General features: G+C 51.9%; 5 protein-coding genes across 9 annotated transcripts in view; 2 read left to right on the forward strand and 3 right to left on the reverse strand.

Annotated features, from left to right (window-relative positions):
- The window catches only part of CMKLR1 (chemerin chemokine-like receptor 1), an 8421-nt gene extending 3962 nt beyond the window's left edge, over window positions 1-4459 (forward strand). For 4 of the 5 annotated variants that reach the window (XM_062589801.1, XM_062589802.1, XM_062589800.1 and 1 more), the window contains exons 3-4: window positions 102-414; window positions 682-4459. In XM_062589801.1, coding sequence (XP_062445785.1) covers window positions 751-1836 — 1086 coding nt within the window. In that variant the 5' untranslated portion in view covers window positions 102-414; window positions 682-750 and the 3' untranslated portion in view covers window positions 1837-4459. The remainder of the gene's footprint in view (window positions 1-101; window positions 415-681) is intronic. The other variant, XM_062589805.1, reaches the window with a different exon arrangement.
- A 1192-nt stretch (window positions 4460-5651) lies between these two features.
- Window positions 5652-17971, reverse strand: WSCD2 (WSC domain containing 2). Its single transcript, XM_062589799.1, has 8 exons — window positions 17589-17971; window positions 14178-14292; window positions 13155-13339; window positions 12517-12638; window positions 11701-11875; window positions 10881-11045; window positions 10092-10292; window positions 5652-6078 (listed from the first exon to the last, which is right to left on the reverse strand). Exons 1-8 carry the CDS (start codon window positions 17908-17910, stop codon window positions 5726-5728), a joined length of 1638 nt encoding a protein of 545 aa, XP_062445783.1. The 5' UTR covers window positions 17911-17971; the 3' UTR covers window positions 5652-5725.
- A 36643-nt stretch (window positions 17972-54614) lies between these two features.
- Window positions 54615-69858, reverse strand: RPH3A (rabphilin 3A). The gene is made up of 17 exons (XM_062590344.1): window positions 69791-69858; window positions 67385-67514; window positions 67167-67253; window positions 66768-66921; window positions 66534-66575; window positions 65501-65602; window positions 64884-64946; window positions 64616-64780; window positions 64234-64313; window positions 62520-62594; window positions 60756-60865; window positions 60010-60136; window positions 59207-59263; window positions 58810-58961; window positions 57293-57374; window positions 56318-56414; window positions 54615-55937 (listed from the first exon to the last, which is right to left on the reverse strand). Exons 1-17 carry the CDS (start codon window positions 69817-69819, stop codon window positions 55807-55809), a joined length of 1683 nt encoding a protein of 560 aa, XP_062446328.1. The 5' UTR covers window positions 69820-69858; the 3' UTR covers window positions 54615-55806.
- Window positions 69859-86003: 16145 nt separating this feature from the next.
- Window positions 86004-117471, reverse strand: PTPN11 (protein tyrosine phosphatase non-receptor type 11). Its single transcript, XM_062590036.1, has 16 exons — window positions 117317-117471; window positions 112590-112712; window positions 111154-111348; window positions 109637-109829; window positions 108115-108231; window positions 107497-107610; window positions 102127-102223; window positions 101419-101498; window positions 101129-101287; window positions 97868-97999; window positions 96557-96711; window positions 95847-95914; window positions 95050-95201; window positions 91181-91293; window positions 90857-90958; window positions 86004-89483 (listed from the first exon to the last, which is right to left on the reverse strand). The coding sequence occupies exons 1-15, from the start codon at window positions 117328-117330 to the stop codon at window positions 90889-90891; spliced, it is 1782 nt and encodes a 593-aa protein (XP_062446020.1). The 5' UTR covers window positions 117331-117471; the 3' UTR covers window positions 86004-89483; window positions 90857-90888.
- An 825-nt stretch (window positions 117472-118296) lies between these two features.
- On the forward strand, window positions 118297-121637 carry RPL6 (ribosomal protein L6). Its single transcript, XM_062590190.1, has 6 exons — window positions 118297-118549; window positions 118666-118764; window positions 119314-119457; window positions 120304-120352; window positions 120742-120926; window positions 121439-121637. Exons 1-6 carry the CDS (start codon window positions 118328-118330, stop codon window positions 121589-121591), a joined length of 852 nt encoding a protein of 283 aa, XP_062446174.1. The 5' UTR covers window positions 118297-118327; the 3' UTR covers window positions 121592-121637.
- Window positions 121638-134187: the final 12550 nt, after the last annotated feature.

The following is a 134187-nucleotide window of genomic DNA, read 5'->3' on the forward strand; positions in this document are numbered from 1 at the left end:
CGCAGCGATGGGAAGATCTCAAAGCTATTAATGAGCTATTAATGAGCATAATCCTAATTTTTTTTCCCTGGAGGTAGGTGAGTAATAAGCCTGTTTTGCAGGATGAGGCTACAACCGCATCCTGGTAATGACAGACGACTCTGAATCACGTCCTGTGGTTCAGAGACCTGATTTCTGCCTCGGTAAGAGGGCTGTAAATCCTAAGCGACTCCTAGCAGAGGAGCCGTGGGAACAGCCTCTTCCCCGGGGCGGTTGCAAGCTTCCCGCCAGCATCCACCGCGCACAAACCACAGCAGGTGGCAAAAAGCCACCGCGGCGCCTGGGAACCTGCCCCACGGTCGTTTCGGAGCTGACGTCAGTGCCCGTGTCCCCGGCTGCGTTCCCTGCCCGGCTCCCAGCTCGCTCGCTCAGCAGGTACGACAGCCGCGGGTATGCCGGGAGCACCGGCCGGGCGCGGAGGTGCCCTGGTTCTCTGCGCGCCCGGCACCCGCCGTGGGTTTTAGCCGTGCTTGCAGGGCGCCACGCGGAGCGCGGGCGCCGCTGTTAGCTCCGCGTACCGAGCTGGCTCCTCCCGGGCCCTGCTGTGCCCGCGTGGCTTTTTCGGGGCTCCCTCCGCTGGAGCAGACTGTGGTGCTCCCCCAGCGTCTGTGTTGCCTGATGTGACTTTGTGTGTTGGCACAGCAGAGACAAGCAGAAGCATCATCGCTCAGAGACCCCAGTACCCAGAAGACTGCGAACTGCCTACAGATCATGGGCCTGCAGAATTTTTCTGATTACTCTGAATATATTCATAACTATAATGATGATACAGATTATACCTATGACGAGTTAGACAGCTTGAAGACAAACCCATCCCACGATGGAAAAGACATTGCCAGGATCCTCTCCGTTGTCATCTACAGCGTGTCCTGTGTGTTGGGGTTACTAGGGAATGGCCTCGTCATTGCAATCATAACTCTAAAGATGAAGAAGTCGGTCAATGCCATCTGGTTTCTCAACCTGGCTGTCGCTGACTTCCTCTTCAACATCTTCCTGCCCATAAATATTGCTTACACTGCTATGAGGTACCACTGGATCTTTGGGAAAATCATGTGCAAGTTAAACTCCTTCCTTCTCATCCTCAACATGTACACCAGCGTCCTTCTGCTCACCACCATCAGTTTCGATCGCTACGTGTCAGTGGTCTTTCCTGTCTGGTCTCAAAACCATCGATCCACCAACCTAGCGTATTTAGTTTGCTTGATTATCTGGACCATCGGCATCGTTATGAGCTGCCCTTCTCTCATCTTCCGAGACACGGCCCAAGCCTCCAGCTCCGTGATTTGTTTTAGCAACTTCTCCCTGTCCAGCAATAAGTCTTATCTACCTCTGGCGCTAGCAAGACACAGAACAGTGACCATCACGAGGTTCCTCGCCGGGTACATCCTTCCCATAACCATCATCACCTTCTGCTACATCGCCATCGTCTTCAACCTACGACGAAACCGCCTTGCCAAATCCAAAAAGCCCTTTAAGATCATCGTCACCATTATAGTCACCTTCTTCCTTTGCTGGAGCCCCTACCACCTGCTGAATCTCCTGGAAACAGAGCCCCACACAGTCCCGTTCTCCGTGTTTGAGATCGGCATTCCTATAACCACGGCCCTCGCGGCCTCCAACAGCTGCATGAACCCCGTCCTCTATGTCTTCATGGGCCAGGACTTCAAGAAGTTCAAGGTCGCCATCTTTTCCAGACTGGTGAACGCCCTCAGCGAGGAGACGGGCCACTCCAGCATTGTTCACAGGAGCTTCTCCAAGATGTCTTCAATGACGGAGAAGGAGACGACGGTACTGTAAACGCAACCTGAACGCTCGCGGCGGAGTCACGGTCCTCCGGTGTTGCCCGTGCCCACTGCTAAAGTGGTGGCCCCCCTGGCCACGGCCACCGCGCGGGGAGGGCGGCTCCGCCGCTCTCCTGCAGCGCGGGCTTTGGCTTCGCTGCCTGGGGGCTGGCACAGGTTGGAGACCGCCGCCGCTTTGTGGGGCGGAGAAAACAGCCGCCCGCAGCTTTTCTTTGCGACTGCCAAGGGGGTTGCGCCGAGCTGTCCCAGCGCGCTCCAGCCGGTCAAGGAAACGTTTCCGGACATCCCTCGGTACCCTGTGCACCGTCCGGCCCGTGTCCCGCGGTGCGGGCGCTCCTTCAGCTTCCGGAGGCGTGCGGGCGAGGCCGTGGACAGCGCGCGCGTTCACCCGCGCCGAGCCGGGGGAATTCATAGCGGGTTGGTGACTGCCGCCCCTCGGGTGCCGCTCTCCGTAGCGCGGGGCGGGGAGCACCCGCGGGCGCAGCCCGGGCCCCCGCAGCCCGCGCCCCGCTGCCGCCGGCCCGAGGACGGTGGCGATGGAGGAAGCCTTGGAAGAGGGAGCTGGGGGCAGGGACGGGGCCGTGCGTGGCAGGAGCAGGCTCCCGCTGGACTTACCGTACCTGGGCACGTGCTGGGTGGAAAAGCCCAACAATTAGCTGCTTCCGCAGAAGAAAACCGGTAATTCCAGCCAAAGCAGCTGCCTGGGGAGAAACACGGTCCTGGCCCCGCCGGATCCCGACCCGCTGAGCAAAACTGCTCCAGGGATGCCGGTGCTCCCGGGACGGCGCGTGGTCCTAGCAAGCGCCTTGCCCGGAGCGGGGCTGCGCAGGGCTCCGGCGCCCCGTGCGCGGCTCTCCTCCCGCGCCTGCGGGGCCTCCTCCGTCCTCCGCGGCTCCGGTGCGGAGTCGCTCCCGTAAGGAAACAGCGGTCTGTTGAGCGGGAAGCCGAGGGTGCAAATCCGCGGGGCGACGGAGGGGCGCGACCCCCCGGGGGCAGTGCGGGAGCGGGGCCGTGCCAGGCTCGTTTTCGTGGCTGCATTTCGGCAGCCCGTCTGTCATTACTGCAGCCGGCTGTCCGAGAAGCGCCGGCTCGGCTCGGTCCGATTTTGGGTTAAATCATCGTTATAATGACGGCTTTGGAAACCTAATCGTTGAGTTCGTCTGTGGAGCTGTTTGCCTATTTAATGCAAAACCTGTTCTCCGTGCCAAGAGGCCCCTCCGTGCCCCGGCACCCGCAGGGCTCGGCAGCACTCCGCGGCGCCCCGAAAGGAGCGGCAGGGAGGACGGGGGGCGGCGCGGGGCCGAGCGGGACCCCCGCCTTTCCCGCGAGGGTCGGCGCTCAGCACGAGCTCGGGCGCCCGCTGTGTCCGGACTGATCCGCTGCTGCCTCGGCTTGGCCAAGGCCCCCCGCCTTGGGGGTCTCGGTTCTGGGGCAGCGCGGGGCTGGCTGGGGCGGGGGGGGGACAGGCAGCAGTGTTGGGAGCTGGGACCTTGTCCCCGGCCATGGGGCCATGTCTCCCAGACCTGGGACTGAGTGCTCCAGCCCTGGGATCCTGTCCCCAAGACCATGTCCCCAGCACCGGGACTTCATCCTCAGCCCCAGGACCATGTCCTTAGCTCCAGGACCATGACCTCAGCTCCAGGACCATGACCTCCGGCCCCAGGACCACATCCCTCAGCCTTGAGACCATGTCCTCAGCTCCAGGACCATGACCTCCGGCCCCAGGACCACATCCCTCAGCCTTGAGACCATGTCCTCAGCTCCAGGACCATGACCTTTGGCCCCAGGACCACATCCCTCAGCCCTGAGACCATGTCCTTAGCTCCAGGACCATGATCTTTGGCCTCAGGACCACATCCCTCAGCCTTGGGACCATGTCTTCAGCTCCAGGACCATGACCTCCGGCCCTGGGACCATGACCTCCGGCCCCAGGACCACATCCCTCAGCCTTGGGACCATGTCCTCAGCTCCGGGACCATGACCTCCAGCCCCAGGACCACATCCCTCAGCCTTGGGACCATGTCCCTCAGCTCTGGGACCATGACCTCCGGCCCCAGGACTGTGTCCCCAGCTCTGGGCCCATGACCTCCAGCCCAGGAGCATGTCCCCAGGACCCCAGGACCCCAGCCCTGGCCACCCCAGCTCTCCCGGCCCCTCAGCACACCGAAGCCCCGTTAATTGGCCCTGTTTTCCCACCACGCAGCCCAGACCTGCTGCAGTCGCTTCGCTGGTCACTGTGAACCGTTTGCCAGAGCCCGGGAGCTACTGGGCTGGGTTTCATCTCACCTGAGTGTTCGGGAAACTGCTCCAGAATATACAAAACATCCTTTCTGTGGGACACTGCCGGCCTTAATGACTCTCCTTTTTCAATTAGCTGTCACAGCCCTGAAATAAAGCTGCGCTTTGCTTCTCCGACAAATCATGCCCTTTATTTGGAATTAGATTTAAGAAAAAAAAAAGAATAAATATTTTATTATTTCTCTTCCATCGATGCCAGGCTGGTTGGAGCCACATTTAAATTATCTCCGCCGCATTCAGGCAGATTGTCAACCGTAAATTTTATGGAAAATAGTAAAAACGATAAATAAACATGTTTCTTTCGTCGGGGATGAACGTTACTGCTGCTCAGATTTACAGCGCTCATCTCCCATACGTTTGCCGCTGTTCCCGGGAACGCCCCGGAGGCCGGGGCCGCGGGAGCGGGGAGGCGGATGTGCGCACGCGTCCCGGCTGGACGGACAGACGGACGCCCGGCCTGGCGCCCCCCCCCCCCCCAGCTGTTGTTCCCGGGGTGGGGGGGCTGCAGGGACGCTGGTCCCCGGCGGAGACCTGCCGGAGCAAATCGCGCCGGCGTCCGGGGTTATTGCTGCAAACGCAACGCGAGCGGAAAAGCATTTCGGACACGGCAGCCGAGGGGGCGAGCGGCAAAGAGCGAAGCAACGAACGCCGGCGAGCCGCTGCGGCGCGGAAAGCGCGACGCCGGGCCGGGCACGCCGCGCCGGGCGAGGCGGCGAACCCGCCGAGCGGCCGCCGGCTCCCCCGGCGGCACAGGAAGAGCTCAAACGTTGTGGCGGCTCCACCGAAACCACCGTCGGCGCTGCCCCGGGCTCCGGCAGCCCCCGGCACCGCCGCGGCGCCCGGCCCCGCGGGAGCCCCGGCACGGCCCGCCGGGCGCCGGCACCGCCTCACGCGCGGTACAAAAATATACTTTTATTTAAATTCTCCTTTTCTCCGCGGAGTTTTCATCTCTCTCCTCGAATATAGACCTCACCCCCCCCCAAACCGTGCATGTGTTTCCAGCAAGCCCGCGCGGTAAAAGCCAGGTCTCGGCCGCCCAGCGCCGCGGGCTGCGCGCGCTCTGAGGCTTTCGCACCGACAGCCGAAGGGGACCCGCGGCCGGGGGGGGGCTGGCGGCGCACGGGGCGCGGGGAGGCTCCGGCACCCGGGCGATGGGCCCGGGAAGCTCATGCTCGGGAGCGGCTCCCTAAGCCCCGTGGGCGCCGCGCGTGCCGGGGCTGAGCGCCGGGAAGGGGGGGGGGGGAGGCGACGGCAGGGGGGTGATCAGCGGGTTGGAGGGAGGTGGTGGGGGGGGGTCTGCCCCCCGAAGCGGCGGCAGGAGGGACGCTCTCGGTGCCCCGGCGCCGAGGTTTGCCCCCGCTCGCCCCCCTGGGGGGGGGTCCGGGGACCCCCCCGCCCACTCCGTGCAGCGCCGTGCACGGGGGGGGGGGGGGGGGCTCTGCGGAGGCGCCGGCTCCTCCCGCCCGCGCGCACGCAGGGAATCGAGCACGGCGAAGAGCAGCAGCGGGGCAACGGCGCGGGAGCGAGCCCCCCCCCCCCACCCCCCGGCCCCGGGCCGGGGCGCGAGCGTGCCCCCGGCGCCGCCGTCACCTCGGGTAGTAGTCGTCCGGGACCCCGGACAGGTTGCGCAGCTTCAGCGCCGCGTCCACCGTCTTGATGTAGCCGCCGATGGCCGCGCGCATCTCGGGCGTGTAGGGGTCGAACTCCAGCTTCCGCAGGCCGGAGCGCTTGAAGTTGCCGTCCTTCTGGCCCTCGACGCAGAGCAGCCGGTCCTCGAGGGCGGCGATGCCCAGCAGCCCCACCATGCGCTTGAGCTGCACGAAGAGGTCCCGCTTGAGGTCCTCGAAGTGCACCACGAGCACGTTCCTGCCGAAGCGCAGCCAGTCCAGCGTGTGGGCGGCCCACCACGGCGCGTAGGTCCGCACGAACTCCGGCCACTCTGCAAGAGGCACGGCGCCCCGTGAGCAGCCGGCCCCGGCCCCGCGGCCCCCCGCAGCCCCCCGCAGCCCCGGCCGCCCCGGCCCCTCGCCCCCGCGGCGCCTTTCCCGGGGTGGGGCGTGCTGGGCTGAGCGCGACCGCAGAGCCACCGGCGCCGGCCAACTCTGCTGGTTTTTTTTTTTTCCCCAGGTTTCTCAAGGCACGTTGCTGTGGCGCGCTGCACTCTCACGCTGCACGCTGCACGCCGCTATCGCACACTGCCACTGCGCACTGCGCACCATCACGGGGCACCGCGCACTGCCGCTGCACGCTGCACGCCACTATCGCACGCTGCCACTGCGCACTGCGCACCATCACGGGGCACCGCGCACTGCCGCTGCACGCCGTTATTGCACGCTGCCACTGCGCACTGTGCACCATCACGGGGCACCGCGCACTGCCGCTGCACGCTGCACGCCGCTATCGCACACTGCCACTGCGCACTGCGCACCATCACGGGGCACCGCGCACTGCCGCTGCACGCTGCACGCCGCTATCGCACACTGCCACTGCGCACTGCGCACCATCACGGGGCACCGCGCACTGCCGCTGCACGCCGTTATTGCACGCTGCCACTGCGCACTGTGCACCATCACGGGGCACCGCGCACTGCCGCTGCACGCTGCACGCCGCTATCGCACACTGCCACTGCGCACTGCGCACCATCACGGGGCACCGCGCACTGCCGCTGCACGCTGCACGCCGCTATCGCACGCTGCCACTGCGCACTGCGCACCATCACGGGGCACCGCGCACTGCCGCTGCACGCTGCACGCCGTTATCGCACGCTGCCACTGCGCACTGCGCACCATCACGGGGCACCGCGCACTGCCGCTGCACACTGCACGCTGTCATTGCACGCTGCCACTGTGCACTGCGCACCATCACGGGGCACTGCGCACTGCCGCTGCACGCTGCACGCCGCTATCGCACACTGCCACTGCGCACTGCGCGCCATCACGGGGCACCGCGCACTGCCGCTGCACGCTGCACGCCGTTATTGCACGCTGCCACTGCGCACTGTGCACCATCACGGGGCACCGCGCACTGCCGCTGCACGCTGCACGCCGCTATCGCACACTGCCACTGCGCACTGCGCACCATCACGGGGCACCGCGCACTGCCGCTGCACGCTGTTATTGCACGCTGCCACTGCGCACTGCGCACCATCACGGGGCACCGTGCACTGCCGCTGCACGCCGTTATTGCACCCTGGGCACTGCGCACCATCACGGGGCACCGCGCACTGCCGCTGCACGCTGCACGCTGTTATTGCACGCTGCCACTGCGCACTGCGCACCATCACGGGGCACCGCGCACTGCCGCTGCACGCTGCACGCCGCTATCGCACGCTGCCACTGCGCACTGCGCACCATCACGGGGCACTGCGCACTGCCGCTGCACGCTGCACGCCGCTATCGCACGCTGCCACTGCGCACTGTGCACCATCACGGGGCACCGCGCACTGCCGCTGCACGCTGCACGCCGCTATCGCACGCTGCCACTGCGCACTGCGCACCATCACGGGGCACCGCGCACTGCCGCTGCACGCTGCACGCCGCTATCGCACACTGCCACTGCGCACTGCGCACCATCACGGGGCACTGCGCACTGCCGCTGCACGCCGTTATTGCACGCTGCCACTGCGCACTGTGCACCATCACGGGGCACCGCGCACTGCCGCTGCACGCCGTTATTGCACGCTGCCACTGCGCACTGCGCACCATCACGGGGCACCGCGCACTGCCGCTGCACGCTGCACGCCGCTATCGCACACTGCCACTGCGCACTGCGCACCATCACGGGGCACTGCGCACTGCCGCTGCACGCCGTTATTGCACGCTGCCACTGCGCACTGCGCACCATCACGGGGCACCGCGCACTGCCGCTGCACGCCGCACGCCGCTATCGCACGCTGCCACTGTGCACTGCGCACCATCACGGCGCACTGCGCACTGCCGCTGCACGCTGCACGCCGCTATCGCACGCTGCCACTGCGCACTGTGCACCATCACGGGGCACCGCGCACTGCCGCTGCACGCTGCACGCCGCTATCACACACTGCCACTGCGCACTGCGCACCATCACGGGGCACTGCGCACTGCCACTGCACGCTGTTATTGCACGCTGCCACTGTGCACTGCGCACCATCACGGGGCACCGCGCACTGCCGCTGCACGCTGCACGCTGTTATTGCACGCTGCCACTGCGCACTGCGCACCATCACGGGGCACCGCGCACTGCCGCTGCACGCTGCACGCCGCTATCGCACGCTGCCACTGCGCACTGTGCACCATCACGGGGCACCGCGCACTGCCGCTGCACGCTGCACGCCGCTATCGCACACTGCCACTGCGCACTGCGCACCATCACGGGGCACTGCGCACTGCCGCTGCACGCCGTTATTGCACGCTGCCACTGCGCACTGTGCACCATCACGGGGCACCGCGCACTGCCGCTGCACGCCGTTATTGCACGCTGCCACTGCGCACTGCGCACCATCACGGGGCACCGCGCACTGCCGCTGCACGCTGCACGCCGCTATCGCACACTGCCACTGCGCACTGCGCACCATCACGGGGCACTGCGCACTGCCGCTGCACGCCGTTATTGCACGCTGCCACTGCGCACTGCGCACCATCACGGGGCACCGCGCACTGCCGCTGCACGCCGCACGCCGCTATCGCACGCTGCCACTGTGCACTGCGCACCATCACGGCGCACTGCGCACTGCCGCTGCACGCTGCACGCCGCTATCGCACGCTGCCACTGCGCACTGTGCACCATCACGGGGCACCGCGCACTGCCGCTGCACGCTGCACGCCGCTATCACACACTGCCACTGCGCACTGCGCACCATCACGGGGCACTGCGCACTGCCACTGCACGCTGTTATTGCACGCTGCCACTGTGCACTGCGCACCATCACGGGGCACCGCGCACTGCCGCTGCACGCTGCACGCTGTTATTGCACGCTGCCACTGCGCACTGCGCACCATCACGGGGCACCGCGCACTGCCGCTGCACGCCGTTATTGCACCCTGGGCACTGCGCACCATCACGGGGCACCGCGCACTGCCGCTGCACGCCGTTATTGCACACTGGGCACTGCGCACCATCACGGGGCACCGCGCACTGCCGCTGCACGCCGTTATTGCACCCTGGGCACTGCGCACCATCACGGGGCACCGCGCACTGCCGCTGCACGCTGTCAGCACGGCTCTCGGCTGGGAGATTAACGGCCCCCCCGCGCGAGATGTGTTTGCCAGCAGATTCCTAGGGCGCCTACTTGAGCTCCCTACTGAAACCTTTCAATTATCCCCGAGGTTCCCAGCTAATTGATCCTCACATAAAAATCAGGTGATAAAAGGATAATGAAACATCAATAACAAGCAATGGCTCTCCTGGAAGTGGAATATACGTGAATCTTATGACGCATAAAAGCTCCGGGTATCTGCTTCTTTGCCGGGTCCTCCTTGAGAAACCAATGCCTGATTAATAGCTTAACTGTATTTAATTCCCCAAAGAATCATTAAACACAGTATCTGTTTCATTAAACAGATACAGGACAATTCACCTTGTGTAATCATATCACATAAAACTTTGCTTTGGAACCACTCCAGGGATATCATAAAATTAATGTCACGGAACAAAAATACCGATTTTACGGAGCCTTCAGCCTCGGCCTCCCGGAGGCACGGCCGCAGGCAGAGGACGGGGGCCGGCCCTCCCCGGCCGCCGCTGCGCCCCGGCTCCCCCCGCAGACCCCAACCACGAGGTCAAAATCCTCAAGCGATGGCAGTAAGAAATTAAATAAAAAAAAAAAAAAAAATCCCCCTTGCTCCGGGCAAGTTGCTCCGACGGTTGATTAACCCGACAATTACCCCGAAAGCTAATTACGCTGCTAAAGCGCGTATGGCCCGGAGAGCCCGGGGCGACGTCGCGGAAGAGCAGCGGCCGGGGCCGGGCGCCTACCTCTGCCCTTCCAGTGCGCGTGGGAGGCGAAGCCGACGTGCCCGCCGTACTTGCGGTTGAACTCGGCCATGAGCGCCTTGTAGGGGTTGCGGACGAGCAGGATGGCGGCGTCGAAGGACTCGATCTCCCTCCGGCCGCTCTCGTGCGTTTTGACGCAGATCGTCCGCCCGCTCCGCCAGTGGTCCCGCTCGCCCTTGAACCCTGCGCCGCGCAAAGCAAGGGAGCCGCGCGGGGAGACGTCAGCCCGCGAAACGCGGCCGCGGCGGAGCGCCTCGCGCTCGACACGGTCCTTGCGTCCCGCTTCCGCGTGGGAACAACCCACCGCGCGCGGCCCGGCTCCAGGAGCGGCTCGGCCCCCCCCCCCCCCCGAAGCCCGGCTCCCGCCGAGGGCCTCCGAGGTCAAACAACCCTCGCGCGGGCCGCGCTTTAGTCGGAGAAGGGGGGGAAAGAAAAGAAAAAAAGAAAAAAAAAAAACCCTAATCCGCGGGAAGGGGCTCGGCCCGCGGCGCGGCGGCTCCCCGGGCGCCGGCGCCGAGCCCGGGCGGGAGATAAGGCGTAAGGAGATGTATTACAGCAATTAGCGGCGTGTAATTGGCTTTCCGCGGCGCTGCCGCGCAGCGCGGCGAGACGCCGGCTAAGCCGGTAGCTGCCTGGATCCCCCCCCCCCCCGGGCCCGCCCCGGGGAGCCGCCAGGCTTTCTGCGGCGGAAAAAACAACAAAAAAAGCAAAACGCCCCGGGGCTGGGCGGGCCGGAGCCGCGCCGGGCGCCTCTCCCGCGCGGCCGCGCACCCTTGTTGTAGAGGGAGCCGTCGAAGTAGTAGCTGCCGGTGTAGAAGCCGGTGGCGAGCTCGATGAGGTGCCGGGCCCACGTGTTGCCGGCGCCGGGGAAGCTGGCGAGCGCCACGGCGCGCCGCGAGCGGGCCGGCAGGAACCTGCGGTCCATGCAGCGGTTGTCTGCGGGGAGGAGCGGGGGCCGGCGCTCAGCCTGAAGCCGGCCTCAGCCGCGCTGCACCGCGCCGTGCCGTGCTGCACCGCACCGCACTGCACCATGCTGTGCCGTGCTGCACCATGCCACACTGCACCGTGCCGTGCCGTGCTGCGCCGCGCCGCACCGCGCCATGCCGCGCTGCACCGCGTCACGCTGCACCGTGCCGTGCTGCACCGCACCGCACTGCACTGTGCCGTGCCGCACTGCACCGCGCCACGCTGCACCGCGCCGCGTTGCACCGTGCCACACTGTACCGTGCCGTGCCGTGCTGCGCCGTGTGCGCTGCACCACACCGTGCTGCGCTGTGTGTGCTGCATCGCGCCGTGCCACCCCACGCCGTGCCGTGCCATGCCGCACCATGCCGTGCCACATTGCACTGTGCCGCACTGCACCGTGCTGTGCCACACTGCACCGTGCTGTGCCACCCCATGCCGTGCCATGCCATGCCACACCATGCCGTGCCACATTGCACTGTGTCACATTGCACCGTGCTGTGCCGCACTGCACCGCGCCGTGCCACCCCACGCCGTGCCGTGCCATGCCGCACCATGCCGTGCCACACTGCACTGTGCCGTGCCGCACCGTGCTGTGCCGCCCCACGCTGTGCCGCGCCGCCCTCACCTTGCACCTGGGTCTGGTAGACGAGGAAGTAGTCGGCGGTGCCGCAGCTCTCGTACTCCTCGCCGGCGCAGCGCTGGGCGCAGAGCTGCTCATCCTCGCGCTCGTGCAGGGTGAAGAGCCTCGTGGGGAAGCCGCAGTGGCACGAGGTCCCGGCCAGCGCCGACAGCGGGTACTCCTGCGGCGAGAGCACCGGCGTGGGCATGGGGCTGCCGCGCACCGACCCGGGCGGCACCCAGCACCCCCAGCAGGGACCAGCAGTGCCGTTAGGGGCCTTTGGCAGGAGGGTAAAAATCTGGCTGCTCAGAGAGCTGCCAGCGCTGCCGGGGGCTGCACGCCGTGGAAAGCAGAGGAGCTTTTCCCTGCCCCATCCGTTGCGACGGCGTTGCCGATTATCCCAGGAAAAGCGTTTACGGCCGGCGCGGAGGGGGAAACCTCCTTCACGCAGGGCTGGAGCGCGACGGCAGGCAGCAAACGGCCCCGCCGAGGGCGGCGCTGCCCGCGGCCCTGCTGGCATCCGGCTGGGAAAACCCGCCCGGTTGCAAGGACACGAGCAGCCAGCGCGGTCGAAGCCGCGGGCACCCGAGCACGGGGGGGTCCCGGGGCCTCCCAGCACGCCAGCGGCTGCAGATCCGCGCGGGTGCAGCTGGGACGCGGACAGTTCCCGCGCTGCGCGGGATCCCAACTCAGCCGGCGCGGCTCTCCCCTTGCCGGTCGGACGCGCGCGCGGGGCGCGGGGGGGGCTCGTGGCGCGGCGCTCCCCTGCGCTCGGCCACGGCAGCTCGCCCCGCCTTTGCCCCCCCCGCGCACCCCCGGTACCTTCTCGGTGCAGAAGTCGACGCACTTGTCCACGGACATGTTGAGCATCGTCTGGCTGGCGGGCAGCGCGACGGAGACGTTGTCCGGCCGGCGGAAGCAGCCCCGGAATATCGCGCTGCCGTCTGCGGGCGAGAGGCGCTGAGCGGGCGCCGAGCGGCACCGCTCCCCACGGCACGCAGCCCGCGGCCGCGCAGCCTCGCTGCCTGCAGGGCTCCCGGCAGATGAAACCAGGCTCGAGGGCAGAGCGAGAGCCTCGGCCGTATCGCGCCCAGCGCTGAACCGTCCGCGTCTTTTCCCCAGGCCGCCAGGCAGGAACCAGGCACCTGAGGCACCTTCGCATCCGCTCCTGCGGCCCCCCGGCAGCGGAGCCGGAGCGGCTGCGGTTTGTCAGCAGGGTCACTCGGGGATTCGTTAATCTGCCAGCCGAGAGCTGCACTGACAGCGTGCAACGGCAGCGGGCAGTGTACCGTGACGGTGTGCAACGCACAGCGGCAGTGCGTAACGGGCAATGCAGCGTGCAACGTGCAATACACAGTGTGCAACGTGCAATACAGCGTGCAACGTGCAATGCAGCATGCGCAACGTGCAATACGCAGCGTGCAACGTGCAATGCAGCGCACAGCCCCCCGCGCACTTACACCTGCGGACGGACTCCTGGGCCAGCTCCAGGCGGTAGATGGAGAGGCGGTTCGCGCCGCCGCACATGTTGCCGCGCTCACCCTTGCACTCCATGCTGCACTCGGCCTCGCTCACGTTCGCGGCCTGGATCTTGTGGCCGCAGTAGCACTCGGCGCCGAACTCCAGCCCCGCGTACAGGTAGCCCCTGCGGGCAGAGGTGCTGCCTGGGGCGGGTGTGCGGGGCAGGACTGCGGCGCTACCGGCAGCGAGCTGCGCTCGGCCGCTGGCGCCGGCACCGCGGGACGCACGGGCTCCGCTCCAGCGCGGCTTCGAGGCAGCAAGCCCGCTCGGCCCCTGGGCACTCCCGCTCCTGCCCACGGCGCTCCCTCTAAAATACCGCGGAGCACAGGAGCAAACCTCGGCAGCAAACGCCCTGGAGGGACGGGCACGCCGCCCCGGGACGGGCACGCCGCTCCGGGTGCTCGCGGGCACGCTGCCCCGGGACGGGCACACCGCTCCGGGACGGGCATGCCGACCCGGGACGGGCACGCTGCCCCGGGACAGGCATGCCACTCCGGGACGGGCACGCCACTCCAGGTGCTCGCGGGCACGCTGCCCTGGGACGGGCACGCCGCCCCGGGACGGGCATGCCGCTCCGGGACGGGCACGCCGCTCCAGGTGCTCGCGGGCACGCTGCAGCCGCCGCTGCAGCGGAGAAGCTCAGGGGGAGCCAGGTTTAATTTTTTTGGGGGGGGGGAGGAAGGGGGGCACCCCATGATGCAGCTTGTGCCCAGATCTCCCTGGAAAGCATCTGCACCAGGGCACGAGGCGCAACTGCAACCCCGGCCGGGCTGCAGGTCACCTCGCTGAAAACCAGCTGGCTGGAAAAACCGGGCAAAGGATCGGGGCCGGGGGGGAAACAGCCGGCATAAATCTTGCATAAATCTAAATTGCATAAATCTAATGGGAAGGGCGGGCGAGGGGCAGCGGTGCCGGCGCTGGCGGCGGGGAGCGCGGCCGCGGCGCGCGCCGGGGTGCCCTACCGCTCGGCACAGTTGTCCTGGCAACGGAAGACTGTCATCTTCTTGTAGTCGAAGAAGGAGACGCCGCGGAGCGTCCGCCGGCGCGTGCTGTCCACGTAGCAGCCGATGTACTTCGCTGAGAGGAGAAGGGAGACGGGGGTAAGCGGCAGCTCTCGCCAGCCCCCGGCCTCTGGCGCAATTTGCCTCTTCTTTGATATTTTTTTTTTTTTTTGATTTTGATTTTTTTTCCCACTTGTGATGCTGCTTCTCACCGCCAAAGGCAAATGCTGGGGAGGGAGGAGGAGGAGGAGGAGGAGGAGGAGGAGGAGACGTTCACACGTCCGGTCAGGACGCAGGGCGATGGGGGATGCGGGCGGGCGCCGGGCTGAGCCCCCGCCGCAGCCTGCGCCGCCCCCGCCGCGCGGGTCCCTGCCAACGTCCCGCCGCCGCGAGCCCCACGTGGGGACACGAAGGGAGCGTCTGGAGCCCGTGCGGGGCCCCTGGAGCAGGGCCCCACAGAGCCGGGCAGGGCGGTTCACAGCACCCAGGAGCCCTCCCGCTGCGCCCTCCACACCATAACCCCTCCAGCTGTGCCCCTGACACCCAGGAGGCCTCCAGCTGCGCCCTCCACACCATAACCCCTCCAGCTGTGCCCCTGGCACCCAGGAGCCCTCCAGCTGCGCCCTCCACACCATAACCCCTCCAGCTGTGCCCCTGACACCCAGGAGGCCTCCAGCTGCGCCCTCCACACCATAACCCCTCCAGCTGTGCCCCTGGCACCCAGGAGCCCTCCAGCTGCGCCCTCCACACCATAACCCCTCCAGCTGTGCCTCTGGCACCCAGGAGCCCTCCAGCTGTGCCCTCCACACCATAACGCCTCCAGCTGTGCCCCTGACACCCAGGAGCCCTCCAGCTGCACCCTCCACACCATAACCCCTCCAGCTGTGCCCCTGGCACCCAGGAGCCCTCCAGCTGCGCCCTCCACACCATAACCCCTCCAGCTGTGCCCCTGGCACCCAGGAGCCCTCCAGCTGTGCCCTCCACACCATAACCCCTCCAGCTGTGCCCCTGGCACCCAGGAGCCCTCCAGCTGCACCCTCCACACCATAACCCCTCCAGCTGTGCCCCTGACACCCAGGAGCCCTCCAGCTGTGCCCTCCACACCATAACCCCTCCAGCTGTGCCCCTGACACCCAGGAGCCCTCCAGCTGTGCCCTCCACACCATAACCCCTCCAGCTGTGCCCCTGACACCCAGGAGCCCTCCAGCTGCACCCTCCACACCATAACCCCTCCAGCTGTGCCCCTGACACCCAGGAGCCCTCCAGCTGTGCCCTCCACACCATAACCCCTCCAGCTGTGCCCCTGACACCCAGGAGCCCTCCAGCTGCGCCCTCCACACCATAACCCCTCCAGCTGTGCCCCTGGCACCCAGGAGCCCTCCAGCTGCACCCTCCACACCATAACCCCTCCAGCTGTGCCCCTGGCACCCAGGAGCCCTACAGCTGTGCCCTCCACACCATAACCCCTCCAGCTGTGCCCCTGGCACCCAGGAGCCCTCCAGCTGCACCCTCCACACCATAACCCCTCCAGCTGTGCCCCTGGCACCCAGGAGCCCTCCAGCTGCGCCCTCCACACCATAACCCCTCCAGCTGTGCCCCTGGCACCCAGGAGCCCTCCAGCTGCGCCCTCCACACCATAACCCCTCCAGCTGTGCCCCTGGTACCCAGGAGCCCTCCAGCTGTGCCCTCCACACCATAACCCCTCCAGCTGTGCCCCTGGCACCCAGGAGCCCTCCAGCTGCGCCCTCCACACCAAACACCCCTCCCGCTGTGCCCCTGGCACCCAGGAGCCCTCCAGCTGCGCCCTCCACACCATAACCCCTCCAGCTGTGCCCCTGGCACCCAGGAGCCCTCCAGCTGCGCCCTCCACACCATAACCCCTCCAGCTGTGCCCCTGGCACCCAGGAGCCCTCCAGCTGCGCCCTCCACACCATAACCCCTCCAGCTGTGCCCCTGGTACCCAGGAGCCCTCCAGCTGTGCCCTCCACACCATAACCCCTCCAGCTGTGCCCCTGGCACCCAGGAGCCCTCCAGCTGTGCCCTCCACACCATAACCCCTCCAGCTGTGCCCCTGGCACCCAGGAGCCCTCCAGCTGCGCCCTCCACACCATAACCCCTCCAGCTGTGCCCCTGGCACCCAGGAGCCCTCCAGCTGCGCCCTCCACACCATAACCCCTCCAGCTGTGCCCCTGGCACCCAGGAGCCCTCCAGCTGTGCCCTCCACACCATAACCCCTCCAGCTGTGCCCCTGGCACCCAGGAGCCCTCCAGCTGTGCCCTCCACACCATAACCCCTCCAGCTGTGCCCCTGACACCCAGGAGCCCTCCAGCTGCGCCCTCCACACCATAACCCCTCCAGCTGTGCCCCTGGCACCCAGGAGCCCTCCAGCTGCACCCTCCACACCATAACCCCTCCAGCTGTGCCCTCCACACCATAACCCCTCCAGCTGTGCCCCTGGCACCCAGGAGCCCTCCAGCTGCGCCCTCCACACCATAACCCCTCCAGCTGTGCCCCTGGCACCCAGGAGCCCTCCAGCTGCACCCTCCACACCAAACACCCCTCCCGCTGTGCCCCTGGCACCCAGGAGCCCTCCAGCTGCGCCCTCCACACCATAACCCCTCCAGCTGTGCCCCTGGCACCCAGGAGCCCTCCAGCTGTGCCCTCCACACCATAACCCCTCCAGCTGTGCCCCTGACACCCAGGAGCCCTCCAGCTGCGCCCTCCCCCCCCCCCTGCTCCGGACACGCAGGTGCTGCAGCTTATTAGGAAGGCTGCGGGAAGAGCTCGGGAGCTGCACGGAGAGCAAGGGAGGGAGCAGCGAAGGGGGAAACGCACGGGAGGACGCGCGGCCCGGTGTGACCGGAGCGACGTGGGCTGCTCTCGCGGGGCAAGGGGGGCGTCTGGAGCACGCTGCGAACGCGGGGCCGTGCGTCCCGGGCGGCAAGCTAAAGTCCCCCAACACCTTTCTCTTCCGACAGAGAAGCAGCTCCGGTTGCTAACCGGGGCAAGACGCTCCCAGCGCCGACCGGCACCAAGCCAGCGGCGCACAGGCGGTGCCGGAGCGGCCCCCCGGCCCCCCCGGCCGCCGGCTCGCTCTCGGCTTCCCTCAAACGCCGCAGGGAATCGTCTCCCCCCTTTAACAAGGGGAGGAAGCGGCGCGGCTCCGGCGGGAGCGTCGCCCCGCCAAGAGCCACCCGAGCCTCCCTCGGGCTCGAGAGCGCTGGGCAGAGCCTGAACCCCCCCCCCCCCAAAAAAAGAACCCTGTGCAGGCAGAGCAAGCGAAATTGGAAAAAAAAAGAAGGTGGAAAAAGATCAGCACGCAGGGAGGGAGGGAAGGCGGCGCGGCGCGGCACGGCGCGGCACGAGCCTCACCTCGGTCCTCCTCCGTCTCGCGGGCGGCCCGGGGGCCGAGCGGCCGGCCCTGCGCCCCGCCGGCGCCCCCCGGCCGCCTCCGCTCCGCCGCCTCCTTGGAGGCGCCTTTGAACCAGGGTGCGGCGCGCCGGGCGGCCGCGGGGCCGGCGCGGGCGGGCGGCGGCGGCGGCGGCAGGGCGGCCGCGGGGCCGGGCGGCTCGGGGGGCTCGCCGGCGTGCAGGAAGAGCAGGCTGCCCGCCGCCGCGTAGAGCGCCAGCAGCGTGAAGAAGCGCACGGGTTTGCGCCGGAAAAACCGCTGCAGCTTCAGCAGCGGCTTGGCCATGCCGCCCGCATGCCGCCCGGCGCAGCGCCGGGCCGCTCGAGCGGGGCTCCGCCGGCCTCTCCCCGCTCCGCGGGCGGCGAAGGCGCTTGCAAAAATCCCGGGGGCTTCTGGCGGCGGCGGGCTGGCGGCGCCCGCGTCCCGCTCCGCCGGCGCGGCGGTCGCTGCAGCTCAGCCTCCTCCCGGCGCGGCGCCGCCGGCGCGGCCCGGGCACGCCGGCGGCCGAGGGCTCATGCCGAGGACGTCGCTCCCGGCGCCGCCGGCGCCCGCCTCGCTCCCCGGCGCCGTGCGGGCGCGGGGGTCCCGAGGCGCCGTCGCCCGGCTCAGCGAGGGCCCCGCGGCGCCGTCCCGCGCCGGCCGACGTCCACCTGCAAGGCAGCGAGAGAGGGGCTCGTCAGGAGGGCGAAGCCCCGGCGAGCCGAAGCGACGCTGAAGCGACTTTCCCGGGGAAGGGAGGCTGCGCAGGTGCCGCCGCCCGCCGGGCCCGCACGGCTGCTAAAGCAGCGTGACGCCCCGAGGACCTCTGCGAGGAGAAAAGCAGCCGGCAAGCTGACGGCTACGAGCCAGCAGAGACTCCACACCGAGCAGCCCGCCGGACAGACCCGGGCTGCGGCGGCCCCCTGTGCTGGGAGGGACCCGCTCTCCTCTCCCTCCATCCCTCCATCCCTCCCATCCTCTCCATCCCCTCCATCCCTCCATCCTCCATCCCTCCATCCCCTCCATCCCCTCCATCCCTCCATCCCCTCCATCCCTCCATCCTCCATCCCTCCATCCTCTCCATCCCTCCATCCCCTCCATCCTCTCCATCCCTCCCATCCTCTCCATCCCCTCCATCCCTCCCATCCCCTCCATCCCCTCCATCCCTCCCATCCTCTCCCTCCGTCCTTCGTCCCACCACCCCTCATTGCCCCCGGCGTGTGCCGCTTGCGGGCTGCCTCGCCCTGTGTTTTTGGCAGGGGCTAATTTGTGCCGCTTTTCCCCATTTCCCTTCCGAAACGGCGAGGCTCCGGCACGGGAGACGCAGCCCGGCCGCCGGGAAGGGGCGCTCGGCTGCTTGCTCGGCTTGTTTTAGGGAAGGAGAAAAAAATAAATAAACAGAAAGATAAAGTGCCATTAGTTTAATGGCCTCTACGTTTCCGCCGTTTGTCTTTGGTTGATTAAATAAAAAATATTGGCGGAACATATGGCACGAATTATACATCGTGATTTTAATTGGGGTTCCCAGGGCGCGTAGGGCAGCGCCCGGCTCTGCCGGGGCCGCCCCGGCCGGGCACCCCGGTCCCACACGCTGCCCGGCACCCGCGGGGTCCGGCCGCCCCGGGGAGCCCCGGCGCCCAGCGCGGCAGGATGCAGCCCCTTCGCCTTTGCCTCACCACGGGGCGGAACGAGCCCTCCTTAATTTTCGAGTTTGCCCTCCTCCCCCGAGCGGAGCCAGGGCACGGCCACGGCGGCCCCCGGTCCCCACGGGGCTCTTCCGAGCCTCTGCAACTGCTCGCGACCAGGATGAACGAAGCGCCGATAAATTATACGTTTGAGCCGTGTCTCCAAATTGCTCTGCAATTATTGAGCAACAAGGTTCAGCTGCCTTCAAGCAGCACCTCACATCTGACCGCTGCAAAACACACTCGAGCGCTCACGCGGCTCCCCCAGCCCAGGAGAACAATCAGCCCATTAAAAACAGCAAATTAACGAACACAAGAGTTCCATTAGGAGGAGAAGGCGACCCAACTATCCAATTTCATCACATCATTAGCATTTCTTATCAGAGAGACAGAGGAAGAATAGGCCTTTAAAACACAGAAAGACAGGACGGAGTCTAATGTCCAAAACGGAGCCAGATGATCTGCCTGGGAGAAACCGGTGAACAGAGCGCAGGACGCAGGGCACCGTGTGCAGGACCCAGGGCACCGTGCGCAAAATCCAGGGCACGGTGTGCAGGGTCCAGAGCATCGCGTGCAAAATCCAGCGCACGGCATGCAGGATCCAGGCACGGTGTGCAGGGTCCAGAGCATCGCGTGCAAAATATCCTGTGCAGGATCCAGGGCACGGTGCGCAGGACGCAGTGCATCCTGTGCAATATCCAGTGCATCCTGTGCAGGATCCAGGGCACGGTGTGCAGGATCCAGGGCACGGTGCGCAGGACGCAGTGCATCCTGTGCAATATCCAGTGCATCCTGTGCAGGATCCAGGGCACGGTGCGCAGGACGCAGTGCATCCTGTGCAATATCCAGTGCATCCTGTGCAGGATCCAGGGCACGGTGCGCAGGATCCAGGGCACGGCGTGCAGGACGCAGTGCATCCTGTGCAATATCCAGTGCATCCTGTGCAGGATCCAGGGCACGGTGCGCAGGATCCAGGGCACGCTGTGCTCCCTGGACCTGGTGCCATGCCAAAGCCCCGCGGTTTGGTGAAGGACCAAGTCCCTTCCCAGAAAGCCCCGCGTGCCTCCGCTCCCCGCCGCCGGCCCTCAGCTCCCCGGGTGCCGGTGCCAGCAGCCTGCCGCTGCTGCAGAGCGGCTCCTGCAATCTCACCGTGTCGGCGCCCCGGCCCCCCCGGGCAGCGGACGATGCACCCGTCCCGTCCCGCTCCGCGGCGCCCCGGGGCGCCTGCGCGCGCTCTCCTCGCGCGAGCCGTCCCTCGAGCCCTCCCGCGTCCCCCCCTTCGAGTCCCACGCAGAGGCCGCGCAGCCTGGGCGCCCGGGGGGACCTCGCGTCTGCCGCACTTGCCTTGAAAACGTATCCTCGGCCCTGCTCGCTCTTCCGAACAGCGCCAGAAATGAGATGCACCTGACTCAATTTAAATAGCATTACTGCTGGGAAAGGCGCTCAGCAGAACTGGGACGCGGAGAATGGAGGTTTCCGCTCTGCAGGCTGCGGAGCGGCCCGCTCGCCCCGGCCCCGCGGCACTCCAAGAGCCGGCGCGGTTCCTTCCAGACCCACAGGAAGACGGGCGCCTCGGGCGGCCGCGGCTCTCCCCACCTTCTGCTTCCCTTCCCGGGCAGGGAGCAGGAGCGGCCGCGGGAAAGCGGCAGCCACAGGCTGCGAAACCTTCTCCTCCAGCCACTTGCAGGCGAGCGGTATTTGCAAAGCCAACGCGGGTGAAGCGGGCTCCGAAGCCCCCGCGTAGGACTAAAATCCCTTCCGCAGGCCAAGCCAGGGAGACGTGCAAAGGGAAAAAGCTCTTATTTGGGCTCCACCAGCCCCGAGCAGGCTTTGCTCCTCCGCCGATAGATTTTTTTTTTTTTTTTTTTTTTTTGCAGGATTTCCAGCCACGTTTGAAGGTTCGCAAATCCTCCTCCTCGCTGGAAACCAACGGAGGGTTTTAGCCGGAAATCAGGCGGCCGGCTTTCTCGCTCGCGGGGAGGAGCCGGTTTTCAAACACTCCGCAGACGACTCGCGGACGGTGCTAGCAGGACGCGGCGCGGCGCGGCGGGCTGTCGCTGCCCCTGCGGCGGCCCCGGCCCCGCGGGGCCCCTGGGGCCGGGCGCTTGGCCGCCGAGGCAAGCGCGGAGCAGGAGGGGCAGTTTGGGCGGGCGGAGGGCAGCGCGGGGAGCCTCCCCCGCCACCGCCGCTGCTGATTTGGGCGGGTTATGCCCCAAAGCAGCCCTTTGGGGAGGTGGTTTGCTTGGGGGAGCCCTGGAGGGGTCCCAGGGCGTCCGAGCCGCGGGCCCGGGCGACGCGCGAGCCCTGCGAAACGGGCGCTCGGGCTTCGCGCGGGCGGCACGGCGCGTCCGCGACCTGCCTTACCCGACCGGGTTTAACGCGTTCCGCGCTCTAGGTATTTTATTTGCCTGGTCTGCACTATCCAGTTACGGTTTTTGGTGCAGCTCAGCGAGCCGCAGCCCCGGGGTTCGCTCCAAAGCGGGCGATGGGACAGCCGAGGAGGAGGAGGAGGGCGGGAGGAAGGCTGGCAGCATCGGCCGGCCGCGAAACAGCGGGGCCCCGCGGGCGGCAAGCGCGGCGGGGTTGGGGCCGCTCGTCCGACGGGCGCTCGGCGTCAGCCGGACGCGCGAGGCAGCCGGGCCAAGCGAGCAAACGCCCGTTTGAAAACGAAGCGGCTACGAAGCCGCGACGCCGGGACGTGGCGCGGCCGCCGCGGCCGCCTCCGTCCCCGTTCAGCTGCCGCCGGCCCGCGCGGTCCTGCAGAAAGCGGGCAGCGCTGCCCGAGGGGATTTCTTGCTTCCGAGGATGCGCCCCGAAAGCACCGCAAAGGCACGGAGAGCCCGGCCCTGCCGGCTGCGTTCGCGCGCCCGAGGCCCCACGGGGAGATCGGCTCCGGGGGTTGCACCCCAAACCTCCAACGTCTTGCCCCACGTTCCCCCCAGACTGCCTAGGAGCGCGCTGGGCAGAGCCGAGCCCTGCTGCCCTGGGCTCGCTCGGCTCTCGGTCGCTGAGCCGCCGCTCGGGCAGGCAGGAACCCGGGGGCGCAGGGACAGCCCTTCCGCTCCTCGCTGGCCTGCGGCTGCGGTTCTACCCGGCCAGCGCGAGGAACTGGGACAGCGGCCGGCGCAGCGACCGCGCCGGAGCATCCTCAGGCCTCGCGGCTGGGCGAGCCGGGGCTGCAGGCTGAAACGTGCGTTGCCACGAGCGGGGACGCACGGACAGCGGGGACGCACGGACAGCGGGGACGCACGGACAGCGGGGACGCACGGACAGCGGGTCGCCCTCCCCATGCCCGCTCCCCAGGGACACACAGGCAGCAGGGACACACGGACAGCGGGTCACCCTCCCCTGCCCGCTCCCCAGGGACACACGGACAGCGGTGATGCACGGACAGCAGGTCGCCCTCCCCATGCCCGCTCCCCAGGGACACACGGACAGCAGGGACACACGGACACCGGGTCACCCTCCCCTGCCCGCTCCCCAGGGACACACAGACAGTGGGGACGCACGGACAGCGGGGACACACGGACACCGGGTCACCCTCCCCTGCCCGCTCCCTGGGGACACACGGACAGCGGGGACGCACGGACAGCGGGTTGCCCTCCCCATGCTTGCTCCCCAGGGACACACGGACAGTGGGGACGCACGGACAGCAGGTCACCCTCCCCATGCCCGCTCCCTGAGGACACACAGACAGTGGGGACGCACAGACAGTGGGTCACCCTCCCTATGCTCGCTCCCTGGGGACACACGGACAGCGGGGACGCATGGACAGTGGGTCGCCCTCCCCATGCCCGCTCCCCAGGGACGCACGGACAGCGGGTCACCCTCCCCCTCGCTCGCTCCCTGGGGACACACGGACACCAGATTGCCCTCCCCCTCGCTCGCTCCCCAGGGACGCACGGACAGCGGGGACGCACGGACAGCGGGCCGCCCTCCCCTGCCCGCGGCCCCGGCCCTGGCTGCGCCCCGGCCCGCACGCAGCGAAGGAGCTCCCGAAGCGCGGACACCTCCGTTCTCCAGAGCGTCCCGGCGAAGGCAGGTCCCGGGGGGACCTGCCCGGGGGGACCCGCCCGGGGGGACCCACCTGAGGGCCCCTGCCCGGGACAGGAGAGCCGCGGCCGCGAAACGCAAAGCCCCGGCACAGGTCTGCCGCGAGCCGGGCGCGGAAACAGCGGCAACGGAAACCTCGGAGCTCGGCGCGGCTGGGAGCCCGCGATCAGGTAACGCCCGCGCCCGAGCGCCCGGAGCCAGCGGGCCGGCGGCCAAGGGCGAGAGCCGCGGCCAGGGCGAGAGCGAGGGCGGCTGCGAAACGCACGCAGGGGACAGCCGCGGCGCTCGCCCGCGCTGGCGGCCCCAGCTCGGAGCAACGAGGCGCCGGCGAGCGCCCGAAGCTCCCCGAGCGAAACCGAGCGGGAACCCGCCCTTGCAACACGCCGCTCGCCCCCGCCGGCCCCCACGCCACGTCCCCGCCGGCCCCCCAGGGCCGAGCCGCACGAACGGTAAATAACGATAACCGCTAATGAAGAGCCAGGCTCGAAGGCGAGCGCGGCCAGCCTGCCGTGGGCAGCTCAGCCAGCGCAGCGATTTTCAGCCCGAGCACACTAAAAGGGCAGCCCGTTAAAAAGGGGAACTCAGCACACCCCCCCCCCAGCGCGGGGGGCAGGCGAAGGGGCTGCGGGGGGGGGTCCCGGGGCCGGCGGCTGCCGCAGGGACCCCCAGCCCCGGGGGCGCTGCGCTCGCGCCGCTGGGGAGCGGCGGGCTGGCCCGGGCGGGTACCCCGGAGCATCCCCGCACCAGCTGCCCCTCGACCAGGTTTGCTGCCCCGGCTCTCTCGGTGTCGGATTGCCCAGAAACTTTCCTTAATCCTGCCTTCCTCGAACAAACAGGCACGGGCTTTCTGCAATGCTAGGCTCAAGGTAACCTTCACGCCGTTCTTTAACTGCATCCCACTCTTTCCTGCACACAATTTTTTTAAACTTTATATTAAAATACTCTAATAAGTTGCCAGGGCAGATGCCGAAAAAAAAAAAAAAAGGGAAAGAAAAAGAAAGAAAATGAAGCGGAAGTTTATTTGAAAGGATTACCATCTTTTCCAATATCCCTCGCCGTGAATGTTCTTGCACAAAGTCTACAGAGGGGGCGAGAGCTCCCTCGCTGCCTGCCTCTCTCCCTCGACTCGGAATCAAGCAGCCCTTTCGCCAGCAGCAGCACACAGAGCGCAAAAATCATTGCCAAGGCTGGAATTATTAACAGCTCCTGCGAAGCATCTTTAACCCCCTGGAGGCTCTCACGCGGTCTCCGGTAGCTGCCAAGCACGCCCGCACAGTGCCCGCGGTACCACGCGCGTCCAGCACCACGACCATCGGTGCAACGCGGGCTCCCACGCACGCAGAGCCGCGGCCTGGGGGGAGCCCCGGGCCCCGTGGCTCCGGGCGTTCTGGGTCCCCCCCCCAGGTTTTATATATAATATATATACACATATATATACACACACACATATATGCATATGCATACATATATATATATATATGCATACATATATATATATATATTTTTTTTTTTCCTTTAACCCCTCCTGCACGACCATCCTTCCTCCCCATTTCCCCAGCAGCAAAACTTTGCCAGGCAGCCGGCGGCCCCTGCTCCGTGCCCGGCTCCTACCTCCAGCCCGGCTGCGGCTCCGGCTGCGGCTCCGGCTCCGGCTGCGGCTCCGGCTGCGGCTCCGGCTCCCCGCGCCCGGGCCCGCGGCGGCGCCCGCCGAGCGCTGCCTGCGGCTGCTGCTGCTGCTGCTGCCGCCGCCCGGCGCGGCGCGGCTCGGCTCGGCCCGGCGCGGCTCGGCGCGGCTCGGCGCGGCTCGGCTCGGCTCGGCTCGGCCCGGCGCGGCGGGGCCCGCTCGGCCGCCGGTGCGGCCCGGACGGCCGGTGCCGGTGCCGGTGCCGCTCCGCAGCGCGGGGAGCCGCGTCTGAGCGCGGTTACTTAACATCTCTCCGGCTCGCTGCCGCGGCGGCTCCGCGCTGTGCCCGGGCCTGCAGCACTGCCTGCCGCTTAACTCCTTAACTGCCGCCCGCCGCGCCGCTTTCGGGCTTCCTCTCTCTCTCCTTTTTTTTTTCTTTTTTTTTTTTTTCTTGTTAGAAATGGCGCTTTTTCAGCTGTCGAAAGGGGCTTCTGGAAAGGCTCGTCCCCGCGGGCTCGGGGTGCGGGATGCCCCCCCCCCCCCGCAGTGCGGGGCGCCGGATCCCCGGGGCTGCTCGCGGAGCCGAGGGCGATGCTGATGCCAGGCCCAGCACCGCCGGCCCCTCCGCACGCCCCAAACCCCGCTGCGGGGCGCGGACCTGTGCCCTTCCCCAGCCCCGCCGCACCCCCGAAGCCCGCTCGGGGCGAGCAGCCCCGGCGCTGCCGTCACGGCTCCCGCGCACCGGCGCAGCCTCCCAGCGCCCAGCGCACCCTCCCCGCGCCCAACGCCCGGCCTCGCACGCGTTAACCCTTGGCCGATGTGCTGGCGCCAGCGATGCCTGAGTTACGCCTAGAGAGGGCACGGGGAGCCGCGGCAGCAGGGAAGGAAAGCGCTTGCGCCTTTTTGTGCCCGGATCAGTTAAAAAAAATAGATGTGTTTGAAAACCTCGGGACCCTGGGAGCTGGAAAAATTATGATTTTTAAAGTGGTTGAGGTGAGAGGGGTTTTTTCCCCCCCCCCCCCCCCCCTCTATTGGCAGCTTTAAAAATTGCCGGAGGCTGGGGTTTCTCAGGGGCTGCTCTCGGCAGCCGCAGCCGGGAAAGCCGGCGCCCGCTGGTGCTTCCCGCGCCCGCTGCAGCGGCGACGCCACCGGCCAGCTGCGCCACCGAGCCGGGGCCCCGCGCGGGCGAGCCGCCGGAGCCGCGCTTGCGCGGAGCTGCTCCCTCGGGCCGCGCGGTCTGCCCTGCGGGGCCAGAAAGAAGGCGAGGAAGCGGAGAGGTCGCCCCGTGGGCACGCGGGACGCGGGGGGCCGCGCGCGCTGCTGCGGGACCGGGCGGCTGCTTTGCACCCCGCCGGGACGGGTCTCCCGGCAAGGAAAAAACCCGAGCGGCACAGCACCGCTAAGTCAGGAAGGGTCAAAAAAAAAAAGGATCTGGGGAAAATATTCCTGCCTTCCTGTGAGTGGGGCAGGACCGGGGTGCCAGCTCCCCGCGAGCCGCGGGCCCGCCAGCCTGCCTGAGGCTTGTTTCCATAGGAAACCGGGCTGCAGAAGCGTTGGCTGAACTCGAGGCTGGGAGCTGAGGAGGTGTTTGTACTATTTTTATCTCGCTGGTACTAGAAGGTTTCTCCGGCTCGGCCGTGCGAGCGCCCCAGCAGCGGTGCCCCAGCCCTGGCCCGCGGCCCCGGGGGCTGCGCTGGCGCCTGCCTCCCCGCGGACGCAGCACCGCGTCCCCACGGCGCCCAGCCAGGCCCCTGCGGCCGCAGCGGGTCCCCGAGCCGGGAGCAGCCCCCGGGGGGGGCCGCATCCCCCCCCCCTTGCTGCCAGCGAAAATCGCTGCTTGGGGAGCACAGGGGCCTGGAGGGTCGTGGTTTAAGAGAGACTTTGCTTCCTGCAAACATCTAACTGTCTTCTCTTTCGAACTCTCTTTTTGCACCGTCAGCGAGCTCACGGGCTGCAATATTCACGGCGGGCGCGCAGGGCGCGCGGAGTCGGGGAGGGGGCAGCGGCGAGGGGATCGGTTTAAAAACGCAGACACATGCTTGTGGGTTTTTGCAGCACGCACAAACCGGAGAAACAAGGATTTGACCAGTTCTGATGGATTTGCCGCTCGCAGCCATTTTCAGTGGGGTGGGGGAAAATTTAGAGTCATTGATTTAAAATAGCACTTGCAAAAATAACTTCCAATGGATATATTATTTTATTTTCTCTGTGCTAGGCCTGCAGTGGGAGCAATCAGGGATCCTCCCGATCTGGAAAGTCCAGAAACATCAAATATATTTGACGCAATTTATGGAACACGATGCCAATGATGTGACCCCAAATCACAGCCACCCCCTCAGGAGCCTGAGCTGGTCCCGGCTCTGCTTGAGCAGAAAGGTCCCGTTTGGCAGCGATTTGGGGCTGCTCTTCACCCCATGGGCCTAGAGGCTACTGCATGGGGACTTTTACCCTCGCCCTTAATTGTCCCCAAGTACCAATGTCACCAAATTACCACACCAAGGATGTGGGGTTTGAGCCAAAAGGGTTTAAAGAAACCGCTAAGGTTTCTTTGGACAGCCTTATCAGGGGGAGCAGAGCTCGCGCCGTTCGGCTCCTTGCACCGAGGTGACTTGCACTGCTGCGTAAGCGCCGGGGGCAAGCCGGCGCGGGGCCGGGGAGCCGGCGCGGGGCCGGAGCCACGCGGGGCCGGGCCGCCCGGCGCCGCCAAGGCAGCCTGCTGCAGCCTTCGTCGGTGGGTCTTTTCAAAAACTTCTAATTACCAGGGCTGTGTCTGGAGGGCTTGGGGGGGGCACATTGTAAGCATAAAAAAGACTGCATAAAATCTCATTTTGAGGATTATGAAGTGCCAGCACAAAAAGGCTGTAAGCAGGATGTCTGAAAAGACCTTAAGCAGAAAGGTCAGAATCTACAATTTAAATGGGCCGCTTGTTGCTGCCTTGCTATGCGCCACTAATGAGCCCGCACGTATAAAAATAAGTCTGGTTTTGAAGCAACGCTCAGTCCTTTTGTGGTTCCAAATGCCAACTTTTTAGCAGCAAATTTTTGCCGAAGCAGGTGCGTGCGTCCCATCCCATCCCCCCCCCCACGGGCTCCTGGCTCTTCCCTGTCCCCCCCCAAGAACCAGGGGTGCCGGCGTCCCGGCACGTGCCGTGCACTTGGATACTAACCCGGCGGCGTCCCGAGACCTGCGGGACAAGGAGCCTCATTTGAGCCATTTACTCCTTTACGTCGGTACCAAGGCCTGGAGCGCTCGTCCCTTTTTGGGGAAAGAAGTGGGGAAAAAAGCAGGCCGGCGGCGTGCCGCCGGAGAGGCTGGGGCCGAGCGGGGCCGGGCGGCACGAGCGCCGGCCCGGGAGCGGGGTGCCCGCCGGCTGACGTTGCTTGGTGATTATTTAGAGTGGGGGGAATTAAAAAAAAATCAAGAAAGAGGCAGTCGCGTGGCTTAAAGCTGGGAGCAAGAGGATTAAGAGATTAGAGGGAAAAGAAGTGCAGAGAATGCAGATCGAGGGGATATTTCCTCTTTTAGCCATTCCGCTTTGGGGGAAAAACAAACAAACAAACAAACAAACAAAGATTTGGGTAAGCTCTTTAAAATAAATTCATGAGGTTTCTGTTCCTCGGTTTGCTCCCCAGGATAAACTCCTCAAGCACAACATCCAATTTGTGGGCAGGTCCCGGGGGAGCAGGGCCCAAATCGGATTGCCCTGCTCGGAAATCGCTCCGCACGGAGGCCGGGCCCAGCCGGGTGCCGCTGACCCCAGCGGGGACGGGGACGGGGACAGGGACGGGCTGCGCGCGAGCCCCTGGGCAGCCGTTTGCACCCGGGGCTGGATATTTTGCAATAAAGCTGTTTAGCTTTAGAAAAGCAGTAATGGTCTCGCCGGGGCAGGGGCGGCCATCGCCTCGCTGCTCTGGGCTAGTTCAGCCTGAAACGCAGACAAAAAAAAACAAAAAAAAAACCCACAAAAAATACAAAACAAAAAAAAAACCCTCCTCTGGGTGTCTGGAGCTTCGCACGCAAGGCACCGCTGGCGCTCCCGGCCACTCCGGCGGGCTCCCGTGTCGTGCGCCGGCTGCACAATCTTGTCCCCAGCCTGCAGCTGCTGCAAAGTTTGAAAACAGCTATTTTTTTTTTTTCCTTTTTCCAATGGGAAGCCACGCTGCAGCTGAGCCTCCCTTCCAATTAGCGGGTCAGCCTGGGAATTTGCTAAAACGAGGATTTGAGGAAGGTTTTTATTTTTTTTTCCTTCCTTTAAGCGGCAGCGAAGGTGTTTTGCACCTCGCAGCCGGGCTTTGGAGCGCCCGGGCGCCGCCGGCCCCGCTGCTCCCCGCCGGCACGGGCTCTGCAGAGGTCCCAAATCGCGGGTGGCACGTGCCCGGCTCTGCCGCCTCCTCCGTGCCGCGCCGTGCCGGCAGCACCAGGCGGAGCCGCTCGCCCGGAGCCCGGCTTTCCCAGGAGCTGCCCCCGGAGCGGGAAAGATCGCCCGGAGCTTCCCCCCGGCCGGCGGCACGAGCGGGGCCTGCGAGGGGGCTCCGAGAGCCGCAGCGCCGCTTATCCGCCTGCTGCCGGCCGGAGCCGAATTCCTGCCGGAGAGGGGGAGCCGGGCCGGGGCCAGTCCCCTTATCCGGAAGGCGGGCGCTGTGTTTTCCTCCGCGTTATTATTGTTATTCCGCACTCGGCTGGGAGCAGCGGGCCCTGCCGCAGAGCTCGGCGAGAGCTGCCCTCCTCCAAACGGCGCCCGGGAGACTCCTGCAGATAATTCCTGCTGATGTTAACGCATTGAAGGGAGAATAAAGCCCGTAAAGTCTAGGTCCACTTGTTCCTGTATTAAAGAGAATGAATATTTCAGCCATTCTCTGGCATGACAAACCCTACGGTACGTTGCAGATTAACAGCCAGTAAAATGCCACTTGGTAAAAACATGACGGAGCCATTTTTCAGAAAGGACTTGCAAAACCGTCCCCCAAACGGCTGCAGTTTTGGCCCTGAGCTTCCCTTCTCCGGATGGGGAAGGAAAGGGGGGCTGCGCGAGCTCGGGGCCGCGATGCCCTGCTCGCCCCGCGGGGGCCGGGAGCCCCGGAGCTGGCAGCAGGCGAGGCACCCGCGGCCCTGCCGACCTGCTGTCGCCGGCGAGGCTCCTTCTCGCCGGGGCGCTGCTCAGGGTCTGAAACCTGCCGACGAACGCCGGCCCCTGCCCGCCTCGGCTCGCCCCGCTCACGCGAGACGCGGGGGCTCTGCCTCCGCTCGCGTGCCGCCGCGGCGCGGGGCCAGGAGCTGCTGCGGAGATGCTTGGTGCCGCCCAAGCGCTGCTGCGGCAGTGGCGCTTGCCGGTCCGGGTCTGGAAAACCGTCCTGCATTTTCCCTCGGGAAACCTCCTGCCAGCTTCAGAGGTGCTGGTGTCCGAGAGCGACTGCGGCTGCGGCGGCACAGGTCACGCCAGGATTTCAGACTCGCCTCTTCCACAGGCGTAGCTTCATTCTCTATCCCTGCAACTCGCTGCTAGCGTCTCGTCTTGCGCCAGCTCTCCCCCAAGCCCAGGAGCGCCCGTCCGCGTGCCGATACCGGGCCTGCGGAGCCGCCGGGGCCGTGCTGCGATCGCTCGCGCTTGCAGCGCGGCCGCGGTCCCGGTCCCGACCCGTGGAGCCTAGTGCGATGGGGCGCAGCCCTTCGCTCCGCGGGCCCTCCGCACGGCTGGGGCCCGGGACGGGCAGCGCGCCCGAGACGCGGGCGACCAGGCAGGCAGGAGCCGAAGCCCTCGGCGCCGCGGCCATGAAGGCCGGCACGCTTCTTCGGTGCGGCTCGGGCGCCAGGATCGATGCGCGCCGTGACAGCCCCGGGATGCGGCGAGGCTCGGATGTGCTGACTCCGAAAGGCGCGAGACATCACGTCTCAGCGCGAGGCGGTTCCCTCTCCCTCCTCCCGGGCGGCACCGGCACAACCTCGTCCTGGGCACGGGATCAACACCGTGCCACCCGACGCAGCCAGCGCCGAAAGCCGCCCTGCGCGAGCCGCAGCGTGCCAGGCGCGAGGCTCTCGGCCGCCGCCGGGGCTCGGGGCTGCCGGGCATCGCCAGCCTGACGTTGTCCCAGGGACGAGCACGGCCGGCGCGGCGGCGGCGGCGGGGAGGAAGGGACGAGCACGGACCGAAACGCAGCAGGAAAGAGGCTGCAAACCGCCTCGAGCCCCCTCCCCGGCTCCGCTCCCCGCGACCCAGCGCGGCCAGCCGGTGCTCCTGCCCTGCACGGCGCCCGGGGGCGCGTCGGCCGGCGGTGATTTATCGCTGCTCCGTGGGCTGGCCCGGGAGACTCGATTAATTTGTTCCTGCGAGAGGCAGGGCGCTTTGCTGACCCACCGCTTCTCTCCCGCCCCCCCCAGCCCCGTCGCGCTTCGCCGGGCGGCTGATCAATACCGCGCTCGTCGGCAGCGCCGCCGCGTACCCTGCGGCTACGCTTAGGCGCAGTTTAATACGGCGATTGCTCAAAGCAGCTCACCTAGCAGTTCTCGTTAGGCGGCGACAGTCATATTTCAGTGTCCATTACTGCCGGAGCTTCCTACTGCCGCCCAAGCTCGCGCTGTTGTTTCCTGCCACTATTTACATTTTCTCATTTGTGTATTAGAGATGAGCCGAGAGCACGCTATCATCCACACTAGTTTCTCCCCTCTGGTAAGAGGAAATTAATCGCTGGTTTAAGAAAAAAGAGGGAGAGAAAAGGGAAAGGATTCATTTTGCAGCTCCGATTTCCCAGGCAAGCCAGTGCCCTCTGGCTCGTGGAAATGGTGGCCGTGAGGGAAGGTGACACCTATATACGCGCACGTACACACGGAGAGCGAAAGCTCTGCGAGAGCCGAGCCGCGGGCAGGGACGGCGCCGCGCGGCTGGACTCGCTCCGCCGCCCGAGCGGCCCGTTTCGAGCGGCCCGCCGAACCGGGCGGCAGCCGGCCCAGGCTGCGCGCTCGCGGCGGGGAGGGACGCGGGGACGGACGGACGGACGGACAGACAGACAGACGCTGCCGCCCCCAGCGGGCAGCCTTGCCACGGGATCCGGCGAAGCCCCGGCGCTGCGGATGGGCTCCGCCGGGAGCGCCCGTGCCCCGCGGCCGCGACCCCCCGGGAGCCCTCGGGCACCCGCAAACCACCAGCGACCCCCCCCCCCGACCGACGGCAACCGTCCGCCGCAGCTTCGGAGCGGAGGCGTGTGGCGGCTGCGCCCCAGTTAATTTCATCATCCTTACTAATCACTAATTAAGAGCGCTAAACGAGGGCGGCAGAGGCAGGTCCCCGCCGCCCCCGGGGAGCCGGCGGGCTGCGCTCTCCTTTCGGCGGGTCGGAGCGGCAGCACCCAGCCCTGCCGACGGCACGTCCCCGCGCAGAAAGCCCGGATTAAGCGGCAATTAAAGCCGCTTAATTGCTGTCGGCTGACGGAGAGGAGCGGGGCCCCTCGCCCCCGCCGCCCGCGCGGGACCGGCCGCGAGCGGTGCCTCAGCCCCGCGCGTATTTACTGTCTGTGCTCCGTTATCACCGATCAATGTAACAGTTATTACTTAATGGGCTAAAACTGTAATCCTAATGTCCCGGATCTGCGTGTTACGTTGCAGCTAATTGCCACAGAACTGATTCACTGGGCTTAATGAAAATGTAAATTCAGGCACATTAATCAAACAATTATTTTGTAACCATGAGACAGATGATGCTAAACCTAATTAAGAAATAAAGTTAATCAGTGAACAGAAAACATTTACTAATCACATAGATATGTTGCAAGAAAGAAATATTAGGCAATAATTTATTAAAGATTCCCAAACCTGTTCCTCTCGCTGCAATTCTTAATAATACGGCGTTCTGTCTTCCAGGAAGCATCGTCTCAATTTTATTAAAGCATTTGTTCTGCTTTAAGGTCTACCGGGCACCAGAGAACAAAAAATATATTACTCTGCAAGATGAATAATTGCATCAATTTAAAATAATAGGGCTGGGGACTAAACGTGTGTGTGTGGGTGACACCTAATGTTGAGACCAATGCATTTTGGGCTTAATTATCAGAGGTTAGTGCTTTTCCAGCTCAGAAGTTAATTCCAATTCAGACATAAAAATTGCAAAAAGACATAAACATGAAAGCCAATGGCTTTTCTCTTCCCTCTACGTGTTCATAGCTCCTTGTCAAAACCTGCTTGTCTGGCACAATTTCTGTACATAAATGGGAATATTTCTCCCCAAACTCACTTCTGCCTGGTGCTGATTCACACAACGAAGTTATTTTAATTCCTTGCGGCATCGCTGTGCTGCCCGCAGCCCTGCGAGAGCACGCTGAGGCTGCAGCAGGCGGGGGCTCTGCGCGCCGAGCGCCCGGGGGGGGAGAGCCGCCACGGGCAGCGCGGGCGCTCGCAGCGCCGCGTGCTCGTGGCCAAGTCCGGCCGGTGATGGAGTCGTCAATGGGGCTTTCGGGAGACGATTTCCAAGGTCCTGCATCTGCTTGTGCCCCCTTACAGGTGCCAGCAGCCCAGGCGGGGCTCTCGGGGCCCCAGCACCCAGGGGCTTCCCCAGCTCCAGCCCCAGGTGGGTGCACTCGGGGCACCCAGGGCCCAAATGCCGCCGTCCTCCCAGGCAGCCTTGGCTGCAGAACTGCACCTGGTCGTGCAGAGCTGCGGTGCGGGTCTGCAGCTGGGCAGGAGTTGTCACTCTGTCCCTTGCAGGACGGACAGGTGGCTCGGTTCTGGTTCCTGAGCGAAAGCAGGGCTGCGGCTGCGTTTATCGAACCTCGAGCTGGAGGAGCAACGACTGAGTCGTGGTCAGGATTCAGCGCCCTGCACAGCACCGCCGGCAATCGCTCCGGGGCGCTGCGGACTGCGGCGAGGGAGCGAGCCTGGCGGTGCCCTGCAGCCACAGTGCAGCGCTCTGCCCCGCTCCGCCTCGGGCCCCAAAGCCTGCCGCCCGCCCCACGCCAGGGCTCCACCGCGCCTGCGCCGTCCCGCGCGAGCCAGCTGCCGGCAGAGCTCGAGCGGTTTCTGCAAGGCAACATTTCCGTCGGCAATCAGCCTCTGTCGCCCCACTACTCGAGTCCATGAGTCGTCGGGGGACCCCAGAGCCGGGCACCCCGGTGCCACTGCCGGAGCCGCACTGGGGACATCCCTGGGGATTTCAGCAGAGCCTGCTGCAGGCAGCTTTGCTCCGAGAAGCGCCACGTGTAGTTCTTGCTGTGGTGGCACGGCGCTGAACAAGCATTTTCTGGTGTTTCTTTCACTGGAGAGTTTGTGTGTGTTTTTAGCAAATCCGAAAGAAAGCAAATTTCCGAAATGTCGCTGTTTCCCAGAAAACGTCGCTTTCAGGACACAAACGGCCTCCCCGAGGGAGGCTCTGGCGGCCGCAGCGCGGCGGCGGGCTGTGAACCTAGCCGGTTTTTATTGCCGTCGGGTCAGACGATGCTTTGAGCGCGGGGTGCACGGGCCGCGGTGGCTGGGGGGCGGCAGGACAAGCCCCAGCCCAGCCGCAGCACGTGGCTGGTGACACGGGCCGCCGCCGAAGCGTGAGGTGACATTTCCGTTACCTTGCAAACTTGCAGGACTGGACAAGGCGAAATGACTTAACCCGAGGGGGCAGTTGTGGCTTTGCTTAGAGGCACAGACGGGAGCCGCACGGGCATCGCTGTCACCCCCCGAAAGCAAACTTAGTGTGATTAGGTCTAAATTAGTCTGATGTTATCATCATGAGAAAGTTTTAATAAAAAGGAGGGGGGAAAAGGAATAGTGCAGTGTCCATAGTATATGCAACAGCAGAGGCTCTTTCACACCTCATGCACATCTCCACTGGTACCCCGCTTCAGCCCTGCTTGTAATGCCGTTAAGGATGTCACCGTGACCCTGGTTTCAGGTCAATTTATTCAGGAAAATGGAGCTGGGATGTGACCCAAGCTCCCGCTTGGCCCCGGGGCACAGCAGGGTGGTTGGCAGGGCCAGCATCAGTGCTGCTGCTGGATTTGCTCCTTGCTCCCAAGGCTGCCAGTTGGGACTCATCTCCAGGGTCGATCCAGCCTGAGCAACGAAAGGCACAAATAAATCCTGCCACCCACGTAAATCACTGCTGACTGGACTAACCAGGATCCCTTCCACAGATTACAATTCCCATAAAATAAGCAGACATATTGCCTTATTATGGACCACCATAAAGCACAGAAACGATTCACCATTGACCTCCTCTGGTACCAAAAGAGCCACTGAGCAAATTGCTTGGTTTGCATTTCCCAGCCAAACAGTGGAACGTGCAATAGTCTGTCTGTCTAAATGAGGCTGCTTCTTACCTGGGAGGCACGCGGTGATCAGTCATTGCTGAACGCCTGGGGAGGGCTCTCACAGAGCAAAGGAGAAACAGGCTGTGGCAGGGACCAGACAGCTTCTTCCCATGCTGTTCCTGATGGCCTGCCCCAAGCAGTGCTGGGGCAGCTGGGAGCTGCTCCTCAGCCAGGCGGTTGGCCTGGGAAGGATAAGACATTCCCCTAGGTCTGAGAGACCGAAGCTCCCATCACTGTACATCTTGCATGGGGAATTGAGGCTGGGGAAGGCTGGAGCCTGCAAGGGGACCCAGGAGCCCTGCGCTTACCTCCACAGAGCCTTGGAAGGGGAGCACACGCAGTCGCTCCAACCCCAGTGCATCCATACGGCAGCAGTCCCGAGACTTCCCTCAGGAAAGGTCTAACCGCCTTCTTGCTCCTGCCAGAGCAGCTGGGAAAGCTTCACTGCAGCTCCCAAAGCTCTGCCACTGCCCCTCGGCGTGACTTCGTGATGGCAGGGGTCTTGCCCGCCTTGCTTGCTTGCAGAGCCGTGAAGGCAGTAAAGGGCCCCGCAGCTCAGCCACATCCCGATACACTGGTAGGGAGTACGGCAACAAGACTAAGGCAAAGGGAGAAAGCAAAACAACAGGCAACCTGCAGCAGTTTGGCTGCTCCGTGCCCCAGCCCCGATTTTGAGGACAATTCAGTCTTTTTGTGACTGCTCCAACCAATTTGCAAGTAAATCTTGCTCTCAGGTCAAGAGGAAACATTTTTGTGAAAATATTTCAGCTCTATCAAAAGAAAACTTCCATGTTCTCTTTGGCAGAAAGTCTTCTCCACTATTTGCAGTCCTGAAGCTGCTTCTTAATTTAGCTTTTGGCAAATGTCTGTGTTTGGGCATTATAAAACCCCCTTCGAGGATCACCTTCAAGCTGCTACCTTGGTGGTTTTCCTTTGCAGAGCTCCTGCCTGCTTGGACCTCCAGGACATTTCCTGCTGGGACCTTTATGTTTTCATTTTATTTTGCCCTCTGTTTGCAGCAGCCACTTGAGATCTTCATCGAGTCCTCACTCAGGCTCTCCCCTGGCTCCACAGAGGCCTGGAGGAGATCCGTAACAGGACTTGCAACCAAGTCTTACTGCTATGTATAGAGAAACATGCACATTTTATTACCTGTTAAGAGGTAATGATGTGCTGGCAGAGACCATCTTAACACATGGACTATCCACAGATGGGAGCAATTGGAGACTGGCTGTTACAGCAAAATTCCTGGGGGTTGGTAAGCCCTTCAGAGCCACAAAGGCCCTTAAGCAGTGCTGGGATATGGTCCTGGTATTTCATCCATGAATCCTACAGCTCAGCAAGCTTCTGGTGCAAAGACAGGCTGTATTTTTGCTCATGCCTCATTTCCACTTCTCTCCCTTCTCCAGTGTCAAGGAGCAAGCAATAGGATGAAGCTGAAAGACTTCAAGCAGAAGTTTCCAGTAATGGCTCAGAGGACAGGCAGGTCTCAGCCTTTCCCAGGGAGCTGGGCAAAGCCTCCTCCCCTGCGAGTCCACCTGCAGAAGCCCCCAGTGAGTCCAAAACCAGTGCCCTTCATGAGCTGTTCAGGGGTTTGAGTGTGTGTGTGTGTGTGTGTGTTTCTTCAGAGCCATTAAGCCCATTTCCCCACAGCCAGGCTAAGCAGTTTATAGAAAGCCTCTATCATTAGGTTAATGATTCCCAGTAAATTATTTCATACACAGCCCGGTTAATCCAGAAAATGGAGCATTAATGTTGACAGATCAATCAGTGCCAGTATGCAGAGCCCGCAGATAACAGGATGTACAGGAGGTTACAGCTGCCCTAATCAGAGAGTGTTTATCAGTGTTAAACTCTCATTTGATAACCTCTGATGTGAAACATTCCCAGCTCTGCTGAGGATCCCACTCCCTGCTCCTGCTGCACTTCGCAGGAGTGCGCCAATAGGCCCGCTAAAGAGTATGGATGATTTCTGTCTCCTTCCATTCCGGTCTGTTATTTTGCATTTAATTCTGACATACAACTTAGTCACCTGTCTCAGAAGCAACTGGTTTTGTTTAAAGCTGCAGGGACTCCTGGAGTGGACAACGGGTTCCTCTGAACCCTCCACCTCCCTGCAAAAAGAGGTGCACCGCAAAAGGGGGGGCGTGAAGCTGCTTCTCATCAGACATAGCCTCCATGCTCTTTCTTCCCAGGCTGTGGAGCAGATTCGTCGACTCTGCCATGGTCAGAGACTTCTCATGGGCAGATCTGCCCATGCTGAAGTCAAGCATGATGTGCTGTCTGTCTCCATGCATCACGTGGTGCCAGGAGCATCCCCCCAGCAAGGATGATCCCAGGAGCCCCGCGGTCTCTGCCAGCTGGGACCCCCACACTGGTGTCCCCGGTGTCCTAGCTCCCAGCCTGGCCCACGGTGTCACTCAGAGAGGGACACAAGGCAGGCCATGCACCATGGCATGGGCGCGCACCCGTCCTGTGCACAGGAGGCAGCGGTATGGATCATGCGTTTGCTGGCTGAGACAGCTGCATGGGGTGACCTTGAATCGAGAAACTTGGCTGGCTTCCATGGTGTACCCACGTGTCGGCATCCAGCTTGTGGGACACAGCTGCTCTCCCCCGTCCTGAGCAGCACGGGGAGGGATGAAGGCTGCCCTGAAGAGGTGTTGAAGTCAACGCCTGGGAGAAGCTGCGGGAGAGCAGCAGGAGACAAAAGGTTGGGACGCTGCAGGACGGCCCCAGCTCTCCGCTGGCCTCAGAGCGGACTGCAGCAGCGAGGACCATGGGACCGGGTCTTCCCACCTGCCAGCCCTCTGGGAGCTCCTTATCTTGAAACAACCTCATCTCATTGCTTGTCCCCGAGGTCACGACATAAACAGCATCTTCCCAGAGGCCTTGTGGGGAGGCAGTGAGGAGCAGATTTACTGTGCCAGCACTGTGTCCTGAACCCTACAGCTTGGTTCCCAAAGTTTCAAAACGCAGTTTTGTTCTTCTGGAAGGGGGACATGCCCAAGCGGTCAGGGTAAATAGGAGGAATTCAGATTTTCAGCTTTCCGGCCCCAGACTGCAGCTGGATGTTGTTGCTCTGCAGCGCTTGACTCGTTGGGATTCTCCGGCAGTGCTGCAGGCCCAGTGGGACCGGGAGCCGCTGCATAGCGCTGAATTATTTAAGTCAAGAAGGGCCCGTTTGCTGATGGAGCAAGTAAGGATTTGCGAGCAGGCGGTCGTGCGTCAGAGCGGGACGCGCCAGGCTGAGCGCTCTGCTGAAGCTGTCTGCGTCGGCGGGGTAAAACCCTTCGCTTTTCACGAGCGAGCTCGCGCCCTGAGTTCCCACACCGGGAGGGGCATACCACCACCAGCTGCACTCAGCCCTGGCTCATTTTTTAAGATTCCGGCTTTTAATCACTTAAAACCCGATTAGCTTTGGCCTCTCTATCTGGCCTCACTGCACACTGCTTTTCGAGAGGTGTTTTTTCAGCTGAACATGCCAGGTCAAGAGCCTTTTCCTGACCGATACCTGGAAACTGGCACAAGCTCAACCACAGCTCAGGGTACCGCTCACCCCTGTCCCACACAGAGCTAGCAAACATTGGTGTCTCTAGCTTTTGATCTGCTTCGTGGCACCAGTATTACATAGGAGAAATGCCAAAACTGCGAGCCAGATGCTACTATCATGATCTTGGCCGTAACAGAACCAGAGCAACAGTTGCACCACACTCTGGAAAGTATCTGTCTAAAATAAACAAATAAAAATCCATGGGGAAAAATACATAAATAAATTGCTGCATTTAAAAACATTCTTTTTCACATTGATGCTTAAAAAGCCACCCTTGGTACGTATCTTCCTTAATCCGTACCTCACCTAATTTCACAAATTCATTAGCGTTTTTTAAAAGAGCATTTTTAGGTCACTACATTCCCCATCAGACAAAAACTGACCTTTCAGCAAGCTGAAGTGACGCTATGAGTTTCCACCCTGTCTCAGGTCTTGTCTGTTGGTGTCTGAAGAGCTTCTGTCCCCTCTGAGTCTGAGAGGGGGTCTAAGAACTCCTGCATCTTGTCCACTCTTGAGATAACATAAGAGAAATGAAGGCTTATTAACAGCACTGCCAAAAGCAGCAGGCTCCTAGAAACCACCCTGTTCGGACATCAGCACCCAGCCCCAAGTTCACAACAGCTGGGGCCATGCCTGTGCCTGGGTCCACAGTGGTGAACCCAGGACCAACACCCATGATCAGAGAGGGACCAAACCACACACTGAACACAAACTCATCTTCAGCCCCAGCAGCCAAAACCTGCTCCTTCCCAGAGGAGGACCTGTCTTGTCTCCCTGCCATTGCTATGACATTTCAAGTAGCAATCATGAAGCTCAAGGTGGCCCTGGTGGTATCTTAATATGGCTGCATTGCCAACCCCAAAGCTGCTAGCACTGATCACAGCTGTCCACGAGGATTTATTGAGATGCATCCATGATAGATGGCACGTAAGGGTTGAAAAATCAATCTAGACAAGCATCTGCCAGGGTCCAGCCTGAACTGCTAATTCACCAAATTGCTTAAGTGCTGGGCTAATGTCACTCCAACCTGATGGAGACAGAAATGTTGCAGCTGGGAAGAGTGGCTTTTGAAATAATTTTTGTCAGCCTAATGCTATTAAGGTACCTGGAAAGGGAAAAGACACCCGCCTCTGAGCACAGCCTGTTTGCTGGTATTCCCCATCACAGCAAGCGATCCGCCTGCCCTTGGGAGGAAAATGGAAGCCAGGTAAAATCCACAGCCCCAGGGAGAAAGCTCTCTCCTCAGGCACCGTGGTTGCTCCCACGTCCCTGGAGAGGGCTGGCAAAACCTAGCTTCAGTGTGGAGGCAGCTCCCCTGCACAAGCCTCCAGGAGCCTTTCCCGTTGCTCTCCAGGAAAAGCCCACGGACCTTTGCCAGGCACAGCTGCCCGGTTTGCTTTATTCCACCCTTTGAAAGGGTGTTGAATGCTCCTGATTTTGCTCTTGAGGAGGGTCTACCTCTCGCATAGATCCTTACAGGACCTATGTGGCATAGCCTTTGTCACCTCCACCGTCACCCTGCAGATGCTGTCCTCTCTGTGGGACTGCTGGGGACAGCCTGCTAAGGGGACAGCCTGCCAGGACTGCTCCTAAAACCACACGTGATGCTGGAGAAATGCTGTGCCTCTGCCCACTCCACATCAGACTCCCCGATCCCTCCAAATAACTAGGCTTCTAGACACATCCCAGCTCAAGGAATAGATTTTTGCTGTCTTCAGGCTTTTGGGTTGTGCTCACAATCCCAGGAGCTTGTGGAAGGACAGGCATATTGCCTCCTTTCACCCGCAGCCTGCTCAAGGCTTTGTGGAGCTCAAGGCTCCCTGCGAACCTGCTGAGGTTTTAACTTGACAAACGCGTTAAAAGCCAAGCTTGCTGCAAAATGGCTGGATGTTCTCCTGCACTCAAGGTCATGCCTCTGCTTTGGTGCTGGGATGCAGGGTAATTGCTAACACCAAGAAAGCCAAGCACACTCACAGGGATGGGAAACCTTCTTCCAAGCAGAGAAAAAGTGCACAAGAGGGTTTGTCCCTTCTCCAGCACAACCTCATCTAATCCCCTCCTGGCTATTTATGCTTTGCTGCACTCAGCCAAAACTCGGGGGATACTAAGTACTGTTGCTATTTTTAATCTCTGCGTGCTCTTTAGCCTCACGGAGCTAACATTAAACGCACACGAACATGCCTGCTGGCCGGGGGGGCCTGCTGATATCCCTCCCTCCCTCAGCCCTTCAGAAATGCAGCCGCATGATGGTTCAAAACTGCATCATCATGATAGCTAGAAGACTCTGCTGGGGAGGGGATTTACCCAGACTGGGCAGAGTGCTCAAGGGAAGACTGACCTGTTCTTTAACACTCTTTGGAAGTAACCACATAGTTTTTGCAAGACGACCAAGCCGTTCCCTGCAGGTAGGTCTCTGGAGCCACCTCCAGCCCAGAGCAGGCACAGCGAGGGTCAAGGCTCTTTACTTTTGCTGGAGGCCCCTGTGAAGACAAGACACCTGAGGGTTTGGAACATGCTAGTACTCTGCTTTGCACCCAGTCATGCAAGGCAGAGCCAACAACAGCCGCAGAGAGACCACATTTGGCCCGGCACATCTCTTTCAGCTGATGGGAGCAAGAATATGTTTCTTAGCCTAGTTGTTTCAGCCCTCCTGCTATTAGGAAACTGCTGAGCAACAGCAGGGAATTCAGTGGAGAGCAATAAAAGAACGGCCTGGTGGTTTCTGATTTATGCTCTGAGGCTTTTTCAAACAAACATAATAAAACTACCATGAATTGGACATCTCAGGGGCAAAGAAAGATGGAGTGGACAGAGGGAGCTGCTCTTCAAGCATCATTGACAGCTGAGGCTAAAGAGAGTTGTCAAGTCAGGAGGTTAAATAGGGGTGATGGAATGCAATAAGACCTTCTCTAGATGCCTGGGGGAGGAGAGCAAGCAGGGGGTGATGCAGCGATGGTGCAAGACGGACCGTTCCAGTCTGAGTATGGAGGAAGGCCTTGCAACAGGCAGCCAAGTGGTCAAGGTGACCTATCATGTCTCTTCTCTCCCGCAATTTGGTGATTAAATGAATTTATTGCCAACAGCTTTCAAAGCCCCATCCTGCTCGGTGCTGAGAGATGCTGGCCTCCACCCAATGAAGCACTCAAGAACATGCACGGTGGGTGTCCTGCAGCCCAAAACAGCTGCAGGGCTGCCAGGCCTGGGCTCTGGGCAGCATTGCTGGCATGCGCTAACCCCCAGGTGAGCTCCACTGAACACATCCTCCCTGGTCCTCCAGACCCTGGCAACGTACCTGATGCTTTTAATAGCCTTTTGGCCAGACCTCTACAAAAATGCAAAAGTCATCCCTGTTCCCCTCTTCCATGCTCCCTCTTTTCAACACCGTCTGCGTTCCCCAAAGCAAGCACCAGCAACGTGGTCCCAAGGGAGGCAGCCGACGGGCCGCGGGGTGCCGCTCCACGTCGCAGCTCCCTCGCCGCGCTCCGCAGTGCGGCGCAGGGGCTGCACAGGCCCTGCCGTGCAGGAAGCCCCCGGAGCAGGGGAAGCCCAGCCTTCTGCTGCTTGCAGCCCTCAGCTTTCATTTGGTCTCTCAGGGAGGTATTAGCAGGACCCAGAGTGCTATGAAAAAACCCAACCTTGTCTCGCGTTGCTTTGCCAAAAGAGAAGTTTCTCCAGCAATAGCAGGAGCCAGAGGAAAAGAACACGCTGATCTGGGCAGCCTGGCCTGGCTCTCGTAACGATGCTGTCAAGATAACGATGCTGGCGGCGAAAGGCGCTGGCAACTCCCAACCGAGCCAGGCCTGCCGGCAGGCAGCTGCGGCAGCGCCGTCGAGGGCAGGCACGTCCGCGGAGCCCAGCCTCCCCCTGCGGCCCCGCTTCTCCCCTTTGGCGGGAGCGAGCGGCCAGGCGCGCGGAGCTCAGCCGGCCTCCGTCACCCGCGGCTCTCCCGCACTCCCCCCTTAGCTCTGCCTGGTGCCAAAGTGATTTTCGACTCTGTTTCAGCACAAGTCCTTGTCCGAATGTCAGCGCACCCCGCGTCCTTCCTCGTGCTCTCTTTCTCCTGTTGGATGTCGACAAGTGTTGCAAGTTGGTTAGGAAAAGAAGACGGCAGATAACCCGGGACAAACGGACAGGCAGCCGGAGGATGGCGCGGCCACGAGCAGCGCGTGACGGAGCTGCCTCCCCTCGGGGCCGCCGTCCCGGGCACCGGGCTCAGCTGCTGAGGCTCCACAAGAATCGCCGAGCAGGCGTCACCGACACGCTTTGCGCCGCGTTTTCCCCGCTCCTTCCGCAGCCTGCTGCCGGGCAGGGTGACTCCATCAGACTCTATTTGGAGAACAGCAGTTCTGGCCTCCAGCTTGGAGATTTTTCTGCTTCTCCCAGGAAAGCATCAGTGTGGTTAATTCTGCACTTGAACTGCAACCACGTGGGATGCCACAGAAAGAGGAGAGAATAATCTCTTCTCGTAGGCTCGCATCTAAAACCTACAGGCATGGAGAAGGGAAGAGACCTTAGGTTTGCCGTATCTCGTGTTTCGGTGCTGGAGAGGCCCGCAGAGCTGCAAGCCCTTGCAATAGCAAGCACTAACGCTTCCCCACTTTGCAAATTCTCGCTAGCCAAGCTCCCTCCCCTGCCAGGGACTGCCATCCGTTAGCGCAGGAAACTTCACACCGCTGTCGCTCGCCCTGCGTCTCCCTGCTGCCGGGGGAAAGGCAGGGAGCAGGCAGGGGGAAGGTGCCGGGCGGCCGACGCTGTTCCCGGGCCACGCGGGCTCTGCGGTCCCGGCAGCGTGCCGCGGGACCCCCGCGGCAGCGCTAATCGCACGGCGCCTCCCCACGTCGCTGGCGGCAGCATCTGAAAATTATGCAGATTGCTAGGTCACTACTGTCTTCCTGGTATCATTTTTCAAATGATTAAATATAAAAAGGTGCAAGCGCAGCTCATATTTCAGTGTTAATGTTGCTGCCAAATATTATCACATAGACGATTGTTGTAAAACAAAAGCAATCAATAACGTTATATCTCTTGTTACTCTGGGAAAGACGTTCCAATACAGAATTATTTTCAGGTGCAATGAAGTGCCTCACCCAAGCAAGCCTGGCTCCACAGCCAGCATTCAGCCGTGCATTTCTGGATTTAGGGCCTTCTAAGAGAGTGGTTTTGTAGGCTGTTGTTTTTCCTTCTGCTTTGCTGTTAATTTGGCACACAATTAATGCACTTTTCTTTCCGAGACAGCTTTTTAATGAGAGCCACAACCAGCATGTCTGTAGATCAGAACAGCCTGTGGTTCAAGATAATGATATGGAGAATCCTGAATTTTTAGAAGTTGATACACGCATTTCTGTGACTGAGAGGAAAGCCGTTTCCTTAAGGAGGGGGGAAAAATCCTATTATTTGCACAGTCCATGCAAAGACAAGCAGCAATGCTCCCATGTCACATGCCGAACGCAAGCCAGGGGTTGCCTGGGACCCGTGCGAAGGCCACTTGTTGCGTGCTGTTTTGAACACACACAGCCATAAAAATTCAACCGTTTGTCTACCCGTTGCATAAGAAAACTGAGCTCATGTCTCTCCGAATGAATTATTCATGCTTGGATCTATTTTCACTAATATTAAAAAGCTGCTGTTGTGGGAAACGTTGTTCCTTTTCTTCCAGACATTGTTCCAGACAGTCCTGCTCAAATCGTTCACCAAGGAGTAAGTTGGCGTTTTTGTATTTTTCTTTCCTTTGCGCAAGTAGCACAGAGGGGTGGGAAGAGGAAGAGGAGGGGTGAGGAGCGGGGCCAGGACGTGGGGAGCTCTTTCTGCCCAGCACTGGCATCACGCGTGGGGCACGGCCCCCACGCAAGCGAGCATTGGCTTTCTGGCCAAAGGACGAGTCCGCAGCTGGAAGCGCCTCCTCTGCCCCGCTTGTCCCCGTCCTGACGAGCTCAGCTCTTATCCCAGCGGACGCACAGCGCTGCTCTGGCAGAAGGCCGAGGACGCGCTCGGGATGCAGCAGAACCGCGCGGCACTAACGAACGCAGCCGCACAGCTCGGCTGGGTGAGAGCGTCGCCCTGCAAACTCAGCCTGGCCAAACCTGGCCTTCGTGGCAGCCTGGCGTGCGTCTTACCGCGAAAGCAGGGTGGATCCAGGCCCTGCCAGGCAAAACAGGGAGGCAGGAGGATCCTGGGACCACTTCAGTCCCGTCTATGGTCCAAGCCTGGAGTGAAATTCGGGTCTTCAGAAAGTCAGCACGCCACGTGTTCCCGGGCCACGAAGCTTCCTCGTGAGGGAAGACGTGATGCAGGTGTTCCCGCATCCCCCCGGCTCTGGAGGGGACAGCTCTCCCTCCCGAGACTGGCTGCCACGTGTCCCTCATCTTTCCGCTGCCAGCCCAGTCAAGCGGCTTCACTGCAACATCCCGGACTACCCCTGCGTCGCTCAGCGTAGCGTTTCCGCTACGAACTGATTTATTGGGGCAGCAGAGACTGTGCAGCACAGTGACAGGACGTTTACTAGCAGCTCTTGAGGAAACGCTTACTCCAGGGTAATTCTGAGCCTCCCGACTCTGGGGCAGTGGCTCGTAGATTAAAACTGCTGCACACATGAAAACGCGTGGAAGAAAGACTCGTGCTTCACCACTTGCTAAAAACAGTTGCCTGGAGCAGGTTGGATTCGGGGGCTCGGAGGGTGACGCTTTTCCCGGGGGTGCTCTCCTCTCATTAAGGGAGTTGGCTGCTGATTGCCTTCTACTCCTCCGGTGAAGACGAGGAGCCCTGCGCTCAGGCTGCCGCAGCTCCTCCGGAGCTGTTGCTGCTTCCTCCTTGCAGTCCTGAGGCCGAGCGGAGGGGACGGTGCCCGGGCAGAGAGGGAAAGGTGCCAGCGCGGTCTCAAATCCGCTTCCCCGCGAGCCTGGGACCAGGCACAGCCGGGGCACGGCCAGCTGGCGGAGCCCGTCGGGCCGGCTCGTCGGGGGGATGCGCGCCTGAGCGGACTGGGAGTTTTCCCACGGCCTCGGCAGCCTGGATAGCTCTCTCACAGAGGACCTGTTTCTCTGAAAACTTCCCAAACGCATGATCATAGCAAGTTTTCAAGGCCATGCTATTAAATATACCCCGAGACGACGGGGCTCTGTCCCCGGCAAACAGCTCAGGATGGGAACAAAGGCAAAGCCTGAACTTCGGCAAGGTGAGGACAGTCCCCAAAGGCTCTGGTGTTTATTAACAGCTTGTCCTTGGGGACAGGCAGAGCTTTGGAGATAAGGCATATAGCTGCTGGTGCTACATGCTAAATTTGGTCCCTGAAGATCCCACTTACCTTTCAAAATTAAGTAGAAGTCATCTTGCAGATCTGAATTATTTAGATTTTAAAAAGAAAATACTCTTTACTAGCCTGCTTAGAAAACATCCCAAAGCGATTTGCTGAGGCTGTTGAGCTCTTTTCTGTAACAATCAGGGTTTCCATGGTAGAACTCTTATCAGATAGATAATAACCAGCCGTTCAACTCTGTCTAGCTGGCCTTTAAATAATAACGCTGACCCGCATCCAGCTAACAAAGATGAGTGACAGAAACGTCCAGGAATTCTTTAAGCCCTTTCTCCAAAGCTGAGACTCAGATTTTAATTTCTCCTTTGCCTGGATTTTAGAAAGCGCTTTGAAGTTGGCATCCCAGTGCTTCCTGTTCTGAGTACAAACCGGCCACACTTTGGTGGCAGGATTGCACAGGAGAGGCCTTCAGGGCCCGTTTTGTTCCCTCTGCGCCCAGCAGCCTCGCAGGGGCAATCCGTGGGGGGAACGGCAGAGGCGCTGGACTGCGCAATTCCGGCTCCAGCCCTCTCCTCCCACTCGCTGCCCCGCAACACACAAGTCCTGAGCGCTTACACTCTGCAGTGGAGGCGAGGGACTGATCATTACAATCTAGAACACTTTTCATCAGAAAACTGTGCATTTGTCTCAACTGAAACGTTATGATAATTAGGGCTGGTTTCAGTGAAACATTTGCATTGCAATGGAAGATAAAGACCCTTCAGCGATAATACTTTGCTCTGATATGTTGAATAAATGCATTTGGGGGTTTCTGTGCAAAAGGAAGCTTTGAAACTTAATGTCATTTAATTTTTAACTTATCTTCTTCACATTTCTGGAAAGTTTCATAGCACAAAACAAAGCAAAGCACTTGGTATCCACCCAAAAAAAGAAATCACAGGAAAATCTAGCCCATCTTGTGCTTAAAACCACCCTGAATGTTTCATCTAAATAGCAATTCCATTTGACCCAACAAAAGATCTTTTTAGCTTTTCCTTGGCCAGAGCTTTGCTTTTGCAGTTTTGATTTGATCAAAACAAGCCTCTTTTGCTTTGATAGTTTTTGGAAGGAGACAGAAAAACTGAGAAATCAGTTATCTCTGCAACCCTAATGGATTCAGGAAACCTGCTCAGCTCTCTAATGACAGATAACTTCAGTTACCATCTTGACTCCAGCTATTTAATTCAGCTCTCAAGGCAAGCAACGGGCTCCTGCTGTTTGATCTGCTTAGCGCGTCAGGGCAGCGCTTCTGCTTTGCTCCACCGTCATCACCGCAGCCTGCTGCTGCCGGAGGAGAGCTTGGGCCAGCTTTCTGCCTGCTCTCTCAGCCGCCGAGGCGGTGCTGAACGGAGCCGGCGCTGCACGGGAGGCTTTGGTTCAATTCCTAGCGTCCCCAAATAATCCACGTTCCCATGAGCCCGGGGCTGTTTTTGACTGGAGCCTGGCACCAAGGGCTGAAAGACTAGGTGCTTCCACCCAGAAAATTAGTATAATCCCACAGCCAGTGGCACTCGTAACCAATAGGGTTGGAGGGGGGGCACACAACAAAATCCAAAAGATGCCCCGTGTGTGCTGCCAACATCTTGGGTTAAGGTTGCAAAAACGCTTTTGCATTAGTGTCTGTAATAGTGAAATCTCGACTAAGCCTCTAGAAAGTCTTGCTATTTTTCAGCTCCTATCAACTTTCCTGTAAGGCCCACGATCTATAATAATCTGTTCGCAGCTAACATTAACTCCACCAGCATTACAATCAGGTACAGTTTCCCACCTCTGACTCAGTGCAGCTGCAAGCAGTTGCATGACTTGAACAGGGCTTTCAGCGTGGCATGTGGAGCCTTCCTGTAGGGGCTCGGCAGGTGGGAGCAATTCGTGCTCCCACCACCCCACGGTGGTCGTGGGCTGCTCGTGCCTGGGGCTCAATTTTAGTCTTGCAAAGGATTCTCCATTAGAATATTCCCTGCTTTCTTTGCTCGCTTTTTACAAAGTCAGGCCCACTTACAACTGTAGGTTTTAATCTAAATCTGTTTCTAGTTCAGAGATTATGCTCATCTGAGCTCTATAAAGGGTCGGCCATACCACAAGTGTTTGAGATTATCAGTTAATATTATCCCCTTATCAGTTCAAGTTTCAGTTTTCAAGCCTTCAATAGAATTTTTGCCTCTTTTCTCAGTCCTATTTTCTATGTGAAAACTATTAGAGCTTTTCACTAATAAATATCGAGCCAAGCCCCACACCCTGGTTTAATTTTCACTCATTCCTTCAGCACATTCAAGTGACTGTTCATGGAGGTTTCACCAAGACACACAACAAGGAGAGCTCACCTCGATCTTCACAGATGATGCTTTTAGGGAAGACGAGCTGAAATCAGTCACCTCATTTCAGGCATCACGACGTGCAGGTGTATTTGCCTCTTCCTTCAGGAAATAACAGGCTCATATGGTACACAGTCGTCCCAGCTGCCAGCGCCCGGCCATGCCGTTAGGCTACGGTAAGTTATTGTGGTTAAGCTATGGTTAAGTTATTATGGTTGAGGCTGGAACGCATCCAGTCCGTGAGCTGCTGGAGACAGGGTCTGCCTGGGGTGGAGGTGCCGCGTCGCGCGCGTGGGGACGCGGAGTAGTCTGTGCCCGTAACCCTGAACCACAGCACACAGGTCTTTCCCACGAACGCTGCAACCTCAGGGGCTGCCAGCTACCACCCGCCAGCAAACGGAGCTCCCGTGCACCCACTACCACCCGTTGCATCCGCCACCAAACACACAGCTGTGCAAAGAAGGCTTGTGCAGCTTCTCCGAACTAGCCAGCTACGATCTGATCGCTCCGTGGGGTCTGAGTGCTTCCCCTCCCGAGAGGTGTGAGAAGGAGAGCCAGCCACCATAAGTTCAGTCCCAGGCTATTACAAATACTGCAGCTTTTAGTCCATTTGTTATTCAGATGCTGTAAGCTGGAGATAGGTACACATACCAGGGCTTCTGACTGTATTTACAATAAAATCAGCATTATACCCAGTTAATATTCAGATTGTGATTAATCAAAGTACTCCATTCCCTATTCCAATTATACTTGCTGTTTGCAAGCAAATGTCCTTTGCTTTTGTTTAAGTGCACACAGAGTCAATTGGAATTGGGGATTTACGGTAGCTGCCAAACACTCAGCTCTCCAATGGCAATAAGTTATGTTCCTATTATGCAGCAAGCAATAAAAAGGGCTGATATTTATTCTTCGGATTTTTCTTTCCCAAGAAACTCTCAGAAACTCATACAACTGCTAAAACGTGGTTCCATATTTATAGGTGATGTCACTGCAGCCGATGGCACAGCAAGAATATGGAAGTGGTACCTGACAATCTGCAAGGTGGTCAGGAGGAGGTGAACATCACTGGAGGATCTTCACTGGCCTCTCTAGATCAGCATCCGAGTGTAACCCTGAAGAAACGAGACAAGCTGAAACCGTCAGCATCAATCTACACGTAAGGAGCGGCAGTCGTCTCACCAGCATGTTAACGCTGCTCTTGTAGCCCATGTTACCTCCCAGGGTTGCAGTGCTGGGCCCAGCAAAACCTGGGCTGAGCAGGGGGGCTGAGTTTAACCCATTATTAAATGTATCTACAATGGAGTTAAATTCAAGACACTAAAAATGACAGCTCTTACGCAAGGTTTCCTTCCAGATCTGACCTTTTCTCCCCAACACGCACAAACATCTCTGCTGCTTTGGAGCTGCTTAGCAGTCACTTTGCACACATCACACCAGTGACTGTGCCCATGTTCCTGAGCCAAGCAAAGTCACCCTGACACGTCTCTGAAGATGCACAGAGCACACAGTGCTGTGAGCAGCTCTCGTTGGTCCCTGTGCTCCAGGGAAAATCCTACTTGTGGCCTGGCTGCTGGTTGCATTTTGGGCAGGACTCCGTTGGGGGCCTGGAAGAGGGAAGAGCTACTGCTTTGGTGCAGGCTTGCTAGGCTTTTTGAACCCTTCTGCAGACCATCTCCAGCCTCTATTGCCACTCATAAGTGGTTCTGCACTGGGCCAGCAGCTCTTCTGCACTGGGCCAGCAGCTCAGCAGAGATGCTAGGCCCAGCTCTGTGCATCCAAGTGAAAGAATAACATTTTATTTTTAGACTGGGCACCAACGGCATGAAAACCATTGATCTGAGCTCATAATTACATCGTTATCTGTGCTCTATGAGATAAAGAGATTTCTAGCTGCAGGCTTTTTGAAAAGCCAAGCTTGAAAGCGGATAGAGCAGGGATTTATTTATTTGAGCTTCTCTATTTTTTAAATGAAATGTTAAATAGTAAAACTTTGCTCCTATTTATTTATTTATTTATCAGAAAACCCAAAGCTGTAGCAGGTTTTTCTCCTTCCCGGTCCAGCACAGCCTGCACGGGAGCGCAGCTGTGGCTTGCCTTTGCAGCCTGCACCTGGCACGCACGGCCAGCACCCTCCCTCCCGCCCCGGGCTGTGCTGTGCTTCATGCGGACTCATCTCTGCCATAAGCTGTATTGCTCACCTGCTGCTCCAGGAACGGGGCAAGAGCTGGACACTTTATCAATGTCTTCAGCCAGCACTTGTTCAGCTGGAGAGGTCTGCTTTACTCACCTCGCTGTTTTTGTAGTAGTTCCTGTCTAATTGTGTTGGCCACTCTCCAAGACCAGCAAGGGATCTGCTTCCATGTCAACTGCTTGGAGTCCCTGCTATCACTCGTGTTTTACAGCCCTCTCAATGAAGAGCAAATCTGTATTGATTTCAAAACAACTAGAGCTGTAAATTACTGGGCATGACTGGCTTGGCCAGTACCAAGATGAGAATCTATTGATTACACCAGAAGGTCTAAATCTAATTAGCACACAAGGAAACTCATTGGAACAGCAGAACAATTCAGATGTTCTGAGATGTAATTAAAACAGTAAAGCTACCTACAAAAGCAGAACATGCAAATAATGGTCCCGATCACGTGTCATTTGCAATCCAAGGGCTTCCTTTTCAGAGAGGCTGAGCAGAAAATAGGAGCAGAAATACCAATCAGTGGAACAAAGGGCCCTCTTTTGTCCCCACTGGCTCTCTCAAAATGCTTCTTTCTCTCTTTTGAAGCACTTCCCATTCAGGACTTCACAGTCAACCACAGCTGGCACTGCCTTTCCTGCAATTAAACAAAGCAGCATCTTAATTGCATGGGATATATGGGATTTTTACTCGAGCGCTCAACCAAGGTGGAATTCCTGTTTCAAGAGCTGGGTGGCCTTTTGGCTGGGAGTTCTTGTCTAACCGCTTGGAGTGCAAATGCCAGGCAACAGCAGAAAAGAAAAATCAATGCAAAGCTCTCATACTGAAAAAAAATTTTAAAAGGGAAGTTAAAACACAGTTTCAAGGCTGCTAGACATCTCTGGGAACTATTTTTCCAGAGGACAAAGACCTGCCACTAAAAGTCTGGAAGAGAACAAACTTTATCAACAGAAGCAGAGGAATTCAACTGGCCCTGCTGTTCTTTAGCTCAATCAGTAATTACCGAGACGGTGGCTTGCTCTTTCTTCCGTCCACCGCACCTGAAATACTGCCACTGGCAGAGTTACTGATAGCGAGCGTGCTTATAGCTTTGCCATCTCTGGAAATGACTCATTTTCTGTGCTCCAGCCTTTTAGCATCCAGTGGACAGCGTGACGTAACTGGAAAGCTCCGTGACTGATGTCCTCCTAAGCTGTCCCTCTCCTTTTCCTTTAAATAAACGGCAACGCACCCTGCAGCTCACAGGCACGGCTCTTCCCGACTGCCTCGAGCCCTCTGCCAAAGGGGAGGCCGCCTCAGACCGCTTGCGCCACTGCCGTGCGCAGTTAACCTTTGGTTGTTTTTCCACCAGCGTGCATCAGAACAGGAGACCTTCTCCTGGCTGGGGGGGAGCCTTTGGGATGCTCATCGAGAGCAGCACGCGGTGCCCCGCCGAGAACCGCAATCACGCTCCAGGAACAGCAGACTGGATAACTGGACAAGCCCTTAGCTCTGTGCAAGGGTCACTTTCCAGTTCTCTCTTCCACCAGCCGGCAAAGGTCATCTCACGCAGTACATACAGTCACCATCTCAAGACAATTCTAAATACCCTTGAGGTTTTCTTTACCGGTCGTTGCTGCTGGCCCTTAGATGTGAAGCCCTAACTACAACAAGCAAGTATCTAACCCGCCAGGATGCATTTGACTCCCGTGCTCCAGGGCGAGCCCAACCGACTAGCAGTCCTTCCGGGGCTCCGCCGCCCAGCATTCACGTGCCTGGGGCCCGTATCCCGCCCTGCGATCCCAGGAGGGGCCGTCACCCTCCTCGAGAGGGAGGAGAGGGCCACGGGCGCTTCGCAGGGTGGCACTGCTGGTTGGGCAAACGGAAGCTCTTCAGTTCCGCGTAGCAAAAGGCCTCTGCTGTGCAAGGCTTACGGGGAACTACCGCACCAGGGCAGACACCTCGGGGGACTCCAGCTGCCCCCGCGCCCCCCCCGAGAGCCGCGGCCAGACCTCACGGGGGTCACGGGCCACGGAAAACGGGCCACATCGAGGGGCAACCTCCCCCCCCCCCAAGAAAACCTACCTCCGACCTCCTTCCCCGCCGTCCGCCGCCGCCCCCCGAGCTCCGCCAGCTTCCGCGGCCCGGGCCGCCCGCCCGGCCTTCGTGCTCCCTCCGGGAATAAAGATACCAAGAAACTTCCCTTTTTGGTTTTTTTTTTTTTTCCTTTTACAATAGTCTCGCTTTATTAGGTACCACATAAAGAGAGAGGCTGTTGTGCTGCATGCAGCGGAAGACTGGAGTATTTCTAGTTTGTGTAACCTTTTTTCTTTTTTCCTTAACACTTGTAAACGGGTAGTATTTTGCTGTAAAATCACTGCATGCAAGTTTGAATGCAAACAGCAGTAGAGGAGGCTTTTTTTTTTTTTTTTTTTTTTTTTTTGCACCATTCCCAATCCGTATGCGCATGCTTTATTTACAAAGGAAGGAAGTTGTTCGGGGCAGAAATTACCTGCAGAAAAACTCAGAAGAGGGCGGCAAATGGAGACCAGGACTGTGATTTACGCAACACGGAGTGGGACGGGCAAGGGGCGCTTTTTAATTTTCATGGGTGCGAAGAGAGGACGTGAGTACAATTCCGCTGAAAGGAAAGCGTGGGAAGAAGCGACCCAGGCAAAGGCAACCTTAATTTAATCGCTCTGCGCACGCACAGGAGGCTTGGCGGGCGTGGAATAAACGAAGAAACTGCTTATAATTTTTTTTTTTTAAGGTAATTTCGTTGCCAGTCAAGCCCATCTTTTCCCATTATGCTTCAGGGGCTTCGGCTCCCAAGCAGTTTCCTGTAACTGTCCTGTTTCTTGAATGAGTAACTAGCTGGTCATGCTACAGCGAGGAGGAGCGGTCTGCGATGCAGAAGAGCTGCCCCAGCTCGGGCTAGAAGGATGCAGGAGCACATCTAGGTTTCCTCTCTGCGTTCGCGGTCCAAGAGTGTCTCCTCGTGGAGAGCCGAGCAACGTCCTGGCAACGCAGAGCCGAGCCGGAGCAGCAAGGCGCCCGCCGCTGCACGGCCGCCGCGGAGCCGCTGCTCTGGGGCATTCGCACCGCTCCGCGCGCCAGGAAGGGGCCGGGAGGCAGCACAAACAGCGTTGCATTAACTAGCGGCAGGGAGCGAAAGCAAGAGCGTGCACAGGAACACTCATCTCAGTTTCAGCCCGTAGGCAGTTAAATGAATAAAGGCGTGAACGCTCCCACTTACAGCATACGCCCACGTCCTAAAGCAGGAGAGGACCACACTACGTGGGAGGACAAGGCGCGCTTCATGAACAGCAGCCCAAAGACACCACGCACAGGGCCCGCAGCTTGGTGGCATTTAACGGCCAAGGCTTTTCTGGGCGAGCGATGCACCTCCTTTATGTTCAGAGATCGCCCCCACATCAGAGGGCTCTTAAAAAAAGGAAAGGAAGAGGACAGGGAGTGATCAGTGCCAGAGAGGTGCTAGGCAAAGGCTGTTCAGCAGAAGAGCACGTCGTGGTGCAGGGTACGGGAGAGCTCCCTGCAAACCTCCATGCCGTAGAAAGCCCCCTCTAGCTGCAGCAGTTACAGCCTTCTAGAGCTGTTCACTGCAAATAACTAGCCAGAGTGAATTCTGCTGGGGGAGAGAGAGATCAAGAACAGGAAAATAAACCATTCAAAAAAACCCAAAAAATCTCACTCTAAAACCTCCCTCTGCGGTACACCTGAATTCAGAACACGCCACACAATACCACACCAGCAGAGACTAGAGCAGCGAGCTGCAAGAGAGGTCATGGGACAACAGCGTGAACCAAAGGGATCTGGGGTTTAGATTTCACACAACATGCTCAGTTTGTAGCTGACCGACAATATATTCCAGTAGTGCTTATTGTGCTAATATCGACATTGCTACGTTTGGGGTTGTCCAGAGACAACAGATGAATCAGAAAGGTACCAGAAAAGATCAATATCAGTTTGAGAGCTTCTCAACTCTCTTTTTATCGATAACAAATAAAACACCTCCAGACAATAATTAAAGCACAAATTGAAGACAACGGTTCCTGTGCAGACTTGCCAAAAAAAAACAAATCTAAAAGCAAAACAACGTTGGAAGACCTCTAACCAGCTAGTTTCATTATTTGTAGTGTTTTAAAGCAATAATCTTTGAACATATCAACTAGTTGGTGGGAAATATCTTCACCAGCTTCCCTCCTGCATGTGGTGCGGGTAAGCTGACCACCGACAGCAACAGAAAGTATAGTCTCAAGAGGGCCTAACAAACTGCCCTCAGAGTTCATCTATTCACTACTATGCAGCTACAAAGTGAAGAGGAGGTAGTCACAAGCCTTAAGTATGGGTGTGTTCCTATATTAATGGAGTGTGTATGTTCCTAGATTTAAATGAACTGCAACTGGAAACAAATGTGAACCAACTCAAACCTCTCGTTTCTCTGCGAGCACGCAGAACGGCTCCCTATTTGAATGCTGTATTATTGGTAGATCTTCTCAGCAGAAACTCAAAAGCATGTACCACAACATTGCTCAAATGTACTGGATTCGAAAAAAAGCCAAAGCAGTACTCGCAGGATTACGTCTGTGACACAGGCTTAGCCTAATCATGACAATGCAGATACCGAGTTATGTTTACAACCCACATCAAAGCTAAACAGCTTTTTCATTATTGCAACTGAGGTATCAATATCAAACAAGCAGAACTGTTCAACGCTCTGACATCAACACTCAATCCCCCATGTTAAAACGAGAACACAGTATGTCCACTGACCGTGCAACCCATTAGAAGTTAAAAGAGCAATGAGCTGGTGATGATAGGATGAGCCACATGAGTGAAGACTGGAAGAATACATACCATCACACACAACAGAAAGGCAATGCTATTACAACCTGCATGAGACTACTGAGGAAGAGGCAAACTAAACTCTCAAAGGGTAACTACTGCTTGACAAAATTACACACCAGGATAATTCAATGAGGGAGGGAGGAAAAAAAAAAAGAGTTGAATTCAAAAGATCTAGGTTAGCTTTCACTTGGAGGTGAGAGCAGGGAACAGAGAGGATGCCTGGAGAAGAGACAGAGCAGCGTTGCTGCCTTGGGATCAAAGGCAGGTAGCACAAGGCATGACTGCACTGGAAGACGGACATCAGAAATCTACAGGGAGCTGGCAGACGATGTGCCATTTGGGGAGGTCTGGACAGCGGCTCCCGTTAATCGCTGGCAATGTGGTTCTCGTTTTGAAGGGTGTGCCAGCGTTCAATCTTCTTGTCCTTGTTCTTCAAACATTCGTACCAGTGTTTCAAGCGCTCACCCTTAGCCGTAATGCCAAGCTGACAACCGCCTGGAAGAAAGGAAAGAGGCAGGAGATTATATTCAGAGATGACGCTGATGTTCCAGTAAACCATCTCTATGGGGACAAGTCCGAGCTTTCGGCACTTCGCTCTTCCTATCCCCAATTCAAAATCTCATGGCAGCAACTAGAGCTGCTCTGCCCACACAGGAGAGCCTCTGGGATGATGGGAAAGTGGCAGTGTGGTGGCCCCTGTGCTGGATTATCCATTTGATGGCCTGACACAAGCTCCCAGGCAACCTGCAGAGCCCCACTTCAAAGCTCAGCCTGGAGATGATCTTCACAGAGCAAGTGACTTACTTATCCCTCCCATACAAGCAGCCTTGTGCATAGCATCTAAACCACCTAACAGAGCAGAGACTTTCACTCACCAATGTAATCATTAGATTTTCCAATGTCATAATCCCAGACAGATATGTCCAGTGACTTCTTGGCCAGATCACTGTGTTTTATATCATAGAAGAACTCCTGGAAAAGGAGAAAACTCGTGTCAGGCCAAGGATTTCAGCTTTCAAGGAAAATAGAAGGAAAATTCTGCCCTTAAGGAACTGCAGATATTCTCTCTACACAGCCTGAATTCAAAATCAAATGAGAGGATATTTCAAATACAATAATGAAGAGCAAATGCTGTTCTCCTGTCGTACCTCTTCTCCCAGTGTACCTCACAAACATGTATACCAAGTTCACTCTTACATCTAACTTAGCATTTTGCAAGTATCCTGTCAAGGCAGCATCTAAATCACAAAGCCTCTAAATATGGCACTTCTCATTTTAAAGATGCAAGAAGAGCCTGCCAAGGCTTCAACACCAACCACAGTGTTGACTGCTGAAGCCAATTTGATTTTTGAACGTGGCACACCTGAAGGGCAGGACAGCAGCAGGACAGTGGGGCTGGGATGAGGGGATTTCAGTTCAGGGGAGTCGTGTCCCCAGGGCCAAGCCGCAAGACCCCTTCCAAGAGCTTGTTCAGACCACTCCACGTTATTTAAGGTTACACACAATTTGCAGTACAGTCAGCAGAGAGGTTTCAGTGCGTACTTGGCACCACCTGGTAATGAATTGCTGAGATCTGTCAAGGCAGATACTCATTTCCTGAGATCAGTTGAGCATGAATGTTTCCCTCTTGCACAGGAGACAAGGCCAAAAATGAGAACAGTTCAATTAGGCTGTCCTCAAGGCTTTCACTAGCATCCTTCTCGTGTGTTTCTAAAATATTGCTGAATACAGAAGGTGGAAAGGAGCTTGAGAGAGTGACCAAGGCGCAGTGAGTTTGTCTTCACCTTCATTCACACAATCTAGTAACAGTTATGCTGATGTAACAATATATAAATTAGATCCGTTCTTACCTCATTAAATTCAGGATTCAACGTTTTCTTTTTAATCTGTGTCTTATGCTTGGCCTTTTTCCCCATGTCAGGTTTCAGCCAACTGGGGGCAACAGAAAACAGCTCAAAACTCAAGTGACAGCGCAGCGTGAGCTTGCAAGCTAACTAAAAAGTGAGTTTCTGAATGAAAAAAAAAAACAACTAAAGATTTTTAAGGAAAAGAAATGGGTTAACCAGTCTCTCTTCTCACCTTCTAAAATTATTTAAATGAATGTGAGTAAAATCCCAAATACTCCTTTTTTTTTTTTTTTTTTTTTTTTTTTTCCCAGATTGCCAGACTACACATGGGAAAGCAGAAAGACCCGCTTTACACTGAGTGCTGACTGCAGTAGAAACACTTCCGCGGGGAGCACGTCTCTTGCTCAGAACTAGGCAATGCTGAGAAACTAGAAAGAGAAACCAGAAAGCAGAGATCCTGCCACCCAGGGCCTTAGCTCCAGTTTCTGTCGTACGGCACTTGTACTCTCGCACTTCCTTTCAAAAACTTGGTGCCAAGTTTTTTTGTTTGTATGTTTTTTCCCAAAGCCATGCTCACATAAAAGATTATAGGATTTTTACAGCTCAAAAGGGTAAAATTGAACTATGAACTAAGTATTTAGCTCACAAGCAACTACATCGGCACCACTGAGGCCAGCAGCATGGAATAACTGAAATACTCAGGAAACGGAAAATCAGCAGGCAGGTGAGCTGTCAACACGCAACGGCAAGCCACATTTCCGAACTCCGCGCCTTGGCTGCTAGAAAATTCAACCAAGAATGTGTGAACGCATACGGAAATGGAGAGATTTGTGAAAAAAATGCTAAAAATAGTCCATTAGCCTTTAACAAAGTACAGATCAGCATGCTGAACCAAGGTATTTTCACTTGGAAAATATGGAAAAAATTAGAGGCTCACGATTTGCAGTCTGGCTGCAAAACTAATTTGAACAGTTGGCATTAACTAGATCCTTGTTGGAATTTGCTTTAAAAATGTAAGCCCACTATTTTCTATTTGTGGGAAAGGAAAATATTAAAAAAAAGAGAGGAGGAGGAGAACTACTCAGTTTCACTCAAGAGCAAAAATATGTGCAAAATATGAGCAAAAAAACTACCAAGAGCGTTATCGGACTTTTAGGGAGAACAAAGTTTCCGAGAACCAAGAGAAAACAGCAAAGAAAACCCATCCGCAGCCAGCAGGAACTGCAGCTGGAATCCGGAACGACTGCGGGGTCCTGCCCACGCGGCAGCTCACGAGCTTCGAGTCCGAACGCGCTCAGCCGGCCGAGCTCTCCGGAGCCGCTTGACGAGCGACCCTGCGCCTGGAAGAGCCTTTGCATCTCGCGAGCCCTGGCGGGCGAGCCAGCCTCCGAGGAGACGCGTTGCAAGACGCTGCCATCGGAAGGAGGTTTCAGCAATAGCGTGTCAGGTTATGCCTAAGCACGGCGAGTGCCTCCACGATCACCAGTTACAACTTCACGCCCTCCCCAGCTTTCACTTACAGTTTAACGAAAGGGTCCGAGTATCCATTGGCATCCATTGCTGCTAAATGAACGCAGCGTACGATGCCCACAACCAAGCCGCCCTGCTGCGTGCTGTACATGAGCGACACAAGGATCTTCCCACGCTCTTCCACATCCCCACCACGATCTACCTGCAAGAGGAAGCAAAAGGAGGTGTCAGGACACGGGCCCTAAGCGAGGGCGCCCAGGAGTACGGCTCCAGAAACACAGCAGCAGCAGCTGGTGGTCTCTGCAGAGGAGGAAGAGGAAACGGTAAGAAACTTGCAACAGACCTGCAGAACCTCCATGAGGACACGAAGAGGAGCTCATACGTGAAAGATCATCGGCCTAACGTGCACAAAGCATATTATACGCTGAGGAAACGGCAGCCTCTTACCTCCTCTTCATACAGTGCCATCCCACGAGATGAGCCCGTCGTTCCAGCACGCTTCATCTTAGGTTAGGAAGGGAACAAAGACAGACTTCCATGAGTAACTGCAGCTGAGAGGAGCATTGCCCTATGGCAAAAACACTCCTGCATGGGCGTTGGGAGCCCTGCCAAGCTCCTCCACCGACCTCAGGAGCGGAAGGGGGCTCAGATCAAAATTCTTTTACTTTGATAACTTCTACTTCAGCAGGCTTAGCACATCACCCAGAGCACCGGAGAGCAAAGCAGAGACAGGCAACAAACTGCCCCCTCCTCTACAGCAACATAAGTCAGCATAGGCTGGCAAATGTCAGAAGATTTTCAGCCACCACAGGAATCCCCAACGGGTTGAGTCGCTTTCTGAACGAGCTCTTCACATTAACTATTAATCGCTCTAAATTCAAGAAGGTCAGATTCTTCCATTTGCTTTTTCTAATCTAGGATACTTCTCCAAGAGCAAAGTTCTGCCTTTGGTTTCTGTCACTGGCTCCAAGGGACTGCTGACCTCCTTGTTTCAGATTCACACCACTTTGACTGGGACCAGAAACAGGTCCCCAGATTCCCACCACATTCCTTTCTCTTGATCTTAGTATGTCACACCAGCCTAGACCCTGAGACGTGGGTGGGAGCTCAGCTCTCAAAGATGCCAGTGAAAGTTAGGCATGGAGATAGCTTGGATTGTACCAGCTTCAAACTCACCACTAGCTCGCTCATAAGCCATTTATTAGGAATCCCAACTAATGGTAGTAGGAAAGAGTTTCTTAAAAACTCACTGGTATTACTCTCTCCAAGCAGATGTTGAAGTTCTTTTTCTGATTGGGCTTCAATTTTTTCAAGGAAACTCTAGTTTCTCCAATAAACTCATTGTGGCCAAATTTGTCTTCATCACACACAGAGATCCTGAAGGGAACAAGAAAGAGAGAGTGAACATCAAACAGGCTGGAGCAACACCTGATTTTGGAGCACATAAGCATCCAGGTACAAAACACTCCTAAAAGATTGCTGCTCGGGGGGTAGACAAAGCAAAGTAACAGCTAAGTCTCCGGGCATCTGACTCTCCTCTAAGCAAAGCCATTCAGAAAAGCCATTTCTAGTTTGCTATAAAAATCAACATTTTGATATTTCCTAGGGAAAGGAAATGTTGAACATTTTTAGAAACATCTAAATATTTTCCTCGGATACTGTTAAATCACAGGTACAGAAACGCACATTATGGGATATATAAATCTACACACTGATAAGAATAATAGTAACACCAATAATTTCGTATTAAGTGAGTCAAAATTACTTTCTCTTTCCTTTTTAGGAGAACTAATAAAACCAACATATTCATGTAAAAGATTTTGACCCAAAATTCTGCACTTTCAAATGTTCTGCCCAAAGCCTGCGCTTTGCTGCCCGTGCCCTCTTGCAGGGTTTGTGAGGAGGACTGGTCTGAAACGCTCTGCACCAGCAGCTGAACTTTGCTCCTGCGCAGAAGGGAAACACAGCTGGGGGACACCACATCTCCTCTACTTGCCTGAGTGTTTTCCTTTGCATGTCCTCGTCCGTGATGCCATGATACACCAGGGTCTCGTTCCACACAGGGTTACGGGTATTGCGCAGAGTCTTTGTTCTCAACTTATTCGACTGTTGCGTTAAAATAAAACACAACATAATTACACACAGCAGGCTGAATGCCTCGCCACCCAAATTTAGGCTTCTGATAGAGGAGTATAGATCAGAAGCTCCCTCACTTTTGGCTCACTACAGCACAGCATGGGAAAGAGAGGTGATTTGACTGGGGACTATTTTAGCTGTTGTCCCAAGACACACACATTTCACACTCATGGGAGGACTCTGCAAGACTTCATTGCTGTCACCTAAGATTCAAAGTCTTTTTTATACTTTGATCTGACTGTGTCTGCTTGAGCTTCCCAGCACAGATGCACCTCACAGTAACCAGGCAGGCTGAGCAGAGCTTGAATCATGGCCCTTAAGGCCTAAAGTGAGAAACCACCAGTGAAACAGGACTGCTGGGTGACACGGTGTCTGGGTGACGTCCGGGGGGGGGGGGGGGAGATGGGGAGGAGATGGGGGCATGAACACCCTAACACCCAAAAGGGCAATAGAAATCAAAGCAATTCCCAAGATCTTGACTTCTTGATTTACCCTATACAAGATGACCAAAACGTCTCCACATACAAAGTAAATGAGTAAATCTCAATTCAACGATTTTAATATGCACTTCCCTTATTTTGCACTTGCTTCCTATGAGCAAAACTCAGCTATAGGAGAGAGCTATGCACCCCTAGAGCAAAAGGACAGCATTCCCTAGGCACTCGGCCAGTAGTGTTCATTTCTCCTTAAAAAGAGAAAATGGATTTCTCCATTGAGTTTAATTTAGCTGGGTTGAGGAGTGAGATTTATAGAGCTTTCTTTGATGAGGAGAAAAAGAAAAAAGCAGAGTTTACTCACTTAATGGTTATTTTCTACAGCTCTAATTAGAACATGCTGCAGCTTCAAAGTAAACCAATCTTCCCAACTCCAGTAATAATTAGATTTTGTGTCAGATGTTTTGTAATGCATTAACAATGTCACCTTTTCTGAAATTCCTCTATACTTACTAACTAGACTCCTGTCTTTCAAGATGAACTGTGCCACATTCATTTCTTTGCCACATCTGTGGCACATCAAGAATTACAGGACAGTCAGAAAAGACTCTTGTACCATCACAAAAGGGCACCAAATTGAAGGTCTGGGCTCTGTATTCACCTGCCTCCAGGTCACATCCCTCCCAGATGAAGCTAATATGGTATTTTTACAGATAGGTCTACAGGAAAGGGCCTACTCTTTCAAGGAGGCAAGTCATGAAGCACATATTTATCCTGTACATGCTGCTAAATAGTCTGGCCCATCTGTGTCTGACTTCCAGAGAAAAGCAGAATATTTTGCTTTGTTCACCTCAGATGAACTACTGGAGCTTGGGTCCTTTAACTCTCTAGTGTATGTGAAAATGTCTATTCTCAGAGACCCTGTGAAGCCCGTCTGCTAATAAACTTTCCAACAATCCTCCCGTATGTAAAATATCAGCACTGAGCAACTGCACGCAGAAGTCAAGGAGGGGAAGTCCAGCGCAAGCTTCCGAACCGGCAGCACTCCGGGCGAACTGAGACTCCCAAAGCTCCTCAGTGACCTTCTCCCAACTCCCCGTTCATTTCTGGGCATCTCAGAGGTCTTTCAGAAACCTCCACCCCGTTTTCAGACCTACTGTCAAACGCATCCACGTCGGGTAAAGAATTACCTTACTGGCTCCAGGCAAGAGGTGTAGTTTCACGTAGGGATCAGCCAGGCCGTTTGAGTCCATTGGTTTTAAGCCCTAAAAGATAATAAAGGAAACACAGGGCATAAATCATCTTTAAGCAGAGCCAGGGGAGAGGGAAAAACTATCCACTGGTTACTACAGAGCAACTAACAGAAAAAGTGTTTTGAAAGCAAAAAGCCTTGTTCTACTCCTGAATAAGTGTGAGCGCCAAGAAGCCTCTGAAAAGTCAACCCGGCTCTCAGAAAAGTAGCCCAGGAGAGTCCTTCCCGTGCAAGACTTGCTCGCGCTGTCCTGGAGTCGTACGGGAACCCACATCAGGAATCACCCTCGGTGGGCAGACCCTCAGCAGCGCGAACACCTCCAGGACGCGAACGTCTGCGCACGGTGCCAGGCGAGAGGACCGCCCTCGCCGGCGAGCCCCCCCGGAACATCTCAGGGCAGAGCCCTTCAGACCTACCCGGAGCAGCCCCCTCGAGAAGCAGCCCAAAGGAGCTCTTCCAAAGGCAGTTAAGAGACATGACCTAACTGGGATTATTTAGCTTATGAAAGAAATTATGGATAGGAGGAGAAAGATGCACTAGAGCCTTTCCACGCCAGAGCGCTGCAAAGCTGAAGAGAACCCCTTGGTCTCCGTGTCTAGGAGAAGCCAGACAAGGCATCGTGCCGGGGGGCAGCATCCCCTCACCGGAGGCCTTTCAGAAGCGGCCAGTCCGTATCCGCGAGCAGCGGAGGGGGCAGAGATGAGCCTCCAGCAGGCACTGGGCTCTCTGACCTCCTGCAACTCTACCAGCACACCTGCGACTCTGCAAAGCAGCGGCTGTGCCTAGGAGAGCAGCTGCAGCTTGCTCGTCCCTCCCTTTGGGCTCCACACCAAAGCCGGGTAGGTCACGAGAGTCATTGCAGCAGATCCCTGCAATTTCAGTGCCAAAGTCCTAACCCACGCCGCAGGTGGCAGGTGCTGGCTCTGTACTAACGCCCGCTGCAGGGGGGCGTTAGCAGAGCGGAGAAAAAGTTAATGACCGCAACGATTTGCAGAGGAGCTTAAGGAGCTCTTAGGGCTGCGGTTGCTGTCCTGCACCGCCCGCACCCGGCGGACCTCGTCTCGGCAGCCCCAGCGCACAGCTGCGGGGAGCCAGGCACGCCTCGGCACACCGGCGGGTAAACGGCAGCGCACGGAGACTCTGCACCGCGCCGCTGCCCGGCGCAGACTGTCTCAGGCAGGGCTCAAGCGCGCGGTGCCAGCGCCCGCGCGCGGCACCTCCGAAGCCAGCGCAGGCTCTGATGCCAGCAACTATCATCCTCTCCCACGCGTGCGTGGCCTGGAAGAATAAGGAATTCTAGCGCTTTCCAGACCGTTTACCCGCTGAGCCTCCACGAGCTGCAAGGCCACCGAACTGGGGGAGTTCAGCAAGGTCCCCTGCAACCAGCCAGTCCCAGGTTTTTCGGGAACTGCAGAGAACGGGCCCCTCCAGCTCCCAGCGCTTAGAGAAACAGGGCGCACGCCTCGCCGCCCGCGGCACGGGGCTGGGCCTCCCCGCAGAGCGGCCTCCGCGGGCAGCCGCTCTGCCGCCAGTCCTACCGCACCTGGGGAGCGGGATTTAGCAAGGTGCAAGGAAAGAGAGGCGCACGCGTCGGCGGGACGGCGGGACGCCTCTCCGCGCAGCGGGCAGGGAAGCCCAAGGCGCGCACTTACTTTGGCTCTGGCGAGCGCGCAGTGCAGAGCGCTGTTCTCCCGGTCGTAGAGCAGGCTGAACTCCAGCGCGCCCAGCGTAGCTGGCGACGGGGAGGAGACGGAAACACAGGACACGGCTTCGTTACAATCCCGGCCGATATCCGTGTTTAATCAGCCCCGATTAGCAACAATTAGAAAGATTCGCTGCTTCAAATTCGGGAGCCGTTTAAAGCACGCGAGAGCGCACCGGCGTCAGGCAAGCTGCCGCGCGCAAACCGAGCGAGACCCGCAAGCGCCGGCCGTCGGGGCGCTACGACGGCAGACCCGCGGCGGGCGCAGAGAGACACGCAGGAGCGCAAACGCGGCCCCGAACCCGCGCTAACGCCGAGAGAACGGTACGCACTGCCTTCGTCGGAGTCGTAGCTGTTGGCGTCCTCCTCCTCCTCCTCCTCCGGCGGCGGGGCCGGCGGCTGCTGCGGCCTCTCGTCCCGGGCGGCGGCGGAGCCCCCTCCTCGCTCGTCCCGGGCGGCGGGGCGGGCCGGCTCCGGGGGTGCCGGCGGCGGGCTCGCTGCGGGAGAAATCCCTGGGGAAAGGGGGGGTGTGTGTGCATGCGGGGCGGGGGGACACGGTCAGAGCCCGGGGGGGCTGCAGCCGCCGCCGCGACCGCCTACCTGGGGGTGCCGCCGGGGCGGCGGGCGGCCGCGGCGCTCGGACGGAGTCGGCCCGCCGCGCGCCTGCGGGGAGAAGGGGAGTCAGGCGCTGCCCGCGGGAATCGGCGCCGGAGGCCGCCCGGCCCCGCCGCGTCCCCCCGCTCCCACCGCGTCCCCCCGCTCCGCGGGCAGAGCCACACGCGGGCTCCCGCTGGCAGGGACCGGGGCGCCACAAAACGCCCCTCTCTAGCTACTAACTATTCCGCAATTCAAAATTCCCTTTTTCGCTCAAGGAGTTGAAGAGGCCTCGGATATTTTCCGGGTGTTTTTAGCTCTACCGAACGAATTTGCAAGCTCAGCTCCTGGAAGGAAAGCACCCTCCGAAAGCGCCTTCCAACTTCCAGCGCCGCGCGGGGAGGAGCGGGGCCCCGGCGGGCGCAAGCTCGCGCTGCCTGGCGCCCGCTCCCGGCGCCACGGCTCGGGGCACGCCGAATTCCCACGGAAGGAGGATCGACGGCGAGCGGCGTCCGTCGCGCCGCGTTTCCCTCTGTAACCAGCCTCGTAAGCAGCCGAGCCCGCTCCGACCGGGCGCGGAGCGGAGAAGGGACCCAGCGCCGGGGCCGGACCGCGGCTCTCACCGGGGCTCCTGCCGCCGCCGCCGCCGCTCTCGGCGTCGCTCTTGGGCGGCCTCCGGCCGGGCGCCGCGTAGCCGCCCCGGGCGGCCGCCGTCGGCTCGTCGCCTGCGCGGAGAGCAACGAAGCAGCAGTGAGGCTCGTTCCCCCCACCCCAAAACCGCCTGCGGGAAGAGCGGCGCGGACAGCGGGAGGAGGAGGAGGAGGAGGAGGAGGAAGGTCCGCGGCTTCACGCACCGGAGCCGCCCGGTGCGCGATCGGCAGAGCCCGGAGGGCCGGGCAAAGCAACGGGGAGCCGAGGGCCGCGGGACGGGGGCCTCGCTCGTCCTAATCGCCTTTCGCTCGTTAGCCGCGGCCGGCGCGCGCGCGGACGCTGACGCCCGCTTCCCGCTGAGAAACCGCAGCCCGCAGAGGCGACGCGAAAGGTCTGGGCGCTCACCTGGCGCGCGCCACAGCCGGCGGGTATAAATCTTCGCCGTGACATAAATGGGATGTTTGCCCTTGGCTGAGCTCTCAGGGTCGCCAGGCGCAAGGAGAAAGCAAAACGCAACAGATTGCGGATGGCGGGGGGGGGATAAAAATGCCACAGTGCTAAACACGTGGGATGAGGGGAAACGGGCTCGGGAAACCAGGAGCGCCGTCGCTCGCGCGGCGATGCAATAAGCAGCTTCCCAAGGGAGCCTCCTTGGCGCGTTGTGAGCGTGCTGATCGCCAGGAGCGGCCCCGCGGAGAGCCCTCGCCGCCAGCCCGGCGGCTTTGCCAGCGCCCGGTGCACGCTGCTCGCCGCCGGCGTTGGGCTGCTCAAAGCCTCCGGAGAGGGCACGGCACGGCATGGTGCAGCACGGCACAGTGCAGCACGGCACGGCACCGCACCGCACGGTGCAGCACGGCACAGCACCGCACGGCACCCCGCTCCCCGCCGTCCTCGCACGGGGATTGCGCCGAAAGCAGCCGAGGCGGGGAACGGCCGGGAGGGAGCAGCACGCGGGTGCTGGGAGCACGCGAGGGGGACGCGCAGCGGTCAGACGTCGGCCCTTACCGCAGGAGTCCGGCTCGGCCGCGGGCCCGGCGCCTGCCTGGCCTGGGGAGCACGAACAGAGAAAGCAATGGGCGGTGAAAGGGCAGCGCGTGGCGGGGCGCGAGCATCGCACGCGCCCTCGCCCCAAACCCGCGCCGCCGCTCCGCATCCTCCCCCCCGCCGCCCCCAACGCGCCCGCCCCGCGGACCCCGCCGCGGGGAGCGGGCAGGACGCCGGCGCCCCGCGCTCACCCACCTCGGCTCGGCGCGCGGGGCGAGAGCTTCGGGTCCTCGGCCGGGGCGGGCGCGCTCGCCGCTTGCGGCGCCTTGCTCTTACCGACGGGCATCGGCTGCGGCAGCATTTGCTTGGGCAAACCCTTGAAAAACCAGGCGCCGGAGCGCTTCCACACCTGCGGAGGCGGCAGGGCTTGGGCGCGGGGCTCGCGGGGTGCAGAGCGCGCCCGGCGGCCGTCGCCGCGCCGCCGTGCCCGGGGGCCGGCTCCCGGGACGCCCTGCAGCCCCTCCGGTCAAGTTAACTCGCGTAGGAAGCGGGCTCGAGCATCGGGGCGAGGTCCAAGCGGCGCCGAGGGGCTGGGGCAGAGGCGAGGGGAGGCGCGGCCGGGCTCGGGAGCGCCCCAGCGCCGGCCGCACTCACCTCCCGCTGCTCGCTGCAGATCTTGCACAGCCAGACGGAGCGGGGCCGGCTGTTGGCGGTCTCCACGCCGCACTTGGTGCACACGTTCTGCGGGCAGAGCACAGCGCCGCGTGGCCGGCCGGACCCCGCGGCGATCCCCGCGGAGACGCCAGCCAAACTGCCGCCCGCCCGGCGAGAGCGCACCGCCGCGGCCACGCGTGCCCGCCGAGCCGCCTCACCTTCTTGCAGTCCTCGCAGACGACGCTGGCGGAGCCCGGCAGCCCCAGCTGCTCCCCGCAGAGGATGCAGCGGCTCACGCCGTCCCCCGCCACGCTCCGGCGCAGGTCCTCCAGGCGGGTCACGAGGCGCCTGGCACGCGGGGAGCGGCGCGGCGTCACCCCGGGCGTGCATCCCCCCCGCCCGGCGTGCACCCACCCCCTCCGCCTCGCGCGCCGAAACTCCCAGCCCCTCGTCTGCAAAGGGGGGTGTTGGCGCCCTGTCTGCAAAGGGGGCGGGGGGGACATGCGGGAAAACGCTTTTTTTCACCCCGTCCCCGTTCCTGCCCGCAAAAGATGCGCGAGCGGAAATCGCGGACGGGTTTGGACGAGAGACGAACGGATTAACGGGTTTTCTCGTCTTCTAAGAGAAAACGGCACGCGGCCGCCCTTACGGGAACGCTTAGCCCTTCGAGGAAAACGCAGCTAAGCCCGTCGGAGAACAAGCTATACAAACACATCTGTTTACTCCGGAGGGTAAAAAAAAGAAAAAAGAAATACAGCTAAGCAACTCCTAGAAGAACAAGTGGCAAAAGCAGCGGGCAGAGCCCAGCGAGAGGGAGCAGGCTGCTTGCCAAGCGCAGGAGAGCTGCTGGTGAATTATACAGTCAGTTAGCCCAAAATCCTGGCCCTAAAAATAGCGCTAGAATGAAAAAAAAATGCATTATTTATGCTATTCAGAAAGGAAGGAGAAAGAAAGGGAAAACAGGCAACCACGCGGGAGAGGATTTCAGAAAATCTCGCCTGCGGGCCCTTGCTCCACTCCGCTCGCAGCGTGACCCAAATCTGACAAAGCTGCTAACGCGGCAGGCGTTAAAACGGGGGGAAAAACCAAGGCGTTTAAAAGACAGCTTCCCGCCCGTCTTACGGCGGTTCCGGATCCGCGAGGCGCCGCCGCCAGCGCCTTTGATCCGTTCTGCACGAGCCTCCGCCGCCGGGCCGGCGTCCCGGGGCGCTGCGTGCACGGACGGCCCTTGGCAGCGCAGCGAAAAGGGGGGGAAGGAAGGGGGAAAAAAAGAAATAAAAGGAAAAACCCAGCGGCACGCTCCAAGGGGTTTTATTCCAGTTCACCAAATGCTTCGACGCCGTTCCCCTCGCTCCAGATCCGCCCGGCCAGGGGAACCTTCTCTCTTTCTTTCTTTGTTTTTTGGTAAAACCCTTTATTCTCCGAGCAACCCAGCACGCGCGCAGGCCCGTGTCTTTTGCGTTTTCTTCCCCCCCCCCCCCGTGCTGCAAGAGCTCCGCTCCAAAGCGGGGCAGCTTCCAGCTGGAAATCTGCAAGCCCAAACAAACTTATTATAGAAACTAGAACAAATGGCACAATCAAAGCAAAAAAAAGAAAAAAAAAAGAAAGAAAAACTACGCTTTTGCATTTCAAGAGCTTTGTTATTTAGCTGCAAAATCTTTCCCCATTTACCACGAGCATCTCCCTAGGAAGGAGCGAGCCCGCAGCCGCGCCTGCGGCACTGGTCCCTATCAAAGCTAAGCGCGCGTGCCTAACCACGGTGTCTGTTCCAGCTGAAGAAACCCGCTTTTTTCCCCTCGTTCAAATGCTTTTACGGAAGCAGCGCAGCGCGGAGCCGGAGCTCAAGCCCGCCGCGAGCGTCTCCCCCGCCGGGCTCCCTCGCTCCCTGCCTCCCCGCGGGATTTTCCCAGGGCGCCGGACGCTACGCGGGAGCAAGCGGCGGCTCTCGGGCAGCCTCCGGCCGCCGCTCACGCGGAGGAAGAGGAATTAAAGCGAAACGCGAAAGAGGTCAGAAACCGACGCCAGAATCGAGCGGTGACCCGCTTCCCTGGGGAAAGCACGCGCCTTAAAGGTCTGAATAATACATTAAAGTTAATTTCAATGGTATAAAAGGACAAGGAAAAAAGCTGAGCTACAGATTAAAAAAAAAAAAAAGACATAATTAAAACCAGGATAAAAATTTAGAAGCGTTTTTTGCCCCTGATGCGCACAGGTAACTGATGGCAAAGCATCGTCCGAGCCCTCGCAGGGGGCTTTCAAAGCCCCCCCGGCGCGGCGGGCGGCACCCGAGAGGGCCGGGGGCAGCGGGCCGCAGGCGAGCAACGCCGGGCGACGGCTCCGCGGCGGCGCTTTCGGAGGGCGAGGCGCCGCAAATCTCTTTGCGCTTTATACCGATTTCTGGGCGAAAACCGGAATTATCGCACGCTTTAACGCGCGTATTCCCAGGCGGCTTCGGAGCAAGCGCCTCCGGCCGGGAAGCGGCGCCGACGGAAAGGCGCAGCGCGCCGCGGAGCCCCGGGCCCTACCCGAAACGCGCTGGGCGGCAGCGAGCTGCTAACAAAAAAAACTCCGAAAAGACCCAAACAGAGCAGGGGAAGAGGGAAGGGGCCCGCGGCGCCGCTCACCCGATGCGCTCCTGCTCCATCTGCTCCATCTTCTCGGCGCGAGCGATCACCCGGTTGATGATCTCCTTCTCCTCGTCCGTGAGCTCTTCGCCCCTCCGCTGCCGCTCGGGCTGGGCGCCCCGGACAGCCCAGCCCGCGGGGAGCCTGCGGGCGCCGACGCCTCGGGTTTCCCGCGTTCCTGCACGCCCCCCCGACCCCCCGCGCCAGCGCACGGACTGGCGCGTTTAAACCCCCCCCCCCCGCCACGTGCTAGATGTCGCGAGCATCTCGCCCCGCGGCTCCCGGCTAACGCGAAACCGCCGCTCTTGCACCCCCCCCCCCCAAACCCAGGGGCGTTTTCGGAAGGTCGCGGTTGGGTCCCCCCGACTGCAGCCCGCGTATCGCGAAAAAGCAAATATAGCCGGGGCGAGCGGGCGGCATCTCATCTACAGCCAGGCGAGATTAACGCTTGCAAAAAAAAAAAAATAAGAAATAAAATAAAAAAGAGAAAGCGAGAGAAACTTGCTTCGCGAAGAGAAAGGCAATTTCCTCCCCCAAAACATTTTTGCTATTTTCAAGCGAAGCAGCGGGCTGCTCGCGCACCCGGGGGGAGCCCGACTGCGCAGAGCTCGAGGAAGAGGAGAGGGAAAAATAACAGAAAGGCTGAAAAACTCATGCAAACCCTTCGCTCCCCCCCCCCAGAGCAAACTCCTCCCTGCCCGTTCCACACCGCCAGCGGCGGTTTTGGAGCCCGGCGCCCGCGCGAGGTACTCACGGCTCCTGCTCGCTGCTGGGGAGCGTGCGGGGAGGAGAAGCGGGGCCGGGGGTCAGCGGGGCGGCGCGGTGGCGGGGCCGGGGCCCCCCCGCCACGGCCGCCGTCTCACCTGGCTCGCAGGGCCATGGCGCGCTCGCCGGGGCGCAGCCACGGGTCGCCGCCGTCCAGCACCGCGTCCGTCATCGCCGGCCGCCCGGGGTGCCTGCGGAGAGGCGGCGCGTCGCGAACAGAAATATAACGCACCCCCCCCGCCGCCGCCCCATCCTTCCCTCCCCCGAGGGCGCTCCGCGGATCAAACGCCCCGCGAGGCGCCCCGGGCTTTTCCCGAGCATCACTGCTCCGGCCGGCAGCGAGGACGGTCGCTGCCCCGCGGGGCGGGCAGGCCGGGACACGGCTCGCGCCGCCGGCGCCGCCTGCAAATAGCAAAATAAATCACAAAAAATGATTTGGGAAGCTCTTCGTGCTGCTTCCAGCGAGCGCTCTCGCTCGCCCTCACGCTCTCGCCCGATTTCTCGGCTTCTCCAGCGGACGAAGGCCCCGGGCTGCCCCTCGGAAGAGCCTTCCCCAGCGCCGGCCGGCTCCTTGAGCGGGAAGGTCGGGGCGACCGCCCGGCCAAGCGCGCGGGAGCCCAACGGGGTCGCGAAACCCCCCGGGCCAAGCCAGCGGGCGGCTCAACCCGGCCCAAACACAGCGCCGGCGCCGGAGCCCTGCCGCGCTTCAGGGCTCTGCTCCTCGCTCCTGGCGGGTTTACGGGCCGGAGCCGCTCGTGCAAAACCCCGGCGCTGAAGCGGCTCCTGAGCCGGCGAGCGAGAGCCAGCTTCTCCCAGAGGAGCCTTTGCGCCCTCCTCCGGAAACCCCCGCCGGAGCTCCCGGCTCTGCAGCGCCGTCGGCGCAAAGGTCTCCGAGCGCCGCGCCCCGGCCGTGCCCGCCGCGGCCCGCTCCGGACGGGAGCGCCCGGGTTCGCACGCGGAGCGAGGCGGGAGGAGGAGGAGGAGGAGGAGGAGGAGGAGGGAGGCTGCAGCGCAGCCTGCGCACGGCGGGCTCCCCCCGGCCGGGCTTCGCCGGCCCGCTGCCCCTTCCCGCGCCCCTCCGGCTCCCTCCCGCCTCCCCGCCCGGCCCCTCATCACGGACTCGCGCCGCAGCGTCCGTCCCCGTGCCCGGGACGGACGGGCGGACGCCCAGATCCCGAGAGCAGCGGCGTGCACCGGACGCGCCGCGCTGCCGCCGTCACACGGGCACCTGCAAAGGGAGATCGTCACGGGGCTGGCGAGAAACGCTGGCGTAGCAGTCCGGAAATCTGCTCTGTTGGGGTTAAAAACAGAAAATTCAATACTTTAAAGCCTGCCAACGCGGTAACCGAAGCTTTTGCGGTGGGCTCAACGTTTCGCACTTCACAGCGCCTGCAGAGATCTTCGCCACCAGCAAAGACACTGACACAGGCAACCTATTTCTCCGGCTTGCTCAGCTCTGCAATGCAGCTTTCTTAAATATTGAATAAGTCTGCTGCTCCACACCACCTGCCAGTGCCAATGATGAGGTAATTTTTGCATTGACAAAGCCTAATGCGATTAATCTGGATTGAAAGAGCAGGTTTTGCAGGAAAGCAAGCGGAGCGGCGGCAGCCGGAGCCCGAGCAGACGGCCCGAGCTGCCGCCGGCGGAGAGGCTGCCGCCGCGGCCCGCCCGGCCCCAGCTCGGGAACGCGCGAGGATCCGCATCCCCCGCGGAGAAGTTCGGCTTTTGGGAAAGCACCCGGGGACGAGGCGCCCTCGACCCCCGGCCGTCTCCCCCTCCCCTGGAAACGCGCCGCCCTGGGAAGCGCTGCCCCACGATTTCACACCCCGCTCGGCGTTAGCTGCTTAACGAAGGTCCAACGCGACCCGCAGACGAACGACGGCGACCCACAGACCGCGGGAAACGCCACGGTAGCCGCGGCAGCGCCGGCTCCGAAGCCGCTTAGCGGCAGCTCGCTGGGGCGGCGGCGGGATGGCCCCGGGACGGCGCCGGGAAGCTCGGCGGCAGGGATCGGCGAGGCGTCCCCGCGCCGGGCGCTGCAAACCTCCGCCCCCGCCAGCTCCCGCGGGTGCCGCGCGCCGGGACGGGCGGGCAGCGCCGAGCCGAGCCAAGCCGGGCGCCCCCGCACCCGTGCGGCGCGGCCGGCCGCAAGCCCAGCTCCCCAGGGATTAATTAATTATCGCTAATTGGCAAGAACTGCAGTGACGCTGTCTCCGAGAGCAATACCTGTGTGTCGGGGAAGGGAGACCATCCTGCTCTCGGCTCCTGGAGAAAGTCCCTCCAAAGTTAGGCACAGAGAGAAACTCCGCACGCCTGGATCTGTAAATCCCTCCACCCTTCCCGAGCCATTCCCCTCTTCCTGCTCTTTCCAGTAAGAGAAAAGGGCTCAAGCGGTCTTTAGATGCCAGCACACGGATACTCACGGGGCCAGGGAGGTGCAGCGGCGTCCAGCAAAGAGCTCTCGGCTTTCAGCCCACTGGAAAGAAGGGTGCTTAGCAAAAAAAACACGCTTTCCTCCAAATTCGGCGCGCTCCTCTGCTTACCTGCGGAGTCGTAAAGAGGCAGTGCAAAAAGCAGGATTACGGAGGAGGAAAAGGAGCAAAGCAGCCTGCTCGAGCAAGCGCGAGCCCGGCGCAGGGGGGTGCCCCGGGCGGCCGCTCCTCGCGGGGCTGGGGCCCCCTTCAAAGCCACCTTCGCTGCAAGCCTGTGCCCGGACCACGCGCAGACACGTGCGTGGGGAAACACAGGCCCCTCGGCAGCTCCGCGGCCCGGGGGCTGCGCCGGGCACCGCCGAGGAGGCCCCGTGCCCACCCCGACTCCCACACGGGGCTCGGCCCGGGCTGATCCCCGCAGGATCTGAACGCAGATCTCGTAGCCAGCCCTCGAAGCCAAAGCGAGCAGCTCCACAAATCCCTACCAGATGAATGATGCATCATCAAATAAACCCCAGTATCACAACATTAACAATATTTATTTCCAGGCTAAGCTGCAGCCTGGGCTTTTGATACCAGTAATTACAGCAAATGGTTCATCTGTTATCATCTTTGCATCCCTGGAGCCAACTCTCCATGCTTTGAAGCCTTTAATTTATATTTTTACAGCTGCCGAAGCAGCAGAGATGAGTCCAATCCACACGCGCTGCTGGGATCCCAGGAGCAGCGTAGCATGGACCAAGCCCAAAGCAGAGCCGAGCTCAGTGCAGCCGCCGAGCTGCAAAGAGCTCGGAGCTTCCCAGTGAGCCAGGGAAACGTTAACGGCTCAGAGGGCTGTTCTGCTGCTCTAGTTTAGGTCTGTCTGAGATCAGGATTAATAAAGAGCCACAACTGAGAAAGACAAGCAGAGCTCCCTTTTCCAAATGACCTGGTCCTGCATTGGGAACAGCAACGTTACCAGGCTCAACCTACTTTCCAAGGCAGCTGGGTTTCCCTTACAGGAGGCACCCGATCGCGATTCCAAGCAGCTGTTAATGCCCTTTCCAAGATTTCTTTGCTGATTTCCCAGGACAGCAGCAACCCACTAAAACCCTGGGACCAGCTCTGAGCTGGGAAGCGATGCCCCTTCCCCGGTCAGGGCCTGAGGGGGGGAGCAGAAAAGCCAGAGCATCTCTGCAGCCAGCGAAGGCGGCTCCGCATCCCCAGCCCGTCGCACGCTCGGGAAGGGAGCGCAGCGCCCGGCGGTGCCATGACAGCTCTCGCTGCTCACGCTCCGGTTAAAGGAGCGAGAGAGGATTCCGGGGGGGGGGGGGGGGGAGAATAAATAAATTATTTTTAAAAGCTTAATGCGCTCGGAAGTTGCCCGCACTTCGCACGCCAAGCACGAAGCAAGCCCTCGCGCCCGACCAGAGCACCCCGCGCCGCGCAGCGATCTCGCCGTGCCGTGCCGTGCCGTGCCGAGCCGATCCGAGCCGCCCCCCCCCCGAGCAGCAGCGCCGCTCGGACACTCTCCCCGCACCTCCGCGTCCGGGGGCGGCCGTGGGGCTCGCTGCGTGCGGGGACGAAAGGGGCAAAGCGCCGCGGCCGCCCCCCGACGCGCCCTTACCTGCGGCGGCGGCCGCTCCGCAGCGGCTCCGGCTCCGGCGGCGCCGCGGCTCGAGGGGGCGGGCGGGGGCCGGGCCGGGCCGGGGCCGCCCCCTGCCCGCCCCCGGCGCGGGGCGCTGCCGCCCGCCCGCCCCCGCAGCACCGGCCCCGCGGCGGCCCTGGCCGTGCCCCTGCCCCTGCCCCTGCCCAAACCGCCGCCCCGGGCTCCTGGGCAGCGGAGGGAACGAGGCGGCCAATTCCCGGGGTCGCGTCCGCCCCCGGCCCGGGAAGCGGCGACGCAGCCGCCCTCCGTGTGCCCAGCTCTTGGCCAAAAGACGGCCCGCGGGGGGCCCGAGTCAGGCCACGAAAGAAAGTTCCTGGGGGCTGCGGCTGCATTTCACCATTTTTACGTGAAACGGTTTTCAAGCAGTTGGAAGCAAGTCTTTAAAGAAAATTCTACTTTCTTGCCTTCAAAAGTGAATCCTTGGAGAGACGGAAGAGCAGAAGGGTGGAACGGTTTTCTGCCTTCAGTAAGGAAATTATTCTACAGTTCTCGGCTGAATCTTGATTGGCATCCACAGAAATGCTTGATGGACGTTTTCTGCCATCCAGGCTCATCTGTGTATTTTTATTTAGCGAAGGAATGCCTCGCTCATGCAAAGCATTTGCAGAGATGAGCACAGCACTTCAAAGTTTATACGTCTTGACACTCTCCCTGAAGATTAAAAAAAGAAAAACCATGTGCAGAAATTGGAAAATCAGACTTGAAATCTGCTTTTTAAAAAGAAGGGGGAAAAAAAGGAATATCTGCAATTATGTGTTCTAAATACCTGGTACTTTCATTCCCCGGCAAGCCAAGGCGGCCTATGCTCTAAAAATAAGAGATAGCTTGATTTTTGCTGTGTTATAAATACATTTTGGCAGTCTGGCATCTCATACAGCAGATCAAAGCATAGGAGTTTTAATTTTTATTGCCTCCTCAGTTTATTTTTTCCATTTTCAGGCCCTGTAACCATCAAGGATTCTTTATATTCCACCTTCTGATCCAGCTAAGCATGCGGCAAAACGCTCCACGCAAGCCTGGCCCAGGGCTTGGGGCAAAGCTTGCCGACAGCGCTCAGCAAAATAAAATTCAAGTAGCGAAATTAAAATAGGAAATTGCGGCGCGTGCGATACGGCTGGCTCAGCGGCGAGTGGCCCCGACGCGCTGCGGGGTGCTGCAGCTCGAGCACCCAGGGACGACCGCCGCCCTCAGCGGGTGGCCAGCTTGCACCTTTTTTTTTTTGTAAAGAGGATAAAACGCCGAGGCCTTGCTTAGGCCGCCCTTACTCTCCGCAGGCGCGCGTTGCAGACGCGGAGGAGGGCGTCAGCAGCCCCGGGGGCACGCGGCAGCCCGCAGGCGGAGCAAGGGCAAAAAGCAGAGAACTTCCCTAAAAAAAGAAAAAAAGAAGAAAAAAAATAAAAAGAGCTGCGGCTCTCGCCCCCGGGCCCCTCGGTTCGGGCGCTGGGCCCGCACCCCAGCCCACGCTGCAGTCCCCGGGGAAGCGCTCCTCCCAGCCCTGTGCAAGCGCACGGTCGGCTCGTTACAGGCTTTTAATGAGACCGTGCTAGTTTTACATGCATTTCTCATCTCTGATAACGCTCCGTCCTATATAACTGCGCTAGTATCCTTGGCAAGGTGAGGGGAAGAATGTATTTCCTAAAAGACTGCCTGCATTAATTTTTAAATAAGTGCCATAAAAGATTTAATCTCCAGCTCCTCTTTTGTTAACGGGATTAGTATAGTTTATTTACCGACTTAATTAACGGGCATATCTTCCGCTTGGCTGAACGCAGCCTTTCGGAAACTCGCTGCTTTCGACGGAGAACGCCTGGGGCTGCTTCCGCCCGCGGCGGGGCCGGGCGACAGGCGAGGAAGCAGACGCCGGGCTGCCCCTCGCTCGGCTGCGAGCTGCAAACCCGCTGCGCGCTTTTCCCCCCCCCCCCCCCCGTTTCTTCCCTCCATTGCTCAAAGCAGCAGCAGAAACGACGTCCGCGCGGTCGCCGCTGTCCCGGAGCCGCCTCGGCTGCGCCCGGGGGCCGCTGCCAGCACAGCCCCCAATCAATAACTTTTCGCCGCATCGTTATGTGCCTTTGCAGTGAAATAAATTAGACGTGCCGAGCCCTGACGAGGCTCCCGGCAGGCAGCGGCTGCTCGCGAAGGGCCTCGATCTGGATAAAAGTTACCTGCTGGAAAAAAGACTGGAAAAAAAAAAATAGGAGGAAAAAATAAAAGCCATCGGGCGCACGATTGCCCGATCACGAGCAAGGAGCGGCTCAAGGTGCGTCTCCAGCTGCTAGCGAGGTGCACGCAGCCGCCGCTGCCGCCCCCGGTGTTTTAGCAGACCCGGCTCGGTTGGGCTCCGGGGCGAGAGGCGCTGGCGAGGCGGGGGCCGGCCGCGAGCCCTCGGCCGCGCGCTCGGAAAGAGCTGCGCGGGTCCAGCCCGAGGATTTTTGGCAAAAACGCTACAAGCAGCTGAAAAAGCAAGGTCCTACGAAAGGAAGACGCCGGGCAGCCCGAGCAGCGCCGCCGGCGAGGAAACGGCCGGGAGGCTCGGAGCGGCTCCCCTCGTCTCCCCCCCGCCCCGTCCGGCTGCCGCCGGGAGCGGAGCCGGAGCCGGAGGCAGGGCGAGCGGCTGCCCGGCCCACGGGCGCGACTGCCGGAGCCTCTGCCTTCCCGGGGCTGCAAACCCCGACACGGAGCCTTCGCCGCTCCTGGCTGCTTGGCAGCGGTTCAGGGCGTGTTTGCGTTTCGGCTGCCAGCAATGCAGCATTCCCAAACCTGCCCTGGATTTATCTGCTGCAGAGCCGCCGCCGAGTCCCAAACGCAGAAGCGCAGGACGCGCTGGAAGCGGCAATTCTGCAACAGCCTTTCCGCCCCCGGCGCCACGTTCCCCCCGGGCGCTTCCCGCCCGCCCGCGGCACCGAATTCCTCCCTCCTTACGGGCTCGGTCAGCGACTACCCACGCAACTACCCGAGTCCCACGCCAGCGGGACAGATCCCAGGCGGGTCCTGCAGCCGAAGAGAAGCCAGGCGGCGCGAAAGAAGCACGGAGAAGCCCGCTCCCTGCGAACGCCGCCCGGACGCCGGCGGCGAAGGGCTGCGGCGGGGGCTGCGGCCGAGCCCGGCACCGCCGGCGTCACCCGCTGCCCCCGACCGTCCAGCTGCCGCGGCCGCGTTTGCATCCCGCTGCAGCGGCTCTTAACTGCTGCATCAAATGAAACGGCGAGAGCCGTAAACGGAACAGAGGGGAAATTAGCTTGAACGAAAGCCACGCGCAGGGCAGAAAAAGATGATGAAATTTGGAAGGACTAAACGGTCTGCAGTTTCTGCACAGCCACGACAAATACCACATAAATAACCCCCATCGAGTTCGTGTATATTAAATATACACACACATATACATATTAGTATAGTGTGTGTGTATATATATATATATATATTATATATATATATATGTACACACACCCACGTGTATATACATACACGCTTTGCTTGGTAGAGGTGATTGCAGCATACTGGATTAGGCTGAAACGCCGCAGAATCCAGGCTGCTGCACGCGCCGAGCTGGGGCCGCTGGCGAGCGAGGTCGGCTCGGAGGGAGAACCTAAGGGGGAAAAAAAAGAGAATTGGGAACTGCTACCAGACGTTTACTTAATTATTCCAAAGGCCACAACTGCACATCAGAGAAAGAAATTCATAAAAAGCCTGAATTAGCAGTAAAGTGTAATCAGGTCTTAAAAGTTAAAAATAAAATAGAACTAAGCAGTTGCTAGTAGCTAAATTAGAAAGGGAACAAAAGCAATGAGGGAAAGAGGAGCCCTCAGAAATCTAGGGTCACTAGTTAGACATAAAAAAACCCCAAATAATAGTGTCAGTTCAGTAACTATCAAAAATAATGCAGAAAAGCTTTTTGTGTATGGAAGAATTAGATGACGTAGCTATATGAGAGTATGTTGAAGCATTTCATAACACGACACTAACTAAAAGAAACCAATAAAGTTTGGTTTAACATCAGCAACATCTGTAACAACTGGACCTAAGTTTATGAAAAGCTGGCCAAGGAGTTCTTCCCAGATTATTATTTTTTACTTTTATCAAGTCTTGGAATACCAGAGGGATTTTAGAAAGGTAAAGGAAAATTTAAAATATCCCCCCCCCTTTTTTCCCTAAAGTACATTAAAACAATCCACGTTGTTCTTAGAACTGCTGGTTGACAGTGAAGCCAGGCAAAGCAATGGAGTAGCTGAAGCAGGACTCAGTTAATAAAGTGAAATTTAATTAGGGCCAATCACTACAGATTTATGAAAACTAGATTTCATTAAACCAACCTGATCTTTTCTACGAGGCTCCAAATTAGTTTACAGACGCAATACAGCATCGGATTTAGCTCTGCGTGACGTTTTGATTAAGAAGCTGGAACAACGTAAAAAATAACAATAGAATCAATGCAGAACTTGTCCAAATTTGTCAACAGCGGGTTAACACGCAGCTGCCCAAGTGCCACGGGGCTGGGGGGAGGCAGCCGGGGCCGAGGCGAGCCCGGTCCGCCGCAGCCCGACCCGCGCTGGCCTCCGAGCGGGGCGTCCTTGCACACGTGCACGCACACGCATGCACATGTGCACGCACGCGTGCAAGGAGCTGCCGGCAGCCCGCGGCACGAGCGGCCTCCCGGCTCCCGCGGGGGCGGCCTTTGGGGCAAAACGCAGCAGGAAAGGGACGGGAGCAGGGCCAGAGCCCCGCGCCGAGCCCGGCGCTGGGAGCGGCCGCCGGCGGACGCCGGACCCCGAGGACGGTCGCGGAAGGTTTCTCCATCCCGGCACAGCAAAACCTGCTCCGAGATCCAGACGCGGAGTAAACGGGGCCCGGCGGCCGTCTCGATTCCTCGGCGCCCGCGCTTCGCCTCCGCTCGAACGCTCCCCGGCCCCGGCTGGGCGACAGCAGCGAGGTCAACTGCTCGCTTTCCCGGGAGGCGGCCGCACCGCTTGCTCCTTTTCCAAAAGCGGGGAAGGCTTAAAAATAAAAATAATAGTAATAATAAACTTGCAAAGTAGCATTGCTTTCACCCAAATTATTTTTCAGAGGATTATCCTTTGTAATCGCCTTTAAAACTGCTGGGTGGATTTCCGCTAAACCCGTCCGCCGCTTACCCGCCCGAGGGGCCGCGAAGGCGCGCCGCGGCGTGCCGCGGTGCCGCGGCCGACGAGCCTCCTCGGGCTCCGGCTCCGGCCGCGCCGCGGGAGCCGCTCGGGTTTGCTCTGCCTGCTTTAAAACAGCAAAGGGAGGAAGCGGCGATGGGAAACGAGATGAGCTGGGGTTTGCCTCAGGTCCAGCCGGGCTTTCCAGAGGTGCTGCCCGGGAAAAAAGCAACTCGAGGGCTGCGAGTAGAAGAGCCCCTGTGCAAAAAGTTTGTCCTCGTGGACGTTAACGGGGCCGTCGCGGGCGGCTCCACGGCGGCTGGTTTGCTCGCGGGCGTCCTCGGCGGCTCGCCGGCTCGCCCCCGCCGCTGACGGGCGTCAGGAAGGAAGCAAAAAGCTTCCTACGCTGGAAATATCTGCCGCGCGCGGAAGGGTTTGCAAGATCATCGCTTAAAGCGTAGTCACAGAAAGGTGTTATCTTGTAGGAACTATAAAGTGTTTCATGCTTCCGTGTCTAAAAACCACAAAAAAAAAGATGGTTGCATCATTACCAAAAAAAAAAAAAGAAAAGAAAAAAAAAAGAAAGGCATTTGCACGAGGAGCAGCTGCACAAACTGAAGGCCACAGACGCTCGGTTTGTCCAACGGAAGGAAGAGCCCAGAGAGAAAAAAGGGATTTTTTTTTTTTTTTTGGCTCAGAAAAGGGGTATTTGGACCAATGGGGGAAAGAAAAATTCCACCCATTAACCCAACCTGGCCGTCATCACTCGGCGGCTCCTCGGGGGCTTCTCCCCCTCGCAGGCGCCCGAGCGGCGGTGCAAGCCCGGGGGCCGCGGACGCCCCGGCAGAGCGGAGCCGGGCGGGCTTTGCCCGGCCCCCGCTCGCGTCGCGCAGACCTTTTCCAAGCGAAGAGGCTTCGCGTTCGCATGCGAACGCGGACGGGCTCCAGCCGCCCCGTCCTCGCGCCGGGCAGGGCCCCGCACGCTGCCCGGCGGCCGCGGGATGCAGCGCCTGAGCCGCCTCCGTGCGGCTTTGCCCTCGCTCCTTACGCGCGACGGAGCTTCCCCGGGGAAGCGCCGCGCACACGCACCCCCAGCCCTCCGGCACCGCGGGCAGCGGCGCGCTCGCTACGTTTGAAATAAAGCATTTTTAAAAGCGCTCGGAATTTAGCAACAATTGCCATGGATACCAATCACTGGAAAGCCTCCGTTGCTATGGCAATGCTTTCCCCATCTTGCCTATTTATCCTGGAAGTGACACATCATTTATGGCGAGCGATAGGAAGGGAAGCTGAAAGCAACCCTCCCGAAGCGCACGGAAGCCAGAAAACCTCAGCGAGGAAACAGCTATTAATAGGAACTCAACAGACACAGCCCGCACCATCGCATCGCGCCGGACACGCTCTGCGCCGGCGCATCGCTGCCGAGCGCCGAGGGCAACACGAGCGTGTTGCCCCGCTCCCTTCTGCCAGGCCGCCTTACCGGGAAGGCCTCTCCGCTCAGCTCCCACGTAATCCATCCACAGGAGCTTCGTGTTTGCAGGGCAAGACAAACCCAGCCGGAACGGGCCGCTGATCTATGCCGAAGTATTTCTTCGGGAAGGGCAGAGGCACAGACTGCCGCGCCTGACCACGCAAACCGCGCTGGCTTGTCCTTTAGGAGCACAACGGGCTGGCCCTGTCCTTTGGTGAGGACAGTTTTCATCAAGAGCAGCTCTGGCACGTTTGGGAGAGCAGCTTCACCTCTCGTGCCCCTCACAGGAGCATCGTTATCCGCACGGAGTCCATGCGGCGACCCGTGCCTGGGAAGAGCAATCTGAGCACTGGAGTCTGCTGCTTTTCCCCCAGCAGCTAAGCTACGCAGAAATACATCTTTGCAACCAAAGTCGCTGCTCAGCCTTTTGATTGATCCAACTGAATTTTAGGAACAGATTGTCCGTCGATGTTACTATGCAGATCTAAGCCTGGAAAATTCAGCACATCCACTGACAATTTGTACAATTAAAAACCGCTACGAATCCAAAGGTTAACCTTCAGACAGACCTTTGTGGGAGAACCCTTAGAGACTGATTTCAAATTTCATACAGTATTCAGTCAAATCTCTATTATAGGTCAACAGTAGTCACACAATTGCATAAATGACAAGGCTGAAGGCCACACAGGGAAGAGGAAGTTCAGGACACCTGGAACGAGAGGGCAAAGAGATCCAACTTGGATGCTCTGCAAGTCCTGCATGTTCCTGAGCTCACGAGCCACGAGAAACGTGAATGGACTGCAATGTGCAGAAAAGTCGTTAATTACAACAACACAAGTCATTGCAAACACCTGTGATTAACCTGAGGACTCCAAGAGATCAACAAAATGTGAGCAGATGGCAAACTGGTGCAGAACACAGTATCTCATTCCCCAAAAGCGAGCATAGAAACTCAGATCCTGACAGTACTGGGGGGGAATTGCAAAGCACAGAGCTTGTGTGACTGAGATGTCCCAGAGGAGTTTGGTGTTTACACAAAAGCCTACACAAAGAATACCCCAATTAGAGCAGCCCTTGGCTATGCTAAATTAGCACGGTGCTAGGAGTACGACCAGCCACTGCCACAGGCTGCCAGAAGCAGCGGGAAAGCTGCAGGAAACGTGTCCATGTGCAGGTCTGTGTCTAAAGCAGAGTCTCCCAGGAGACTCATTTCCCACCAGAAAGGCCAGGATGGTCAAATGCCAACAGATCCCTCCACGCAGGAGGACTGGGCACTTCCCTTTTCCTCAGGAGCAGCAATCTTTCCTGATCTGCTCTTGCTGAACCAAGTGGACTTCTCAACAGCAGCAGAGTCCCTTGAGGAGCCCATCCTACTCACCTCCCTCCCAATGGCTTTTCCAGCTTCTGATAGCCATACAGAAGCCAGAATTGCTGCGCTTGGGCAGGTGCTGAGTTCAGGTATGTCTGGGACAGTAAGCATAATCAGTCTTGACCAGCCAGTCTTAGACCTGCTTCGCATAGCGACATCCGAACCAGCAGGAAGGACAGAGCCAGTCCTCTCTTCCGAAAGGACGCTTACCCACTCTGCTGAATATGAAGCCTTAAAGGCGAAAGACAAGAGATCAAGCAGTTTGATAAGTCCACCACACAGCATTTCATTTCTCTTTCAATATCATTCATATTTACAAATACACATAGGGCTTTCACAGATCTACAGAATTAAAGATCCCAATCAGAAAAAAAGAAAAAGAAAAAACCCTAAGCTCAAGAATAGCACTATTAAATAAAAAGACAAGGAGGAATCACAGCACTCTTCTAGCCTGATTTCCTGCACCGGAGAGAGCAGAGTTCCTCCCCCTCCCATTTCACACACAATGACACAAATAAGGAAACTGAGAAAAGCAGTGGTATAAGAGTCTAAAAGATCCCTGCTTTATTAGGAGCAAACACACACATTCAGGAAAGGCAGTGAATCGTCAAGATGATGCATACCAAAAATACAGCTGCACCTCCGGTACTTTGAGACACTCATTGGGAGAGCTGGGTTCTTTTCAAGTCAAATGTTTTGATCTGTGCATTGCTATTCTGAGTCTTACTCCATGGGGAAAACAGGGAGCAACTAGCATATACAAAAGAAAAATAAAGACACCTGCATTTGATTCTCATGCACTAACTCAAGGCAAAGGAAGATTTCAGACATGTGAAGCACAAGCACCATGCATTGGGCTCCAAAGCAATTCCAAAATGTGGGCACTAGTGCAAGCAGGCTTAAAAAGTGTGGTCAGATACAACACACACGAACTGCCATCCTGGAAATGGAACCTCTGATTTGCACCAGCTGGGCCAAAAGAGAGACACATAGGAAAATGTTTGCTTTTCAAATAGCAAATAAGCTGACTGAAAGACACCTTCAGCTTCCCTCCCCAGCAAAGTTTAGTGATCCTTCCTGTTCTTGTTTTAAGCTCAGAAAAGCAGAGTGATGCATACACCTTACTATATAATGAAAGATAGGTTTCAGAAGTCATCTAACTTAACCATTGGAGTTTGTACTAAAGGCAAGTCAGCCAAAGTTCCAAGGTTTTACGGAGACAACAGATTTGTCCCTAAGCAATACAAACCATCTCCATTTGCATGAACATCCACCACCTTCAGAGCACTATACGCCACCTGCAAATAGGAGAAATATCAGGATTTTCTTCTAGTTTCATAATAATTTTATGACCAAGGCTGCCTTCGTTTCACAGGACACTTGAAAGCTTCTGAGACAAAGACAGTGGCACAGGCTGCAGCACAAACACCGAGAGCGCCTGCATGGAAGCAATTTTTGTTTGACAGCACGCTAGCAGACAGCCTGCCTTGGCAGCGCACACATACTAGCCATAAGGTTTGCACTTGGACAGCATTCTAAGCAACAAAATAGTATAGGAGAGCATCCAGTTAAGGAGAGATTTAAACCTAAAATAGACAAGAGTATGATGGTAATCTCTATTCATATATATTCATACTCTGTACTGAGGAAGGGAAAAATGCAAGGCGGTCAGAGACAGGCAGAGGTGCCAAGGATTTCACCGTATCACCCTTTATTATTTCTGTCAAAGTTCTCAGATTGGAGATTGCCCCCCTCCCAACCTCCAAACAGGTTTTAAATCGATTGCCCATATACAGAAATAGATGCAAATTGTCAGACATATTCACAGAAGTCTTACTCTGTATGATTATCACCTTAAAGCTAAGCTGTTCTACATAGCTACTATCCTTATTTGAATTCATCTCGCATTTAAGTCCACAAAGGTCTCAACCACAGGGCTTTGCTTTCTTCCTAGAAATTCCAGTAGAATTATCTCCATGCCTTGCCATCACCTTGAGATTAAGCTCGTTTTTCTACAAACTCAGTTATTTGCTCTGTGTTCACCTAGTATTGCTCATGTTGTCTGTGTTACAACGTATAGCATTTATTTGCTAAAAAGGTGCAGATAGTCATTTGCATTTCTGCCACTGCCTTCTACAAGCAGGATCAAGGGGAGAGCTAACGCTTAGCCGAACTTTCAATTAAATTAAAAATTCATCATATTTTAGTGATGCTAACTCACTACTTTGGCTTTCAACTTTCTAGGAATCAATAGCAGCAATAGCATGCCTAGAGAGAGCATACCCAATGGTTTTAAGAAAAAGCAATACTCAGACTTAAAATTAAACTGATAGGCTATACTTACACTCAGGAGCACATATGCTCTTCTCCTCCAGCCCAGAGAATAGGTAGAGCACCACATTTGTAGACATCTGTCTTGCTCCAAGTGCTACAGAGTCAGAAATGTTCATAGCTTTTGAAGTATGGTAGCAGCAGCTGGCAGAAAGGAGCCTAGGGTGCAATGCAGCTCCTTCGCAAAGCATCAGTTCCTCTTTTGAGTCACAGCATAGCACTGGCATAAAAAGATCTCTGGGAACAGCGGAGTCAAAAAGACAAAAGGTACAAGATATGAAGGAGCTGGGAGGAAGGAACAGCAGGAGTGAGTGCAACAGCTTCCTTCTCCCCTCACCACCGGAGGGAGGGCATGCTTCTCAAGTTAGGTTTGGATGAAGTGGGGCTGCCCTTCTTTTCCGATTTAAAAGTGGTAGATTATACACTAATGTTTAGAAAAAAAGAGGCTTATCCACATCACCCAGTTTTAAGGATATTCCATACCAAGTTCAAAGAGTAACAAAGAACCAGTGAGGGTCAGTTAGCTGGAGATGAGGCAGGAAAGGGAAGGCAGGATGTACCATGGACACCCAAGCCCTGCAGGAGGGCACACCAGGACTCCCAGAACACCTCCACCAACAGCTACCTGGAGAGGCAATCTCTGGACAGAATGGAGACTCTTGCCATAGGGCCTCCAACTGGCAGCAGGCAGTAGGAGTAAAGTTAAAAGCTGGTATACATCATATCTAATAAGAGTTTTGCTCCACTAAATCTTAGGAAGGACAGCTTCTCCCTTCAACAGCACCTCATGCCGCAAGGGGCTCAACAGAACCACAATTCCTAAACATTAAGATCCAGACTTGAAGGTCAGTGCCCATAAACACTACCATATTTTCTGGCTGGAAGCTAAGAGATAGAGTAGTCAACAAGCCATTTTAAGAAAATGTTTTTTATTTCTTTTTTTTTATGTTTTGATGTTTACAGTTATGCTTTTATTTCTGATAGTATAGCTTTGCAGCAATAAAAATCACAATGCAGCTAGCAGAGCAGCTGAACTAAGACCCATAAATACCAGCACAGAAAACAATGGACAATCACCAATAATTCTATACATGAACTATTATTTTAATGTCACATTTTGACAACTGTAAATGGTCTACACAATGTATGTGGGCAAAAGGCAATAGTGAGTCTTTTGAAACACTAGATGTATAATAAACAGCGCATTATCAACATTGACATGATTCACATCAAATTGATGACATCCTAAAAGTACTCCTTTTAAAGGATAGAGATTTTTCAATAAAATATTACATTTCATTTAATACTCTGGTACAATACTTCATACATTGCAGGAAAAAAAAAATAAATGCAAGGTCTACTCCATCTAATAAGAGGATCCTTTTTCATTAGTCTTTAGTACTGTAATAAAAAAAAATCACAATAATGTCATAAATAAACAGGCTTGAAATAATTAATTACATGTTTCACTATTTAAAAGGGAGAAATTAAAAATTAATTTGAAATAATGAAGTTATGGGTGGAAAAAAAAAACAGACAATACATCCTAGTACCAGCTGATTTTTCCCATCTCTACAATGAAAAAGGAAACAGGTATTATAACTAGGATACAGCTAATGAAGTTAATTATGTTTCCAACACATACCTTAAGAGGAAAAAGTAAAGTCTGGTCAGGATTAATAGGAGAACCAATCAGTCCTAACAACAGTTAGCTGAAATTAAAGTGTATACTATAAAACATTCAGTAAATGAAGTCTACAGCAAATTCATGCTGGCATAAATTATTGTGCCTCAGGAGCTGTGTTAAAATTTCCCTTGTGGTATAAAGTCTTCTTCAACAGAACACTTCAAAACTGCATCCCTTTTCCATTCCATTGTTACAGCAATGACTGCAGATCAATGCTTAAATTTATTCTCTAAAAGCTCACTAGAAATACATGAAACCCACATATTCACTTATCTCCCTTGAACCAAAGGGAATTTATCTCTCTTGCTTCACCTGTCAAAAATCCAACCATTGTCTAAAATAATTAAAAAAAAAAAAAAAAGAGAGGCTCTAAAATTACCCCTCTCGCCTATGCATGGAAAGCAGACAGACTTTACCTTGCAAGATCTCCCCTTTGGTTCTCAGCAGAGCCTAACACTCCAGTTAAAACAAAATGGAACATTTATTCATAGCCTTTCAGATTGTTTCCCTCTCTTGTCATTGCCATTCTTCCACCATATGCTCCCTAAGATTAATGCACATTTTCAGAATAAGATTTCCCTTGTTCCAAGAACAAATTCCTACAGTGGCAAGTTCTAAACAGCTAAAATAGGCCATGGGAAGCAACTTTCTTCGCTATGTAACTGATTGCTGTTCATACAGGTCAATCTTAAGACATATCACTTTAACAGAGTTCATAACCAGAATCTTTCAGGATCCTTCTCTTGTTTTTCTTGACTTCTCATTTTGGTGCAGAGTGGTGTCAAACTGAACATGCATTCCACCTTGCTATAACATATCAAGTGTAGAATTTGTGCAACTCTACAACATTTTAAACAAACATTAAGATTGCTGTCAAATGGCTCTGTACAAATACCAACACTTAACTGATCCCTTTGAGCAAGATAAAGTTGTAAGTAGGGACAGGAGGGGAGGCAGGCAATGTAGAATAGATATCTCAGTACTGAATGATCAGATTTCTCTCTCATGATGACATAAATTTTAGATCTAGAAAGGGCACAAATATTTACGACTAGACTAGAGGCTACAACGTTAAAACACATTATGGTATGCTGGTGACAGGAGTTCCAAAAATACAATAATCCAAGAAAAAACCCAAAGCCTCAAAAGTCAACAAGGACAAGAAGCAAAGTAACAAAATTCCGCTTAACATTAAAGAAGCACCTTCATTCAGTTCAAACAAAGTGTTCAAATATTTGATTTTACAAAGCACTCTCAGGAAAAGGTAATATGATCTCCTAATTAACCTTTCACAAAGCTGTATTAATTACATTCCAGGCTTTAGCATAATTTCAATAGTAAGGCCAATAATGCAATTTCATTGGCCCTGCACCCTTGCATACAGCAATTTAATGCAGCGTTCACCATCTGCACATGCTATATGAAAATGGCAGTAGTTCCTTACCACCACCTAAGTCACATCTTTCCCCTTGTTTTCAGGGAAGTTCTATTGGTAAGACACCATTGGTACCTACTCCTACGGACCAATTCTGCCATTAATCCACACATGCAGTTTCTAATGTCTTCAGGGGAAGCTTCTGGTCCAGATAATAGGACAAAGCAAACAAAGCAAAGAAACCCAGCTAACGGCTGCCTAACAGCAACTCATACTTCTAGAATCTCTAGAAGAGGAATCTGTTTCATTGACAATCAGAAGTGGTTTCAGATGTACACGATTTTTTAATCTAACAGGGACAGCAAATTCAGTGTGGCTCTGAAAGGCACTTCAGGTGGAATGGTAGTAAACTCCTGCCTGACAAAATGGACCAGAACAAGTCTGCTGGCTTTGCTGCCCATGCTGTCCTTTTCAACTAAGGCAATTTTAGCGGGCAGCTAGCTTCCATGCACTGCTTTCCCCATACACTTCTAGTTTAGCCCACTTACACTAGCATAAGGCCTTACTAAAAAACTGAAGGCCCAATGCTTCCACCTCCCCTGTGGAAAAAGGTTACCCTACATTAAGGTAACAACCTGCACAGTGGGTTACTTGTTTCACTCTGTTTTCGATATGCTGTCAAGGTGTCATTGTGCAGCTTTCTAGAATACCTTAACTCTACTAGTCCAATCTCTTGCTTAAAATAGATGAACACAGACAGATTAACACAGACAACGCCCTTACAAACTGCTAGGCCACTGTGTTTTTTGAGAGATACACTAAATTCCTATTTTGGGTAAGGGTCAAATGAAAAGTTTCATTTGATATAAAGGCTATCTTACATGGTTACTCAAAAATAGCCCATCCAGCTACTCAGATAAACTGTGATCAAAAAAAAAGCCATCAGCTATCACAAAAAGCACCTTCATATCTGCAACTGCTCACCCCTATGAAACTCAGTTTGAAATGTATTAGGACTAATTTTACCATGTAGCTGATTCTATTCACACAGGTGATCCACTGTTTTCAAACAATCAAGTATTGTTCCCATCAGTATTTTACACAAATGTAACGGATTTACCCACTTCATTGCTCTCCCACCCCCACCCCCCAAAATCCCACAACTGCTCAAATAAAAATTACTAGTAGCCATATTGTGAAACAAAAATACTATTTAAAAACAGATGGATGACACTCCAACAACTCGCTGGATTCAAAACTGATTCTACAAAGTAGTCGTCTACATTGTAGAAAGGATTTCCTTTTATTTGGAAGATGAGCAATTGTAAATCAGGTGTTGAAGAGAAAGGATATAAACAAACTTTAGATGGTTTTAAGTTTTGCCTACTGTTGAAGGATTAAAACCATAAATAAAAAGGTACCAAGCCTTCAGAGTTCACCATTCACATGAAGCTTCTTCCATCTCTTTCTTGACCTTTTTAAAAACTCATATTCATTTCTGGAAAAAGAGGGGAAGAGAAAAGTTTAGAGAAAAATAGCAACCATTTATCTTTCCTACATTATAGGAAAATGCTCAGTTTTGACTCAGAAAAGCTATAAACTCAAACCAAGAGTCTCTGATCTGTGCTTATAAACTCCGTGGTTATTTTAGCAGAAGATGAGACTTTGGGTATAAACTTTGGAAACGATTGCTGTACCAAATGGATGAAGCATACTTACAGTTACCAGATACAAAAGAGAATAGGATGTCTAAATTCTTTAAAAACACAGGGGGGAAAAAAATGAAAGGCTTTAGAGAAGAATCCAAAAGTTAATGACTAAATTCAAGTGTTCCTTTGCTCACCATCCATTAACTAACATACTGGATGTACTTATCAGCCAATAAACAATATCTATTCGGTGTCTGACTACAAGCACCAAGTTACAATAGCTATTTAAAATAGAGCAGAGAGACTCTTCAGATTTCTCTTTCAGTAAAAGCAAAGATTTAATTTTTAGTAATAAACCAATAACAGCTCAAGAACTTTGATTCTGAAGGTTTCATTTTTGACCGACCGTAGTTGAAAGGCTTTGATAACAGGCTATGATGTCAGATCACTTAATGATTTCACTCTCTTTCCTTACGGCTCACACAACACAGGCACAGCAGTATCCTTGCTCACAGCATTTTTTAATGAGACCAAGCACATTAGACTAAATGTTCCTTGAATCTCTTCAGATGCACACCAATCTGTATCACAGACCAGGATCATAGATTAGTTGTAAAGAGACATGGAAAGTTCAGACTATAGCCACTACTCATCTCCTAGTGTACAGTATTCCACTCTCCTGGATTATTTACTCAGATAACTCAAAGTGATAATAAAGAACTCTAATGTATGCCACTGGTGAGCAAGGACATGAGAACGAAGGCCAAACTATCAAGCTGATATTCCACCTTGCTTTGGAATGGTAACCAAAGATGCAACTCAATTAAAATTAGCTTTTGGAATTCAGTTTCCCTAATGGGGTGGCGGGAGGAATGGGGAGCAGAGAGAAAAAAAAAAAATCACATGCATCTCAGCCTTTAGAAAAATCCTTCTTATAGTTTGGTTTTATATACATTTTCTCCAAAGAAAATGCACAAATATCACAGACGAGTTGGCTCAGCAAAACAGAGAGTTTTACTCTTTCTTCAGTTAAGTTGCTACAGTTAAGTTAACTGTAAGTTCAGTTAAGTTCTTCTGAAAAACTGCAGTTGTAGAAATACATTAAAGTGTCAATCTGAATCCACTTAGCAGCTAAAGTTGCGGTTGTGCTAATTTCTTCCATACTCAAGCCCCCTCCCCAACTCTAGGCTGGACATGCACAGTCACTCCTGAACATACATACCTGCCTTTTCATGGAAGTGCCTTTATATCTTCTCATCTGAAACTTTTCTGCTGTTGCATCAGCCCCACATTTTCATATACTCTAGCACTATCTTCTCTCATTCTGAAATAAAACAATTATTTATATAGGGAAAAGTCCAGTTAGAGAAAAACAGGCACATACACACAAAATAATTCAGTGACAATTTATTTTACTCAATTTAGTTTAAACGCAAAGTACAGGGCAACAGTCTGGGGCAGATTCTGTGGTAACTCCCTCTCACTTGAGGTCACTAAAAATTAATTAGCACAGTTCAAAACTTACTAACAACAAAAACTAACTTACTCTGGACACGTTGGGGTTGGGGTACAGGGTGGAAGAGGGCTCTGATCCCCACTTGTCTGGTCCGATAAAGAATATTTAATGTTTGTGTATTCATGACCTTTTCTCTTACTCTTCTGTGAAGCAAAACACAATTAAAAACACAATTAAAATTCAAACTGCTAATAGAAAACAATCATTGAAGGAGTGCAGAAATTACACGTATAGCTATTCACGTTTACTTGTCTTTAGAAATAGAAGAGTTTGTCTATGAACACAAGAAGTCTCAATTCTGTAGATATAACACAGCACGGACAGCACCTGAAGGCTGGCATTAGCTATTTGTTGCAAGACACGAAAAGCCTCATTTTTTCAATATTCCCCTTTCCACCACCATCTCTAGCAGGAGGTATCAACATCGTGAACCTGCACTCATATACAATCTTCATCTTTCTTGGCTGAAGAAACCACATTCGATTCTTTAATAGAGAGTATCAGCCAGTGGGCCTCCCACTGACCTTATTTCCAGCTTGGAGATGTAGCCAAATGAGTAACAACATTGTTTGCAAGATCTCTAATAAAATACCATCTTAGCCCATTAGGTCTGATATAAAAAGAACCCAAGCTGTTATTTGTATTCCATAACATATGCCACAAGCTGCAGCCAATTGTGCTGGCATTCATCTGAAGATATTGAAGGCTCCAGCAGGCAAAGCTACACTGGGGCAGAGAGGGGAATACGGCTTTCTTCATTTGCAAGACATAGATTCACAACACACAACATACACTGAAATCTACATTGAAATCAAAGCTTTGCTTTAAAATTTTATAGGGTGAATTTTTTTAAATGCTCAAACAAGTACTAGATCAACTGACCTGAGTCAATCTCACAACAGAGGTTTTCAGAGCCTCCTAGGAGATCTGGCTGCTGAGTTCCCATTAAGAAAGCTCTGTATAGCAATGTAGGCTGAAGTTTTTCAAGACGGTCTTCTGACACTTGTTCAACTTGTTCTATTATTTAAAGAACTTCTCCCCCTTTCAGCCTCCTACTTACTCCTGACAAATCACTTTCAAACAGACCACCAGTCCAGATCAATAACCTGGAAGGTTAAAGCTAAAAACCAAGATTTAAACAAAATACAAAGGTTCAAACCCTGCTGCATTCTACAGTGTTATAGGTACAAGCCTCTCACCCGGCAACAGCTGCCAATAATATTTTTAAGTCAACAACCAATGTTTGATTTTTTTTTTAACTGCACGATGAACGGCAATTCAATTCCTGCTAGAAATGTATTATGCAGTAAAAAAAAATAATAATAATAATTTAAAAAAATAAAAAAAAAAGATCGATTCTATTACTTAAAAGATGGCTGAAATACATCAAACAAGGTAAGAAAAAGCAGATTTCTGGCTTCTCTTTCTCTGACTTAATTCACCATAATTATTCTTTCTAATTCAGAATAATAGTAGAGTGGTAAGAATTACTGGTTACCTAAATGTAAAGGAATATACACATTTCCAAGGGGGAGATGGAACTAACCCAGTTCACTTTGCTTTTCTTCCACGTCCATAAGACAACAGGCAATATTTAACAACACTTGATACTGTGAAGACTCAAGGTTCTTAGCACTGCAGTGCAAAAGGGAATACTACCACATCAGGGAAAGTGTTTTTCAAATATAAACAAAACACAGGTATGGCTATGAGAATGGCTGCAGCTATTCATGTATCCACTCCTTCAGGCCAGCTGGTCACAAGCGCTGCATGACAATAGGTCTTATCAGCTTAGGCTAGTTAACATGACTGCAGTTTCTCCAGAGCTGGGTTGTGTTCAGCCAAATTGAAAAGCAGGAAGGGCACAGAAATCAACCTCTGCACTTTTTCCTGTAGATGTGCCCAAATTCACCTCACCAGTTTTGTTCAACTTTCAGGTTTTGCTATCTGCAACCATATTACAGTGCAGAGAATAAGGTTCCAGTAAGCAACAGTTTTGAGAAACAGTGAGTTTCATCCCCAAATATATTATCTTTTGCAGACTAGGTGAAATTCAAGTTCTTCCCATGGTGTTCTACTGTTCTACTTAACTCTGCTTAACTTTTTTTCCTGCTCTCTCAAAGCATGCTTTGCAGCATTCCCAACCCAGTGTGTATATATACATGATATAGATCATGTATATATATATATATATATATATATATATATATATTTTTTTTTTTTCCCCTCGAAGACTCTACTTCCTATAGCCACTGCAAAAATTGCTTTTGTCTGAAGAGTACCTTTTTATTCCCATGATTGCCACTAGCCCTAGATACAGGTCAAGATCTCCTAAGGTAAAGCAATATTCTGTTTCCAGTTTAAGGAAATTTATATTTGTGCCTCCTGAGCTACTAATAAAATAGAGGATGAAATGCAATTAAATTTAGCCTGATCACTGTAAGAGAAGTACACTGCTTCACTCAGTATCAAAAATACTATTCAAAACATTACAGCAGTCAAGAGACAGTTGGCAGCTGAAAGAGATCATATTCAAAAGCAGCAGATACAAGGCTTTTATTGCATAGCTACAAACAGAGAGATTTCAGGGCACTCTAAGGCGAAGAGAGACAACAAAGCTAGGAAAAAACTAAACATGAGGGATTTCTTGTTCTTCATTGTGTCTAATCACCATCAGAGCACACAACAGCTGTCCTAGGGAAAGGAAGAAAAAATCTATCTTCTCTACAAAATGATGCATCTAGCTCATGTAGATATAAAAGAAGCTCTGCCACACTCCAAAGCAGCCAGAAGCCACACGAGAGTGCCTCACCTGAGCTGACACACTCAGTCTAAGCAGGCATTACATCTCAGCCTAGCACTATGTTAATCACAGACATGCAGCTCCCAGCATTTGCCTGACCGATCTTGCACGTTTATCCCCTTCCGAGCAGCAAGGCGGCCACAGAAGGGAAGATAATGAAATTTCAAAACAAAAAGATAAAAATCTCAAGACCACCAGAGGCTGAGGCAGAGAATGAAAAAGAACAGCAGGCAGAAAGTCAGTTCTTTATCACAATACTACATAACTTTTGTAGATTACAGAATTTGAGTGCAACAGGATACTTCCACAGACCCACCTCACTATTCCTGTTACCATGACCCATTCCAAAATCTTCCTTCAGCTTACCACACCAAGTCTCTCCTCTAACTGTTCTCTTCCTTTGAAACTGCACTGCAGGATCACCACACTCATTCTTTATGATCTTTCAGACCAATATACTTACCTTTCCATTAATTAATACTTAATTTTAGACTCCCAAAATAGGTATTAGAGTGATTAGCTTAGATTGCTAAGCTAATTTGGCTTAGATCAAATTGAATTTGATTATTGCACATTATAAATACATTTGACAGATGTGAAGTCTCTCTAAAACTCAGAGCAAAAGGGTCTGTATCAGTTCACAGGACCTTATTGCATATTCTTTTTGCCCAGAAAACCAGACAATGTTAAAGGCATTTGAGATCTGAGGCACAGGAGTTGGGAGACAGGAAGGACAGAATCCCACACACCAAAGCATTTTCATGGAAGGTAGAGCAGTACTAGCTGCAGTTTTGGGAAAGCCTCTCATGCTAATGATTTTCTTCCTTTGCCAGTGGCCAAGCACATTGTTCTTTATTTCAGAGTTTTCCAACTCCATCTAATAGTTTCAGAGTAATTCTTAAGCACAGTGAATTGAAACACAGGCTTACTTCTCTGAACATAGTTTACAAGCCAGTTGCAGAACCAGCATTTTCATGCTGCTTTGGTTCTCCAGCCAGCAGCCATGCTTCAAAAGTCACAGGCAGCAAAAGAACAATTCTACTCCGTGCTCCAATGGTGTGTTCCTATGAACATTTCATACTTAGGACAAATATACCTGCTCCTCTTCAATTCTGCGTTGTAGCGTTTCAATGTAGTGCTGTACTGCCATGTAAATAAATCTGTACTGTGCTTCTGTTTGAACCATTCCTGATCGCTGTGATCTCACCATCTGAATGGTCTTTGGAACATCAATATCACAGTCCACACCTAAAAAGAATCATCATAATGTTAAAAACAGTAAATTTTCTACTTGTGGGAGATATTGGTCTCATCTTCCAAAATATTTAGATGCTCTTGCAATAAGCAAGGTTGGTAAGATCAAACACACTCATCTTTGATCTCCAATAAACAGGCTTTTAGAGCTGTAATGTAACATGTAAAGCTGTTCCAGAGGAGAAAACTGCACCACTTTACAGTGTTCCAAGACAACTTTAAATACAACCCAACCAAACATACATGTTCAGCTAGTGTGCATGGCAGCTGATACTTAAATACAATACCCTTCTCTGAAAATAAGTTAAAAATAAGTTACTTGCATCAGCTTATAGGAGTACACTGACAACCACATCCCTATGCATGATTTACTTTTTGTTTGTTTGAAGAGTCAAACTCCTGGCTAAACCTCAGCTGGAAGCTTGCATTATCTTTAATAACAGGAGCAGGATTTCAGCAACTTGATTCCAACTAGAATCAAGGAGTGAGTCACCAAGAACCCCTTTTACACCAGACAAGCACTCACTTTATAGTGTCACTGAAGTCCTCTGTCCTATCAACACTCCTACTCCTTTATTGACAAAGGTCAGATATCACGCTGATACAAGGCACCAGAAGAAAAAGCGAAGGGAACCCTACCTTTTTCTCTGATTATGTCAATAAGAATATCAATCACAATGAAAGTCCCGGTTCGGCCAATCCCAGCACTGTAAAAACAGAAGAGGGGAAAAAAAAAACCCACATTGTTCTTTCTGAATAGCCATTGAAACCCTGGTCCAAGCAAGCATCCAATACTAAGATACATCAAACTTCCAGATTACAGCTAAAGTGTCAAACCAGGTGAGATCATATGGACCAAAGAACTTACATGAAAGAAGTCATAACATCATTTCTTGTACATTATGGTTTATTAACATCCTTGAATCAAAGGCCTACAAATTCAAGTCTAACACTTCCCTGCCTTATGAAAAGCGTCTCATTTATATGCTGAGACTGAGTGATGTCTCAGTTGCAGCAGTTGGGGTGGGAGACAAATTCCCATGATCTTGTACCTGGAATATATTTAGACAAGGCTGACACCACCTCTCATACAGCCTCAAAAATTTTTATTCATACCAGCACGAATGCTCTGAAAAACAGCTTGCTTAAACGGTAACCATTTGACACCTATCTAGAATGCAACATTTCCCAAAATGTAAAGAGCAAAAAGAGCTTGATAGATGAAAATTCAAGTAGCCTAAGGGGAAAGTTGCTTTCTTTTAAAGATTTCAGCTTTTTTCTCCTCCTTTCCCAGGAAAGACAGCCCAACAGAACCCCACAGAAGGGGGCTGCACAGTGCAGCACTGTACCTGCAGTGGACCACAACTGGCCCTGCATCAGAAATGCTTTCCTGCTTGTGGTGTACCTCCTCTAGAAAGTCTAGTACACCACCAGGGTCACTTGGGACTCCATGATCAGGCCAGGTTCTGAAGTGATACTGCCAGACTGTTCTCTCTGTGTTTCCCTAGAAGGAAGATGACAACATGTGAAAGAAAGCAATCCTTCAGATCAAAATCCAGAAAGAATTTATTTGGAAAAGTTGACTCAGACTAGAATGTGATATATCCAACCTTCTCCTCCATATCTGTAGTATCGCATCTCCCTTTAAAAGTCAGAATAAATCAAAGTTCTTCCTGGTCTGACAAGTTGGTCGCATTGCCTGCTTCCTTATCTCCCCCTTTTTCTAATACAGTTGTTTCCAACAGTATCTCTGTCCTCATTGTCAAAAGCCATGGTAAGGTTCTGTCTGAGGTTAACTAACAGAGTCCTTCATCTAACAACTTACATACTGTAATTCTTACCACAACTTGTCTTGCATACTTCTCCCCACTCAGTTTCATCTCACAGAAATATCACTTGATACATCCCACTTGTTTTTTTCTTTCACAATTACTTCTGCACTCTCATCCAAAGCATTCCTTACCTCATTAGTTTGCTGATTCCTTCTTCTTTCAAATCCTGAACTTAAAGAACTCTTCCTAGACACTGGACCGATATACAATCAGTTTATTTTTCACTTAACGTATTCAATAAGTCAAATAAGCTCCATACACTGTACTACTGTTCTCTCTCTTACCATCATGCCACAATTTAAGCCTACCTTTATGTGCCACTGGCTATATTACAGGCTTTTGGCAAGAAAAAGGTGGTATAGTTTCAGGGGAAGTAGAGCAATAAATAAACAATAAAATAAAATCTACAGAACCTGGAAACACAACAGCAAACAGGACTGAGCTAGGGGCCTTGCTGTTCTTCAGAGGCAGACAAAAGGTGCCCTGATTAATAAGAATACAAGACAAATACTTCCTCCAAAGGGCACCAGTAAGGGCCCAGCTAGACTGAAATGTGATCTGTACTTAAGAGCAGTATCATCCCTCTTTCCAGATTTCCTCAAAGTTCTGCAGGCATGCATCGTCTTCTACCAAAAAGTGCTTACATATATTAATTTTCAATTATTTCAATGACAAAACATCTGGAACTAAATCTGGAACTTCAAAGAAAGGGATAAGGCTCTATTTATTATACTCTTAGTGCTTTTATTGAAAAGAAACTGTCAATTTCTGCCATTTATTCTTGATTTGCAAGCTGAATTAAAAGGATGAAGTTACTAATATACTTACTTGCCCAACTTTAGAAAGCTTGAGTTCTCTTAGCGTGTAATCATGTGCTGCACTCTCCTTAACATTCCTAACACGCATAACACCATACTCCTTTAGCGAATATTCATCAGGCCAGTACTTGACACACTTACTCTGCAAGATTCAAAATAAAAAAAGTAATTAGCAAGAGGTAAGGCTGCTTTATGAACTAGCTAACATACAAATTTGAGGCGTTTATTTCTGAATAAGTAGAAAACAATACTTTGGCCAGTTGATGCTAGTAAAAGTACCTTAAAGGAAAAGTTTCTTTTCCTCATAACAAAAACACATACACTCACACTAGATGATTTGAGACAAAAAAGTACAGGCAATCTCTCCTCTTAACAGCTTTCATGACAATCTTAATCCCTGCTTATCCTTAATAGTTTCGAAAATACAGGACTAGGATACAGTTACTTATGTCTCCACTGAATATTGGTTTCAAAATACTGAGAATTTCCAGTGGAATGCAACAGCCTTACAAACTGTTCTATAATCAAACTCTAACAGATGGCAGAATAAATACAAGTCAAAGGCATAAATCATTTTTAGCATACATGAAACTTGGAAGTCTGTCATTTAGAACTGGAGCAAAAAGGGCTAACCCTAGCTCTCCAATTCAGCCACTACACAAGAAAATTTTGCTCCCTACAAGGAGAATGAAGCCTAATGCATCTGTAGCTTTAGAAGCTTAGAGCTTTTTGTGTGTTACTTCTCTCTGAAGATTATTTTTGGCCAGGGATATATTACACACACCAAAGAGCAAGTTCACTGCTTTTATTCGGTTCCCATGAAAGCTCAGGAAAGAGTGAATCCTGTTAAACTATGACTGCAATGTTAGTATCTGGATGAGAAATTACAGTATATAGACACAGCTTCTAGCAATTGCAAATGCAGACCAAACACCAAGTACTGTGGAGAAACATTTCTCATGAATATGCACTAGTAACTACAAACATGAAAATATAGCAACAATAAAGTTTCTACTGCCAACAGAAGACAACTTTAAAAAGAGGCTTGAACACACGTTTTCCAGCCTACTTAGGCAACAAGATGCTTTCTTTTGTTACTTTTGCCCTCTTCCTTCACCTCTCTGATAGGGTATAAGCTAAACAAAATGTTGATCTTAGTGTATGTCAATATAACTTGCAGTTTCAATACAGAACTCTGAACACAAGAGTAGCTGTCACTATAAATAAGTCTCAGCAGTAACATGCAATGTAAAAAAAGCATTAGTCTGATTCAGAGGATGCATATATGATGAGCTCAATGGATTGCCTCCGAAACACCGTTATTTTAATTTGTAAGTATTTGTTTGCTTCTTCTACACTGCATTTTAAGGCATGTTCAGAGTTCTATGCAGATCTGAGATGTTTCATAGTTCCTCACTTCCTTAGGAAACGTGTTCATGAAATCATCTCTGATCCACGGGTTTCCCTCTTTCCTGAAGACCTGAAAAGCACCTTGGCCTGAGATAAAAAAGCTTTTATTTTATACCAAGACTGGGACTGTTATTTGCAATTTTTGAAGAACTGAAACAGGCACCAAGGAAAAAAATATATATATATAAAAATAATGCATGCAGCACTAAATAAGTAATCAAACATTAAAGCATTACATATAGAGCTACATATAGGCTTGTAAAATTTGGAAAGAATCATAGAGAAACTGCAGAGGAACATGGCCCATTCAGAAGGTTATACAAAAGTGTATTCAAGTCAAGCCTTCCAAAGCAATCTCAAAATTTCTCTTCTTCCAACACAGAGATCTAAGAAGAAGGTCACTGAAAAGGGGTAGCTTCTTCCTTTAGTGTACTCTCAGGAAGCAAACAGAATCAAGTACTTTGAAGATCCTTTCACAAAAAGCAATGAACAGGCGCAAGTCCATTGAATCTAGAAAACCCACAAGAGTCCATGGTTTTTATAAACATCAGCAATAGCAGTTTTGATAACTAGATGAGGAATAGAAGCCCATAAGATCTACTAATATTCGTCTTCTGCACACAAAGACTCTTGTCCTTCACAGAAGTAAGGGGCCTCCACAATTATCAGTCATCTGTAGTAAATCATGAGCTATACCTTCACCTCTGATTTTTTCAAAAGCGACTCATTTAATAAGATAACAGCTTTCCACTCACAGACAGGTCTATCATATAGTGAAAAAGGTGAACAGCAGTATGTGAAAAAAGCAGAGAAAGTTAAAATAAGAACAGAAAGTTTACAAAAAAACCCCACACACCACAACACATTCCAAAGCAAGATAAAACTACTATATACAGAAAACGGAATGTAATCATTGCCAGAATACTAATAATCAACTATTTCCTGTCATTGTATTTTCTTTTGCCATATGCCATTAGAATCCAGAAACAAAACAGCCTCATATTTGCCAGAGGACAGTGAATAGGCAAGATCTCTATATTTAAAAGGTAAAAGAGAGGTTCTTGGAACACATCATTGTAGGAAAATTTCCTCCTTCAAAGCAGTGAATATTGCCAGAGCAGTTCACAAGGGGCTGAGATTACTGAGGCTGAACAAGCAGCTGTGTTCATGCAGAGCAGGGCAGTTAGAGACAAAGCACCTGACTTTAGGAATAGAAGTGCAGAATCATGCCTGCTTGAGGAATTCTTAACTAGATGGAGTTACAACCCAAATCACTAACTCAACACATAGGAATGTTATCAAATCAAGCAAGGAAAGTAAAGTCAGAAGGGAGAATTGCATTTTAGCAGAGTCCAATAAACATTATTTCAACATGGTGAATCTGAGGCAACAGATTTCTTATTATTTTATAGTTTTTTTAGGAATACTCTTTAAATTCATTCTTATAGTAATAAAACCCCACAACTCTACTTTTCCTTATTAAGTCTATAACAGCTTAGTAAGCTAAAAATAAATAGCAATAGTTTGTCACAGGAACAAGAAACTAACTCCTTAGAGGATGCTGAATGTCTCCGTAGCTACACTTATCTTTCCACAGGTTCATTCCCTGAATACCTTCGCATTCACATTCAGAAGACAAAATTCAATGAGTAAACCCAATGACATGACAGGAGTGCATCCTCAGTTCCCACAGACACTAATAAAAGAGGACACTCTGCACCTTCATACCAGGTCTTCAGGGAAAGCAGTAGTTCACCAGATTTTCAGTTTTCAGCTCGTCAGTGCAACTAAGTCAGTTTAGTCCTTATTTGCACTCAGATGTATGACTTTTCCAAAAGCCAATTTAAGGTTTTGTTTTTACCTTTCCTCTTTCAACTTCTTTTGTTGTCATAACAATAACTCGAGAATTCTCCTGGAACACCATTCTCCAAAAATCATTCACTGTATTCTGTAGGCAGCCTTGAGTAGCAATGTAGCTTTTTTTTGGCTTTGAGTTGTTGCACTTCGTTTCAAATTCAGGCTAGAGACAAAAAAAATTCAGAAAGGATGATAAATGAGATTAAAAAGACTAACCTGGAATCAGGTGAGCATGCTGAAGAGTAGATACAGGTTATGTCAATAAGAGATTCCTATAGGTAGCAGTACACTTACCATAATAATATTAGCATTGATATAGTCTGAAACAGGTTCATTTGGATCACCATCATGTAGAACAACTCTGGTATGATCAACTAGAAGAATATATACAAATATGTTAAGTAGTTGCATCCTACGATTGTGAACACATGGCTATTTTTAAATACCCATCAGATGGGTAATTTCATACCATTGCCAGAAACTAAGTTGTCAAACTCAAACAGTGGTCAGAATACTCAACCTTTTCTCTCTTCTCCAAGACAAGCTTCCAGTGGATCACAACATCTAAATGTTTATTCACCTTAGTTAGTACTTCATGAAGGCACGAACAGTCAAGCACTAGGTCAATATAAATGGGCTTATAAATACTGCTAGATTAATTCCATGCCGTTTTGTACTATAAATTAATCCTCTTTAAATTTAAGCATTCCAATCTGCTGAATAACAGTTTACGAATGTGATGCCTTTATATGAAAGCTGAAGATAAACACAATATTAGGGAATCCAAATATCTGTATCTACAAAGACCACATATTCATGCACAAATTGGAAATGGTATGGACTAATTTGACAACGTAAGAGGAAGTCATCACTAAAGAGACAAAATACAACAACATGCTGGTGCTTAATTAACACCGTATTTACCAGCCAACGAAAAATAAGGAACAGAAAAGCACAAAAAGCAGAAAAGATATACATTATAACAAAACAAAAAGTACTTACAGGGTAAAATGTTTTTGTATCTATTTTTGTTTTTGTTCTCTTGCCTCTGACCTTCTTTACGACTATATAGAAGTTTACATTCTTGCTGTTGTAAAGTCTAGATGAAAACAGCACAAATTACTGGTTTCATTAAAAGCAGCAATATATTAGTAAAGAAGAGAGGTACAAGACTCTTTCACCATCCGTTCTGTGATTCTTTCTCCCAGAAAAGTTGACACGTGATTATAATACCTGTCAGCGATCTGGGAGAGAGATCTTGGGTGTCCCCATTCAAATTCAATACAGCATTCTTTCCAAGGCATCAAAAGGCATGACTTAAATACAACAGAATGAGTGACAAAGCAAGCTATTTTCCATCTAATATACCTATGAATTCAAAGCTTCTTTAAACCACATTGACTATAACAAGAAAGTTCTCATGCTATTGTTCTATCCAAGTAGTTGGTCCCACAAAGCTTTTAGCTGTAGAACACTGCACAAGGATGACAGAACAGCCTACAAAGAATTGAAACAAAATTTTTGTCTTCAGAAGTCTAGCTATCTGGAAGGGATCCCTAAATAGCAAATCAAAAAACACAAGCAGCATCCCACAGAACAGGCCTAAAACAGTATTTATCGCTAGATCTTTCCTACTAAGCATAAAAGTTAGTAGTAATGCCACATTTCTCCTACTTGCTGAATTAGGCAGGGTAAGGGGTTAAAAGTTGCCCACTGAACTGTCATTAGCTTTTTAATCATTGATTGTGATTAGTAACTAACATGTTCAAATCATTGCCAGTATGCAAAGGAGTAAGGCCCTTTATAAGCCAAGCTTCTCTACCTGAGCTGTTCTAGATCCCTCTAGGCCTTATTCAGCAGTCTCCTTCCTCTCCTTCAGATGAGGCAAGTGTGTAGCAACACTGCTCAAAAGTCCCAAAGCCACATCCCCTAAGATTATAAAGGCTGTGTTACAGCAGTGCCACAACTTGCAAGCCACAGCCAGACAAACTCTAGGCAGCTAAAGAGGAAGGAGATAGAGAAAATCCAATAAAGCACCTCAACAGAATCAACTGTATTTAAGTATCAGGCAAACTTAAAAGTCCTTAAGCAGTTAGAAACAGAATATTAAGGTACACTTGTCTACGCCTTCATTAAAAAACAACAAACAAAGAAAAAAAAACAGTAGGATGAGAACAATCAAAGTATGCAGATGGCACTACAAAGCCAAATTAGAGGCAAATTAGCACTGAGGGTAGCAACAGTGCTTTGAACTTGTAAATTATGCTATACCTTTCAAATAAGAAGTAATTCACAAAATGAAGGAAACCAAGTTTTGTCACTCTTATTACACACACAGATGCTACGAAGTTGGCTTACTAAGGAGAACAGGCCAACAGACTTGGGAGCAGAATTTGATTCCTTGTTCAGCAATAGACTTAGTCAAATCAATAAGGCCAAAGTCCAAATGGGAATGCTATAGTATTTCTGACGGTATGGATAATACAAATAAAATGCCCAAAATAATGCCAGTGCTCAAGTAACTGCAAACAGGGTTAGTCAATATAAATCATCCTAATACAGAAACAAGAAAATCAGTATGGAGATTCCTCCTGTCGACAAGATCGTAACTTCTCTATGTCCAATTCACAATTAACATGACAGGGACAACAGCAAATCCATACTTCGTGGCAGTGTTGCTTGGTAGCAAATCTCCCTATTTGCAACATAGCTAAGCAGACCAGAGACTACATGTCTTTGTTTTTTAAAAGAAAGATCATGAGACTTAGGGAGCTGTTCCTTTTGCTATTACCACCCTTAATATTCTTTCAGAATTACTTTGGCTTTAAAGCTTGAGCACATCAGGCACATTTGCTCACTTCTATTTTGGTCTCCATTATTGTTACTGCCTCATGTAGTGACCTTGGACAATTAGGTTCCTTCTAAAGCCAGGAAAACCAAAGGCCCTGGAGAACAAAAGCCATACACAGGAGAGTTGAGAGATTTCATGTCTGTGAAGTAAAGACAGAAAACATTCCCATAAAGCACTGCCTGCTATTACTAGTCATGGGTGAAACAGCATTTTGCAGTAACCTTGCCTCCTGCCACTTCACAAGAGTTTTTTTTTTTTTTTAGATGCCTGGCTAAGCCAGTATTACTGAGAACCTTTATAAAAATTATCAAAATTTGACACTTTGAGGTCTTGGCCAAACGAAACACAAAGCAAAAGAACCAAAAGCTAAGTTCTGTTTGCAGGTTATAAAATGGAAACAAGTGTGTGGAAACACTAGCTTCAGACATCTTCACTTCATACAGTTTATTATTGCTTTGAGCATCCCTGAGGAGATATCCATGTGCAGCAGCAACTTGTAAGAAGTCCATTAAGAGATATGCATAATGCAAGAATAAATCTGAAACATAGTTCTGTATTTTACTACACTAGTGAAGCATCAAACTCACCAAACAGCCATTTTTCAGAAGCAAAAAGCATTACAGAAGACTGCCAACACTTCTGCCTAGTGGTTCACAGGACAAGAGGCACATCCTTAAATATGCCTAAAGACAAGTAATTTATAACTACTGTCTGGGCAGCCAAACCATAAACAGCACATGCAGAATTTCATGAACAACCCAGAGTTTGCTTCCACGCTTCCTCCCAAGACTGATAGCCATTGCTCAACTTGAAGTGAATGACAAACATGCCATTAAAACTGCTAGGAGACTGCTTCATTCCCCCCAAAAAAGACCATATTGTAAGTTAAAGATTAGTGCTGTCCTCACTAACAGTAGCAAAAGGAAAAGTGGATGTCTTACAATAAGAATCTTCCATCTCTTACAATTACTTTCTCTAAGCCTTTTGGCTTGCTAGCAAATATTTGTCCTCAGGAAAGTTATAGGACAGGAAAACACCTCGCTTCTAAGGACCAACCGACAAATTCATTACAGGACAAGCTTATTCCGCAAAGAGCACAAGTCAGAAAAGAAAGCATAAACGCCAAGCAATAGTTCAGTCATTTTTGAAAAAAAATCAAGAATCCATTCCTAAATGCTTCCCTCCAGAAAAATCATTAATTCACTGGGCTTCTAGAGAGCCAGCACCAATAACTAGGGCAAGCCAACTGGGAATACTCTTTCCTTTTTATGCCCTCCAAATAAGAGGAAGGTATGCATGGAGTCTCCAGGGAGGTTTGCTAACAGACACTTTACTTGGCTAACTTGCAAAATCATGTTCATTGCGTGTTCAGGCTAAATCATTCAGGGACCACAGGCACAACCTAGATTGCACACCATGATATGAAATACTCCACCGATCACAGTCTCTAGAAAAAGCAGTTATTCCCAAATGCAAGTTTTGGCCATTATAGCAAGCATGGCTAATCTTCCTGACCCTTCAGGCCACATATCAAAGTTCACACATTGCAAGACAGGCAATTCAAGGGCTGAGGCCACTTTACCTCCAGGAAGGGTTCACAGGCAATAAATGAGAACTGCTCCACAAAGAATCCACCACTTCACTGCTTAGTAGGTTTAACAAACAGAGCCCTAAGACCTTAGTAATGACCACAGTAGCCTCTGCTGGCTTCCACCTCCACTTGAGATTCTGACTGTTCAGCAGACTTGGGCCAAACTTCACCTACCTACAATCCACACGTGATTCGAGCACCCCAGGTTAGCAACCTAACGCAAATCACACCATGGCAGTTCTGAAGAAGCCAACTGCTACCAATTTAAACCAATCAGCTTAAGGTGTTGTTTTTGATTTACCAGCTGTGTTTATCTTGGGCTTTCCTGCTCCTTGCTCACTGAGGAGGGGTATTCTAGCCATTTCAGACTTCGAAGGCAGTAGATTAGGAGAACAAACTATTTCAAAGAACAGGAAGTAGAATTCTTATTTTATGTCTTTCCACATCCCCATCACGCCACCCTCTTGTAGTACATCCATATTTGTAGAGAAATTTGTTACCTCTTTGGTAAAATCCTTGCTTTTCATGGTTTTATTTCCCCCACTCGCCCTTCCAAAACAGTCACAAAGCAGACTGGAAAGTACACTGAGCTACTGAATATGTCTGAGCAGAAGAGAGTTTCTTTGGACTGTCTCTTTGCAAATCCATCACTATTCAAGTAGGTTTTTTATAAAAAATTGCATTACATAGCCAAAACCAGCCTCTTTATGATGGAGCTTATATCACAGGACTTCCCAATTTCCTGCTGCCATCTGCTGGTGGACTTCCACATTCCCCTATGGAAATTTTGTGCATCTTAAATATAATGGGCCAGTTTATATCATTTCTAAACCTTCTCGTTATGATCATCATTTGCATGCAGCTGTTAAGTCATTACAGTTGTCAGAGAAGGGTTAGGCCTCAGAGAAGACTCAAGTAGTTTGGATTCTATTATCCCCAATTAGTTTTCACTACTTGAGAAATTACCAGTTTCAGTTGTATTTTTCTTCAAATGTAAGTGCTCCCTGAAGTCATCAGGGCTTCAAAGGACAGGAAAACTGTGCCAGAACAGCTATGTTAAACACATAAGAGGTATGCAGAACAGAAAAGGAATACTCTCTGGAAAGAGAATGAAGTTTTGGCTGCAGTCAAATGAAACTTTCAACCAAAACAAAAATAAATCCCCAGGAGTCCAAGGAATACATATAATCAATGTTTTTTTTAAATCTCAGAGGTCACTTGTGAGGCTACCCTCTTCAAAATACTTTTAAGAGCAGCAAAAATGGCTATTAAAGAAGCCACAAAATTAAGGCAAGAGTATCTATTGACTGAGAAATCTCACTGAAGTTTTCTTAAAGCAATGGTATGCACCCTCCAAAAAACAGCACACCACATACCAAACTGTCCCTCTGCACTAAGATATGCAAGAGAGAGCACAATGTAATTCACCTTCTAAGAGTAATAAATCTGACATGGTCCAGCTGCATCGGATACTGCTATTGCACTGGTACCCAGGTCTGCATGATGGAAGCTAGAAATAGGCTGTTGCCTCCAGACTTCTTCCTGTCCACATGGAGAAAAGGCAGCCAGGAATGTGCCTAATTAATTATCCTGGTGGGCCAGATATGATGACAGCTGTACTGCAGGCTCCCTCAGAATGGGGAAAAAATATAGGAGGAATCATGCTTAGGTATGGAACAAACAGCACTGCAGAACCTGGATACCTCTCAGAGAAAAAAGAATGCAAATATTTGAACCATTCAGTAAGCAGGCACAAGATTAGAACTGCTAGATTTTAACATGAGCTGTACCTGACACATGAAAAGGACACATGACAAGGACAGGGATTTGAAGTGATTGGGAGATACTATTGGAAAGGCAGTAATAAAACTAGCTTTTTAGTAGTGGAGAAATTCACCAGTATTAACAGCATTTAAATGTAATAAAGTACCTCAAATTCTTCCCAGAAGCCCTGCTTTACTTTATCTGTAGTCTCTGCTAGCTTGCTCAGCTCTCGCACTCTGCTTTCAATCTCTGCAGCATTAATACGGGTGGTGTTCAAAGGCTAAGAAAGGTACAAAATATTAAATAATGATATACCAATGACAACTGCAAGAAGACGGTTAAAACAAATGCATTGTACAGCCCTACATTAAGTATATTTTATATAGGTAACACAAAATTCTAAGATCCAAGTATCCATTTGGCCTTCGAAATCTTACAAGTCATGCAAAGAAGGGGAAGGGAGAAGGGAACGATTGCTTTATCTAAAGCTTCTTCATTGCATTAAGTTTTCTCATCTCTGGACTACTCTTGCAATCCTTTGGGCCACAATGAAGCCAAGAGAAGTTCTATACACACAAACACAAGAGTGTTCTTTACAAGCAGCTAAATAATTGTACCAGTTTAGATTTAATTGACTTTGCCATCCAGTTTCACAAAGTTTATTTCTTTATTTTTGCATTAGGAAAAAGAAAATATCTCATAGAACACATGGAAAAAACTGCACTTCCTCAACAGCACATGCTGAAGGTAACAAAATTTAGTGGTATTTTCTCCATTCACTCACCTGTTTGAGTTGCAATACTGTGCCCAAAGTTTCTACCATGGGGTTCTTCTTATAATGTTCCACTAGATCTGTCAGAGAGTCAAATTTCTCCCCTCCACCAACATCATATTTTAGATCCTTGAAAGACAGATGCTCAGTCATCAAAACAAATGCACTTCTTATGATGAAGTCTACACTAATATCTTCGGGCTATGCAACACATGAGAAAATTTCTTTCAAAAATGTATGTACATAAATCTAGTAAGGCCCTTCCACTAGGGAACGTTAGAATTTTAATAAAAAGACAAGAAATGCTTGCACAGGCACACACACTTAGGTGACAAAAACGATAGCCTTCCGTAGTGAAAATCACTTTATCTGCCTCCTTGAGAGCTGTTTCCTTCTGAAAATAGGTTAAGTCATCAAGCAGACTATCTGAGCTACATCATTAGAATCCAGAAACTAACTTTGAAAATAGATTCAAATTCCTAAAACAGTCTATCACCAGGTCCTGAAAGGCTGGTATTGGCTGGTACCATCCCAAGGAAGTAAAGGAATGTTATTTTCCTCAGTCTCATAAAGGCTAATGGTAGTTACCTACAAATCAAGGAAAGGTTTTCTTGAAAGGTTATCATACAAACAAAGCACACTGAAATGTGAAGTTATTTCTCAAAGGAATAATTTGCCTTCATGTAGAACTGGACAGACTTGGTAAGGCAGATTACATGACATCTTAAGGTCCCTTTTACACCCACATTGTACAAAACAGTTTCTTTCCTACTGCCTCCACATTCCTGGAAAAAAATCTAGCAGTGACAGTTTTAAAGTCTTAGTTAGCCAATTCCATCTCTAAATCCTCTGTTATTGTATTTTAGCTGTTTTTAAGTAATGAAGTTGCTGCAACATTTTTTATTCTAAAAAGGAAAAAAGTACACAGATTTTGTTACTTAACAGCAAACCCTGGGCATATATGACAATCAGAAGACTATAATGTAATATATAGTACTTAAATAGAGAACTAACCTCTATTAAATTCAAGTTTTTGATTTAAAATGTTCCTTGGATTAAATACTCAAAATATTTACTGAATTTTACTCATCTATCAAGAGAGACATTGTGAAAATGACAGAGAAACAGACATACTCAGATGGATCTCTATTTGTCCAATTACTGCTATTTTTATATGATTTATCCAAAAGACTGCAACCTGCTTAAGAAGATTCACGAACATGAAGGGCTCCATCAGCAGAGGATTAGAGACAGACTTCTGATGCAATCACAGTTAAATCTATCAGAAAGTACTTGACAGCATGGTGTAGCATGACATGATTCAGTTAGGCAAGCAGTCAAAAATAAAGCACTAATTGAATGTTGAAACTATCAAACTAGTTGATCTGATCCAACAGACGACGTATAGCGCACACAGTACCATGGGGAAACTTATTCAACTCCTTGAATACATAAGCAGTGTAGAATGGACCTCCTGTTACAATATAAAGCCCATAGAAGTAGTACTATTAAAGAAGCTCCTGCTTCATCATACCTGGCAGTGAATCATGACATGCGTCACTTTAGATTTCCCATCATTACTCTCTCCTTTATCATCTCCTGTCCGGACAGATAGAACAAAGTCCCCAGGGTGGCTTTGACTTTCACGCACAAGAAAGCTTCCATGTTTTCCTTTTTCTGTTAACAGTTTTTCAGCTTCTCTTCCAGAAAGATGCCCATGAAACCACCTTCAAACAGAATAAGAAGCAGACAGGTACTTCTGTCAGGATATTCTTATTTGTCATTCTAGCCATGACTGAATCCATGCAGTCTAAACAGTTATTATAACCTAAAACCCTCATACTAGATTGCAGACTGAAGTAGCGTCCAGGTCTACAGAAAACTTCCCAGTGTACAAATAAATAAATAAATTAAATAAAAAAATCAAAAGACAAAAGGAGTCTTGGAAGTACACAGGCATGAACACATGCGATTATAGAAATGGTTCACAACAAACACTTCTCTAAGCACCAAAATTTGCATTTCATGCAAGCTTCAAATAAAGTTTCAGTTTAGGTCCTCTAAAACAATCCAAACGGATTCTCTAGCAAGCGTGAGTTTACACGGCAGCCTTTTCCTCAGTCAAGGCATTTACTGTTGTTCCATTTCCTTCACTGAGATGTCCTTTCCCAAGAAACCTGTGAGAACTTAATATCTTTGAGACCTCACCCTTCCATCATATTCAGAACTGGAAAGGATATTCTTAAGTCTCAGTTCTTCTAGAAACATGGCTAGAAAGGCAATAATCCCCGAAGATTTCAGGAAAGACTCAGATAATTACTGAAGGAAGGTCAAATCAGTTTCATTTACCAAAAGAAAAAATTTTTCATTGTTTCTGCCACTTCTCACACCATGCACTTTCATTGAGTTCAACGTTATCTTTTGTTAGCAGAGAGCATTCCTTGCTAGTGCTAAATAAAAGCTATTCTGAGGAGTGAGGGAACTTGTCCTAATGTTTTTCCTTGCTTTTTCATTTCTGGGAATAAACTGACATCTACTGGCCATAGAAGTTTATTTCTGACATGTACTCCCTCAATATATGCCAGAAGTCTCAGATTTCTCTTATCATCCATGTTCCGAAAAACAAGAGTTTGCAGTCAAACAATTGCATTTATCATTTACTCTTACGCATGCCTTCTGCTGGAAAAGGTGTATAAAGTTATGCCTAGAACTATACCTGGGAATTCCCTGCAGTACTTAAGGACTTCAAGAAGCACCGAGAGAACCATAAAACATTCTCCCAATAAAAATCAAGGGAACTTCTTTTCTAGTACTATATCATGCCAGGACGAAGGCTTCCAGATCGATTTTCTTCAGAGTAGATGCTTTCATCTTCAATCATATTTATTAGTCTACTTGGCAAGTAATCTCACTGAAACCGTGGGACTAGTTGTAGTATAAGATAGGACTACCTTTTCATCAAAGAGAAGCAGTTTTTTTGTTAACAGTGATAACTCCTGCATTTGGTAAGCAATGCATGGACACTGGGGTTTTCACCACTATTTCTCTGACCTTTCAGATGTAGGGTCAGCACAGTTCAGTGGATATTTCAACTCTATAACATCTCCATTCTTTTCTTTGAGCTGCCCATGATGTTCCATATAATACTGGACTAACTCAGCCAGTGTAGCAAACTTCTCTCCTCCATAGAGATCATAGTAGTCCCCTGTGTTCTGGATCTTGATGTGGGTGACAGCTCCAGTTCGTCTAATATTTGAAACAAAGACAATAAATTAATTAATAAATAAAATCACATAAGTCAGTTGATTTCCAGTCAATTACTTCTACATTTAGTGTTTTGTTGTCCAAGTTGAAGAAACCCATACTTACATTTTATGTCACTTTCCAGCTGAAATATTGCAGCATAACTAAGCAACTGAACATCTGAGTGTGCTTCAGCCACATTTCAGTGGCTTGCAAGAAGGGAAAGTGGCTGTCTCAACAGTCAGTAAAGAGTGGATGAAAACTGAATTCCCATAATGAAGGGATGCTCTAAGCCAGTGAAAGCTCTGTGGATTCAATCTCCAACAGAAATTCTCCAGATCTCCCAAGAAATGCATACACAAACACAAGGCTGGGAGAAGTCTTCAGCATTCCAAGACACCCTGTTAGAGCTTGTTTGCTGCTTTCCCTTTTACAGTGTTGATTTCAAATCTCTCTACTAATGCCTTTTCAGCAACTCAAATACTAAATAGACCCCAGTAGCCAAATCCACAGAACCTAACCCCTTACAAGTTTTTCTAAGGACTTACACAGATACCAAAAAATTCACACTAACATCTATCCTTTAATAAATAGTTGTCATTGGCTAATGTAAGCCATTTGTACTCCTAAATTCTCTACCATTAATGAAGAAAAACTCTCTGAAAGAATCTCTTTCTGTTAAACAACGTCCATTATCTCAAAGGCATCCAAGCAACATTATTCTGATCACCAATCCTATTTTTCTCTTTTCTCTTACCCACTTCCTCTCACTCTCCTTTCCCTTCCCCACCACTGCACACAGAGTAGCAAGAGGCCTGTTTGGGAAGCTGAAATAGCACTGGAGTTGCCCTTAAAAACTTGCTGACTTTCCCTATAAGAACACAGTCTGAAGAACATTTCCTTGCAAGTACTTGACCAGTAATTCAGATCTCTGCTACTTTTAGATGGTTACCAAATGGATTTTTAAATGGTATAAAGTAATGCAATTGTGAATCTGCTTTGGCTTCCCCGAGCTTTCCTGGCCGTCTCCAGAATCAGAAGCCAGTACCCTCTACACTGCGGTTTCCCAAGATGTGTAAAAGTATTCGGGATCCTCCTCAGGAGAAAAGAAAAGGTGAACAAACTAAGAGATGAAGAAATGCTCCCATCACAAGTATTTCATTTCCAATTGTTTCCTATAAAACCGTATCAAAGGGAAAACCTTATCAATCTGCAGTGAAAGACAAAAAAATATGTAAACTTACCTAACAGAGAGTGTAAAGTCTCCTGGGTTACTTTTGCTGGGCCGTGCCAGAAAACTGCCATCAACTCCTCTTGTTAATAGTAGGTTTTCTGCCTCCACCCCAGTAATATTTGGATGAAACCATCTATATGAGATTAAAAATAGAATAAATAAACAATCTTCTTGTATTAAGTGTTAATTTATATGACAATACTACATAGAACAATTCGGTAGTTTTAAAATAGACAATACTGAGTTTTGTTCCTAGTAAGAATTTCCATCTTAGCACAGGCATCATTTGTTTTCAGATTACATTGTAATTTTACTAATAGTAAGAGATGCTTTAAAAGCAAAAGAGCTATATCTATACATATTCAAACTGCTCATATTAAATAACACCAAAGAAAGGTATACAATGTAAATAGAGACCACAAGTCACACACTTGCTTACTCCTAGAAAACAGGACACTCAATCAGGAAAAACTCTCTGTAGAAATTCACATATACAGTCATCACTGGCACACCAGACATTCATAAATAAAACAAAAAACATCCAAAGTAACACTTTAAAATATTTTAAGAGTCAGAAATTAAACAAAACCTCATGCTTTAGGGCATAGGCTGACCACCAACTGATAGAGGTCAGAAAGAACTTCGCTTGTGGGCAACCAGCAGCTGCCCAGTCTTCTTCCACCTTCTTCTAAAGAACGTGGTGCTGACCACTGCCAGACACGAGAGCACTGCTCTGTCTTTCAACCACCATGCCAACTTCTCTGATCTGAATATACCACACTTAAATACAAACACAGAGGAATCTCATATCAATATTCACCACCCACAAACAACCTTTTGAAGGACTAACATAGTGGCCTGCCAAAGGAGAGCTGTATATGGTCTATATCTAAGAAGTTCAGTGTCTCCACCTTTGGCATTAACTTTTGAGGGACTTATTCTTAGCTATTCAGTTTGCACATCTATGTTTTCTCTCATCTTTAACTTGGGAATTTTATTCCATTCTTTCAGCTAGAACACAGAAGGGCTCTAGTACTGTGAGGGGTCTATCAGACATGGTTTTAGAAGACAAACTGAGGGAAGAGAGGAAGAAAAAAAAAGGCTACAGTCTCCACTACTGCCTGAGACAGCCCAAGGACAGAGGTGAGTGCAGCAATCACAAACTGTCTTAGAGGCTGTGTCAGGCTTGTATTTTCAGGCAATTAAGTGAGATCCCTTATTTTCAGAATTGCTGTAAATCAGACACTACGAAAGACACAAATGAAAACACACATCTGTTTCTGCAGAAAGAACACAGGTTACTGCTCTTTGTACATCAGGTTCTTAATTTTCATAAAGTAAATCAAGATATCAGGGTAAGAGGCTCTGTCTGCAGCCAGCCTCATAGTTATGAGTGATGTTGAAAGACAGACAGAGAGACAGAAATATTCTGATCAATCCTGATACAATCAGGATTCCATGCTGCTTTATAGCTAACACAGTAACAATGGAATATGCAAATTCTTTAAAACTTCAACTGGTTCAGCAATTCTTTATATACTGAAAACTGTTAAAGCTGTCAATATTCCCAGGAAAGCCTTATCCCACCTATTCTATTCAGGCTTAACTTTTCATGCAAATATTCTGGACATTTCTGGAGATTCCAAACATGTAGCAAGACATTCAAATGGGAATCAGGATTACAGATGTACCAATTCCATTTCAGCAGTAAATGACCCCTCTCGTGAATCTTGTATTTTTCTGGTTAAGTATATTCTATCTGCACCAAGGAAACCTACTGAATACTACTGTATCTTTAACTGAACATCCCCCCCCAAAAAAAAAAAGAAAGAAAAAAAAAAGAAAAAGAAGAAAAAAAGAAAAGACGCCTAAACAGTATAGGTCATGAAAAGAATATATTAAAAAATACTTCCAAGTTGTCTCAGTAAATAGGAATTAAAATGATTCAATAATTAATCCCACATTTATCTACTGACTATCTGAAGGTCAAGAGAAGTGTCCTGACAGGGAAATATATTTTGCTTTGATACAGTCTCACAAAAGAAACAGCACAAGCATCAATACATAGGGTGAACCAAATATTAAATAACATATTCGGGATATGACAGATTTGGAGGGAAGAAGTTGATAGTATACTCCCCACACTTCCACCTCCAAAATTTTTACTTCGATTAGAAAAATGTGACCACATTTTGAATGGCTTATAAGAGTTTTAAAAACAGACAGGCTTCAAGAGATGTATTTGTGTGTTTGAGTTTACATCCAGAAATCTATAAACAGATGGAGTGGAACTTGCTGGAATCAACTCTACAGATTTATTATATGGCGATATTCTATTAATCTCAGTATCAACATCTCCAGTATCTTACTCTGACCTTAATGTACCTGGAAGCAACCACACACCACTAGTTAGAATGATGTAAAATAACAGAAAAACAATGTATTTTAATATGCAGAGGGGAACACAAATAACTTGTACGTAAAAAATAAAGAAATGACAGATTATTATTAAAAAAGAAAAGAAAAGGTGTTCTCACCCCTACATATGCACTCCTACTGAAGATGGCAAAAAGTTTAGTGCAGAACAAGAAAAACTACGTCTTGGAGACTGAGTTTATTGCACTTTATGTAACTTTTGTTCTAATGGTAACTTGTACTCCTGCTCTCTCATCTTTGTATTTTTGGCTTTGAGTAGGAAGATGCATTTGTCAGCCACCCCAAATAGAAAAATGGGGGTGTTAGTGATCTCTGTTAAATGGTTCCGGACCAGCAATCAAGATCACTTCATTTGAAGTATTGCCATCACATGTGCGCTTTTGAACCTTGGTGGCTACATCCCTTCCAAAACCGGAGGGGAGAGCAAAGGGGACTGCAGGCACAGATAGTAGTAACATAAGCCCTGTAGAAGACTTTCTCTTTTGCTTCCTTTTATAGAGATGGAATGCATTTTAGGCTTTTTTCTGCTTTCCTTCTTCAACCTCTGTTTTGAGCAGGTGCAGAAGCTATCCCTAGCAAAGACCATCACAGCCAAGAGGTACAACCAAGAAAGTAACACACACAGACTCTTAATTAAGCTAGCTGTCCTCACAACACATGAAATACTCCTTACAGCAACTCTGATTTAGGGGTTGCAGCCATATACCATTCTAAGTCACTTACTTTATAGTATGATGAAAATACTACCAAAAGAGAAACTAGAAAAATAGTGAGACCTTGCTTACAAGAATAAAGGGGTATCACCTAAAAGAATTTTTTCGAAAAACTATGATGTGGCAGGAAACATAGCCTTGTTACAAAATAATTTTAAGAAAAAAAATACAGTCACATCTTGAATAGTCAATAAAAAAAATCAGCAGAATGCGTATTTTAAAAGTCATATATTGCCAGCATATTTCTCTTTAGCTGTGAAGTTACTACAAACAGCAAAGAGGACACGGAAGAGAGGAAAGGACAGTAGATGGTAGGAGAAAGGTTTATTGGATTAAAGCAGAAAAGAAAGTTACTTTTCCATGTTGAGTTTTGGCTTTTCTAATTACCTTTTCAAGGAGGCACAAGATTAAATCAGTTTTGAGCCTTGGCTGGCACAACCATGACATTCATGGAGGTGGTGACTGATAGTTTAATTAATCCTATTTATAGGCTCAACACTTTATATTTCTAACCTTTTTCTTAGTCTCCCTAGCAAGCTACAATTTAAACTTCCAAGCATGGTAAGACAGTTGCTCCTGTTGATGAGGTAGCAAGTATTTCTGAAAGGGCACCCGTACACATATGTTAACATGTAAGTGGGGACAATCAGAAAACACATGAACTAGAGATCCTCCACACACCTCAGAAGACCCCTGAATCAACCACAAATTGCCACAGACTGAGTATCAACCAGGCTTAAGCCATCTTAAGCAGAAAAAAGAGGATACCCAAACGTTCAAGAAATAACACTGTGATAGGTATTATTTGAAAACACATATCGAATTTCAGATTAGGCATAGCAAATAAGAATATAAGTATTTTAGTTCTTTTTAAGCACAGTAACTCCTCTAGAATCTAACATTCACCTTAACCTCTCAACCCCAAACAGACAGCTAAATTAAAACAAACTCTGGAACACATGAAGGACAGGTTGCAAGCAATAACAAAGAAAACAGAGTCAACCGAAGTTTGTCATCCTGATTCAGCTCTGCTACAGGGATGTGAAATCAGACTGGACGCTGCTACTAAACTAAGAGCCTCGAGCAGGTCTGCTGATCAACGCTCGTCTGAAAACGGGCTGGTGCTGCCGCTCAGCAACGCGACTCTCCCTGCCCGCGGACCGGGCGGCTCGCGGCGGGAATAAACCCGCCTTTCGGGCTGGCCTCCGCGGTGTACGTGGGCACGGGAAGGGGAAGACCCGCTGAAAAACCCCCACCGGCGGCAGAAGCCTCCGCACGGGGGGGGGGGGGGGGGGGGGGGGGGCGGCGGGACTAGAGGCCAGTAGCGCCCCCCCCCTCCCCCCCCCGCGGCGCCGTGCGGCCAGGCCCCTCGCCGGGGAGGGCGAGGCCCGGTCCCGCGCGGAGGCGGCGGCGGCGGCGGCCCCGCGACCAGCCCGCCGCGGTCCGCCGGGCGGAGGGGCGGGGACGCGGCTGCAGGCAGCGGCGGGGGGGGGGGGGGGGGGGGAGGCCTGGCCGCGGCGGCTGCGGCGGGGCTCGGCGAGGCCGCAGCCCCCAGCCCGCCCCACACCCCGCGGGGCTCCCGCCTCACCTCCGCGATGTCATTTTTCCCCGCGGGTCGCCGTGCAGCCCGGCCGCCCCCCCCCCGCCCTCGACGGCCGCCTGTCACATGGGGGCCGGCGGCGGCGGCGCGGCCTAGGGGCGCCCTGAGGGGGAGCGCGAACAACGGCCGCTTCCAGGCCCCGGAGGCGCTCGGCGCGCGGCGCGGCCCCCACGCGTCATCGGCGCGCGCCGCCGGCCCCGCCCTCCGCGCCGCTCCTCGGCGGCGAGAAGACTACAAGTCCCGGCGCGCCGCGGGGCCGGCGCGGTGACGTCAGGCGCACGCTCCCTTTAGGGCGCTGGGGCCCGGATGTTGGCCCCTTTCCCTCCCCGGAAGGTGAGAATGGCGGCGCGGCGGGCGGCGGCGCTGGTGCTCGGCGGGTTTTATCCGCCGCCATCTGCTCTCGCGCGGCCGCGGGGGGCCCCGGGGCGCGGCCCGGCGCCCTCGGGGGACGCGGGTGAGGGCTGGCGGCTGTGGAGCGGCAGCAGGGCCGGAGCCGCCGGGACGCGCAGGGGCCCGGCCGAGGGCCGGAGCCTGGGCCTGGCGGGGGCCGGAGCTCTGCGGGGCTGAGGAGGGCAGGCGCAGCCCCGCGGGGCGGCGGGTCCGGCCGCGGCGAGCCCTGCGGGCCTTCACCGGGCCTCAGCTCCGAGGCAAGCGCCGAGCGAGTGCGACTGCGGCGGTCCCGGCGACAGAAGGGAGGCTGCGGCCTCGTCGTGCCTGTGCCGCCCCTTGGGCTCCCTGGAGTTAAGGAGTTGAGCACCCTGAGTGAATTTGTAACTGTTGTCATTAGCAATTAGCACAAAGGGGCCTTTTTAACTAAACGGCAGCAAAGGGGATGGCTCCTGTCTGCATGGTGCCTTGGTTGGCTATGACTGTAAAAGATACCTGAGAAAAGGTAGACTGGTTTAAAGACTTGATTTCCGGTTCTTGTCGTTCGCAGCTGTAATATTTTTCTCTGCACACCTCATCATACATAAATTTCCATATTATTTGGATTTGCAGATGGCGGGCGAGAAGAAGACAGGTGATAAAAAGTCAGGTGAAAGTAAACCAGGTGAGAAGAAGGCAAGCCAGAAGAAAATACGTGAGAAGACAAGGAAGCCTAAGAAGCATCATGCCAGCCGTAACCCTGTGCTGGCCCGGGGAATCGGGCGGTATTCCCGCTCAGCCATGTATGCCAGAAAAGCAATGTACAAGCGCAAGTACACTGCTCCAGAAACAAAGGTAGATGGACAAGAAATACCATGGTCAAATAAACATGCTGTCTGATTGCCTCTGATAGTTTTTTACAGCAACTTTGGTTTGAAACATCATTTATGTTCTCTTTTCTCTGCCTGCAGATAGAAAAGAAAAAGAAGGAAAAGCCACCTGCAACCATCACCAAACCAGTTGGTGGAGATAAGAATGGAGGCAGCCGTGTGGTTAAAGTCCGCAAAATGGTAAGAGTGTTCCAGGGAAGAAGCTTGCTCTTGGCAGATCATGCAGTACTAAGTTGCACTCATGAAAAAGAACTCAGATGCTCCCAGTTTAAGGCTGCTCTGGGCTAAGTGTACTATGTTTGTGTGAATCTTGCCTAGATGATGTGCATTTTGAACAGTGTAACCTATCAGTCCTGCATCCAGCAAGAGCCTCAACCCCTGTCCTGTAAATGTAACAGTGACAGTTTTCAGTTACCTCCTTGATGTAACAGGTCCATTGATCATGGTTCCCTGGGGAGATGCCTGTAATTCAGAGATTAGCAGGCAAGAGAGGGTCATCCTCTGCCATTTGCTGTACTAAATTGGAAGAATGCTTAAAAATACAGCTTTAATCTTAGCTTTTGCAGTTGTGTAGCTCAAAAGAAAATACTCAGTATTTTCCTGATGTGCCACAAGCAGCAAAAAGTATCTTTCAGAAAGGTCACCTTTGGGGTAATGATCAAAATAGTGAAAGCTTGCCAAAACGTGGAATATGGGATGGTAATATGTTTTGGTCCTTTTTTTCTCTAGCCAAGATACTACCCAACCGAGGATGTTCCTCGCAAGCTTTTGAGTCATGGCAAAAAGCCCTTTTGTCAGCACAAGAGGAAGCTGCGTGCCTCTATTACTCCAGGAACTGTTCTGATCCTTCTGACTGGTCGTCACAGAGGCAAGGTAACCTGGAACTTCTTCATGTGTTCTTGTCATGGCTCTCATGGTGCTTTGCAGGGGTTTTTTGCTTAAATCTCTTTGATGAAGCAGGGGCAACTTGAATTTACCAGATGATTTCATGGGATGTTGTTCCAGGCCCTAGATGGGAATCTGCAGCTCTGAATAGGTTCTGTGAACTCTGTATAGCTGGTTTTTCCTTAAACAATTTCTAAAGAAATGTCTTACTGTAACAGAGCTGGAAATAAGACAGGCTAATTCAGTTGTTCAAGGTTAAGGGAGTCTTGCTGTAATCTAAAAAGTGTGTCGATTCATGTTATACTAATGCATTCTTCAGCTTCACTGTCACATCGCTTAAAAGAATGCTGTTCAGGGAAGGAAACCTAGGGTCCTAGATCAGAAATAATAAAAAACAGCTGTGAGACAGGTCTGATAATATATTGTCATCCTCTTCTATTTTTTTATCTAGTTCTTGATTTTACAAGGGTATTCAGAGAAGTTGTGTGACAGTTTTGCTGTCTTACTGTACTGTAGAATATATAGAAATAGTACATTCTCAGATCTTTTGCCTAATAGATTTGTTCAGCATTAAACAGTGAAGCATGTAGAGAGCTGCAGTCTGTGATAGATGCAATAACACTGGCAAAATTGCTCTTTGAAACATTTATAGTGTGGCTCATGTGGATGGTTACCCCTCATGTAGCACAGTTACATTTGTGCCTTTATGCTTTGTCAATGCGTGTACCATAATATGGGCTGAGTGTAGACACCGTCCCAGGTTGGTTGCAGTATTTCCCAAGCATCAAAGATGCAATGCTTGGACCTGAGGAATAACATCACATCTCTTTTCAGCGTGTGGTCTTCTTGAAGCAGCTTGCTACTGGCCTGTTGCTTGTTACAGGTAAGAAACTGTTTTTTTTGGTCAAATCTCTCTCTCTCTCTCTCTCTCTCTCTCTCTCTCTCTCTCTCTCTCTCTCTCTCTCTCTCTCTTTTTTTTTTTTTTTTTAAGTCCAACTTTGTGTGGTGTATGGATGGTTTGGTATGTTATGTGTTCATCTGACTATGTGGAACCATCTTTGTGAATCTTGGAGAGGAGATAATTAAGTTTTAATATCTGAAATAGGTCAGGAAGCATCTTTTGGATTTCTGTAGGCTGGGAAGAAGGACTTTGTTCAGATTTTAACTGTGAGCATCTCTGTAAAACTTAGTCACCTTACACACCAAAGAACCTAAAAAGTAGTGGCTGTTTCCAAAAAAGCTGGCCTTTTGTATCTTCTCTTCTGCCCTTAGGACCCTTGGTTATCAACCGTGTCCCTCTGCGTAGGGCCCATCAGAAATTTGTTATTGCTACATCTACCAAGGTTGATATCACCGGCGTGAGAATTCCCAAGCATCTTACTGATGCATACTTTAAGAAGAAGAGGCTGCGTAAGCCAAAGCACCAGGAAGGCGAGATCTTTGACACCGAAAAAGAAGTAAGAAATGCAACTGATCATTCTCTGCAAATGTCCTTGTTACTTAAAGCCAGGCTGGAAGAGGGGAAATTCTGTGAATCAAATAGACAATTATAATTTAAATGGTCTTCAGTATTTCAGTATTTCTTTAATTTAAGTGGTCTTCAGTAAAGTGATTTAATGCCATTAAAATGAATTAATATGGCATTGTTTTTTCACTTCTACCTTTAGCAGAATAGCAGCTATGGTTATTCTAACTGAATATTGGTGAGCTTCTTTTGAGAAACACCTGTGCTATTTTGATGTTGCCAACAGTGTGCTGCTGGCTCTAATCATCTGTAGCCTAAGCCAAACAGTGGCTTCAGTCCCCTCTGCCACCTCCGGTCTCCTACCACCTTTTCCATATTTAGAATGAAGGCAAAGAAGGTTTCTTGAGGTGCCAAGAGCTCAGAGCTTGCACTGAACTCCTGTGTCCATAGATGAGTCTGTAATCGCTCTATGAGTATTTTAACATTATTCCATGTTCGTTCTAGAAATACGAGATAACGGAGCAACGCAAGTCGGACCAGAAGGCAGTGGATTCACAGATCCTGGCAAGAATCAAGAAGGTGCCTCAGCTCCGTGGGTACCTGCGGTCTACATTTTCTCTCTCAAATGGAGTTTATCCTCACAAATTGGTATTCTAATTATTCTGAAAACATCATATTAAATTTGAGGAGGAAAATGAAAGAATTTCTGGTGTCTTCCTTGCAGTTCACAATAGTGTGTTTTGCAAATCCTACGTGCAAGTCCTTTAAAGGATAGGAAAAATCTGGTGTGAAATTGTAAGTAGCATTTTGAGTGGATGAGACTGCTGCTTAGCATAAACAGTAAAGAACAAGCAGTTGAATTTCACATTTCTTAACTGTGAATGAGGTACAAAAGAGGATTGTCCATTGGGAACAATGTATATAAAAATGCTGGATTAACTCCCTACAGGATGAATTGCAGAATTATCACGCGTCACAGTGTTTGTGCTGGTGTACTAGTTCTCTGCACCCTTAATGCTATTTGTACCTTGTGCTTCAGGTAACTTGCCTGAAGAAGCAGGTCCTAGCAACAAGCCACTACTGTGCAACTCATTAGCATTTTAAAGCAGGCGTATGACTTTGAGATGGTATTTTTGAGCAGCTTTGATCTGTCAGTCTGTGGACAGGCTTGGCAAACCCTCTTAGAGGCATTTCAGGAGCTGTGCCTTGCATTTTGAAGTGGGAACACTGGGAGTACTCCACGTGAGTTTTGTGGATAACTAACATTCCCGGAATCATACTTGGAATTTAGGAGGGGACTTGCATTCCATATTTTTTCTGTTCTTTGGTTACCTTTGAGGGCTGTGATGCTTGTAGTTGGAAAGAATACCTGCCACAGCAGTATCTGCTTAGACCAAAAAGCAAGAACGTGATTCTTAATTCTGTAGTTTCAGGGGAAAAAAAATAAAAATTTTTCTGTTAAAGGCAAGCATGTTTCTACCCTGGGGAACTTAGGAAGGATTGCTCAGTTAAGACTTACTCTCTCCTCACTTTCTGCCAGCTTTTAAGACAGTTAGTCCTGTCTAGGTACTTCCTCTGAGAACAGTTCAGATAACTGAAAGACAATACCTCAGTAGTAAAGCTCTGCTCTTAGAAAAACTAAGTATGTACATATTAACAGATTTGGCACATTTGAGCTCGCTCTTAGCCAGACTTATCTGGCTGCAGGAAACAAGGCTTATATAACTGTACCATCTGTCTTCTCATTAATTCTTAGTTGAAAGTAGCCAATGAGGTCAAACTTGACAGGGAGTAGAGATTTCATCAAAATCATACAAGCTTCATGAAAAGAGGAGGTTGGGAAAGGCAGTAATGCAGCCTTCACTGAGGGGAAAGCCTGCAGCATGGTTTCATACTGGTCACCAGAGCCTTTGCATGGCAGGAGAGGTCAGGCTTCCTGTGCTGCAGAGCTGATGAAACAAGATGGGCACCTGCAGAACACTTGGCTCAGTGGAAACTCCCACTGGAAGCTGTGTGGTCTTTAGCTAGTGCTGGCTTGTGTTAGAGTAGCAGTATATGGCACTGATTACTCTTCCACCATCTTCCTCTTGATGTACAAGATTAAATGTGTGGTTCAGCAGAGGGAGCCAATGAGCAGGCTTTGTCCAACTGTACAGCAACCAGCCTGCTGGTGGATAATGGGTATAGACAGAGGTGTTTTTTTTTAAAGTTGAGAGATTTTAATGTGATGATAGGACTGGCCTGTTTACCTAAACTAACTCTAAAAAGATACAGAAATGCCACATGCATTTTATTGCTAGTAATTTGCTAATTGCTAATACAGGAAAGATGCTTACTGATACTACCAAGGCAAGATCTTAGCCCAGTATGTTTAGAAAGCTTACTGAAGTTATGTACAAATTGTACATAGGAATACTTATATTGGAAGAGAAGTTCAACAATAGAAAAAAGACTGCTTGATCGAAGATAGTTATAGTTTGTGGTATTACAAAGTCTGCAAACCAAGATTCAGTCGCACAGTTAGACTAAGGGGAAGAACTAAGATGTGCTAGCACTTCTCTTACTTCCTTCCCCTCTGGGAGAGCACGCTGGGAATAGGGAAATGTAATAACAAAATAGCTCTATGAGTTAGCCTTAGAATATCTAGGTATTTAGATGCAATAGTATTTTCTATAATTACTGGTTACTCTGCCACATTCCTCATTCATGTATCAGAATACATGAAATGACATTCAGAACAATTAACTTTGTTGACTGAATGGGGAGGCTTTGACTCCCAATGTGCTGTCAGGATGTGATTTAGTAATACAGTTCAGTTGTCTTAATAGGTTTGGAGAGAAGTGGTCTCATGTACTACCATTGCCTCCCTCACACCAGTACTATCACTTGTCTGGCCAGGTGGTGAGCCAGGAGCTAAACCAACACATTTTGTAGCCCTGAAGGTGGGGAGGGAGAGGCAGGAATGAGTATTTTTGTGCTTGTTTAGATTACTGAACTGAGTCATGGTGGGACCAGATGAGTGTTGGTGTCAGCATTAAGAGGCGTGGGAGCAGGCCTTCAGGGGATGCTAGCTGTTAAGTCAAATTTTAACACCAAATTGTGGCTATACAGTGCCATGTAGCTCTTCAGGCTTTACTGCAGAAAATGGAAGATATGGCAAAGCCCTCATCTTTCATAAGAAAAAGCAGCCTGTAGAGGGTTGTGATTTGTCTCTTAATTTCTTTTTTCTTGAGTTCTGTGAAATCCAGCTTTTTTCCTGAAATACTCTTGAGGTAGGGGGTGGAAAGGAAACAAAACAGTCTGTACAGGTGACCAGCCCAGAAACAATGTGGATATTCAGAAGGATTTATTTTCAATCTAGATAATACTGTCCACTACCTGGAAAATACTTCCACCAAATAAAGCTTTTGTGTGTGTTCTTGCTGTCCCACAGCTTTTCACATTCTGAGCATGTAAACAGTTCTGCAGTCCAGGCTAGCTGAGTCATTGCTTTTCAGTGAGCATCCCCCACAGAAGAAGCTAGAGACATCCAAAGCCCCAGCCACCCAATCAAAAGTGCTGGAGATATGCAGGTCCAAAAATAGTTACAGACTCCAACCACAGCAGCACTTCATTAGCATCAAATGTGCTCTTGGCTTCAGCTGCCTAATAAAGCGATATGTAATTAGAATAAAGCATCCTTTTGAGAGGAAAGACAGAAGGATGTTGGCTTTCCCAGGGAATTGGTAATAAGATATGATGCCTTATTATTTACAGGCACCTATTTTTACCTATTAGCTGCCCCTGTGAAATGGCCTGGTGGATTCAACCCAGCCTAGAAAGGTTATGTCCAAGTTCCAGCTGTCATGTTCATTGGCAGTCTCAGGGAAATAGGCATTAGTTTTGCTTCTAGGTCTAGGAGCCTTAAAAACAGAAGCTCATTTGCAAGACAATGTCCTTTCCAGTGCTGGGTTTGTGGAGAATGCCACCTTTTGGCATTTCAGGTTAGCCATGCTTGTTCTTACCCTTTATAAAGGGCAAATACTGTGCCTCATACCATTTTGGCCAGGTATTGGAGGGAGTATCCGTTTTTTTGCTGAAATACGCCACATGTCCAGATCTCTGGGGATCAGCTGCTTAGTTCACCTATGCTTCAGACAGGTGGCAAGTGCCTTGTCACCCAGGGGCAGCTGAACCTTTTCCCCCCTTTCCATCTTATCCCTGCTCTCCCTCTACTTCCTACTGTGCAGAACTGTTGCTACAGGTATACCCAACCCCACTGCTGCAAAAAGTCATTCTGAGTCTCTCCAGAAGCACATTAAGGAAAAAAAAAAGATTCTGAGGACAGTTTGTTTATCTTCAGCACCTGGAGAAAGCCCTGCTTTAGCCAGCACAGAAAATGTAGGAAAGATCAGCTGAGAACCACTTATGGGGAAGAGTTGGCCTAGGCAAATGCAAGGTGATGCCTTTCACTGCTCTGTAACTGCTGAGTCCCCTCTCATTTTAAATGATTCAAGCACTAGATACCCAATCTGAATAGGTTTTACTACAGAATTTGTTCCATATAGTCCACATATTCTTCTTTTAATACATTTTGTTTCTATTTTTTCAGTGAAGAGAGCTTTCTGCTCTCTCTTTAATAAGATTAACAAAAAACAATTTTCCAACCAGCCCTTAAAACTTCAGGTGAATAATTACCCTACTCAGTTTGGAAAAGGACAGCAGAGTTCTGCCTGTCACTGGCTTGCAATAAGGTTTGCGTTACTGAGTTCTCTTAAGGTTCTATGTGGATAAGAGATCACACAATTTTTCTGTGCCATTCAGGAGATTAAGTAATATCTGATACCAATACAAATAGTGATGGCTTATAAGATTTTTATCAGACATTTCCACTCTGTTAAAACACAAACACGTGGACAACTTATTCTAAGAGGTCTAGAAGTACATAGGAGAGTCACAGAGGCACTATACTTTCTTCTGTCATCATTGTCCTGAAGTAGTAGTTCGCATAAATGATATATGATAATGATAAATATATGATACGGTTTTGAATTCTACTGCTTCCAGTTTGGAGGCAGCATCTAAAGCTCCCAGTGATTTGGGTGGTAATGTGAGGATGAAGGAAAAAAAAATAGGATACCTCTTAATCTGATTTCTCAACAGGCTGCACCAGGCACTTGACAACTCATGTCGTTTAAGCAATTAGATCCTCATTTTATGACGATCTTATAATAGTTCTCATTGTTTTTTTTTCCTTATGGTTAAAGAAGCCACTAATTGAGCAAGGTGAGCCTACCCCACTGGCTGTAGTCAACATCTGCACTGAATCATGCAAGAGGGTTGGTCTGTGATGGTTATATGTGGAATTTAACACGTTTGTCATTAAAAAAGCACATAATTTCTTACCTGTTTAGTTGGGGGGTTTTATTTATTTATTTATATCAGACCAGTTTCACCCTTCGGCAGATGAAGACAAGAAAAACATTTTTGTCAACTGATCACCTCTTTGGGCTCTTTTTATTCTAGTTTTACCCTATGATTTCAATATTTATCTTTCCCAGTATAAATGACTTCATATGTTAGATTGTATACCAGCAGCTACCAGCCAGACCTAACCATGGCTCACCCTATTCCAGACATAAGTACTTATTACCAGTAATAATGATAATGAGAGGGGAAACATGGTGGTAAAAATATGACTTGAGATTAAGGAAAGCTAATTTTTTTCTCAGTTCTGTTGATTTTCTGGCCCTGAGTGAATAACTTCAATTCAGTGAGGTCAGTGTTTACCTACCTGTAGAACAGCAGTAATCTTTTTCATGGTGGGTCTTGAAAAGCCAAATGTTTTTAACTTCTGCAGACAGACAATTCACGGCAATGCTGTAAAGTACATAAAAGCATGAAAAGTGTGTGCCTGGACTACACTGAGATAAACTGGTCCATTAATCTACAAAGTATCTTCCCCTACTGAGACTATATCAGCATTTAACACTAAAAAAATAAATATACTGTGTGGTTTTGAAGACTGGCACAGGTGGTATGAGAAATAAATGCCTTTATAGTCCTCTTTATCAGTTGCAATGTCATTTCTGAAGAGCTTTGGCCATTACATTTGTGCAGGACAGTCAGCTAAAAGATTTAGAGTCTCTGGGCAGCATTCTATGTTTCTGCATTCCTTCTGAGCTAGCTTAGCACTTTGCCTGCATAATTTTTTAATAATCATACTAAGCAACTTCTCATACTTTACATACACTCAGTACTTTGGCCTCATGACACCCAGCAGAGGTAAAACTGCTGTTACAACATTGAGAAACTGGGTGCAAAGGTAAAGTGATTTATCCAGTCCACTGGAGCAAGTCAGTAGGATTCAGAGAACCTGTAGCACTAGGAAAGGCTTTAAACCTCCTGAAGAAAACAGGAAACTGAAACAGAAGCAATTAAGTCTTCATCCATTTTGCCAGTCCTACTTGATCCAGAAGTTTTCCACTTGCTTGACAGATGCACTTAGGATGTAGTTGTTTTTAAATTTAAGGCTTTCAGATATCACAAAGAGTTAGAGATGGTACCCAGTTGTTCAAAATGCTTATTTTCATGAGGAAATAATGTACAAAGGTAAAATGTGTAAAAATAGTCTTATGCAGCTAGTTTATGTTCTTGATATACAAGGGAGGAAGGTTATTTTTCTGAACATGGTAGTATCAAGGCCCTAAAAAGACTGATGTACACCCAAAACATTTGACTGGTGATGTTATGTAAAAGCAGTATGCAAATTACTGGTGTAAATGTCCTGCTGGGCTTAAAAAAATTGTCTTGTAAATAATCAGGACTTCATCGAGGCAATGTCTAACATCATGTAACTATTAGTACAAACCTGTTAATCTCCAAACTGGCTAACAACTTGAATCAAAAAATGAAAATAATACAAATAACATCACAAATGATATGGCTTGAGTTTAACTGAAATAGCCGATTTCACAAGTACCTGGTAAGGATGTCTCAGCGTGAGCCACTCAGTGCAGCTGTCTCCTGGGGGAATGTATAAGAATAGTCATTAGAATTTCTACCATTCTTCACATTCTGTCACCCTGAACTGCAACTTTTCATGCCATTCCATTGGCCACCAAACCAAGCCTGGCCAGACTAGATATTCTAAGAAATAGCATTTTTGTGTGTTTGTCATGTGTAATGAACAGCCCATATGACAACAATCTGGAAGAAGTAGGAACAGGCACAATATATGCATTATGGTCTCTGTATTGCATGTGAAAGGTTGGGCTGATGCTCTGTATTTATGAACCGATAACCTGATGAAGGCACTGATGCTGGTAGAGCCCTCCAAATAGTTGGTTGACTTTGGATGATTGACAAACAGTGTTGTTCTCCATTCTTCTGTTGATTGATTGCTTCATGGAGTTATTTTAGTTGAAGGGCAATTAACTGTTCTTCATGGTTTGTCTGTAGGCTATGCATGCTGGTGCTCTTTCTAAAGAAACATTGTTATGTTGTTAAGCAGAAAGACACGGCTTTATAAAACAATTTAAGAAAAGATTGATTTTTACCTGTCAAGACCAGGATTTTAGTAACACTTCACACTCTGCTGCAGCATTTATAAACTCAACTCTACATTATTGCAAACAAAGAAACTGTCCTACCTGTATCTGCATGAAAAGACTTCCAACCATCCCGGCCTTGTCTGGGGACCAGCCCATCACAAGACTGTAGAATGATGAATTATTTGGCTTTACTAGTTTATACCATCTGGCTATAAGGAACAGTGGGAAAAACAGGTGAGTCATAGTGCACATAGCAAGACTGCAGCATGCAGAAACGCAGTTTGGTTTACCTCTTACATAGAAATCATCAACGTCTCTTCACCAACAGAACCACAGCAGATGCCTCTATCATTTTTTGTATGTCTCCTTCATATTCATTTAATATCTCATCAAGCTGCACACCTTCTGTGACTTTACTGATAATAGTTCCCAGCCTTCTTTTAAAAGCAGACTACTGGCTGGAACATTCAGTAAAGAGACACTGGAAAGAACAGGAAAAGTGTTTCAAGAAAGAAGGAAAAGGGAAGCAGGCACTAAGGGAAGAGCAACTTCAGAGGTACAGCATTTACAGCTGCAACACACCACCACACAGAGAACACAATTATTCTCTCCAGAGGAGAAGGTGTTCCCGTTTACACTGCATGGCTTCAGTTCTCAAGTACTGGCTTTCAGTCTTCGTTTAGATTTTGAATGCATGTCATCACGGAAGAGAAAATCAGTAAAGTGTGTATGTAAAGCATTTTCTCAGGCCACGGATTCACTGACCTGGCTTCCTTTTCTTAGGAAAAAAAGAGTAGTTAGTGCTACAATGCCTGCAAAAACCTGCTAATTAGGACTTGACAGGATCTTGGAACTGATTTGTGAATTTAAAGTAAAAGATAAAAATAATAGAAGTTTAAAAGGCAACCTCATTTGAAATCCTGCTTTGATTCTTCTCTTTTGTCACCTGTTATTCAGACTCTTTAGTTACTGTTTTCCTTTTTATAAAACTCTGGCAAATTATACTTAGGGATGTGCTCATGGAACGCAAGTCACCTTTGGATGAATAAAATGTAATGAATTGTGGTTTTTATTTCCAATATCGCTAATGGCATGAGTGACAAAGTAGATTTTTTATCAGGATTGGCATACCTTTATCTAAAACTTATATACTGATCCATCTCTAGCCTTTTGTAGTAACTTATAAACATATATTTACTTGACAGATAAATTTAAGGAAATGCTAGAAAAAAATATTCTATATAAATGCCATTTGCAAGCACTAAACACTCCTGCGCTTTAGCTTATTTTTTATATACTTTACGCTAGAGTCCTTCTTTAGAAGCAAAATCCCATATGCGGAAATGCTCTTCCCCTTGTGGGACCCTGTAATTTTCCCCTCTGGGGCCTTTGAACAGCCTATTTGCATGCTGCTTCTTTAACGTTTCCATACGGGAACACCCAAGCACCACCACCAGGCCGGGTTCCTTTATGGCAGGGGCAGTTCAAACATGTGTAACAATATGCCCCAGTCTTTCCACTCTGGACAACATCTACTAACCTTGGCTGATGGAAACAAACTGGCAAAATTTTGCTTCTTGCCATCTTGAGTAATTCTTCCACCACTTCCTCCTTCTCTGTTTCTCCCCATGTGCAAGCTACTACATGACATTCCCAAACAGGGCTTTTTTTTCCTTTTCCTTCCTAAAGGACCTTCTACCTTCTCCCTACCATGAATATGGAAATTAATTTGAATAGAATATAAAAAATAGTAAATGGACTATGAAAAACCATCTAACCCTGCACCATGAGATCAGCTACGTCCCCAGCAGGCCCAGCAGGTCCAGCGCATTGCTAAAGCCCTCCATTAACAGAGATCCCACAACCTCAGGAGACAATCCAGCCTCCTGTTGAACTTGTCATACCAACATGAAATGTTTTATTATGTCTACCCTACACCTCATCAGCTGCAAGTTAAGCCCATTTTTGTCCTATCAATCAAGAGCAGTTTATTTCTTCTCTGTTTACTTTAGCCTTTCACAGTTATTACCGTGTCTCCTATCCATCTTCTCTCTAAACACAACATCCTTTCAAGCTTTCCTCATAGACTGTGTTTTCTAGACGTTTCGTGGCTCTCATAAGGATTTTCCCCAGCCTGAAAAACAGTAATCAAACCCAAATACAGCAATCCAGGTGATGCTTTCTGTTTAGCTTTTAAGCAGTTCTTGTCTGTCTGTAAAACATTTATTACAGTGAGATTTTGTCTTTGAGTGATGCTTTCAGCTGCTACAGAAGTAAAGATAATAAGAAAAACAGTATAGATAAATTCTTGCCAGTAATAGTAATCCCAGCTTTCCATCCACTTACCCATTCAGGTATTTCATTTTGCTATACTTATTTATGTATTTTAAATCTTAATGTCAAAATATTCTAAAACTTATCACACGGAGATATATGAATGAAGTTAAACTAGCCTAATGTTCATGAAAGCTTTCCTAGATAGTTTGACTTTCCTGTGCACCAAAAAAACATGAAAACTTGTAATTTATGTTATTCCTAAACTGTTTCCTGTAACGAGAAAAGACTTTTATCAACAAGAAATGAAAAAGCTAAGATGTACTCATTTTTATTTCTTGATTAGTTCTGCTTTGTCACAGAGAAAAACTAAGCATCCTTATTTGAGAAGAGTAGCTCCTGATTTGAAATAGCATGAAATCTGGTTAGGGTGGGCTCATTGTTCAGCATAGCAGAAAAATGCTGAAGCCTGAGGAAAATACTTAGATAGCAGGCAAATAGATGTGATTATGTCAGAAATATAAATTACAGAATACTCATAGTAGATAATTCATACATTTTTTGCTCTTACAAATACAGATCATAGGCAATAATTCCTTGTACCAGAATACAAAGGATATGAGCACATTGGCCTGTCTATGTATCCCTTTTTCCGTCTTTTCGTTTAATTCTAATTACCATTTCAGTTTAGTTAAGTGAGGCATTGTTGGTTATGGGAAGCTGTACGAGTGTTGACGTAACATAAAAAAAAAAAAAAAAAGAGTTCTTGCTTTACAGAACTTTGCATTCCTCTTGCTGCATGGCAAGGAGCTGACCGAGCCACGACCGAGTCAGGCCACTCCAGAAAATCTGGACCAATATTCAAAGACATTTTATAATAACTCCTTTGATAAAATATGCAAGATTTAAAGTAACGATCTCTGCTGTGTAAACGTGCCAGCGGACTGATCCAGGTTTAACAGAGGCCCGGCAGAGGCAACAAACGGACATAATATTTTGTAAAATAAGGCTCTTGATCAATATAAAGTATCTTGAACTTAGCTTGCACACCCACTCAGTGAAGCTAACGAGCTCGTTACCCGGGAGGGTAGATTCCCAGGGCCGAGTCTCGGTGGCCTGCCCCGAGGGAGCTCCTGCCCCCTCAGCACCAGCAGGTACGGTGCGATGCTTCCGCACCTAGTGCTGCGGTGGCAGCTACTGTCCCGTGCTTCCCGTTTCCGCCAGGGCTTTGGTGACATGAACATTCTTCTCTTCCCCCAGGAAGTCTGACAGCAGGTTTGACAACATGCTTCAATCATCCTGAGCAAACCTTTCAGTCTAATAAATCAGAAGCAAACCCTGGCAGCTTGCCGCACCCATCCCCTGGAGGCGGCGGGGAGCGGGAGCGAGCATCCTGTTTGCCTCTTCTTTCGCTGGGGTGCTGCTCTGTGACAGCGGCATGAGCAAGAGGTCAACGCGTTTGATTTTCTGCATGATGCGCCGACTAGGACTTCGACTTTGCCGTTCTGCCTAAAACACAAGCCTCAGTAGAACAGTCTGGGTTCCCACTATTTAGTGCAGAGGATGAAAATATGTTTAATTTAAAGCTGAGTGAGCTTTAATAGGTTCAACTGATCAATTCTTATTTCTTAGCTATCAAAGATTTTAAATTATGATACAGGGCTGTGTTTGCAAATGGAACTTATACTGATTTAACTAAAATTAAAGCTGAGTTCCTTAACACAAAATAGCACAAATTTGAGCATTGTAGATGTCTGACTTGGAACAAAGGACATCTTTGAGCAACAAAGCGATGCTCCTAGAAGGAAAAAAACAGAAGCCTGTATGTTCTGTGTCAGTAGCTGGAATTCTTTCTTCTTATCAATGAATAGCTCTCAAACACCGAGATTTGCAGGATTAACATTTCAGCCAAACTACACAGGAAATTATAGAAAATTATAGAGATACAAATGTAGAAACCCAAACTATTTCTAGAGAGTCTAATAAAAAGTTTATGACACTTTGTCTTTCCAAGAGTTTTATATAAAACTTGATGTAATATAAGCATTAAATATGAAGCAGGAGGTATTTCAGATGAAAGACTTATTTTGCATTTTTGTCCAAGTATTAGCCATCTCTATACAGACCACTTTCAGCACTGCAATAGTGTTGTCAAGCAGTACTTCTCTATTCTAAAGGAGGAAGAAAATACCACAGATCTTGCAGCATACACTGATCAAAAACCTAACATTTTATAATTGATTCTTGAAAACTGAATTTAAAATCTTCAGATCTCAGCCAAGCTATTAGGGATTTTGACAATTTATTATTACAAACCCTGTGAAATGCTTTATAAAGTGGTCCTTGTAATAATTCATATGAATTGTATAAATCCGTCTTGTTACATTTATACTTTTACAATATCGAGCAGAATATTGTAGCAGATTTTATTTATTTATTTATTTTACTGCACCAGTTTTCAGGGAGTTCAATTTTAAAACAGTACCAAATAACTGTATTTAAAACCTGCCTCTTTTAGGATGTTAATAATGAGTCTTCTGAGACATTAGAGATTCAGAAATTCAGGACAGCCACTGAGGGATCTGTTCATCTCTCAACCACTCTTCCTCACTGATGGACAGCATTTAAATATTTCCCTCCATAAAAAGACTCCCTGCATTAAATCTTTGAATAAGAAAATGAGAAATGAGATTACTGAGAGTAACGCTAAATACCTGCTTTCTTGTGTTATGCACGTGAAGCATCTTAAACAGAATCAAAGTGTAGATTGTTATTTCATTCATAAGCTGCGTGTGAGTCAATAAGAGCATACAGCTGCAGAAGTAAATGTCATATTGAGACACTTAACAGGAGTATTGCATAGAAGACATAGGAAGTAATACAACCAAACCGCTTAGCACTAAAGCTTTATCAGCTCGAGAGACCTGTAGTCTAGTTGGAGGAAATACCAAAGGGCAAAACTGATCAGACTTCTAGAGCATGTGACTAGAGAAAGTTTGAAAGGACTGGGGTTATTCCGAGCAGAGGAGACTGAGAGGCTGCACATAAGGCGGGTGGGGGAGGGGGGGAGGGAATTGTTCTCCATGCCTATGATAGCTGGGAAAAAAAATAAAAATAAAAAGCTTGAATTACAGAACCACGTGTTCAATTAAGCGTTAGTAAACCCTCTAAAGAAAATTGAGCAGTGGAAGAAACTGCAGATGGAGTCTCCATCATTCTAGATGGGACAAATATTTGTCAAAAGTAGTGTAGTTACCTTTGATCCAGCCTTGGGTCACAGGACTGGATTAAATGACCTCTAAGAAAACAGTCCAGCCTTTTTTTAATTAAGGTTCTATAATTTATATTTGTTTCATGTCCATTTTAGCTAAGGCAATGTTTGCCAGCAGGGTGATTCATATTCATGTTTTCTATAATAAAATTGTCCCTATTCATTTTAATAAAATT

This window comes from Rhea pennata, chromosome 17, assembly GCF_028389875.1.
Source record: "Rhea pennata isolate bPtePen1 chromosome 17, bPtePen1.pri, whole genome shotgun sequence".
NCBI classification, from domain to species: domain Eukaryota; kingdom Metazoa; phylum Chordata; class Aves; order Rheiformes; family Rheidae; genus Rhea; species Rhea pennata.

Excerpts from the sequence above, each read along its gene's own strand:
- WSCD2 (XM_062589799.1), bottom strand. The coding sequence starts at position 17,910 with ATGGCCAAGCCGCTGCTGAAGCTGCAGCGGTTTTTCCGGCGCAAACCC. Across the intron at positions 10,293-10,880 it reads CGGCTCCCTCTACAACAAGG|GGTTCAAGGGCGAGCGGGAC; the intron begins GTGCGCGGCCGC and ends TGCGCGGCGCAG. Across the intron at positions 6,079-10,091 it reads CGCGCACTGGAAGGGCAGAG|AGTGGCCGGAGTTCGTGCGG; the intron begins GTAGGCGCCCGG and ends TGCCTCTTGCAG.
- RPH3A (XM_062590344.1), bottom strand. The coding sequence starts at position 69,819 with ATGGAGCAGATGGAGCAGGAGCGCATCGG. Across the intron at positions 59,264-60,009 it reads GCTTGGAGAGAGTAATACCA|ATGAAGCGTGCTGGAACGAC; the intron begins GTGAGTTTTTAA and ends TCCTAACCTAAG. Across the intron at positions 58,962-59,206 it reads TGGCACTGTATGAAGAGGAG|GTAGATCGTGGTGGGGATGT; the intron begins GTAAGAGGCTGC and ends TTCCTCTTGCAG.
- PTPN11 (XM_062590036.1), bottom strand. Across the intron at positions 98,000-101,128 it reads AAGAAGTTGAAAGAGGAAAG|AGTAAGTGTGTCAAGTACTG; the intron begins GTAAAAACAAAA and ends TGAATCTTGCAG. Across the intron at positions 95,915-96,556 it reads CCAGTTGTGGTCCACTGCAG|TGCTGGGATTGGCCGAACCG; the intron begins GTACAGTGCTGC and ends CTGTTTTTACAG.
- RPL6 (XM_062590190.1), top strand. The coding sequence starts at position 118,328 with ATGGCGGGCGAGAAGAAGACAGGTGATAAAAAGTCAGGTGAAAGTAAA. Across the intron at positions 118,765-119,313 it reads TGGTTAAAGTCCGCAAAATG|CCAAGATACTACCCAACCGA; the intron begins GTAAGAGTGTTC and ends TTTTTTCTCTAG. Across the intron at positions 120,353-120,741 it reads TGGCCTGTTGCTTGTTACAG|GACCCTTGGTTATCAACCGT; the intron begins GTAAGAAACTGT and ends TTCTGCCCTTAG.